The following is a 107,500-nucleotide window of genomic DNA, read 5'->3' as shown; positions in this document are numbered from 1 at the left end:
TACATGTCCCCTCTCTATCTTTATATCTACATGTCCCTCTCTATCTTTATATCTACATGTCCCTCCTCTATCTTTATATCTACATGTCCCTCCTCTATCTTTATATCTACATGTCCCTCCTCTATCTTTATATCTACATGTCCCTCCTCTATCTTTATATCTACATGTCCCTCCTCTATCTTTATATCTACATGTCCCCTCTCCATAAAATCAAGTTTCAATATTTTTAAAATCATTAAATATCTGAAAAATTGCAGAAAAAATGTTTCAAATTCCAATTATTTAATGCTTATTATTGTTGGAAAAATAATTCAAAACATCAAAAATTGCAGAAAAAAATATAAAAAATTGTGCACTATAATCAGCAAGAAACCGTGTAATAAAGAAAAATGCCTAAAATTGCCAAAAAAAAACACTGCGAAACCTTTAAACAAAGAATAAGGAATAAAGGGAGGTAATATGAAATCTCAATAAGTTTTAAGATTTCTTGAATAACGTTGAAACTGAATTGAGCAGTTTGTCCTTCTGTGAATGTAAATTACTGAAAAGTTGAATGAACGAATTCTTAGTCCTATCTATGATGTCATAATAATTGATGACATCACCAGTACTATGACATCATCAAGGTACTGTGATATCACAGTGAAGGCTAGAAATCTGACAAAATCTTCAAGTTTGCATTTGACACATTTCTAGGCAGTAATGAACAATGATATGATGTCATATATCCTCACATGTCATAAGTTTGACATCACATATCTATGCTAACTACCCCTAGCCTTCAATTTTTTGTTCAAAATGTACTATTTTTCACAACTGTAACTATGGAAATGTCACTATTGACAATACCGACATCATTGTATGCTCAATTTATGAGAAAAACACACACATCATTCAGTAAAATTCATCTAAACAGAGAATTTATCTGAAATTGGAAAATGTACAGTTTCCTTCTAAACAGGATACCAGACATTGAACTATTTGAATTTCCTGAAATCAGGTCTAAATACATTCTGAGATTGTTACTAAGCTATTTTTATCTGTTACATACTGTAGAATAGTTTGACAATTTATGCCAATCTTTTGAAAACAGCTGAAACTGTCACTCACAAGAATACCTGAATTACCTCCCTTTACACATCTAGGATGAAATTAAAACAAAATTATTATGAAGAAGTTTCATTGGGTTTATCTATATATTAAAAAACAGTTATAAATGGAATTAAACTTACTTAAGCACAGTAAAGCATCTTTTACACATATTAAAATTTTTAATGTGCTATATGGTAGCAGGAAACAGTTAGTTTGCATTTTCTTGAAATTACAGGTCAAGTTTGAGATATACAGGTATAGTAGATTGGTTATGAAAAGTACATTGTTACATTAAAAGAAGAAAAAGTTAAATTGTGTGAATCAAAAATTCCCTTGATTTAGGACGTGTGATTGTCATGGTTACCAATTTCAAATAATTCTAAAAAATGCAAAAATACCACTAATTTTTACCTCGCACTTCAATTTTACAGGTGGGTTTTTTTTCTGTGTGTGAACAACTGTCTTAAAATTAACAACACTGTCATGGTAACAACCTACTTATATTTCAGCAATTTCAACTAGGAAACTCTTCACAATATGACCACATGTAAACACTTAAGGAAATTTCACTTCCTGTAACGCTAGTTTTCCGTCAACAGAACAAGACTTATCTTACAGAGTGTTTGTTTTTAAAATTTTAATAAAAACCTTTATAATGGGGTTAATTATATTATGAACAAAAATATCACCAACGGCCACACAGAGACTTTGTGTACTGCTACCTCAGAAATGACAAAAATGCTCATACATTTATGATATGAATGTATAGCAGATTGGTTATGTAAAATACATCCTTACGGTATATCAATAAGCTACATTACAATAACATTAATATTAGAGTAATGAAAATTGTGTCTATTTGCAAATTTTAAAATTTGAGCAGGAAAAACGTTCGCAACTTACACAGAAATACTTGAAATTGCCAAAAAAGAAGATGAAAATATTTTTAAAATCATTGAATACCCCAAAAATTGGAAGAAAAATCATCTCCATTTGCAAATCATAGGATTTTTTCATCATAGGCAGTGTAAATGATGTTCACAAATAATACAGAAAATGCCTAAAATCTCAGAAAAATAAAATATTTAAATAAAAACATACAGAAACAACATTTCAATCTGCGAATTCTTAATTTGCGAATCATAAGCCATATGAAAAAAAATGGAAATTACAAAAAAAAAAAAAAAAATAGGCTTAAAATTGCAAAAAATAATGAAAAAAAAAAAAAAAGTAGAAAAAAAAGGAAAATCATGAAATACACCCAAAATTGTAGAAAAAGCCTTTCGATTTGCAAATGAAAAAACTTCAGAAATTGGAAAAGAAAAACCAATTTAAAAATCACTGAAAAAGACCAATAAATAAATAGTCATTAAATGTGCCCATAATTACATAAAAAATGTTTCAATTTGCAAAGTAAAAAAAATTCACATCATAAGCAGCAGGAAAAAATGTTCGGGTAGCAGGAAACAGTTAATTGCATTTTCCTGAAATTACATGTCATGTTGGAGATATAGAGGTGTAGGAAATTGGTTGCGAAAAAAAACATTCTTACATTTTAATTTATTCATAAACAACAAGATAATTAAATAAATATTGGAGAAATGAAAATTATGTACATAAAAATATACCCCTGATCTTTGACATGGGATTGTCATGGTTACCAATTTATAAAATGCCAAAAATGCAAAAATACCACTAATTCCTACCTAACATTAAAACTTTATATCATGATTTTTTTTGTGAAAACCTAACTTTCTTAAAATTAATAACACTGTCAAGGTAACAAATTACTTGCATTTCAGCAAATTAAAAAAAAATTGCCCTGGATATATCACCATTGATAGTGACTATTAGTAATAAGCTACTGACCACAAAAACATTGCATTGGATATATAAGCTACTGACCACAAAAACATTGCCTTGGATATATAAGCTACTGACCACAAAAACATTGTCCTGGATATATAACCATTGATAGTGACTATTAGTAATAAGCTACTGACCACAAAAACATTGCCTTGGATATATAAGCTACTGACCACAAAAACATTGTCCTGGATATATAACCATTGATAGTGACTATTAGTAATAAGCTACTGACCACAAAAACATTGCCTTGGATATATAAGCTACTGACCACAAAAACATTGTCCTGGATATATCACCATTGATAGTGACTATTAGCAATAAGCTACTGACCACAAAAACATTGAAAAGCATTTAGCAGATATGTACCTATGTCCCCTATTAAACCCCATCTCTCTTCTCCATGGGGATCAGATGCACTGTTTACACGAAACAATCCTCAGACCAAATTAGGACCACATGTAAGTGAAAAAGAATTTTAATGAATTTGCTCTAATTCCCCTATTTGGCCCCAGTCCTTCCATCCCTGGGAGCAGACATCATTTTTTTTTTGTTTAACAAAACTTATTTTATTTTCCCAAAGGATGTTTCAGACTAAATCTGGGCAATATCCAATCATTCCTACAGGAGGAGCAGGATTTTAAAGGAGGATTTTGAAGAATTTACCCTGTTACCCCTACTGGGCCCATCCTCTGGTTCCAAGGGACCAAGAACAACCATTTATACAAAGTTGATTCCCTTCACCTAGGAATGCTTCAAACCAAATTTGGGCAATATGCACTCATTCTTGCAAGAGGAGCAGGATTTTAAATAACTTGCACTATATCCCTTATTTGGCCCTGCCCCTCTCACACCAGGGGTCAGAGACTGACCATTTATACAAAAATGATTCCTCTTTACCTAAGAATACTTCAGACCCAATTTGGGTGATATCCGATCATTCTTACATAAGGATTTACAGAATTTGCTTTATTTTCCCTGTTGGACACAGCCCCACCTGCCCAAGGGTGTTGGACCCACCATTTATACCAGATTGATTTTCCTTCACCTTTGAATTCTTTGGACCAAATTTGAATTTATCCCATTTCCTACCATTTGGCTCTCTCTTTCTGACCCTTGAGAGCCTTGGCCCATGGTTTATACAAAAATTGCTCAGCTTTCCCCAAGGATACTCCTGGCCAAATTTGGTTAAAATCTGCTGAGTTGTTTTTATAACTAGTAATGATTGTTGAAAAAGCTGATGGCTGGATGACTGATGCTCTCTGAATACCAACATTATTAATTTCCCTACTGGACAATTTGTTTCGATAAGAATTTAAGTATTTTCCCATAAAGTTATTGGTACTCAGCAACTCGTATTACTAGTATCTTTCACTTTCTACTTTGAAAGTTACGACACTTTTTGTAAAACATAAATGTCAAAAAAAGTATATTTTCATTCTGTAAAAATCATACGATTAATTTATCAAATTTCAAATCATTGATTAATGATAATTTTCCAATACTAACAGTACATTATGATAATAGATCAGTCGCTTTACATAAGGTTCTCAGATATGTGTAAAATAAATAAATCCAAAAAAACCACTGTTCTCTTTATCCATATAAAATACAGTGAAACCAATTACACCATTAATATATCTTGTTCCATCATATCACATGTTGTTGTATATTTTGTTACAAAATTCATTTTACATCATATCATGGGGAACAAAGTACTGTAAATTTTCGGGTATAGTGCGCAGGTACTTTTTGGGGTCAGATTAAAAAAAAAAAAGTTTTCCACAGAAAGATTAATTGATTACTGGTTACCGCGATGAAACAGTTGTGGTTTGATCCATTGATAACAAGGAAACCACAATCATCGTGACCCTAACATATTTAATTACCTAACGTAAACAAATTCACACAGGTACCTGACTTAACAAGCATGAAAGGCTGGTATTGCTTAATATTATTTTGATAAATTCATAGTTATTTCAGGTTCCAATGTGGCTGGAATTCATAAATTCTGTTACCGTCATTGCATGTGGACTTATGTAATGACAAACAAATGTAGTGTTTTGATATTTTTCTTATGTACATTTTCCCACTGGATCTATTGGGGACATCTATTGTATTCCATCTGCCAGTTTTCACTATAAATTCATGGCTACTTGTTCTAAATACATAGTAAAATTCTCGCTTTATCCTGTAACATATCAAAGTATTCTTCAAAATTACAATCACTTTTAAGATATTGTATAGTAAACTGAAGTCAAAAGAGTTGTAAATATCACCATTCCATTCTTGTGAACAAGAGGTCAATAGGACCTGTATCGCTTAACTAGTTCTTAAATCCCAGCAATGGTACACATGCCTGTAGGTTGTGTATTTGAAATATTTCCAAATTACAGCTCAGTCACTTAACCTGTAAGATGGGACAAGACCAATGGTTAAATTCTTATATCATGACTGTCTTTCTCTTTCGATGCCCAGTAAGAGTTTATATGGTTATGGGGTTGATATGTCGAAAATATGACCCAGAAATAATGTCCCTTGAGGCATGCCACACCAAAGAGTCAAATCCTACACAACACATGTGTTTATCTTTTGATGCCAAGCCATGCTATATATATGGGGTAGGGATCTGAACTGTTTCAAAGATGTAACACATTTCCACTATTGAGCCCCTCCTGTCCTAGGGGCCAAGACCCATCATTTATCCAGAACTGATTCCCATTCACCCAAACATGCTACAGACCATATTTGGGCAAAATCCAATCATTCCTACAGGATGAGTAGGATTTTAAAGAATTTGCTCTATTTCCCCTATTGGGTCCCTTCCCTCCTTCCTACAGGTGCCGAAACTCATCAGTTATACAAAACTTATATCCCTTTACCCACGTATTCTTTTCACCACAATCAATTCATTTCTACAGGAGAAGTAGGATTTCAAAGAATTTGCTCTACTTCCCTTATTTGGCCCTGCCTGTTTCGCCCAAGGATTTTAAAGAACTTCCAAAATTTCACATGTTTGGTCCCACTCCTCAAGCCAGGTAACACCATTCATACAAAATATGTTCTCTTCCTGTAAAGATGCCTCTGACCAAATTTGATGACAATACATTCATTCATAGATGACGGACAGACGCCAGACACCGTGGTATCCCTATAGCTTGACCGTTTGGGCCAGGTGAACTAAAATTCTAATAACTTGCAAAATTTTGCATGATAATGAAATAGTGGAATTCATCCACCTTTTGCTGGCTATTACAATACATACTGGTCTTGATGTCAGTATTACATGTGTTACTGGTATAAGTGTTTGTAACAAACAAAATTATAAGGTGCTTTTCTCTTTGTTTCAATTGTTTGTGTATCTTTATTCCAGAAAAAAAACCCAGTTCATAGTCTTTCTTTGTGTTGTATGGAGCTGAATCATCCTACATAATAACCATTTATATTTGGTACATGTGTATATAATTATATAATTCAGTGCTGAATTGTCAAATTTAATTATTCACTATATCTATTGAAATTTCAAACATTTAGCACTTTAAATAATCACGTTAGCAATTTTTCAAAATTATCAAGCATCTAATGTTAAAAAATGTATTGTATGACAAACAGGTAAATCTCAGAAAAAAATGTGGGTGAAAAAAACACAGTTCAAATGAAACGGTATATAACTGACAAGCCATTGTTTCCTAAAACAACACCTTATATTCAAAACAGGTTATATAATTATAACACCTCAGTGCTGAATTACAAATTTAATTAAACAACCAAATCAATAAATTTAAATAGTTGTATTAATTATAAATATATATAAACTTTATTTATTTTACAAAATTATCAAGCAAGTTATGTTAAAAAATGTAATCACTATGACAAACAGTTGGCCCGGAAAAAAATGTGGGTGAAAAAAACACAGTTCAAATGAAACGGTATATAACTGACAAGCCATTGTTTCCTAAAACAACACCTTTGTTCAAAACATGTTGACATACAGAGAACACCTCCACGGAAATTACAGAATAATTAGAAAACAACCAAATCAATAAAGTACTAAATAAATAGTTGTATTAATTACTCCCTGACGACAGAGGGCACTGGGTTTATAGAATGTCCCAATGTATTAGAGAAGATGGTATTTTGTGAAAGGGCAAGAGGGTATTGAGGGGGGGGGCAGGGTGGGAGAGGAGAAACGTCATCTCATTAAGTAAAGGCAAATGCTAAGACAACTGAGCTATTACTACTATAAATATAACTATAAATATTTTAAATCATGCCCGATTTTCAGATAGACTCTGAACTGAAGGCGACAGAGGTAACCATGGAAACCAAATATAAGGAACATATTTGGGCATCAATCAATTTGAGCGAAGGGAACAAACTACTTGTAGGAAGCATTTATAGGAGTCCTAATAGTACAGAGGAAGATAATAGTAGGTTGAATGAGCTATTTGCAAAGGCAAGTGAGTTAAATTACTCACATAAATTAATCATGGGAGACTTTAATTTTAAAAGCATTAACTGGCATACCAACTCAACAAATCACAAGAATAGAGAGGAACAGTTAGAGACTTGTATTTAATTCAGCATGTGCAGGTTCCAACACAAGTAAATCAGGAACCTAGCTTACTGGATCTTATATTTACTGATGTGGAGAACATGGTGGAAAATGTAAATGTTAACAGTGCGCTGGGGAAAAGTGACCATGGTTGCATCAACTTCAAATTTTTATGTAGCAGTGATGAACCTAAACATTTTACCAAGAAACTTTTGTATAATCATGGGAACTACGACTAGATTAGAGAGGAATTAAGTGTATACTGGAATACTTTTCTTACTGGAAATACTGATGAAAGCTGCAGCAAGGTACACACCTGAGAAGAAAATGATGAAGAAACGTCATAATCAACCACTGGATGGCGATGTTTTGAAAGCAATTCACAGGAAACACAGGTGCTGGAGAAGATTTATTGAGACAAAAGATGCGAGGAAATATATAGAATATACAAGGGCAAGAAATAAAGTGAAATATTTAGTAAGAAAGGCCAAATAAAAACATGGGACAGGATATTGCCGAGGAAGTAAAATGAAATCCTAAAACATTCTGGAAGTATGCAAACTCTAAAACTAAAATTAAGTCAGGACTAGCTGAGAAAGAAAATGGGTTATTGAAAAATGTTACAAGGAGTGACCAAGAGAAGGGGGATGCTTTAGTCAACTTTTTTACTAGTGTGCTTACAGTGGAACCAGATGGTGATATACCAAGACTTCCTGTCAGAGAATTAAAGGAATCATTTGTAGATAATGAAATAACAGAGGAGGAGATAGGGAAATTACTACAAGATTTGAATGTGAGCAAATTCTAAGGATCTGATGATATTCACCCAAGGTTACTGAAGGTCAGGGACATCAAAACAGAACCATTGAAACTAATTTTTAACCAGAGTGAAGGATACATACCCGAGGTCTGGAAGGAAGCGAAGATCACTGCAGAACTTAAGAAGGATGATAAACAATACGCTGGTAATTTTAGGCCGGTGAGCTTAACCAGTGTGATATGTAAGCTGATGTAGAAAATAGTGAGAGCCAGAGTGATGGACCAACTTATCAACAATCATCTACTAAGTTCAATATGGCTTTACAAAAGGTAGATCAACCGTCCTTTAATTGTTAAAGGTTATTGACCACTAGAAATAGTAGATGAGGGTGGAAATGCGGATGTAGTCTACATGGACTTCATGAAGGCTTTCAACACTGTACCGCATAGAAGATTAATTGGGAAACTAGAGTCTTATGGACTATCCGAGCAGACAAGGAATTGGATTGGTGGATTTCTGACCAGCATGCGACAGCAGGTATCTGTTAACGGTGGAACTACATGCTGGAGACCAGTTACAAGTGGTATACAACAGGGTAGTGTCCTTGGACCAACCTTATTTGTATTGTACATAAATGACCTACCAGAAGTAGTCAGTTCAATAACATTATTATTTGCGGATGATACTAATCTATACAGTGATTCCAGGAAAAACATGCAGCAGGATTTGGATAGTCTCCAAGTTTGGTCCGATATATGGTTGCTGAAATTTCACCTGGATTAATGTCATCAAATGAGAATTGGGAAAGACTCCAGTGTACCAAACTTGCACCTGTATAAAGTTACTAATGGGATTAGAAGTCAAAGTCTACTACAAGTACACGAAGAGGAAAAAGATCTGGAATGATAGAAGATAACAAGTTAAATTTCAGACATCACATACAGACAACAGTAAATAAAGCTAACAGAATATTAGGCACAGTAAGGACTTATTCATACCTAGATGAATGATCATTCTGTTTGCTATATAAAGCGTTAGTTAGACCACATTTGGAGTATGGAGCTAGTATTTGGAACCCGCATTACATACAGGATATTAATTAATTAGAGACTGTAGAGAGAAGGGCAACAAAACTTTTACCAGGAATGAAAGATTTAACATATGTTGAGAGAATGATAAGATTAAAACTGCCATCATTGAAGTACAGACAGGACCGTGGGGTCATGATTGAGGTTTTCAATATCTGCGAATTTGATCAGCAGAGTTCAGATTAAAAGAACAAAAGGGAATTCTTACAGCCTGGAAAAAGGTAGATCACGTCTGGATCTCAGGAAGTTTTCTTTCTTTCAAAGGGTGGTAAATGAGTGGAACTCTCCATCAGAAAATATCGTACAGGCGTCAACTTTGAACTCATTTGAAAATAGGCTTGATAAATACTGGAAAAGTGCAGAGAGAACATATAACATCTTTATTCCAACCAGAAGTGACAATATTAAAACAATGGATTGTGATAAGGCTTCAGATCTGAACATAGAGGCATAATGCCTGCATTCAGTAACTACTAAGCTATACTAAGCTAAGCTAAAGCTCTTCCAGTAAATAATACATAGATTATTTCAAAACAAATAAACAGGTATCATATTATATTTTTTGTTTTTTATTGATATAAACCCATGGATCAGTGAGGCTGATAAATAATCAAAACATCCAAACCAGCTATTTACTTGCATTTTTATCATCATTAAATACCGGTACATTTCGACTTGTCAATAAATAAATAACATGCTTGTGGGCAACTCCGTTACTTCAACGCAATGACCAAGAACAATTTCACCTGATCATGAACAGTAACAAATATTGCTGAAGTACAGCTAGCTAGATAAACCTCAAAAAAGGAAGAAAAGTTGTTTTTCAGAAAGCAAACGCCATCATATCGAAATGTACCGCTGCTGTAAACAAGCCATAAAAAATAATAGGCCTAATACAAATGTATATAAATAATGCTGAACTGCCGTGCTGATGTGTTAGACATCGCACGATAGATAAGGCTCCTGCAAACTATTACTTGTTGGTCATGGTCAGAAGGTCTGTGCACTGATATCTAACATAAGAATCTTAACATTTATCAATAAATCGTTTAAATGCAAAGAAAAATATAAGTGTTCACTCCTGAGCCACGAAATTCAGCAATCGACATATCATGTCAACTACGTAAGCGGTTTGGTTGGTGATGTCACCGTGTTCTGCGAATCTAATTTGTGGTTGGTTCCCATAATGCCCTTAAACCCCACCCAGCACTGTCAAATTGACGTATGGTTTTCAGAGATGATATGTCGGCTAAAGAGAAAAATACAACCTTTTCAATGTGTAACTGTGCCGGTTTGGAGAATCAAGGGGATCTAAGTGTTGTGTAGGCACACTGCACCCTCCTTATAGTGACAAAGGGCGCAGTTGTGACCGAGAATTATTCGCACAGGCCTAATCGGCAGGGTATATATTCGACGCCTAGTGTTCATCCAAAACAGGCAAAATTTCGTCCCTACTTTTCACGATGGGGTGTTGCAGTGGACCGGGCGGGCCAAGTGACGAGGATGAAAAAATTAAGAAAGAGGCTAATAAGAGGATAGAAAAACAACTACAGAAGGATAAACAACTGTACAGAGCCACACATAGGCTCCTGTTATTAGGTAGGTATCTTTTATTCTTGAGCCGAAAACCGCTTTCTTCTCATGGTATATTGCGACCTGATCTTACCCATAACATTGGTGGTACGACCCGTAATCTGATTTTTTTTTCTGTTTCTTCTGCAGGTGCCGGAGAATCAGGGAAATCGACAATTGTCAAACAAATGAGAATTCTTCACGTGAATGGCTTTGGACAAGAGTGAGTTACATATTAGTCGTGTTTGATATTATTTAGATGGCTGTAGTTGCGTATACATAACCCGTTCCTGACACCCATTGCTAAATGTTTATGTATGCATGGCATTATCAAAACATTGGTAAGGGGGTGGTAGGTAAGAAAAGTATCAGCATTATTCAATTTCTTATAAAAATCTGTGTCTTGAATTTATTTCAGGGAACGGAAACAGAAGATCGAAGACATTAAAAAGAACATAAGGGATGCAATACTGGTAAGTTTTTCTGGAGTCATCATTCCATAATCATTGATTAGGCTGTCTCCATCTTGGAAAATGGCGACCATTTCCAGTGTCTGATTGAAATTTACACTGGCACTTCCCGGTACGACTTGCATTCCGTCTCTCAAATGTCGGTATCACTGACTATTCATAACTTCATGTTGATATTGTTAGTTTATAACAATTGAACTGACATTATTGTATTTTGTCTGAAATACGAGTCGACAGCAGTACAAATTTGAAATGCTGTGAAAATTATGTTGCCCTACCTTTTTGACATCACAACTGCCTGGATGAGTAACAATCAACATAATTTCATTGTTAAAAACAGTATTTATGTACTATTGTTTAGGTGATGTTGATTTTAATTTGAAAAATGATCTGGATGTTTTTTCCGTGGCAACTAGAATACAATCATGATTGGAGAGTCAAATCTCAAAGGAAATAACATATTAATTGTTTTTTTCCTAATTTTAAGTTTAAATAATTAGTAGAGTGATTATGAAATTGTGATAACTGTTTCATAACCTGAATGCTACTTATATATGATGTTTGTGTAATATGTAATTCTATCAGGTTACAAGTGTTCTGCTGATCACAATATAGCTCAGTTGAATTGTAGTGTTGAGAGTGTTTGAAATGGCACATCTCAATGCCACTGTGCTGAATTGAAGTAGAAAATTGGTAATATCATTACACTACTATTAATGACATACATTATTGAATTGTGATTGACATGACATTATGGAATTGTGGATGTGACATGATTGTCCAAACAGGAATCCTCTCGTCTCTTCATAGAGTATATGAAGGGCAAATCAGTAATGCATAGAAAAGTCTGTCCATGGTAAGAGGAAAGACTCAGTTATTGAACTCCCAACTCATTTTTATTTATTTTTTGTGTGGTTAGGGTGCCTGTAATCTTCTTAAAGGCAGTAATAATTTAGTAAAGCCAGGTAATTCAGCAAATACAAGAAATTAACATTTCCCCTAGTGCTTGAATGTTCAGCAAAGATGTCAAATGGATAGCCAGCTCAGGACAAACCTAACGGTAAATGGATAACCAGTCGTTGGTGTTGATTTCCATTGTAGAAAGCCAAAAATATCATATTATACTATAGCCCCATTGGTTTACATGCTGTTCCATCATATGAAGCAATAAACAAAACACTGAGGCAGATATGGTCAGTACTAAATTTCATTCAGATGTACACTGTACTTTCTGAAAACTTTCTACAAAACTAGTAGAAACATGTTAATATGTGTAACAAATGTACCAGCAAAGTATCTATCCTTCACATAGTTCTGATGCACATCCTACATGATTCACTAAAGATTTCCAGTACAAGTCTTGCTCACCAATATGCTTTAACAGTAACCAAGATGTAATACAAGCACCTGTATGATGCCTACTATGATCTAGGCGAACATGGTCAGATAACAAAAATGTTAACATTGTTAATTAGTTGACGTAACATGTAATATGCTCTTGACTGCCACAATCTTAAAAGATGTTTTTTAAAATATGACTATGTATGAACTGATTGCATTTTCATATTTGTTTATGATAGACACAAAAATGAACCCTGTTTGTCTGTTTATACGGACGATTTTGCATTTTATAATGGGTGAAAACTTTAATGCAGCATTCAAACAGGAAATTGTAAAGAATTGATTAAAAGCATCAGATTTTTAAAACATTTAAATATATTTTTAAAAGAAAATTTCAAATTTTATTTTTCATTAATGAGATTTAAATTGTTTATTACAATCCTGTACTGGGTTTTGGGATCGGGCCGAGACGGTAGAGCGTATACCAATCATCGACGACATGTAAGAAAAGATGACTGCTGTTGTTGAAGTATACCTTGATGTTTATATGGAATTTCTACAATGTACAAGACATAACATCACTGAAGGAAATCTGTGTGGACACGGTCATTGGTACTGGATACTACCACAAGTGCATTTCTTTATTAACTCGACATAGTTATCGAGGTACCCATCAGAAGCATGATCATATTTCACCTGGACAGGGAAATGTCTACTTAGCCATTTATACATATATTTCCAAAAAGTTTGGTCAATATTTGGCCATTCTTTGTGTGTGCCAAACTTTAAATACCTTTACAGGTCACTTGGGCAGGTAAGCAAAATTTCTACAGGTCCAAAATAAATTTTACAGGTGCCCAAAATCTTCATTTGAAAACCACATTTTTCTCTCCAACTTTACAGATCTTAACAGGACATTAGGTCAGATAAGGTTTATTAGGAACATTTACCGAGCCGAGGAAACTTTTAACAGACAAATGTTTTTGTATGGTTTTGTATGCCAGTAGTAAAAACCAAGATCATATGCCAGTTTATTTTTGTGTGCCATGCTGATCCCTAGCTTCAAGCTTGTTTTTTAACCAAAACAATGTTGTTGTTTTATTGTATTGGTAATATTATTAAGGAAGTATCTAGATACCTTATAATCATCAAAAAAACAGTCAACAATGCTCTTATGTAGCCTTGGGTTTACAGACCAGTTCTGAAATTCCTCCCAGGCATTTTTTTGTGGTATTTAAAACTATCAGGTGTGTATTTGCTTCCTTGTGGGAATTGTAATAACAGTATTACTTTTGTAACACTTTAGATTAATGACAGAAACAACACTAAATATTATACACATGATTATGATGATCTCACAACACCATCTCCATCAGCATAGAACAGTCAGGGTTGAATAGGCGATAAGCATTGTATGAAAGAAGGTAGTGTTTTATCTCGAGATAACGGCTGTAACTATTGGCTTTGAGTGGCTGAGAATGAATGTCATCAATATGTTTCAATCTGAAAAAAGTTAAATGCTGCTGAAAAACAAAGCTTTATCAGACACTTAGGCCTATGTTACTACATATTTTACTGTACCAACCAAACTTTTACTTACACTGGGCATGTCTGGTACTCAGATGTAGTTGGCAAACACTGCAACTTCTCGATCCACCACTCATTGGAAAAATAAAACTTTTATTCCAAGGGAATAGATGTTTTACTGAGATCTAGGTCCATTAGAATAATAAAAAAGAAAACATAATATATAGAAGATATATGTTTCCCTTCTCGGGTGTTACAACTATGGTAACTATGATACATATACATGGACTGTGGGTTGGGTTTCATGTCAAATCCCAGTGGCCTGAATGTAACCTCATTACTGATGTGTTGACACAATGGAATAGTAGCTGTGATATGTTCAACAATACTGGGAGCTGCAGCCAACTGTTCAGTCTGCTCTTCTATCTTAGCAATGCCCAGAGTAAAATAAGATATTCAGTATCAGACCATGATATAAATGCAGCAGAGGACTTTGTCACAGTTTTAAAATCAGTTGAAACTGTTCCTGTAGTGTTGTGTGTTCAGAAGAATCTACTCTCTCCATTGCATGGGCTCTTCACAGTCATAATTCAGGGACTACAGGAGAATTACATGGATAGTACAGTAACATAACAAACAAAACATTATTCTCAATGACTTGTCGGGCTGATACAAAGATAATGAAGATTTCCTACAGAGAACTGTCACTTTGGTTTCCGGGCCACTTTGGTTCCTAGGTTCAAAAGATTATCTTTTCTACAAACTGGTGTTGCATGGATGACATAATTCCCAGATTTGGCTATCGAGGCATCCCAGACCAAGGTAAGACTACAATCATTCTGTGTATCTTACATGTATATATATATAATAACACTATTAGTTTAAATGTTTTCAAAAAGTTCTACAAAATAAAAAGAATTAACTAATTCATAACTGGTGTAGATTTTCAGCTCACTTTGCGGGAAGGGTTAGGTGAGCTAGCGATATCAAGCATCTGTCGTCTGTCAACTTTCTTTTAATTTAGAATGTAAATTCTGTTTCATTAAAAGCTAAAAAAAAGAATACACATGAAATTATTGTAAAAATTGATATTTGCACCCACTTGCTATGTATTCCAGTTAATGATACATACATACTGTTTACAAACATAATGTCAAGTATGGAAACATTCCTGTAAAAATAACTTAAAAAGTAACGTATTCAACAGATTCTTGTTTCATTTATTACAGGATAAACAAGGTCGAGGAACCATCAACATCTAGAATTTCTTAAAGACAACTATGACCAGCTCAACTCACCTGCACTTCCTGAATTGAACCTATACATAGAGTTTGAAATTAAGTGCACACAACCAGAGCGAGTAAAACAGAGTAACTCTTTGACTCTGATACTAGTAGTGTGCTCTTAATGAGCTATTTTTGTGTAAGGTAGAACCTGCAGGTTCCGTAGATATTGCTTGAGATGAGGGTAACTGTAACAAACTGGAAAATCGTCTTGCTATGAGGCAAAATACACAGATTGATGAAAAATAGCCATTCCTTTTTATCCACTCCTTTCAACCCAGAAAATATCTGGCAATGCTTGGGACCTCAGTACCAAGGCAGAGAATTGTCTCCACAGGATTATAAAAATAACTGTAACATAGAGCATCTTGAAACCAAATCATGTACACACACTCTTAAAAAGGAATTTGAAATAATCAGAAAAATTTCTCAATTTCAGTAAAATGGTCAGCTAGGTAGATTGGCTAGGAATTTTTTTTAACTAATAAGTTGATGATTAGATGATTGGCTATTCAAATCGCCCTGTGTCTGTGTTCTGTTGTCTGTCCAACAGATTGTCATTTGTCCATCCATTAACATTATTTGTATAACTATCTCTTGAAAAGTACTGGATGGCTTTTCTCTATCCCCAGTCGTGCAAGTTTGATTTTAGGATTGATCAGAAGAACAAAATGACTTGACAGGTGGCCATGTTGGATTTTGCCAAATAATTGTCACAACTATTCCTTAAGAAGTATGGGATGAATCTCTCTCATAATGCGTATATGCGTTCCCCTCGGTCAGATTTCAAACGTGAAAGTTTGCTATGTTATTTCTTAAGAGAAATGTTCAAATTTTGTATAGTTAAGAACAAAAACAGGGAAGAGAAGAGAAAAGAATGAAAAAGATCAAACTTTTGAAGACCTTGAAGAGCCTTTTGAAAAAGACTTTCAGACCAAGGTGAACGTTACAGGCCCTATGGGCCTCTTGTTCATTTTTCAAAGGAGGGGAATGAGTTATCTTCAATTTTTCAAGAATTTTTTGTGTTTGCAAGTATGCCATGATTATGAAATAAAAGCTTCATGTCCATTAGTCTTTATTCTGTTTATTATTTCAGTCATCAATGTTTGATACAGTGATGTATTACATTAGTTACTATCTTGTGTATCTCCTTTTTCTTTTGATGGCACAGACTCTGCCATTGTTTACAAAGTTCTGACATACAGGGTACTTGTCCTCTGACATATTCACATTGTCTTCAGTGCCACAATGGAAACACACTTTCTCAAATTCAGCAGAAAAAAATATGATTGGCCCTTCACTTGACAGATTCCGGCGGACAAACACTGACTTCAAGGTATTGTCTTGTTCAGTTTCTACATCTGAGAGAACAGCCACATGTATACAACAGATCAGATAAAATTTCTTGCAATTCCTTTCTTTTCTTTCTTCTTACAACATGTTCACTGTAAATCATATAAAGCATTTCACATTCTGAACAGTATATTACCACTTCAATGTTTTATGTGGTTTGACCAGTTGAAGGGAGGGGCATACCATCTATATATCACATTGTATCACTGAAAGTACTTGCTAGTTTTGTTCCACGCATTTCTGTACTGGTGCTAAGAAATTGGGGACCAGATGTTTAAATATGAAAAATTAACACTCTATGGAGTTTGAAATGGAATGCAATAAGATTTTAGACTGAAATAATCTGGATATTGGACTTTGTTTTTGTTTTTTGTTTTTTTTTTTTATGAAGTAACAATAGGGATGGGCCCAAAATCGATCGGTAGATGGGGATGAGAATCGGGAATTAATTTATTATGGCTAAAAAGAGGGAAAAAAATTGCCGTTACATCATGCGTGCGCCAGCTGACACAACTGCAGGCCTGTACTCTGTATTACAACCTATGCAGTCGTTAAATATATAGGGACCACAGGATGGTGGCATGTATTTTGTCAAAGAACAATATTGTTTCACTTCACATTTTGATAGATAATCACATTGATATTGACCCAATAATTGTGAGATTTATAACAATTCAGCAAAAAAATGAAGCTGTAGTCGTATTAAGTCTCAATCCACACTCCACATAATATGCAGTAAGTACAGTACAGTAAGTGTTTCAAAAGGCTGTAAATTTTTAATTGAACCCAGAGAAAATGCCATTTCCAACCGGATTTTTCCTGCCCTGCGAGGACACCTTTAGACATTTAATTTTTTGGCAATGTTAACCTGAGAGTTCAAACTCTGATTTAATTTTACGAGCATAATTTCATATAAATTTAACAGGTTCAACAATGTTTAATTTTGTTTAACTGACCGAAGGTTTACCGTACTCAACATTTTTTGTTAATTTACAAGCCGAGCCACACGAGGTGATTGATAGTTGTACAAACAATTCTCGTACAATCCAGTTTTTCATGATGTCCTTTACTGATGGTGAAGAAACAAAATGGACGTCATTCTGGAGAGAAACCTTAGCACATTAAACTGCTTAAAGAGATTTAAAATCAGTAGAAAATCTGCATCAAAGTATCATGATTTGGCTATATTGAATTTTACAGACATATACATCCCTGGATACTTACTGTTATGAATTCACTTTTTGATGTAAAATAGAATGTGAGTAAACAGGGGTAAAGATTTTCATGATTCCAGTCATTTTTGGAGATTTACACACAATGTCGGATGACACTTATTCATTACAGTTGGACACATTTGTGTGTCATTAATCCTAACATAAATAAGAAGTATGTGGATATGCATGACTATAAATTAGTGAAAATCATGAATCCCGATGACAGTTCAGCAGCATATAAACTAAATGGCTGGAGGGATTTTGAGAGAAGAACTTTCTGTACTTTTTAAATATGGATGTAAGGTCAGTAGGGAATGGTTCAGAATTCAAGATTGTGTAATAGTATGTCAGTAAACAAATGTAACAGAAGACACACTGTTCCTACTGTCAAGTAGATGTAGTGATGTAGTATTGTCTGCAGTATATACTGGAAATTTTTAATGGACGTGAAGACCAGTGACATCCATTCTCTGATTATACAAAATTGCTGACTTAGAGAGACGACTAATGAAGGGAAATTTCAATATTCTTCAATATTTCGTTTTCTGAATGGATGAAATGGTCGACCAGAGGGGTTCGTGGAAAGTTTCATATATATAGGTGTACGTCAGGGTTCCCTGCTAGTGTCAATTTTTCATGGGAAGGTTTTGCTCTGCAAACCATCCTTTCCAATGTTGGAGTACTTAAATGAGTTTCGTTCACTGCAGTTTTGTGAGTCTTGTGTAATCAGTCCTGTTACAGTTAATACTTGTTTTAAACATGAATTGATTGGAATAATTTGACATGGCCAATGTAACATGCAATGTTTTTTTCTTGCAGACTGTCACAGGAGCCATGAGCTCATTAAATCCCCCAGTCCTACTGGAGAAACCTGAAAACCAGAGCAGAGTTGATTACATGCAGGAGCGTGCCAGTCAAACTGACTTTAAATATCCACCGGTATGTAGTGTTTTTACTAGGCTGAACATTGGGGGGAAAAGTATGTCCTACAAAGAAAGAGAAAATGTATTCAAAATCATCAAAATACTTTCCCAGTTCTTTCTCAGCAGTTTTTTTAATCATTAAACAAAAGTGTTTTGTTACTAGTCATGGAAGACAGGGGGGATTTTGACCAAGTTTGGTCAGAAGCATCCTTAGGGGAAGGGGAACATATTTTGTGTAAATAGTATTGTCCAGAGCCTGCGGCATGGAGCCCAAAAGGGGAAATTTGACAAGTCCTTTAACATCCTACTTCTCCAGGATTTTGCCCAAATGTGATCCAAAACATCTGTGGGTAAAGGGGAATCAATTTTGTATAAATGATGGATCTCTATATTCATTATTGCTTATCTCAGGTGACAACAAGGCCTCATGTTAGGATGAAGCCTAACAAAGTTTGCGAAAAGAAATGACCTTGACCTTATTCATGGTCACAGTGTCAAATTTCTTTAAACCATACAATGACTTCTGACTAATCGATAGTGCAGACTATTGAGACAAAAAAAGAGCTATCACAATAGTATTCTGATTGTATAATTACTATTGTGATACGATCATCATAGTTATTTTATACCTTTGAAATGTGTTTTCTAACCCATGATAAAGCAAAGTCACACAACTATTTAAATCTATCAGAATGCTCAATTTAGCAAATGCTAAAAAGGAAAAAAAATATTTACAATTTGTATACCAAAAAGTATGTTCCACAGCAATCTTTGTTACACTTCCATTTTCATAGTTTTCATTTTATCCATAAACATGCGGTGACATTTGTTGTGAAACATATACACAGCTGGACTATTATTTTCATGTGTTTAATGTTTTGATAGGTGATTAATCAGTTCAATAATCACATGATTATTTGGTTTAGACGTTGAGTTTGACATTCTTCATACATATGTAGAGCCATGTCGAAAAATATTGTATGGGTCTAGTAAAGGATAATATATATAGCTATTTGCCTAATGAAGGTGCCTGTAATCTCATGAACCGGAAATGAATCAGTTTTGTGACACTTTGTCATTAATTTTCACATCACTAATAGGCTGCCCAACCACTTTTTTGCCATTTTTGGGAACAATTCTTAAATGCTGTGACCTTCCACCATGTTGTTTATCAAAATGGGTCATTTCATAGATGGGTCTAAAAAATGGACTCGGGAGTTAAAGAATCTTTGTCTAAAAACAAAATGGCTGCCATGATGTTGTGTCCGCTTTTTGGATAAAGATTAAGTAGCTTTTCTCAGGAGACTTTTTTTTTGTATATAATTTTGTGAAACAAACTTCCAAAGGCATGTTATATGATGAATATCATGCTAAAACATTGTGCTACCTAGTTTGTTGTACAGGATGACAATATGTTGTAAGTTGCATACTGCCACCAATGGATATCAGTAGTCATTAGAAAAAAGTTGTTAGAGCCAACTTCCAGTTTTCAGTGGGAATCGAAATTCTAAAGTCATATTTTGCTCAATGTCCAATTCATCAGTTATATAGACTGTAAAATATGATCCATCTTGATTCTCTTTCAAGTGCGCAAGGGTCATTTTGATCTTCTTTCAAGTGTGCAAGGGTCATTTTGTTAAAATCTTTAAAAGTCATTTTCACAGTAATCAAAGAGTCCCGAGGTTACGATATGACAACTCAATAACCGAGAGGCCTAGAGGCATCCCATTGAATCAGTGCTGTACAGAATACCAATCATATGAATGATATCTAGAGAATTTTCTGACAAAAACTGAAAGTGATTATGGATGAAATAGTTCAAATGGAACAAAAGTTTATGAAAGTGTCAAATGAAAACTGCCTGGTACTGATGTGAAAATAGATTTTTTAAAAAAGGTATGGGATATAATGTAGAATACATTTTATTGAATTGAAAATGAGGTTGATAAATTGGTTGATCTCTTGTTTGAACAGGAATTCTACGAGCACACAGAGATTCTCTGGAAGGACAAGGGCGTGCAGGCATGTTATGAGAGATCCAACGAGTACCAGCTTATCGACTGTGCTCAATAGTAAGTACATTTATCATCATTATCCTTGCCTTTACCATCTCCTCCTCATGGAGATCCAACGAGTACCAGCTTATCGACTGTGCTCAATAGTAAGTACATTTATCATCATTACCTTTGCCTTTACCATCTCCTCCTCGTGACATATCCTAAACATAAATGTCATCACATAATCCTGATAACATCATCGTCATCATCATTGTTGTCGTCGTCATCGTCATCACAACAGATAAGGTGTTACTAATGTTAGCTAGATTCTCATCTCTAGTAAAACCCCTTTGAGTCAAACTACTCAAGGCCATGTCATTGGTATGAGGAATATATTCGAGTACCGGTCATGCAGGTAATTAATGACATATTCAATAGACAAATTTACGAGTAGTATTATGTTTTGATTGTCGTATAACTTCTGTTTGTCTAAAATATCACGGAACCAGCCAATATTTTGCAGCAAGCATGTCATTGAAAATGAAGGCTGCTTTTGCTTAGTGTATGTTGAAAATAAGAGATAGAAAGATGTACAGCATTTGATATAAACAGGGGAATAATTTATAGATGCTTTCATCTCAGGTCAGTTGAATTTGTGGAAAAATATGTAACAGTTTCAATTTAAACATACTTGAACGTATGTTTATATATAACATTTGACTAATTAAAGAGTGGCAATGATATCACACCTTTATGAAGTGCTCCCAAGATTGTCCTCACCAAAACTTTTTTTGTTTGCTTTGGTCCAAAATGCAACAAAACACATCTAAAAGTAATAGACGGAACTATTCAAGTTTCATTCACTCTGATGAGAAAAATATTTGGGGTTTGATTTGTCAAGGAAAAGAAAGAGATAAATTTTTAATTTTCAGACTGATCAAAACTTCAACATGGTAACCACAGGAGCCATTTTGTAACATGATTGCACAACTCCTACCATGTATTTCAAAGGATGTTCAAAATTTGAATTCAGCAGATTTGTCAGACCACCATTTACAAACTGTGGTTTGTCCATCCTTTCTTCAAATGTCAGGTGACCAGTAAGGGCCATGACCATCTTGTTCTATAAAGTACAGTAGAAAAATTGATCATTTGATTGGAAATAGAAATCTGTTTGCCTTTGCAACTGCCATCATGCCATTAATTACGACGGTAAATATTGTGTCAAATCATGTAATAGTCACACTATGTAATGTCATTATAAGTATGAAATATAGTGGGGTTTTGATGCAATACATATCAGTTGTAATGTCCAGTGGAAAACATATGGTAATGTAGCTAAAGCTCTCCACCAGTTATTCTGAAATTGCCTCGTACTCTTTTTACAAGTTGGCATTTAGAACTATCCGGTATTTATCTGCTTTCCTTGTGTGAATTGTTATTGAAATATTGATTAAAAATGTCCTTGATTTATGATACTGTGAAAGCATCTTCAACATTGGTAAACAAGTTACAGAAACCGTGATACCAACACTATATATTATACATCATTACCACTTATCTTGACGGGCATGTCACAGGAATGCTTGGCAGTCAGAAAACAAAAATGGAGTGCAGCTTGTATAAAAATGAATATTTTGGTGGCATTTTCTGTCTGTCAAATGAGGGATGTATTTGCTGCACTGACGAAGGCTATATAAAAAGCACTGTGTAGTACTTATCAAATGTACTCACTGACTACCAGAATTCTTAGTTCTTACTGTAAGGAAACTGTAGAGTACAATACGTATAATGACTTGCAGTGATGTTTCACTGACCACTTTCCATCAAACGTTCTATACTGGAAATAAAACATAGTAACAACTCTTTCAAATGATAATTGTACAGTACTTTCCAAAGATGTATGGCCAAGAGTGAAGTTTGTCATGAAAATATCCAGTTATCTATTGTGTATATATGCTATGAAAATAATATTACATTTTTTTTGCTAAATCCTTGTATTTCAATCATCAGGATCTATATCTTGGGTTGCCCAGGTTACACTGCCCAGAATGTAAATATCATCAGCTTTACTGAGACATTCTTTCCATTGATCAAATATTAAGGGAAATATGACTTGTAAATTCAAAAGGTATTGGACAAGTGGCTATTGATTTCTAATGAACATGTAGTTATACAGGATTGTACAACAGTGAAGACATTTCTGACAGCATTCTGATACATAAACGATTAGAAGTTGACAAAAAGAGTTGTAAAAATGGAATTATCTAACTGGAACTTCAAATATTTGGAGGGGAAATGTGAAATTAAAAGTATTGACTTCACATACATTCTTCTGTCTTAAGTGCAGAATTCTGTACCAATTTGGTATGAACCATGATATGTTTGGCTGACCCTATAAGGACAGAAGGGTGGGGCCCGAATGGGGAAATAGATATTGTGTGTTTGGAAATTTAGAATTCCTTTCCCTTTAGTTGGGTTGAAGCAATTTCAGACAACCAAAACATACCCCTGTCACACTAGCACATACCCCGTCACACCAGTACATACCCACTGTCACACCAGTACATACCCACTGTCACACCAGTACATACCCACTGTCACACCAGCACATACCCACTGTCACACCAGCACATACCCCCTGTCACACCAGCACATACCCACTGTCACACCAGTACATACCCACTGTCACACCAGCACTTACCCACTGTCACAACAGCACATACCCACTGTCACACCAGTACCCCACTGTCACAGCACTTACCTCTTGTCACACCAGCACATGCATCCTGTCACACCAGCACATACCCCCTGTCACACCAGCACTTACCCACTGTCACACCAGCACATACCCACTGTCACACTAGCACATACCCCCTGTCACACTAGCACATACCCCTGTCACACCAGTACATACCCACTGTCACACCAGCACTTACCCCGTTTCACACCGAATCATATATATACAGTTTTACAATATGGAGATAGACTCTAGCAAACCCACCCTCACACATGCACACACCACCACCCAAAAAGAAAGACACAAACACACATACCGGTTTATGTGACAAAGCCAGGTAAATATTGAAACAAGTATAGGTGGTAGGTGAGTTATATTAAAGATGGGAATGCAACCAAGCTTGACCTATACATGGATTATCAGTTATTGTGAAATTGGAAATTGACTGTTCACATATATTGTGATATGTCATACTAGTAGTTATATCACGGTAAACTTGAGTACCCCCTAACTTACTCGATGTGTTTTGATGGTCCTGGCAAACTCTCTATCTCAGTAGTTATATCACGGTAAACTTGAGTACCCCCTAACTTACTCGATGTGTTTTGATGGTCCTGGCAAACTCTCTATCTCAGTAGTTATATCACGGTAAACTTGAGTACCCCCTAACTTACTCGATGTGTTTTGATGGTCCTGGCAAACTCTCTATCTCAGTAGTTATATCACGGTAAATTTGAATACCCCCTAACTTACTCGATGGGTTTTGATGGTCCTGGCAAACTCTCTATCTCAGTAGTTATATCACGGTAAATTTGAATACCCCCTAACTTACTCGATGTGTTTTGATGGTCCTGGCAAACTCTCTATCTCAGTAGTTATATCACGGTAAATTTGAATACCCCCTAACTTACTCGATGTGTTTTGATGGTCCTGGCAAACTCTCTTATCTTATATCAGTAGTTATATCACGGTAATCATTTGAATACCCCCTAACTTACTCGATGTGTTTTGATGGTCCTGGCAAACTTTCTATCTCAGTAGTTATATCACGGTAAATTTGAAAACATACCCCCTAAATGAATAATAAGTATTGATTTTGTGTCTTACTCGATGTGTTTTGATGGTCCTATATTGTGACAAACTGTGGAAGACTCTCTCATATCCAATGTGAGACAATTTTGTCACATCATATAGAAGTACAAAATGATACACCTGCTCGCATAATACCTGTTTACCGATCAAAGAAAGTCATGACTAAGATAGTCAGATACCTCCTAACTTACTGGATGTGTTTTGATGGTACCAGCAAATTCTCTGTCTTGGTAGTTATGTCACAGTAAACTTGAGTACCCCCTAACTTACTCAATGTGTTTTGATGGTCCTGGCAAACGCTCTGTCTTAGTCGTTATATCACGGTAAATTTGAATACCCCCTAACTTACTCGATGTGTTTTGATGGTCCTGGCAAACGCTCTGTCTTAGTCGTTATATCACGGTAAACTTGAATACCCCCTAACTTACTCGATGTGTTTTAATGGTACCAGCAAACTCTCTGTCATAGTAGTTACAGCTCGCTAAACGTGAAATTGGAAAACATGAACAACTCTGATAGTAAAATTTTGGTCTGAGAAATAAAACTTCTTGAAATGAATAATAAGTATTGATTTTGTGTCCGTCAACTAGATCATTGATAAATGCTGACGTTTCTCGTCATCAGATTTTGTAATACTGACAGTATCTGCACATAGTAGGCAGTCGGAATAATATGCTGTAGAAAGATGTTTTATTGTAAATAAGATTCTTGTCTCATTATTAATAACTGCCAAGAAAAGTACAGTTTTACTTAACATTCTTTGTCAACGATTGCATGCGCTGGTGTCCAGCACAATTAATAGAACACTACACGGTTACAAACACAATAGGGGTAAGTACTAGATGTTGTACAGGTGATCACACGTTACTGTCACTGCTGCATAGCAAATCCAGAATTTAATCAAACAATAGTGTAATTACTGCTAAGCTTCTCAAGCAGTTTTGTGTAGGGTAAGTGTCAGCTATCCTGTAACTATCAAATCAGGACCATTCCTCAGCAAAAATCATAACCATATTCAAATGTTAAGTCGATTGAACAATCCGACGAAGAACCTGGTTTATGCGGGGGATAACTTGATCACTTGATAAGGTGAAGACAGGAAAGGGATCAAAATTTGATATCGCTTAAGAAATTTGGCATTCCATCAAATAGCCTGCCTACATTGTGGGATTCCAAATAAAAGATCATGGCTGCCTACACCAACAACAGATCGAGTCCCATCAGAAAGAAGATGAGATCAGCAAAATATGAAGACAAAGAGGTTGCTGAACTAAAATGGTTTAGCCATGCCAGAGACCACAACTTTCCCATTCCTGGCTGAAAGCTAAAATCAATGCCGAGAAGATCGGAGAGCAGAAGAGAATGGTTAGACAGGTTTAAAGATATATTTTGTGAAGATCTGGGATGAGGCAAATTCCATTGACGCCTCCACTGATGCAACCATTTGAATTCTCTTCCGATTATCAGCTCCAGGACTAAAATAAAACTGGCATCTTCTACAGCCTTCTACCTAACCCTACACACGACTTCAAGGAATCCAACTGCCATGGAAAGTAATCACAGTGAAGAGTAACTAACTGCCCTTGTATGCATTAAATTGACCGGCATCGGAAAGTCATGATTCTTCAAAACTCGAACTCACTACCAATAGAATACACTGCCAACAAGAAAGCGCCATTTGCACCAACTGAATCCACAAAACCCTCAAGAAATTGCACCATCACATAACATTAGTTGTCCCCAATTTCCTAGCCTGCTGACAGATTAAAGATATGAGCACCATCAAACTTATCTTCTTGCTACCAAACACAACCAGCAAAACCAATGGACCAGGAGTGATACAAAACCTGAAAGGCCCAATCGTTGATGAAATTATTCTGTGGAAAGCAACATAGATTACTACAATGACACAGAGACCGCTGCTGTTATACCCACCAGTCCCCACTACTGACATGACAAAAGACAGTTGCTGTTATACCCACCAATCCCCACTACTGACATGACAAAAGACAGCTGCTGTTCTCCTTACCAGCCCCCACTACTGACATGGCAAAAGACAGCTGCTGTTATACCCACCAATCCCCACTACTGACATGACAAAAGACAGCTGCTGTTCTACCCACCAGTCCTCACTACTGACATGACAAAAGACTGCTACTGTTACACCAACCAGTCCACACTACTGACATGACAAAAGACAGCTGCTGTTATACCCACCAGTCCCCACTACTGACATGACAAAAGACAGTTGCTGTTATACCCACCAGTCCCCACTACTGACATGACAAAAGACAGCTGCTGTTCTACCCACCAGTCCTCACTACTGACATGACAAAAGACTGCTACTGTTACACCAACCAGTCCCCACTACTGACATGACAAAAGACAGCTACTGTTATACCCACCAGTCCCCACTACTGTCATGACAAAAGACAACTGCTGTTATACCCACCAGTCCCCACAACTGACATGACAAAAGTCAGCTACTGTTACGCCTACTGGTCCCCACTACTGTCATGACAAAAGACATCTGCTGTTATACCAACCAGTCGCCACTACTGACATGACAAAAGACAGCTACTGTTATACCAACCAGTCCCCACTACGGACATGACAAAAGACAGCTGCTGTTATACCCACCAGTCACCACTACGGACTCTTAAATATCGGTGCTGCCAACCCAGGGATAGAGATAAGCAAGGTTACAAATGAGCAATTGAACTTTTTGTTTTGCTACTTCTCTACCAATATTTCTAGGATGTAATGTATCAGTCATACAATAACATGATGCAGATGAGCAAAGTTTGGACCTCTCAATACAGAGTTTTTGCACTTTGTAAAAAATTTGTGACATGTGCATAGCTTTGCTTGTATTAAAACCAAGATCTTGAGACATAGTGTCATACCAACAGAATGTGCTGTATGTCAAATTCAGGGCCTGCAACCCCTTATTTCAAAATTATTGCCCTTTGCTAAAATATGCGTTCAGTACAGTCGTTTTCAGAGAGCATTATCAGTCTCACTGATACTCATGTTTATATCACTCTGAATCAATGACAGGTCGGAACTCCTGCCCTATATAAAGGGAGAGAATAGAGCGACCCACATGTCAAATCGGCATTCTTACAATAATTGTGGGAAAAAAAATCATGGTTTTCACATATATATTGCACATGGATTTATCTATAAGCTGATGCTAATGTTATATTTCAGAGTTGCAAACCTAGGTGAAGGGGATCAATTTTGTATGAAAAGACTATTTTTTGCCCCCTAGGGCTTGAGAGGCAGAGTCTTATAGCGAAAATAGAGAAAAATCTTTAAAGGGACTAAATGGTTAGATTTTCATTTCATAACTGATAAAAAACATATAACATCTGAATATTGTGTACTTTCAGTTCATTACAATATTTAAAAATTTGCACAACCATTTTATTAAAAATGTCAAAAAATCAAATTGAAATAGGAGTGACTCAACACTAATTCATAATCATTATTGTATGGAAAATGTAAACAATGTCTTTGCTCATGCGCAATATGGGAAAATTTTAGAAATCATAACAAAGATGGCGTATTCCAAATCGAAGCAGATAGGTCCTAAGTCTCATTTAACCAGGAAAGAAAGGAAAAGAATTTGTGATTTGTGAAGACAGATTTACTTGAGGAATGAGTTGAAAGAAAGCAAGGAGATCATATACTTTTAAATAAATCAATTATTCTGACTCCACATGACTTACCTCGGATTCAATTTTTTATGGGTTAAAACGAGGTTCCAGAAGGTTACATGGAATTCGGCTATCTCCAATCAAACCAGCGAATGGCTTGAGACACAACAGCGAGTGTTAACCAGCGATAGTTTGGAGTTTGTAATCTTTACCAATTTCTCTCAAAAGTTTGTTATTTTGTGAATAGTCTAATTTTAAGTATTACAATGCTTGCCCAAATTTAAATGCATGGGAAAAATTAGTAAAATCTAACCATTTAGTCCCTTTAAAATCCTGTTGGGATGATTCGATTTTGTCTAGATTTGATCCGAGGCATCCTTGGTGAAAAGAACTTAGTTTTGTACAAACAGTGCATCATTTCCACATGGGAAGGAGGGGTGGAGCCTAGTAGGTAAAATAGATACAAGTGTTTCAAATATTTTATCTTTAGTTTGAAGTAATCAATTTCAGCAAACTAAAACATGTGGTCAGGTCAGGCCCCATGGGCCTCTTATTTTCAGTGAATTTTTACTATTCTTTTTTAATTTTGCATGATAGTGACTATGTTCCATCAGCTCTAGGTGCTTGTATTAGAAATGAGATAGATTCAGTGGTAAATATTACACATAGTGTCATCTGGTTGAGTTCAGAATCTCATTTCTCTCCAAACATGCAATTGCTATTATCATTTCAAAAGTGTATATACCCGGTAAGCAGAATTCATGAGGCCTGTTTCTACTTGTGGTCTCACTAGTGTTCTACACACTCACTTTTCCACATATTCTTATGAATAGACACATGCTTCACAAACGCAGTTTTAAACCTTGGTTCAGAGCTACAATAAATATGCCTGATTCTCTTAGTTTATATTTAAGCAGAAGGCTGTGTTGCTTGATTGGGAGCTGTAAGCTATTGATTGGGACACTGAGGAATCATATTTCACATAGCCAGTGTGTTATGTGGCTCAATCAAATACCAGCCCACTTGAAGCTACAGCAGAGCTGCTATATTTAGCTAGGGCACAATGGCTGCACTATAAATAGAAGCTGTGCTATTGACACTTGTTGACCTAGCCAGGGTAAACTTAAGATCAAAGGGCAGTTTTAATAGAACAGAAGGCACAATGCCTAAAGCTAGGTGAGAATTTTCAAATGTCCAGGTAGATCACTACAAACATGTCTGTACAATCCTGATTTACAGAAATACAACTCTCGCATTGGTCCTACAAAAATGTCAGAATTGAAGAAAAATATGGAGACTTCAAGAGCTTAAAGGCAATGTTGACTTCAAAAGGATACATTTCCATCAAGGATGACATGACTTACACCAAATTTAGCATTTACATCAGTAGGATAATAGCATTCAATGCAGCATGGTCGGGATGTATGAGTGCAGTGGGTGAAAAAATGTGGAGCATAGGCTAATTTATTGCAAGATTGGGCAAGTTCTGCACAGTGTGGCGATATTAATTTGTTCTGAAACATTACTAGAATAAGGCATTAAGATTTCCATGAAAGAGTTAATTGACTGGCCAGGAAATCATTTCAATATCATTCGTCTGCATTTATTGAAATGAACACCCTGGGACATGCATTTTTTTTAAAAGAATTTTTAGAGTTCATCAAATGCAGAAATGGTAGCAATATATGAAACAGACTGTAGACTGTACTATTGTGTGTTTTGGAATGAAACATTGTAATACAAATTAAAAAACATTGCTGCATTTGTCTGCAGTTAGAATTAATATTTGCCCTAGCTACTAAGTAAGTATTATTTGTGTGTATGTAGCGGGCTTACATGTTAAGTTTTGCCTAACTAAGTACATAGTGTAATGTTCTGACAGATTTTTAATCTTAATTGGTACTTGTAGTTGTGTAAAAAAAAAACTACTGTTGTCCAGTTTATGAATAATAAGAACTACTGAGCTACACTATTGTAAGGCCACTGGCATTATAAGATGGGGCGGAATCATGTAAAATACACAGAACGAAGCTTGTACTTAAAGACCTTCAGTAAATGGTTAGAAACTGGAAAACCAATAGACATTGTGATTTATTTCCATATGTACATATTACAAAGGGCTTCATTATTCAAGCTTTTTCCAAGTTTTTTTTTAAGAATAGGATTGGTTTGTGTATGTACATTGAAGGAACAGGCTGTGAGAGCTGTTGGATCTGGTTTTATCTTATGTTAGTATTGTGTGTGTGTGTGTGTATACATGAAGGCGTACTATAGTCAGTATATATATATTCTAGGTCATTACTCCAACCATAAATTATCCAATAAGTTCTAAAAATAGAAGTGAAGTGAGTCATCCTGCTATATTGGGTTACAGGGCTGAGGTCGTAGGAAAGAGCAGGCTAGCAGAATCAGGTATATACATACACACATTATCAGTCCTTCAACAACACATCAGAGTTGTCTCCCTCTCAGATTAAACAGTCAGAACATGAGTGAAGATTTGCATTAGTTTGTGTGTCTGAATAAAGGAAAATCTGTCGTAATGTATGTGTCTAGATGATAGAAGATTTGTCTGCATTAGTGTGTCTAGTTGATAAAAGATAGGTCTTTGTTAGTGTGTCTAGTTGATAAAAGATTTGTCTGCATTAGTGTGTCTGGGTGATAAGAGATTTGTTGTTGTGTGTGTCTGGGTGATAAGAGATTTGTTGTTGTGGTGTGTGTCTGGGTGATAAGAGATTTGTTGTTGTGTGTGTCTGGGTGATAAGAGATTTGTTGTTGTGTGTGTCTGGGTGATAAGAGATTTGTTGTTGTGTGTGTCTGGGTGATAAGAGATTTGTTGTTGTGTGTGTCTAGGTGATAAGAGATTTGTTGTTGTGTGTGTCTGGGTGATAAGAGATTTGTTGTTGTGTGTGTCTGGGTGATAAGAGATTTGTTGTTGTGTGTGTGTCTGGGTGATAAGAGATTTGTTGTTGTGTGTGTCTGGGTGATAAGAGATTTGTTGTTGTGTGTGTCTGGGTGATAAGAGATTTGTTGTTGTGTGTGTCTGGGTGATAAGAGATTTGTTGTTGTGTGTGTCTGGGTGATAAGACATTTGTTCTCTCAATAACCACAATACTTGTAGCATGTTGGATTATTGCTAAGTTTGTTGGAATGAAAGGCAACCATTTTGGATATGGCAGGTAAAGTTTATCATCGCTATTTCTGCAAAGAAATATTCAAATGTCTGATCATTAAGGGCAAAAACAGAGAAGAGAAAGGAAACAAAAAGATTCAAATTTCAAAGAGCAAATAAAGGTTAAGCAATGGTGGGCGACAAGATCCCTGTGGGATCTCTCATGATGAAGAACTGCTTGAACAATGAATAATGAGAGGGAATCAGCATTGATCCACCTTTAGAATTATATGAATTCATCCCTGATCAAAATATGGAAAAATAACTTGAAATTCTGTGGACAGTGCTGTCTAGACTATTGACTATTTACTATTTGTGTGACTGATCAGCTGGACTAACGGTTTGATCTAGCTTGTTCAAAGTCACTGGGGAGAAAATTCTTTAAAAAAAAAAATTGGTAATTTCTTTCAACTGACCATGTGGCACAGAAGTTTGACATTTGGCTGATAGGTTTCTGTGGGATCATTGATAGTTATAATCACAATTAATACACCAAGTTTCATGTTAATATTTGTAAAATTGACTGGGTAATGGAGAGTTGAATTGTTTGCCTGTGCCACTTTTCATTGTATATGTGTATCACACTCAAGGACAGTGTCTTTAACTGTATATATTAAAATAGTTGATAAAGTAAATGACATCTAATGATATGTAATTTAAGTAATTACATCCGTGTACGATGTTTCATACACCTAAAATGACCGTTTTACGTCTGTTGTTTGTTTCCTTTGATATCAAACTCATTACATTGTACACTTACCTATCAAATTATCCTAGATTGAGTTCAATGTTGAAATCACAGGTACAAGTAATTATCTGTTAATAAACAAACCTGGTAACAACATTTCTTTCATGCATATGCTGGTTTACACAAATTGAAGCACCAACTTTTTATGTATAAACGATCATTACACTTAGTGAAATGTACTGTAGGTATGCATGTGTGTATTTGTCAGATGAGGAAAGGCATTTTGCTACACACTATTGTTTCATGTCGCGTTCATTGTTTGCAAATTTTTCCTACAAAACACTATTCCTACGTAACACCAAGCTGAATAATGGGATGAATATTGCATTTAACAAGCACTTCATGTTTAGGTGAAAATGATATTCATGTTTAAATGGAAACTGAAAAAAAGTGAAAATCGCAAAACAGACAAAACTATATAGAAGGTTAATGTCTTCAGCTGTCGCTTGTATGTAAATACAAATGTGCAGTAAACAAATGGAAGTTGAAATAACCTGAACTTGCCTTACCATTCATCAAATTCTGGTATGCCTATTACTTTTACTGGTGTCGGCCAAACGACGATACAATTCATGGCCTGAATCATCACTACTGGACATCATGTTTGCTCCTTTGAGGCTTGAACTGTTATGGTCTAATAACCAAATCTACCTCTTATTCCTTTTGTGGAGCTTGACATGCTTATTCAATCAAATATAGCCGATCTATTGTACAGAGCTTTCATATAAACTTTCAGTGGTTATTTGTTGAATTGATGATTCAAATGATCGACCAATGAGAATCGTTGATTTTCAGAAGGGAAATAACTCATGATATTTTAACATTTTACAGGTAGAAATATTGTTACCTGTACATTCAGAAAGATGATTTGACCCTTTGGGACTTAGGTCCCCAAGAAGAGGGAGTTCCAATATCTTTATAGAAAATGCTACTCTTCATTAATGCTTGAAGAGATTTCACTCATAAATGGTCTGAAACATCATGGGGTCAGGGACTGATTTATTGAACTCAGAAAGTTGATATGATTCTTGGGGACTTCAGGGCAGGGCCCCCAAACATAGAGGTACAGCAATATTTTACTTCAACCCTTTGTGTACTCATGGCACTTAAGACATCACAAAAGGCTGCTCCTTCAATCCTTTCTGACATCTTGAGATGTGGTAAACATGCCGTCTACCCATTGTTATGTATTGTGATGTCATGAAACGTTTGTGTTCTTCGCCAATTAGGCATGGCTGTACGTAAAAATTGGCGGATGAGATGTTTCTCAAACAGAAAATTGTGATCTTCATGTTTCAAGCGTATTTATTTATTTAGATAATGAAATTCTCAGAAATGGGCTGGTTTATGCAAGGTTGTTTACACTAACAACACAATGGTAGGTTAGGATTCTACTTTTGATTTCTGAGGCTTCAATAAGGAGAATAACAGAATTAAACTATTAGATATATATGATTGAGTAAAGCTTATTGTCAAAATAAAACAGGAATAACTTCTGTACGCAATGTAAAAACGAAGTTATGAATGAGTGAAAAATTCACATTAGTGTAACGATAAGCGTCTGAACAGTCATTATATACTTTGTGAATAATTGTACCATCGTTTCAATCAGATATTATATTAAAATTTGATAGAAAGTGTGGTAGATTGCCACGAGTAAACATCATAATCACCACACATTCATAGTCATCCTTTTATCGAAGCATTACAGCCATCTACTTGGAAAAGCATCAATCGTAAGAATCACCAAAACGTCACCTTTGGTCGTGAACGTTAAATTTGATTTGAATACAGAAATAGTTAAATTGCTACTCTTCCTTAGTATTGAAAGTGGAATTGAGCCAAGTTTGGTTTGAAACCTCATCAGGGTTTGGGAAGCATTTCTTGAATTCAGAAAGTTGATTTGACCCAGGGACCTAGAGGATGGGAAAGTTAGATAACATTCCTGTAAAATGCTACTCTTCATTAATGCTCGAATGGACTTAATTCAATGTTTTTCTGAAACATAAGCAGTCAATTCTTAAATTCAGAAGCATGATTAAACCCCTAGATAAATATGGACAAGTCATCAAAAGGGAATTAATGGGGATTATTTGGCTTTACAATGCTACACCTTAATGCCTGGGTAGATTTCAACAAATTTGGGGTCAGGAATCATTTCTTAGATTCAGAGAATTTATTCAACCCCTAGGTAATAGTAGAAGTTAGGTCTGATTAAAATAAATTGTGTTAAAGTTAGCTGGTACTGCTTGTGGTTAAGTCTGAGTAAAATCAATTGTGTTAAAGTTAGCTGGTACTGCTAGTGGTTAAGTCTGATTAATCAATTGTGTTAAAGTTAGCTGGTACTGCTAGTGGTTAAGTCTGATTAAAATCAATTGTGTTAAAGTTAGCTGGTACTGGTAGTGGTTAAGTCTGATTAAAATCAATTGTGTTAAAGTTAGCTGGTAGTGCTAGTGGTTAAGTCTGATTAAAATCAATTGTGTTAAAGTTAGCTGGTACTGCTAGTGGTTAAGTCTGATTAAAATCCATTGTGTTTAAGTTAGCTGGTAGTGCTAGTGGTTAAGTCTGATTAAAATCAATTGTGTTAAAGTTAGCTGGTACTGGTAGTGGTTAAGTCTGATTGAAATCAATTGTGTTAAAGTTAGCTGGTACTGCCAGTGGTTAAGTCTGATTAAAATCAATTGTGTTAAAGTTAGCTGGTACTGGTAGTGGTTAAGTCTGATTGAAATCAATTGTGTTAAAGTTAGCTGGTACTGGTAGTGGTTAAGTCTGATTAAAATCAATTGTGTTAAAGTTAGCTGGTACTGCCAGTGGTTAAGTCTAATTAATCAATTGTGTTAAAGTTAGCTGGTACTGGTAGTGGTTAAGTCTGATTGAAATCAATTGTGTTAAAGTTAGCTGGTACTGCTAGTGGTTAAGTCTGATTAATCAATTGTGTTAAAGTTAGCTGGTACTGCTAGTGGTTAAGTCTGATTAATCAATTGTGTTAAAGTTAGCTGGTACTGCTAGTGGTTAAGTCTGATTAAAATCAACTGTGTTAAAGTTAGCTGGTACTGGTAGTGGTTAAGTCTGAGTTAGTAATGATTTAATAGTTATTACAGCTACGTGGATATTTTTTAGAAGATGTTTGTAATCATCATTCTCATGAGACCTCTATAATGATTCTCTGACAATCTGTAGATTTGGTTATAAGTATTGGATCAACTGATTTATTTTTAACACTAAGATTATCTTCTTCTTTTTCAGTTTTTTAGACCGTGTACATATAGTAAAGCAATCTGATTACACACCAACTGAACAGGTAAGTTATTTCTACCTTGGACCATCTTATATTTCAGACATCAGAGACATAAAGTTTTATACATAAGTCAGGGTCTAAATTTTGTACATTCACATGGCTTGTATACACTAGATTCTAGCTTGTCAGGTCATCAAGATCTACAAGCTTAGGGCATGTGTACCCTAAACTCCAGGGTCTGTAGACACTAAATACATACAATCAGGGCCTGTAGACACTACGATCCAATAGCTCAGGGCCTGTAGACACTGGTATCCAATAGTTCAGGGCCTGTAGGCGATGAAATAAAGGTGAACACAAACATGTTTGTAAAGGTCCATAAAATTCTGGTTGGTTAAGAAAGCCACATAGACCATCATAGAAGTAAATCTTCAAACTACAAGAACATAGCATCACATTAACATTAGCTGTATTAAGTTTTGTTTCTTTACTTCCAATTGTATTTAAATGCTTTCTCAGTCCTGTAAGATTCTTAAGACTAATTGATAAATTGTCTATTAATCTAATGGTCTGTTGTTGTTATTGCTGTTTCTTGTTTAATGTTTATGTTTCTCTCTTTTTCAGGATATATTACGATGTCGAGTTTTAACATCAGGAATCTTTGAAACCAAATTTATAGTTGATAAAGTGAATTTTCAGTAAGTATGATCATTGTAGAAACATTAAGTGGAGAATTGGAGAAAGTTCTGTAGAGATATTCCATATTCTAAAACCAGCTTATACTGCAAATATATGGTGTCTGTGTTATACGGCCACTATTTGGTGTACGTGGTATACTACTACTATTTGGTGTCTGTGTTATACTGCCACTATTTGGTGTCTTTGTTATACTGCCACTATTTGGTGTATGTGGTATACTACTACTATTTGGTGTCTGTGTTATACTGCCACTATTTGGTGTCTTTGTTATACTGCCACTATTTGGTGTATGTGGTATACTACTACTATTTGGTGTCTGTGTTATACTGCCACTATTTGGTGTCTGTGTTATACTGCCACTATTTGGTGTCTTTGTTATACTGCCACTATTTGGTGTCTTTGTTATACTACCACTATTTGGTGTATGTGGTATACTACTACTATTTGGTGTCTGTGTTATACTGCCACTATTTGGTGTATGTGGCATACTACTGCTATTTGGTGTCTGTGTTATACTGCCACTATTTGGTGTCTTTGTTATACTGCCACTATTTGGTGTCTTTGTTATACTGCCACTATTTGGTGTATGTGGTATACTACTACTATTTGGTGTCTGTGTTATACTGCCACTATTTGGTGTATGTGGTATACTGCCACTATTTGGTGTATGTGGTATACTACTACTATTTGGTGTCTGTGTTATACTGCCACTATTTGGTGTATGTGGTATACTGCCACTATTTGGTGTCTGTGTTATACTGCCACTATTTGGTGTCTGTGTTATAAAGGAATTCAAAAGAATTATTTATATAGGATGACAGGATTTATGGTATACATGTATTGTCACTAGCTTACTATATTTAGTGTCATGATTTGTGTTTCATGACACTTGATAATTACCCTATAACCTTTATATATTGCTTATATCAGGTTACCATCAAGGCTGCTAGGACTCTAGCATCATGTCCAGTCAATACTGAATATTAACATACATTTGGAGTAACAATATGCACTTTTTTTTTCAGTATGTTCGATGTGGGTGGTCAGAGGGATGAGAGACGAAAGTGGATCCAGTGTTTTAATGATGTGACGGCCATCATCTTCGTCACGGCCTGCAGTAGTTATAATCTCGTCCTTCGGGAAGACCCCAGCCAAAATCGACTCAAGGAATCACTTGCACTTTTCCTAAGTATTTGGAACAACAGGTGAGATTATGGTTTCTAGACACCTCTTTATGACCGTCAGTTATTCCAGATGTCACATGACCAATGTGTGCAAGAGGTCATGGAGGTCAGAGGAGATTGATTAGATGTATGATAACAGTATGCCACCTTTTAGTTGATTGGAATATGAATTAGCCTGGATAAGGCAGCAGAATGGTCAGTTTTTTCATAAATCTCTTTTGAATATCGGAACTCTTCAACATGACCACTTGCACCAAATCCATTTTATACATAGGTTTTGTCAGTAAAATCATAGTAAATTATGCAACTTTAAATACTTGTTATGCTTTTGGGCGTTCAAAATGTATTAAAAATCCAAACAGAAAATGGCAAAAATTGTATGTTTAATTGTTGCCATCATTGTATATTTGATTATTCCAATCTCGACCTCCACAAAATTAAAGCTGTACTAAATGCAACTGCTATGCAATATTGGCTAATACTATAGTGTTTGTCCTTTGAATGAAAAGTCGGTATACTAGTGTTTTGAATGTTTTACTGCTAAAACAGTTAACAAAAATGCCAACCAGGTGAAAGTTTCGCTCACCCATATGCTTTAACAGATTGAGTAACCAACACGTAAAACAAGAGCTTGTGTGATGGCCTGTAAGCTTAAGATTGGTCAGATTTTAAGATATGTTAATATTGTTGACAATATAAATATAGACATTGAGATGAGTTCCCAATACAGAGATTTTAACAGGGAGAAGGACTCTGTAGGACGGCAGTTATCAGATGGTTGAAATGTTAACCAGATAACACTGTTAGGTGCTACCAACCAAACAATGAACTGGATTTTAGTTACCCATTCTGGCAATACAAGGTTTAACAGTGCCCCAAATCTACCTGTCAGATGAACATTATTTGTGAACATGCCTTTCCTTAGATTTGTACTGACGTTCTACTTACTCTCTTTCCATAGGTGGCTACGGACTATCTCAGTAATTCTATTTTTAAACAAGCAAGATCTACTAGCAGAGAAGGTCAAGGCAGGGAAATCGAAAATAGAGGAGTACTTTCCTGACTATAGACGCTACCAAATACCTTCAGATAGTAAGTATTTCTACCACCGATATAGATAATAAAAATCATTGTTTACATCATTACCACTGTGTACATTGTTACCACTGTGTACATCATTACCACTGTGTACATCATTACCACTGTGTACATGTACATCATTACCACTACACCATTACCACTGTGTACATGTACATCATTACCACTGTGTGCATCATTACCACTGTGTACATCATTACCACTGTGTACATTGTTACCACTGTGTACATCATTACCACTGTGTACATTGTTACCACTGTGTACATCCTTACCACTGTGTACATCGTTACCATTGTGTACATCGTTACCACTGTGTACATTGTTACCACTTTGTACATGTACATCATTACCACTACATCATTACCACTGTGTACATGTACATTGTTACCACTATGTACATTGTTACCACTGTGTACATCATTACCACTGTGTACATCGTTACCACTGTGTACATGGTTACCACTGTGTACATTGTTACCACTGTGTACATGGTTACCACTGTGTACATTGTTACCACTGTGTACATTGTTACCAGTGTATATTACTGTAGCTAATTTTCTGTCTTTTGCAGTTGTACTAGGGCCAGATGATGATCCAGAGGTGTTCAGGGCGAAGTACTTCATCAGAGATGAATTTTTGGTAAATAAATCATTTACAGGAAACCATAGATATTGATTTAATGGAATTTTATCCGTATAGATTTTAATTTAAATAACCATACTTAATTTTTTTTTAATCTGATAAAAATGCTTCAAGACTGTTAAAGAGATATTCAGTACAAGTTAGGATTTCATATAATGCTTGTGGAAAATATTCTCAATTCACCAATTAAATAAACACAGGATATTAGATTTACTTAAGTTATTTATAGATCTAGCTAGATTGATTTACAATGTTAGTGTGGCCCTGATTGTAGCTTAATTGGTTTGTGTTGTTATAAGCCGAACAGAATGAAATATTTGTGTGGATTATAAAATCAACGGAAAATAAGATCAATTAAGTAATAAAATTGTAAGCCCAGCAGGGATTTTAGTAAACAAAAACAAATTGGATCCCATCTTACTCCTTCTGTCTCCAGTCTAAAGCTTCCTTTGATTGTACTTGGGACCCTCACCACACTCTTTTCTCCAGCCTAAAGCTTCCTTTGATTGCATTGGGGACCCTCACCACACTCTTGTCTCTAGCCTAAAGCTTCCTTTGATTGTACTGGGGACCCTCACCACACTCTTGTCTCCAGCCTAAAGCTTTCTTTGATTGTATTGGGGACCCTCACCACACTCTTGTCTCCAGCCTAAAGCTTCCTTTGATTGCATTGGGGACCCTCACCACACTCTCGTCTCCAGTCTAAAGCTTCCTTTGATTGTACTTGGGACACTCACCACACTCTTGTCTCCAGTCTAAAGCTTCCTTTGATTGTACTTGGGACCCTCACCACACTCTTGTCTCCAGCCTAAAGCTTCCTTTGATTATACTTGGGACCCTCACCACACTCTTTTCTCCAGCCTAAAGCTTCCTTTGATTGCATTGGGGACCCTCACCACACTCTTGTCTCTAGCCTAAAGCTTCCTTTGATTGTACTTGGGACCCTCACCACACTCTTGTCTCCAGCCTAAAGCTTCCTTTGATTGTATTGGGGACCCTCACCACACTCTCGTCTCCAGCCTAAAGCTTCCTTTGATTGTACTTGGGACCCTCACCACACTCTTGTCTCCAGCCTAAAGCTTCCTTTGATTATACTTGGGACCCTCACCACACTCTTGTCTCCAGCCTAAAGCTTCCTTTGATTATACTTGGGACCCTCACCACACTCTTGTCTCCAGCCTAAAGCTTCCTTTGATTGCATTGGGGACCCTCACCACACTCTTGTCTCCAGCCTAAAGCTTCCTTTGATTGTATTGGGGACCCTCACCACACTCTTGTCTCCAGCCTAAAGCTTTCTTTGATTGTATTGGGGACCCTCACCACACTCTTGTCTCCAGTCTAAAGCTTCCTTTGATTGTACTTGGGACACTCACCACACTCTTGTCTCCAGCCTAAAGCTTCCTTTGATTGTATTGGGGACCCTCACCACACTCTTGTCTCCAGCCTAAAGCTTCCTTTGATTGTACTTGGGACCCTCACCACACTCTTGTCTCCAGCCTAAAGCTTCCTTTGATTGTACTTGGGACCCTCACCACACTCTTGTCTCCAGCCTAAAGCTTCCTTTGATTGTATTGGGGACCCTCACCACACTCTTGTCTCCAGCCTAAAGCTTCCTTTGATTGTATTGGGGACCCTCACCACACTCTCGTCTCCAGCCTAAAGCTTCCTTTGATTGTACTTGGGACCCTCACCACACTCTTGTCTCCAGCCTAAAGCTTCCTTTGATTGTACTTGGGACCCTCACCACACTCTTGTCTCCAGCCTAAAGCTTCCTTTGATTGTACTTGGGACCCTCACCACACTCTTGTCTCCAGCCTAAAGCTTCCTTTGATTGTATTGGGAACCCTCACCACACTCTTGTCTCCAGCCTAAAGCTTCCTTTGATTGTACTTGGGACCCTCACCACACTCTTGTCTCCAGCCTAAAGCTTCCTTTGATTGTATTGGGAACCCTCACCACACTCTCGTCTCCAGTCTAAAGCTTCCTTTGATTGTACTTGGGACCCTCACCACACTCTTGTCTCCAGTCTAAAGCTTCCTTTGATTGTATTGGGGACCCTCACCACACCCTCGTCTGCAGTCTAAAGCTTCTTTTGATTATATTGGGGACCCTCACCACACTCTTGTCTCCAGCCTAAAGCCTTCTTAGCTTCCCCGTCTCCAGCCTAAAGCTTCCTTAGGTTCCCTGTCTCCTGTCTAAAGTTTCCTCAAACAGTATAAGTGACTCTCACCTCACTCTCGCTCTGTCTGTTCTCCAGGAAAGCTGTTTGTCTGGCAGTGACTCCTGATTGTAGCAAACATTTTTAAAGCATTTCTCTTTACAGTCGCACTTCAATTTTACAATTTCCTTTTTTGTCCACAGAAAATCAGCACGGCCAGTGGAGACCGTCGCCACTACTGTTACCCTCACTTTACTTGTGCTGTTGACACAGAGAACATTCGACGGGTCTTCAACGATTGTCGGGACATCATTCAAAGGATGCACCTGCGTCAATATGAACTATTGTGATGTTGGGACACTTCCCGGGAACCCAAGGGGTCGGGATCATGTGACAAATGACAAAAGCGTGATGCATTAGTTGGCTTAAAAACATACTGGGTGAACAAGAAGACTTGCAGGAGCAAATCATTACACGCATATTCAACTGTTGATGTGCACGCATGGTGGTGTTATTGTGGTGGCCAGTCAGCTGGCAGTTTTATGTATGTGTGGGCTGACTATCTGCCTGCCTGACTGTCTGGCTGCCCATCTGCCTGCGTGCATGCCTGGCAAAGCAAGTGCTTTGGAGGTGTTTGGTGCAGGAAATGGACCAAGCATCTTCTCGACAGAGATCAGTAGACTGGTAGGGAAGATCCCTGCACAATCTACAAGGCATGGATAAATGTCTCTAACACAAGAGGTTATGTGAGTGTTTGCAAGTGTACATGTGTAAATGTTGCATAGATGTGCATGTTGTGTAGCCTAAGTAAAAATGAGATTTGAAAGGATGTGAAGAACATTTCTGAATACAGACAAAAGCAAAGAAGTATGCATTTCATTATTAAGCAGAGGATTCTTTCCATGTTGGATTTCAAAACTAATGCCCAAAGGAATGTATAGTAATTTTTCTGTGATGTGCTTTTATTTTAATCCCAATTTGTATCGCAGCATTTTCACAGAATGTGGCATAGTGTTACAAATGTGGTAGCCAGATCATGTGACTGATGAAGCTTTTTATATCAGTACACCACGTGTGGTTCTCTCGAAGTTGGCACTGTTATATTAATGTATCAATACATCATTTTGTGTGAAGACTTTCATTGGATATGCACCGTGTAAAGAGTTCTAGGAGATGTAAGAATCCTGCTAGTCTGTGGCACGGTGAGGGGTGGATTTGATTTGGAAATATTCAATTATTTTACAAAAGAAAAAAAAACAGACAAAAAAATGAGTACATATTTTTATGATCATGCATTTGATATTAGCCGCCTCGAGTACATGTTCAGGCTATTGATTCCAACAGGTCTTCCGACTCTGGACCAGTGGAGGATTTTACTTCAAGTTTTTAAAAACATTTTATTGATTATGAAAGGGAAATATTTGTATTGACATTTTGCTGAGCTCGTAAAATGTAACTGTAGGCACATCCATGTGTGAACACAGAAATTGTAACACTACAAACAGTGTTTTCAGAGAATAATATCCAACACATGGCCTTTAATTTTACTATCAGATGTAAATTTTGGAAAAGCTTTCGATGCGCTTCCATGAAACCTCACCAAACCAGGTTTTTAGATCTGGACCAGACGTCCTCCCTAAACTTTCACAGTCATTCACTCTCAGTTATTGAGATGTACATAACGACTGATCACCCATTCCATTATTCCAACTACAAACATTAAGAAGATTCAGATTTACACCATGTAGAAATGAAATCAGATTTCCTTTCAACAGAGGTCAGATTTGAGACATTTCAGCACCGTCGGTATAAACGACCGTTGATTTTGTGGTATTGTAAAAGTAACACCAATATCTACCTGGTATTGTTCCTCCTGGTTTAGTCCTACAATGATACTTCTTTGTAAGCTAAATAACATTTTAGAATATCATGTGTCTTCTACAGTACATCCGTAAACATTTCATATTTTCTTGATTAAAATCAATCTTAAAGAAAATTTTGCAGGTCAAATTGCCATAGTTGATATACAGAGGCATGAGAGATCAGGCCAAAAGAATCAAATTGACTGAAATTCTATCTATTTGGTGCGACCCTGTAATAGCAGAATTGAAAAAATGAAAATATCCATGGATAGAAAAGTTCAGATTTTGAAATTTTGTTGTTCATTTCAATATCCCTAATATATTGATCCAAAACCGGTATGGAGGGGCCAAATTTACTGCAGCTCATAAAAGAGGGAGTAGAGGTCCACTGACCAGATAGTGGGCTACTTAACCTTAAAGTGAATTTTAATTTCATTGTCTACTTGGAACTTCATAATGAGAAACTTGGGATGCATATATCTTTCAAAAAATACAGATGATTTTTTTCACTGTCATTATTGGATGTACATCATATTTAATTAATTTGAAATGGAAAGAAGGGAGCCAAAAATGTTCGTTCATAATTTTAAGGACTATCTCCAGCTTTTTATTTAATTTATTTTTTAAAAAAAGAAGTGTTTTTGAAAAGGAATTGTTCTTTGGAAAACTTTCGATTGTTTAGATAAATTATTACTATCTGATGGAATGGCAGATAGTAACACTGCACTGTTTAGCCAGCAGAATAACAGTATTAGTTTTATGAATCTGAATTCACAAAATTGTTCTCTACATTATCAAATCCATCGATATTAACCAAAAACTAAGACTGTGAATTGGGGAAAAAAATATGACTGAAAAAGTAGGTTATTTCTATGACACTGAAACCATGTTTGTGTCTTATATCACGGACACAGAAACCAGGTTTGTGTGTCTTGTATCACGGACACAGAAACCATGTATGTGTCTTGTATCACGGACGCAGAAATCATGTATGTGTCTTGTATCATAGACACAGAAACCATGTTTGTGTGTCTTGTATCACGGACACAGAAACCATGTTTGTGTGTCTTGTATTACGGACACAGAAACCATGTTTGTGTGTCTTGTATAACGGACACAGAAACCATGTATGTGTGTCTTGTATCACTGACACAGAAACCATGTATGTGTCTTGTATTACGGACACAGAAACCATGTTTGTGTGTCTTGTATCACGGACACAGAAACCATGTTTGTGTGTCTTGTATTACGGACACAGAAACCATGTTTTTTGTGTCTTGTATAACGGACACAGAAACCATGTATGTGTCTTGTATTACGGACACAGAAACCATGTTTGTGTGTCTTGTATCAATGACACAGGAACCATGTATGTGTGTCTTGTATCACTGACACAGAAACCATGTATGTGTTTTGTATCACGAACACAGAAACCATGTTTGTGTGTCTTGTATTATGGACACAGAAACCATGTATGTGTTTCTTGTATCACGGACACAGAAACCATGTATGTGTGTCTTGTATCAATGACACAGGAACCATGTATGTGTCTTGTATCAATGACACAGAAACCATGTATGTGTGTCTTGTATCACTGACACAGAAACCATGTATGTGTTTCTTGTATCACGGACACAGAAACCATGTATGTGTGTCTTGTATCACTGACACAGAAACCATGTATGTGTTTTGTATCACAGACACAGAAACCATGTATGTGTCTTGTATCACGGACACAGAAACCATGTATGTGATTAGGAAGATGACGTAGAAGCAGTAGGCTGTTGGTCTTTTAATACTATGTTATCATTACAGTTAGTCTGCTATTTTCATAGCTTAACAGCTTTTTAGCTCATCTGGTCGTAATGATTGGTGAGCTTATCCTGTGGTGTAGTCTCCATCCCCCTGCTTGTGTTTTTCTACGAATTGTCACTATCAGGAATGAACTGAGCAGATTTTTATCAAATTGTTCAAAAGCATCCTTGGGTAAATGGGACACAACTTTGTATAAAGGAGCCATTTCTTTAAAATTCTTCAGTAGGAAGCATCCTTTGGCGAAGGGGAATAAGTTTTGTACAAACAGTGAGAATAGGCTCCGTGGGACAGAAGGGATGGGCCCAATAGGGTAAATACTGTAAATTTCTCATATCCTTTTTCTTGTATAGGAATGATTGAATATTGTTATCAGAAACATCCTTGGCATCCAAAGGGAACCCAGTTTTGTATAAACATTGTGGGCAGAGAAGCAGGGCCTAATAGGAGAAATGGATTCAAATCTTCTAAATGCTTTTCATTCTGTTCTCATCAAGCATTTTCTGCTAAACCAGTTGACAAATAGAGGCTCTATTGACCTCTTTTCAATCATTTGTGGTCTTGTAAATGACTGTATGATCATGTTCGCAGACGTTTTATTGTATAAAAAGGAATCAATCTCTGGATAGGCCGTACCATGTGTTTTCTATGCATTATGTTGATAGAGGGCCTGTTGATCAAAAGATAGCAGACAGTTTACCACTCATTCGTCAAGTCAATCACTTTGCTTGCCGTTGGTTCCTACAGATTGTCACATGAGAACCTTTTCCAGATTTTAAATTATTAGACTGTCATTGGATAATAGTACAAAAAAGTGGAGATGGAGTTTACTAGTAAAAGGAGTTGTAATCCTTAACACAGTTACTTTAGTTGAGCTTCTCTTGGGTTGGAGTCTTCTTATAAGCACAAACCTAAAATCACACTAATAGAGATACTTTTTGAGACATCGTCTGTTTTATGGAAGAGAAGATTGTATGTGCTGGCTAGGTGAAAGATTTTACTTAATTGAAAATTTGAATCGATTGATGATTTTAAGGAAAATCTGTACGATCACATTGTTAACAGCTGAGGATTTATTTGCATATCAATAATTGTTTGTTATTGACTCTGATCATCACTCATCTTTCTGTTTCTGTATAAAGATTAAATAGGATTTTACATAGGTTGTAAATATAAACTGGCATAATGCTAATTGGGAAATCAACATGTACAATATTTAACACCATCCCCTGACCTCTTTGGCAGGACACACAATAGTTAGCACCATTCCTGACCTCCTTAGATAGGACACACAATACTTAGCACCATTCCCTGGCCTCCATTATCAGGACATACAATATTTAACACCATCTCCTGACCTTAGTCAGAACAAACAATATTTAACACCATCTCCTGACCTTAGTCAGAACAAACAATATTTAACACCATCTCCTGACCTTAGTAAGAACAAACAATATTTAACACCATCTCCTGACCTTAGTAAGAACAAACAATATTTAACACCATCTCCTGACCTTAGTCAGAACAAACAATATTTAACACCATCTCCTGACCTTAGTAAGAACATACAATATTTAGCACCATCTCCTGACCTTAGTCAGAACAAACAATATTTAACACCATCCCCTGACCTTAGTAAGAACAAACAATATTTAACACCATCTCCTGACCTCTTTTTGACAGGACAGACAACTTTCCCCTGACCTCTGTAGCCAAAATGTACAATATCTAGACACAATTTTAGCCAAGAGGCCATACACTGCATCTTTTTTGGATAAAGTTGAGTGATACTTTAAAACTTATCAATGCCTGAATGCTACGTTGTCAGGGTAATGTTTGGCATTTGTTATCTGTATATACTTGTGAATTTTTTTACCAATCATGTTGATTTACTTTAAACATCAGCAAAGATTCTATCAAGCTTCACTTGCTTAATAATATCATGTTATGGGAAGTTTTCAAATTGATTCTATTTGGAAAAAAAAATAGTTGAAATAAAAAAGACTTTTTGGAACATTTGTATATATTTGAAAATGACCATTGTTAAATCTAGATAATTTTGTTCATATTTATTGACGAAGTAACACTGATACACTTGTGTGATGGCACTATGGAGTCCTGACAGGTCATACTTGAGACAACAATGTGGACCCATGGTTGATCATACTTGTGATGACAGTGTGGAGCCATGATTGATCATACTTATAATGACAGTGTGGAGCCATGATTGATCATACTTGTGATGACAGTGTGGAGCCATGATTGGTCATACTTGTGATGACAATGTGGACTCCATGCCAATTACACTTGTGACAACACTATGGAGTCCTGACTGGGCACTTTAATGATAGTACTGTGGGTTTTTTTTTTTTTTTAATTCTTTTGAATCATTCATGTGAAGGAATGGTAGAACTTCAAATTTGGCCTGAAGCATCCTTGGATGAAGGGGAATCAAGTTTTGTGTAAACAGTGGGTCTCAGTCCCATGGGTAGGGAGAGACAGGGAACAGTTAGGGAAAAATAGCAAATTCTTTCAGATCCTTTATCAGAAGGAATGCAAGGATTCTGTCCCAATTTTCTAAAAACAAAGGGTCTTGACCCTCTGTGGCGAAAGAGACAGGGCCCAACAGGGGAAATCAGTCCGTATAATTGTTGTTCTGAGTGAATGCTGTCATTCTGTCCCAATTCAATCTGAAGCATGCATGGGTGAAGATGAATTAATTTTGTATAAACGGCAGGTCTCGGACCCCCTTGGCAGGAGGAGCATGGCCTTATAGGAAAAATAGAGTAAATCCTTTCAAATCCATCTGTAGAAATTATAGGATTTTGCCCATATTTGATTTTAACCATCCTTAAATGAAGGGGACTTATGAAGAAACAGTTTCCTTTTCTGGCAGAGGCAGAAATGGGGAAATGATTATATATCTCTAGAATCCTTTTTCTTTAGATTGCCCTAATGGGCCTTCTTTTTTGTGTATTCCTTTGTACTGTCTTTTGTTGTGTAGACATCTAGGATTAGTAATACATCATGATAAATACACATCTTATATTATGTCAGTCTTTGAAAATATAATATAATTATTTTTCTGTTCATATTAACAAACATTGTATGCTAAAGAATATTAGATATTGTCTTGCATCAAAAATTAGGTTTCTTTTTGCTGAGGGATTTTTTTTTCATGAAACTTTTGAAATGAACATATAGAAAACTTTCCTACCATGGTAGTGAACATTCACACATATTTCTTGCATGATCCAGCATTGAGAGAGATAAGTGTTCACTGCTTACTGTTTTCACAGTGTACAGGAGAGCATACATGTCCTGATAAGTTCAGTATCTGGTGAGTAGGGATTGTCACCATGCTGATGAAGTAAGAATTCAGATCAGGTTTTGATTACTGTGTCTAAGACCATGGATTGTCTCGCAGTTGGTTTTAAAGTTGATACTGAAGTTCAGAAGGGACAACAGAAGTGTGATTGAGTGAATGCACAAAGAGATTTAGAACTAAATGATAGTGTAATGCTATACAGGAGTGTATATAACACTGTTTAGTTTTGCGTGGTGAACAAGGGCATCTAATCATGTCGTATTGTTGGTATCTTGGTCATGTTGATGTATATTAGCAGCAGAGACATGGGGGTCGTTAAGGACTATTTGCAGCGTATACATCAACACTCAAAACAGGAAACGATGATAAATTTCTCACAAAATTTTCAATTATTAGATGGAGCTTTTTCATTACAGTGATGTATTGCTGAAAATTTGTTGTTTAAAAGTGGGTTGAAGCGAGAGGTTGACAGTACATGAGTGACTGATGTTTACATGTGAGGTTGATGAGAGGTGAAACCAGTAGATTGACATATTGCCTTTTCATATCTGGTAGTGTTTTGTACAGCTAAGAGATGCAACTATTTATTGCAAATTTTACTTCAGATTTTTTTCCCAAGAATAGTGGAGAGAGAAAGGAAGTGTGGGTGATTTTGGGTTATTTTGTTATGTTGATGCTGTTATTATTTGCATGCTTCAGATGGATGGCATTAGACAGCCTACCCAAGGTATTGATATGACCTACAATGTTTTTCTTTTTTATTTTATTTTTATTTTTTTTTTTTTTTTTTTGACACTTCTCGGACACTGTCGTTGTTTTCACCCTATTGGACAGACACTGCCAGTGTCCGCACATGGAAAGGTCATAACTCCCGAGGTCTAGGTTGATTTGAAGCTTGTAAGTAATGTAAAAATGTACACAAAAATGATAGCATGGTTAATGAATTTTTATATGTATAAATATAAATATATATATATTATAAATATTATATATCTTTTTTTTAAGCTTAATGTTGATTGTGATGTCAGAATGAAATGAACCATTGTCTTTAATTGGTCACGTATGAGCGCTGTAGTAAGCAGACACACTGTACTTGTGCATCTGCAGTTACTATATTGTATCCATTTCCACTTGCTACAGTTTGTTGATCTGTAGTGAACGCCGCACTCTGACATACATTGAACTTTGATTTTAGTTTCTGTTAATGCTATTTAATTACAAGTGATGATTCATTGAATCTTCAGTACTAATTATACCCAAGTAATAAAACAAACAAGTGTCTCAATGTAACAAGACGGGGCATCTACAGTTTCCTCTGGGAACTAGTGGTTTCCTAAGGTCACTCTTTGTGCTCTGTGGCAATGCCACATGCCAGCTTGGGGAATAAAGTACAGTCTTGAGAGTAAGAGAACTACTCACGTCTTTGTTTTCATTTATTATTGGGACCTAGGTCATAGAGCCACAGGTTAACGGAACACCATTTGTGATTGCCTTTCATCAGTTCTTAAAAAAAAAGCTGTACAAGATTTGTATGAAAATTGATGTTTATCATGAGCCTGCAAATGGTTTATTATCCCCAGCAAAATGCAATTGCAGGGATATTAAATTGAGCTTTGTCCGCCTGTACAAGGTCATCTTCTACACCAGTGGTCTGAAAATTTTTTAAGATAATTGCTCCAAACTCAACATAATTATCAAGCTAAAAATGTAATTTTGCCTTTTGCTATGAAGAAGTTCTTGATTTAAATACTATTTCTGTTACCATAGAAACAGATTGACATAATTACACATTCCAGCTTTCTGGACCAGTGTTCTGAAACCATTTAAGATAAAAACATTGTACAGTTATTCAGCTATTACTGTAGTGGTGCCTTTTGCTAAGGGGAAGTTCTCAATTTAGATGCTTTTTCTATTACCATGGAAACAGACAGAATTTTAAAAAGTATTCAAAACTTCTCCATTTTAATATATTTATTTTTTTTTTTTGCTAAAAAACAGTCCAAATCACAAAGATTTATTTTCCAGACCAGTTCTCCTAAACCCCTCGAGTTAATTATACAAAAATTGTACCGATTTTGTTAAGTCTATTTTTAAGTATTACAGTGTTTTCCCGAAATCAAACGCACAGGAAAATAACGAAATCCCTTTAAACAACTGACTGAAAATGAAATGATTACCTTTATTAAAAATGAGCACAAAATGATACTTATTGGAAATTTTAACGTCAGAACTCGATGTTATGATGATAATGTACAGTCTGATCAACGATTGATTGAAACTATAAACATACCTGGAAATGATGCGTTACATAATTATCTACATACATGTATATGATTCTAAAGTTTTACTGCAACAAGGTATTCCAGAATAAGCAAAGATTTTCCAATACCTTACTCTATTGGCCTTTTTTGTTTTTGGAGTTTTGCAAAAATAATAATCTTTATATTGCCAAAGGCAGAGTTTGAAACGACAAGTGCATCGGAAGAATACATATAAACTGCGCCTGGTTTATAACTTGATCAGCAAATGTTCCCCTATGTTGGTCCACTTTGAAGGTCTTTATTTTGATTCTCAGGTATACACTGTAGATTAGTTATCAGAGAAGAAAAACCAAGTGCGTTTTTCAGAAAACGGGAGTTAATGACGGAAAAACTGATTCTGTAGAAAAAGTTAAAACGGATAATTATGATAAACTGCAAGATATAGATAAAAAAATTGACAACATGAAGGAATCTTTCTTAGAAGTATCAAAATCCGATATAAATGACTTATAAATCATAGCGCTTAAAGGGCTAAAACTATCTTTGGAACAAAAAAATGTTTTCATGTAAAAAAAATCGGATATATCATGCCTCTTACAGAGAAAAAACGTAAAGAAAAGCTAAAGAAAAAAACTTTCCATAATGCTAAGAAAAGGCATAAAATTTTCAAAACGCAAAAAAAAACTTTACAAGAAAAGTAGAGAACTTAGGAAAGAGATCATTGTAAGTTATTGGACGAAGAGTTCTGGAACATTCTAAGCGGAACTGATAGACCAGAAAAACACAAACAAAACAAGCAAAAAACATAAACAGAGATAGCTGACTTGCCGACTGATGAATTGTATGAATATTTCAAAGATTTGAATCACATCCAAGAATGATCTCCCTTCTCGACAATCTACCTCAAAATCAGCCAAGCGTGACGATACCATTGTCTGACTTTGTGAGCGTCCTTAGTCCAAATTACGCGGCGTGATCCAGCCAAACTGAATTTCTTCTAACGAGTAATTTCAACGGATACTCTAAGTTCAGCCACATTAATTTTCCACGTTGGTTTTTCGATTTCGTCCTTAACCGAGACAAAAATTCAGAGGGGTAGAGCGATTGCGATGTTGATGGAAGGTCATCGCCAAACTGCTGTTGCACGGCAGTTCTGCGTTGTCCCATGTACAATTAAACATCCCTATACACGTTTCCATGCCACTAGGTTAGTTTTCTATGGTCCAAGGGGCGGTCGTCCGCGTGTAACGACCACAAAAGACAGGGCGATTCGATTGTCGCACTTGCGCAACAGATTCATGACTTGTGGAGGCTGCATCGCATACCGTAGGTACCCATGGCAGACCCATTAGTGCAGGAATTGCCAGGAACCGCTTGCATGGTGAGAGAATCATTGAGTGCCGACCTATGTCGGGCCACCTCTGACACCTCGGAGGCGACAAGTGCGTCTTGACTGGGTTAGCAGACATGGCCAGAGTAGGTTTAGATGCGTCGGTGGAGGCGTGTAATGTTCACCGACGAGTCGAGATTCTGTCTGTATCGCTCAGACGGAAGAAAAAGGGTATATCGCATACGCATGCGTGGTTGAACGCTATAGATTCGACGGGGCTTCTGTAATGGTGTGGGGAGGCATTTGCCATGGAGTAAAATCCCCCTTAGTTGTCCTGGTTCCGCTCGATACAGAGACCAGATCTTCCAATTACATGTCCTTCCACTTCTCAGACGTTATAACCTAATTTTCCAACAAGACAATGCTCGTCCTCTTGTTGCCAGAGTCTGTCGTGATTTTCTCACGACAAACAACGTTCAGCCTCTGAAATGGCCCCCATATAGCCCCGACATGTCTCCCATTGAGCGTCTGTGTGATTAGCTGCGAATTAATCTCGGTTGAAACAGGAAGATGGACAGGAATCCAACGACAAGATGGCGGAACGACGATGCTTCCCTATTGCCTTTTACATGCAGTTTTTGTTAAAACCAGGACAGAAATTCGTCGTTTGAATCGTTTGGATAATATCTACATATAATAAAAGTATTCAAATCTGAATTCAAACTGGTAAGAATTTGTTCAAATATTCGGAAATATACCATACTGTCACCGTAAACCGGCATTCTGTTCATTTTCACGCTAATACATGCAACTTCATCGTGATTCACAGGTAACACTTTCCATTTCAGTTTATACTGCCTTTTCTTTTTAAACTTCATTTCTTTCCTTCTAACATGTAAAAAAGAAAATTTTTTACATCGATCATATTTTGACATAAGGATCTGCTCTGGTAAGAAAGGAAATATCCAGGGAGATGAGAGTCATTGGATTTTTTAAATTGAATGAAAATATAACAAATGGAGGAGCCTAATTTAGTTTTGAGGGACTCGGGCCCTCGTCCTACCAAAGCATGATACTATATGGAATACAACGTTGTATTTTGTCTTTTTTTACTCACAGACCAGAATAAGATTTCATAAATACATTATGATCAATGTTTCTACAGAACTGACATTACATAGGTAAGTACAATGCACATCTGTTGGCCTTAAATAGAGTTCATAAACAAACCCACCTTGTGATTCATAAGTCAACATCAACATTCTTTAGTATTTACAATAAAGATCAATATGTAAATATTTCAGGTAGAAAAACGTTTAAGCAGACAAATCACGAGAAAACATTCATTCCCTCATGAATGCAACCAGGGACGTCCCTGATGCTACACATTACTGGGTTATTTTCTCTAACATTGTGAAATTTTTTAGATGACGTCATATTTAGTAACATGTTACCACTCTCTATAACAATGTTCACCTCCAAGGTGAATACTAAGGCAATGTTACCATGAGTGAGTGACATACAAGTTGTTAAGAGATAGGTATGACAAAGGGAGATAAATCATTGTCCTGTTAAACACTCTGAAATACAGGAACAGTAAAACACAAGGTCAATGTAGTTGGAACATTAATTTGTTGTTTCTAACTTGATTTTTCCTCATTTGGTTTAAATAGTCATATATACATATATATGTAGGAACTGTTTTATAAAGTGTAATCTGTAACACTGTCAACACCAGATACAAACAATGAGTACTCCCGATATGATGAAGCTCCATTTTCAGAATATACGTCCGAGAAATCAGCAGTGACAATATAGATAATGTTGAGACTTTCACAGACATTATCTCACATTGGAGTGTCGACGATCTGAAGTATGCCGCACCATCTCATCGGAAATGTTCTATGTGTCCTAGTTATAATGACATCTGTGTTAATATACCCAAGTCTGCACGCCACAATCTGGTCATCAAACATCGGCTATAGTGCTCTTCTGATGTCCTTGTTGGTCATCAAACATCGGCTATGGTGCTCTTCTGATGCCCTTGTTGGTCATCAAACATCGGCTATGGTGCTCTTCTGATGCCCTTGTTGGTCATCAAACATCGGCTATGGTGCTCTTCTGATGTCCTTGTTGGTCATCAAACATCGGCTATGGTGCTCTCCTGTTACACGTGTTGGTCGACACAATTTCATCATTAGTTATAAATGATCTCCTTAAACTCATTCACGAAGTATACACCCAAGGCAATTCTACCAAATTGCAGTTAAGGCAGCTTTCTGATTCAGCCTGTCATGCATGGACTGGCTGGTCACTAGAACAGTTCAAGATGATGAATGGCAAACATGTGTGAAACTGCACTTCTTTTAGCTTTCGGCCGGAGTTTACGTTTGTCAGATATACTCTTCTAATTTGGGGCAAAATTAAAAAGAAATTTATCATGAAATGAAGGTACTGCCTTCACAAATCTGTCTTCAACCTCCCCTCCCCCCCCCCCTCTCCCTCTCTCTCCTCTCTCTCTCCCTCTCCTCTCTCTCTTTCTCAAAGTTGTACATATTTTGAATACAATAATTGTGCCCAAATTCCTTGGCACTCCCAATATCTCAAGTGAAGAAGTCCATGCATACAACACAGCTTCCACAAAAAAAATAATGGGGGGAAAAGTCAACATCAAATTTGATGGTACATATATTTACATCAACAGAAGTAATGACCATCAATTCCAGAGGGCTTCCTATAGAGGAAGCGCATTATCGAGCATTTTGATGTTCTTAAGGGTTGATTGCAAGACAGCGACAATGTCATAACAGACAGAGGTTTTACGGTTTTAGTCATAACTGACTCGGTGCAAACAAACAATGGTCGTTTGTGCACAAAAACTAGATAGTTGGTTCAATCGTACCACGGTTGTTTAAAGAGGTGGGTGTTTTTCAGGGACCAACTACCATCCGATTACTTCATCCAAGTTATTGACAAGCTGGTCCGCATTGTTACAGCATGCTGGAACTGCTTCAGAGGACCAAAATATCAGACTGACGTAGACCGGCGAGACATCAACATGGCACTACGCATGCTTGCACGTGTGAAAGAAGACAATCTTCTTTCAAAGGAGATCCATACATGTCCCGCAGAGCAACATTAAGAGTGGAAGAAGCTGGAAACGTCTAACATTTCATTTCCTAGGTTTAATTTGGAATACCTGGAGACGGTATTTATCGGATCAAGCTGTCGCCTGGTTACATTTCTGAGCACCAAACAGAATGGGGTGACTATGAAGTCTAGGTGTACCAGCATGCAGATGATCATGTTCGAGGAATGATTCAGTGACGTCACAAGTCTCAAACCAAATATAATGTTTGAATTCAGTTTGACGTGAATGATCTTGACAATCATTTTATTATTGTTATTATTATTTTGCAATATTTTGATACATATCTACCACCATATTGTCAAACTGATCCTCATTAATTAAACAGCATATCATTTGGAAAAGTACGCCGTGTTTTTAATACTTTTTTTTCAGATAAAAAACCGAACCCTGTAACACTGATATGGTTACGACACTAAATGGATCGTAGCACAGGCCCTATGGACCTTTTGATTTTTTAAATCCTATTTCATGGGTAGTCACTCAATGTGCTACAAATACCCCCCATTTTAGTCGTAAGACAGAAACAATCCTAATGAAGTAAAGTAAGATAAATCCTGTATATTTTCCTCTCAGTCTACTGCCAAATTTATATACTTTACATGTCTGGCAAGCCGAGATACATGGTATAATTTGGTTCAGTACAGGTCATCATTGCTCCGTGAACTTGCATATTTGATAATCTATATTTCCTTATCTACTTTTGAAACAAGAATACAGTATATATACGATCAGCTGTTATACTACCTGCTTTAAAAGTATTAAATGATACTAATTCCAATGTGATCCTTTTTATGACATCTTTATTTTCAGAGGGATAAAACAGCTTGCTGTATCAGGGCACATACAATGTGTATATATGTCTACTTAACAAGGAATATGATAGCAGATTCAAAGAAAATGAAGAAAATTATTCAAAATTAGTTTAGTTTTTGTTAGTTTCAGATACTGGAACTGTGTGATCCTACACAAGATTCTGAGTATCCTTCTGAATAACTTGAATATACTACAGAGTTCAATGACACCAGTAAAAAAATAGTGTTTGCATTTGTTTGTTTAGTTTTGTTTTCACGGAACTTTCATACAACACACACGGACAATCACTAAGGCACCACTCAAACAATGATGGAGAATATTGAACAAGTGATTGTGCTGTACATTGACAAAGTGAAGAACGAGAATGACATTCCTGTAAAACATACTGCACTCCGATATCAGAGGATTTTCTCCAAAAACTCAAAGACAACACCATCATTTATTCATTCATTTATTATCATTTAATCAAAAGCTGATGTGGTAATCAATAGTTTGTTAAAGCCGGAACTCGTCTCATCTCGTGAGTCAATCACAAGGTTTAATCATTGTTCACCCAGGCCTCTGTACACGTGTTCATTTGAAACAAATAAAGTGAAGAAGGAGGGGAAGAGGGGGGGGGGGGGGGGGGGGTGCAGAAACGCGCAAAAATTGCAGATGACACATTTTGATGATTGTCGCAAAAAATGCACATGGCAAAACTATCCCGATAAACGGTATCATGTGAAGCCTAGTTTAATGTGATAAATGATGTAAGTGACACGTGTGATTTTCTGATAACCACTTCACTTAACGCTGTTAATATATGTATACCGTCTAAATCCGTACAGAGCAGAAAACGTGACAAACCCCGGAGGTATAACGTTGTCCGAAAAGGACTAGGAACTAAACATAGCTTTAAAAAGATACTGATAAAAGATAATTATCAATCTCCTGGAGGAAATATAAGCTAGCTAAAATTAAAATAACGATATGATGAAACGTGCAAAAGAGCAGTTCTGTGAAAACATAAACTCTACGATAAAATCTCATCCAAAAACATATTGGTGGTAGTTCAGGCTTACAGTCAAATAAAAATAACTTGTGATGTATATATCAACTGTTTGCTGGCAATGCTAATGAATATATCAACATAGAGCTTCTTCGTCATGAGTTTTGCCCGATTTCCAGCCATTACGAACCAGACCAAAAGAAATATATATATATATCCCTAACACAGAGAAAAAACCAAACTCGTTATTGCTTGAAATAATATCGCTCCTACCGAAGTTGTGATACTATCACTATAGTATTGAAATGTTAGATTAGATAAAGCAACTGTGCCCGATGGAATTAGTCACCGTACATTAAAATCTGTAGCGAATAAAATTGCCATTCCCTTCTTGTTCAATTATTCCTTTCTCACTTGGAATTTTTCCCAATAAATGGAAATTGTCAAATGTAATGTTAAAAGTCTGGTGACACTCACCATGTTTGAATCATAGACCAAAATCACTGTTATGTTGCGTTGGGGAAAATTATACATTTATAGTCTATAAACGTGGTTACAACTTTTTTAGCTCAAAAATCTTATCTTCAACTTTTTGTCGGGATTTTACCTAATCATTCTTAAACGCATCAACGTGTTGATATGTATCACTCTATTCTACTATCGTCAGAAATCAAAGAACATATTTTTTTTTTTTACTTTTTGGGACTTTTCGTGGGGCCTTCAACAGAAATGACTTATCCGGACTTGTGTATATCAGCATGGTATCTCAAGAACTGGTACTAATTAACTATTTTGAACGCAACTATCCATCTTTATTCGCGATTCTCACTTTTCTGTAGAAAGTGTAAATGCTGGTGTTCATTGTAAGTCAATATTTGTACTAAATGTATCAGGATGTTGCCTGTTAATATTTTTCAAATAGGTTATGTAATTAATATATATGTGTGTATATATATATATATATGATCAAATAAGTAATAACAAAAGTACGAACAAGCGAATTTACACCACCGCTCTCGATATAGATTTATTACTTTGTATTTGTTTTATGTTCTATGTATGTGATGTTATTTATGTAATATTTGTGTCTTGATTAAGGGGCAGGTTGCCTCGATAAATTTGACAATTCGCTTGTGCGTACTGAATCGATCCAGGCCGAAGGCCCTTTATAGTGGACAAAAATACATCCCAAGTTTTTGAATGCAAGATGGCGATTAAAATATCAAAACTGTTTTGCATAAATCAAAATGTAACGTCTTTCTTCTTTTGTCAAAAAATCATTTTTATTTATAATTTACTCGCATCTCGTCAAATCAAGTTTTTTTCTATATATATATATATTCATCTAGTTACAAGATTTTATCATCAAATTTTCTGTATTCTCAATTGTTACTGAATTAAGTTCTAATTTAATTATGTTTTGATATTATGATTATTTCATTATTAAATGTATTGTTGTTGACTTTGATTTACTTATTTAATAATAACTATTTATCTTAAATTACATGTGTATATAATGGGGGTAGATAGTATATATATATATATATATATATATATATATATATATGTACCCGATTGATTGTTAGTATTTGTTTATGATTAATTGTTTGGGAGGGCCGTATGGAAGGCTATAATTTTTCTAAACATGTTACCCTCTGAAAATAAAGAATAATTACTATTAAAATTATTATCAAGGCTGAAGGTTCCTCGCGCATATGCACAAGGCTGAAGGAGTGGCCTCCCCTAAGCACGGGACCCGGCTCGGAGATTGAGTGTAAACAAACGACCAGCAATCCTCGTCAGAATAAATGCAAGATTAGGCATGGATTACGCCTCATTTCTGGATGAAATTTATGTATTTACAATCAGATATATTGTTTGGAATTTCAAAATAATAAATCAAGCCGTATAAAATCTGCAATTTGCAACAAATCGGAAAATTTCACGGTTAAATGCGGCGTACATGTTTTTATCCCCTGACAAAAACAGATCGTCGATTTAAAAAAAAATCCGTGATATTTATATTAATTCATTCATAGTATCGGATATATAAAATATTTTTTGTCCTCGAGATATTGATTATTTCGTAATTTCTTGGTACGGGTTTTAGAGTCTGGACTGGGTATGGCGTACACAGAGTTCCTCTGATCGAGTTTTTAGACAGTGTTTATATTTCGTACTATTCTGAAAGAAAATAGAATTACCTCCCTCTATTTGAAACTCTCATACCGGAAATGGGCGAAAGTTTGTCTGCCTTCTCCTATCGACGTACACTGGATCACTAAAAGGTACTTTATTATGTTGATATTAGTTTGAGCACTGCTTTGTTGAATATGTAATCGGTTTAGACTTTGCACTACGTGAACTGTAGTTTTTGAAGATATTTTCAGGGCTGCTGCAAGGTACAGCGCGGTGACATGATGACTTGACAGTTGGAGGATGCACTGATGCTACTGACTAGTCAGCTGGCTTATAATTAGAAGTGCAAAAGGTTCTTGACTGCCTATCGGCGATTTTCCTTTTTGTCATTGTCGCGGATAGACAGTAAGAACTCTTCGTCAGTTTTCATTTCAATATAACTGTGTAACGTTATGAATAAATCCGTAACTGCCACAATGTCTACCTTATACCCAGGTTGAGTAAAACCACAATATAGCGAATACGCAGATCAACCTATTATACGCCCATTGGGGCAAGGGTTCATCACTGAATAGGCTAAAATCACTTAAAGCTTAACCTTTACAATGTTTTAAGCCAAATTGCATTGATTTAGTGATGAAACGTCATACAACTGAACAAATATTCTTTGCTTGTGGGAAAGAACCCGAAATAGGTGCAGCAACTGTGGACTGTTGACTGATGACGACAGTTACATCAAGTTTCTGAGCAACCAGTACACATCTTCCAGTAAAACAATTATTTACCTTGCCATAAATTAGAGTGAATTGTGATAATATACAGCAAAAGTTACTGTTTAAGCTATTTTGGCTATTTTAAGAAAAAAAATCCATGTAACCCAAGACACAAAAAAATAATCAAAGATACCTAGAAATAACTCAGATATCCTCATTTTATGTCTAATGTAACCATTAAAGGCCTTTTTATTGCAGATTTTAACATTGTTTCATGATGCATGACTGCATGACTGCATGACATGATCAAGTAAGAATCAGTATTCAGACCCAATGTTTCATGATACATGACTGCATGACACGATCATGTAAGAATCGTGTCACAGACTCAATGTTTCATGGTGCATGACTGCATGACGTGATCATATAAGAATCATTTCTCAGACCCAATGTTTCATGATGCATGACTGTATGACACAATCCTGTAAGAATCAATATTCAGACACAATGTTTCATGATGCATGACTGCATGACGTGATCATGTAAAAATTAATATTCAGACCGAATGTTTCATGATACATGACTGCATGACACGATCATGTATGAATCATGTCACAGACCTAATGTTTCATGGTGCATGACTGCATGACGTGATCATATAAGAATCAATATTCAGACCCAGTGTTTCATGATGCATGACTGCATGACGTGATCATGTAAGGATCAATATTCAGACACAATGTTTCATGATGCATGACTGCATGACATGATCATGTAAGGATCAATATTCAGACACAATGTTTCATGATACATGACTGCATGACGTGATCATGTAAGAATCAATATTCAGACCGAATATTTCATGATGCATGACTGCATGACGTGATCATATAAGGATCAATATTCAGACCCAGTGTTTCATGATGCATGACTGCATGACGTGATCATGTAAGGATCAATATTCAGACACAATGTTTCATGATGCATGACTGTATGACACAATCCTGTAAGAATCAATATTCAGACCGAATATTTCATGATGCATGACTGCATGACGTGATCATATAAGAATCATTTCTCAGACCCAATGTTTCATGATGCATGACTGTATGACACGATCCTGTAAGAATCATGTCACAGACCCAATGTTTCATGATGCATGACTGCATGACATGATCATGTAAGAATCAATATTCAGACCCAATGTTTCATGGTGCATGACTGCATGACATGATCATGTAAGAATCAATATTCAGACCCAATGTTTCATGGTGCATGACTGCATGACGTGATCATATAAGAATCATTTCTCAGACCCAATGTTTCATGATGCATGACTGTATGACACGATCCTGTAAGAATCATGTCACAGACCCAATGTTTCATGATGCATGACTGCATGACATGATCATGTAAGAATCAATATTCAGACCCAATGTTTCATGGTGCATGACTGCATGACATGATCATGTAAGAATCAATATTCAGACCGAATGTTTCATGATGAATGACTGCATGACATGATCATATAAGAATCATTTCACAGACCCAATGTTTCCTGATGCGTGACTGCATGACACAATCATGTAAGAATCATGTCACAGACCCAATGTTTCATGATGCATGACTGCATGACATGATCATGTAAGAATCAATATTCAGACCCAATGTTTCATGATACATGACTGCAGGATTTAATCATGTAAGAATCGTGTCACAGACCCAATGTTTCATGATGCGTGACTGCATGACACAATCATGTAAGAATCATGTCACAGACCCAATGTTTCATGATGCATGACTGCATGACATGATCATATAAGAATCATTTCACAGACCCAATGTTTCCTGATGCGTGACTGCATGACACAATCATGTAAGAATCATGTCACAGACCCAATGTTTCATGATGCATGACTGCATGACATGATCATGTAAGAATCAATATTCAGACCCAATGTTTCATGATACATGACTGCAGGATTTAATCATGTAAGAATCGTGTCACAGACCCAATGTTTCCTGATGCGTGACTGCATGACACAATCATGTAAGAATCATGTCACAGACCCAATGTTTCATGATGCATGACTGCATGACATGATCATGTAAGAATCAATATTCAGACCCAGTGTTTCATGATGCATGACTACATGACACGATCATATAAGAATCAATATTCAGACCCAATGTTTCATGATGCATGACTGCATGACGTGATCATATAAGGATCGTGTCACAGACCCAATGTTTGATGACTGCATGACACTATCATGTAAGAATCAATATTCAGACCGAATGTTTCATGATGCATGACTGCATGACGTGATCATGTAAAGATCAATATTCAGACACAATGTTTCATGATGCATGACTGCATGACACGATCATATAAGAATCAATATTCAGACCGAATGTTTCATGATGCATGACTGCATGACACGATCATATAAGAATCAATATTCAGACCGAATGTTTCATGATGCATGACTGCATGACATGATCATATAAGAATCATGTCACAGACCCAGTGTTTCATGATGCATGACTGCATGACATGATCATATAAGAATCATTTCACAGACCCAATGTTTCCTGATGCATGACTGCATGACACAATCATGTAAGAATCATGTCACAGACCCAATGTTTCATCTGTTTTAAGTTTTCAGACTACATTGTACTTATTGTTAAACAGATCCAAGATACTGCCATGTCCAGAAGTTGTGAGCTCATTTCCGTGGCCTGACACATCTGAATTTGAACAGAGATGCCGGCTAGGAGCTCCCCCCCACTGGTGACAGGAGTGTCGCCCAAGGAAGGACCCCCAGGCACGCGTATCACCATAAGAGGAGAGAATCTAGGATATGATAACAATGATCTTATAGGTAACTATGGTATTAATCCTGTTTTACAGTGTAACTTATGTGGTTTAAATCAGAAATTGTCCGGTACAGTTGAAGAAGATGTGTTCTTTTATACCAGGTTTTATTAAAGGGTTTTGGCCCATATTCATTTACAAATGTTCATAATCATTTCAAAGTGAAACCTACATCTGTATATAAAGTATTGTTTACGTATGACAGGAAAACATAAAGTGCTGTTTCTTAGATTATAACAGGGCTCGAATATATGTTGTTAGAGTGTATACTATCAAGTGTTGTAGCACTCAACAATCTCACAGGAAAGGTGCTTTATCCCGACCACTTACAGACACAGTTGAAACATGATTGAAATACCAGCTCACACCAGCTCATCAAGATTTTACTTGCATACTGACAACTAGCACAACTCTTGGGATTAATGAGACAAAAGACTTGTCTTACAGGGCTCTCACACCCCATTTTGGGACTGGGGCCTGGGGCCCTTAGAATTGGGAAAAATAATGGTGTTTTCCTAAGAATTGGGAAAACTTGGGGTCTTAATTGGGAAAAAAAGATACTAATTTACATTGGGAATTCGGCCCCAAATCTGGCAGATCGAGAGCCCTGTCTTACTAAAATCTGTACTGTACTGGGCCTGGGAGCTGTAAAGCATTACTTAACAATGTTTTGGTTTGCCGTGGATATATACAGTATGTGTTACTTTTGTTCCTGTAGTGGAAACAAGTACAACCTGTATGTTTAGTTATGGAGAGTTACTTTCGTGGTGTAATGTAATTCATTAATTACCACCTTTGGGTTTGTGTTATTCATTTCAATGCCATATATGGTCATGTAATGATGAGTTTCACCACTTGGTCATTGTACGTAACAAAAGTGGTTGGCTAATGAATTTGATCATTGAATCGTATTTCATCTTGCACATCTTCTCCTGATTTTGTTTTCAATGTGTATGCCAGTGTGAGGACTGACTTTCAGTAGTAAATTATAATATGCAGGAGTATATATTACACTGGGTATATATATATAGACTTTTAACCATAGACTAAGGTTACACTGTCATAATTCATAAATATCTACTTCGTACTTAGCTCTGTGCAACAGAAATATATTTTGCTGAGTTTTGAAAACTAATACTATCACTTTTACATGATTATTGTCATGTCAAGTAAATTATATTTCAATTTGGACTTTCACATGATCAAAGTTCACGACCACTAGGCCCTAGGTTACATGCCAAATATTTTGCAATTTCTTCAACATGACTAAAAAGATGTTTATATGTTTTCGATTATTCTATGGTGATCATATATATTTGAAAACGTAATTCGAAAACTGGAAGTTTGTATTTTAGTTTCATTTTTCAGTACTACCAAAGACTTCCTTTTTCTAAATCCATGATACCTCTTTAATAGGAAACAACACTGACTACGATAGAGTTAGCTTTTTATGATAAATTCTGGTGGTAAACTTTGTTTGTACGCATGGGCAAGAAAACGATTAAGAGTTTGAAAGATATATTGCTTAGAGAAAAAAAGTGTTGTTCGCAAACTACATAGATGTGATCAAGGCAGTCTTTTGTTTACATCACTGAGTAAGTACTAATAAAGTTAAGTAATTATTATGATCTCTGCAGGAGGTCTAATTACCTGTTCACGTTTTGTCATACAAACGTAAGCTTAAAGGTCTAATTGATGAACATACAGCATATCACACGGAGTATGTTTAAATACTAAAACACCTAATGCATATTTTTCTCTTATATCATGTTATATCAGTCTTCTCAATCAAGTATACACGCTATCATTCTTGTGATAATTTTGCAATTGCAAGCAAGGATTTATCAACTCGTTTTCTGTTGAAATAAAGTCTATTTTGTGTCATTGTTGATTGTATCTGAAAATTGAAGCCTCGATTGGTTTATACGTTGGCTTAAAAATGAAACTATTTAGATCTTCTTGGATTTTGATGCATATAATCAATATATATATAGATGTAAATTGAAGGAGTAAATAAAAAAAAAACACAGCTTCTAGCTGCTGGGGTTTGAATTAGGCTTACAACGTGTATTATTCCTCCTTTGTGGTTTTCAACTCCATCAATACTGGGGATTTTGGTAACAGTGATCCTTTGGTCTCTAGCCAGACACTCTACCACTAAAGAGAAATTCCCAGAGAGGTGACCTTCCAGTATTAGTAAGACTCACCAGTTTAAGCTTAAAACATTCGCTATGTATTTGAGAACTGATGATGTGCAGTACTCAAGTAACTATGAACTGATGAAATGTAATTGGTCAGTATTGGGTTAGATACTTTAGAAAAAAAATAGAATGAATAAGTTAATTGGATAACCAAGTAATTGATTGGTTGTCAGTAAGTCAGTGATAATTGGTCATTGATGTTGTCCATGGCCAGGTAGGCTGTCTTGCTGTGTGCCTTTGGCAGTATATTTCAGTGAGATAGCACTATAAATCATTATCAGTTCTGCACTATCAAAAGGAGGCAAACACAAGCTATATCCTAACTTGGCACAAACTCATTACATACATTCATTTTTACTTTACATACACCGAGAGTCCTTAAGCTGTTGATAGGACCTTAAACCAAACAAAATCATTATGACATCCTGAAATGGAACCACTTAAGTCATGTTGAAACAGATTGTTTAGCTGATCTTGTTCATGTTCCTGTCTATTGGCCAAGATGTTATCACTTTACGTATAATGACTTAATTTTAGTTGAAAAACTATAAATCTTAATGATCATGGTGTTTACAAGAACAGGGAACACCATGTTAAAATCAATAAAACATCTTGTTTTTCTCCTTCAGGATTAAAGATTTGTGGTGTTGACTGCTTGTTGTCATCGGAATGGAAATCTCCCAGTAAGATAATTGCCAGAACAGGTCCAGGGAAGGGCAAAGGAGATGTGATTGTTATCACAAAGTCTGGTGGACAGGGAAGCTGTACTGTGGGATTCAAAGGCTACTTCGTACAGATAGGTATCATACCATTTTTCTAAGTCATGACTAAGATTTTAGCTGCACAACATTGTGCTACATTTAAATACAGTAACAGTTACTCTTTTTTAACTATATATTAAAACAACCAATTAAAGTGTAGTTTGAGTGTTTTGCTTTGTATTGGTATAAAAATTTTTCATATCGTACTATAAAAGATCAAGAAAGTGTGAATGTCATAGTTAATTCTGTTTGTTGTGTCATCTGTGATGTCCCAAACTCAATGTTGTCCAAAAAGCCCTATTTTTTATCCTTCTTTTTTTTTCAACTAGCAATATGTTCAGAGCAGTGGTATTTGTGTAGTAGCATGTATTAAGAACATGATTTCTAGTTTGCAGAAAATGTCTTGATGAACAAATAGTGTCTTCTTTGTAAGCTTTAGAGTAGCTGAGGAATTTATTTTAGGCCTATTTGGTCTCTTTCATATAAAGGTCTTTATAGTCAGATGACCGTTAAGGCCTATGGGTCTCTTGTTCACCTTCATCCACTCTCAAGATCACAGGGGTAAATGTTTCAAAATCTTTATATATCTTCTTCTAAATAACAAAAATACCCAGGGTGCTGATAATAGGCCAGTAGGATGCTGGGACAAAGGGCTACTAGGTTTGTTGAAATTAATGACCTTGACCCTTTTTTGATGAGGGGAGGGGATAGGCACATTTTGGGGAAATTGAGTAAAATTCTTTTGAATTCTACTCCTTTTGTAGGAATGATTAGATTTTGCCTGCATATGGTCTGAAGCATTCTTGGGCGAAGAGGAATCAATTTTGTATAAACAGTGGGTCTCAGCCCCTTGAGGTGGGAGGGGCTAAGCCCAATAGTGGAAAAAGTGCAAATTCTGTAAAATCCTCCTCTTGTAGGAATGGTTGAATTTTGTCCAAATTTGGTCTGAAGCTTTCTTAAGTGAAGGGAAATCAATTTTATATCAAAATGTGTGTCTTTATCCTGAGGGTGTGAAGACCTGGAGGAGCTTGTCTAAATCGTAATAGACTGTGTTATTTCAAATCTCATTTTCCCTGTAGGAATGGTTGGATTTTGCCCATATTTGGTCTGAAGCATTCTTGTCAGTCATAAAAAAATAGATCCAAATTACAAATCCTTGGTATTTTGTAGGAATGGCTTGATTCTGTCCTTTTTTTACTGAAATTTGAATGGTTTTATTTAGAATACTTTTTTCTTACAGTTTTGATAAGCAATTTCAGCCAAGCAAGGCCAGATAAACAAAACAGGCCCTATGAACCTCTTGTTATTTAGTTTGTATGAAGCAATTTGAGTCAAACAAGGGCAAGTACGAGATACGGGTCCTATGGCTTATTGTTACGTATTCTGTGACAGAATAATCCAGATTTATGATGTCTTTGTTATGATATCTTGGATAGGCCCCCTCCAGGAATCTGCCATTTGGATTGAGGAATCCCAGAATGTGATGTCTAATATGCGACATGGACGTCCACAGTCACCTTTATTCTCAAAAGATGATGAAGATCCACTTGGAATTGCAGATGAAGGCAGTCAGTAAGTACAAACACTGAATTAAAACCTCAAAATTCAAAAGTGATATTTTGTCCAGCGATACATTAAAGCTGAAAATGCAAGTTAAAAATAATTCATTTTGAGATTTAAAAAAAGTTTCCATTTCCTAAACGCTTTTGAGATGCCCCCTGTGATAACGGTATCTTCCAGTCAGCGTATCTAAGGCAGTGGTCGACATTTCAGTCCAAACCTTGCTCAGAAATGGGTACAGGCATCCCAGGGTATAAAAGACTTTCAAACTTTTAAACCAGTTTTACATTTCGACACTGACCGTCCTAAGTGAAACTCACCTGTATATTGTACCATTACACGTACGTGTGACCCAAAAAGAGTGCTCTTACCTGTGGATTTTGAAGTTGGTGAAGATGATCAGCACTTCTCAGCTATCTAAAAATATATCTTAAAAATATAATGAAAATGAAAACAGGAAACTTCCTGCAGTCCATTGCATATATCCAAAAACATGTGCATGTTCACCAAACTTTGGACATGACCAATTTTTCTGTGTCACTGAAGCGTTTGAAAAATGCTGTATAACATATAGCTATTATTTGTTTATATTTTCTCAATCTTGATCGTGTAAATGCTTGACTAATTAAACCCATGCAAAGTTGTAACCTAGCTGTTGTGGATTGCCTAAAATTTGACAAATGAACTCTTTTTTCTGAGGGAAATAACTGGAAATAGTAAAGCTTACACAAGAATTTCTGCCGGTACTCTGGAAAAAGTTAGGATTTGTCTAATTCTGACTAAATCCATAGTCCCATTACTCAATGCAAACTCTTCATACTAATATATGTCAACGCTAACTTCCACTAATACACATAAAAACAGATGTGTGCTCATGGCCTCTGCCTCGTCGCAATATCCAACATGAAGGAAAATAAAATGAAACCTGTCGATTTCTTAATAGTTGAACATGTAAGTGTCTCAAAAGATAATCAAATTATAATCAACATTTACAATGGCCTAAAGAGGCCACTCTCTGATTGTTCGTTTTCTGTATGTCTGGTTTCTGTCACCTTATCAAACACTTTGTCCAGGTTTTGCACTCACTCGGATAGTTTGCATAAAGGTATATTAAGTAATTATCTTATTTATTTATTTTGTCCAGAAATAAATTGTCAAATCCTTTTTGTGTCGGTCTTGAATACCAGATAATCCTGACAAACAATGATGGTGGCCCCAGAGAATCTTTAATTTTTGCATGAAAAAATCCCATTGAAAATCCTCTAGCTATGTAATGTGCACACCCCAAACTTTGGACTTTTATTTTCTGAAGAAAAAAAACTGCACATTACGCGGGTATTTATGGAAATTGGGTAGGGATTTCTTAAAGTGGGGATTCCCCCAATTCTTAGCCATACAATCGGGAGGCGGGGCTGGGGAGTGAAAATCGCGAAACTCCTGGCTGAATCGGGAAAGTTGGCATGTATGCACTTGGATGTCTGTATATGTTTCCAAGCGAGGCTTGGACTAAAATGTTAGCCACTTTCTTAGATACAATGACCAGAATTCTTGAGGGGAATACTCCGAAGTATTCTTTAACAAAAAATCTCAACATGTAATTTTTTAATTGGCATTGTCAGTTTTAACTAAATGAATGTGATTTTGTTGCATTTATATGTGTTTCCTATGACTGTAAATAGAAAACTGCTTTAGATTTCTGATAAAATGAACTTGCTGAGAAATAATTTGCATAATTTCAGTGGACATTAACACACATAGTACTACCATTGAAAAGGTTCTCTTTATGGTACACTTGGCATCTCAGCACTGTCATAGTATTCAGGTCATATTCTGGACGACATCATCATAGTTTCCTCTCCTTGTTTCAGTGCCAAGTTTACAGAGGAGGAATTGGCAGAAATATTTCCAGAATGTAAGTCTGTACACAGAAAATTCTATACCTATATTGATAAGACTGCAGTTCTAAGCCTATGATATTCCAATCACTTATTTCAGTCAAATTTCACTTCTGGTTGACCGGCAAAATGTTACCTTAAGCCACATATGTGTAGACTTACATTGTAGTGCATGCTTTCATTGTGTTACAAGAAAGGCTAAAGAAAAGTATCATGCCCTCTAGTCTTAATCAGATCACCAGTGTTAGTTTAATGTATAACCTATATATAACAATTCCTTTGTTGTATTATGTTTTTCATACTTTGGTTTTGTGGAAATGTCTTTTACTAGGGTAAAAATTGATAAATAACATTATTTTGTTAAGACAAATAATCAATTTACAAATTGTGAAGAAATGATGAAGATTGAAATCTAAGGTGACTTGATCAACATTACACACAAATTATATGTTGACAGCATCAGGAAACATGTCCTTGGAGAACTTCTCGTCCTCCTGGTATTTACTGGAGAACCACCACAACACTGGGTAAAGATCTCTTTTCTACACCTTACTTTGTCCAAGAATGGGTCCACTTAGTGCCAGTGATGGGAGAAATCTGTCCATGTTTAACACTTGTATGAACTGTTTGATTTTAATTGTATACTGCTGTTTCTTATTTGGTAAAATATGGCACAAAGCGTTTAAAGTATTTCAGATTATCTATTGGTACACAAGACAGACAGTAGGGGTAGTTGACAAGATAACCAGACACAAGACAGACAGGAGTGATAGATAAGATAACCAGACACAAGACAGACAGGAATGATAGATAAGATAACCAGACACAAGACAGACAGTAGGGGTAGTTGACAAGATAACCAGACACAAGACAGACAGTAGGGGTAGTTGACAAGATAACCAGACACAAGACAGACAGGAGTGATAGATAAGATAACCAGACACAAGACAGACAGGAATGATAGATAAGATAACCAGACACAAGACAGACAGTAGGGGTAGTTGACAAGATAACCAGACACAAGACAGACAGTAGGGGTAGTTGACAAGATAACCAGACACAAGACAGACAGGAATAATAGATAAGATAACCAGACACAAGACAGACAGGAGTGATAGATAAGATAACCAGACACAAGACAGACAGGAATGATAGATAAGATAACCAGACACAAGACAGACAGGAGTGATAGATAAGATAACCAGACACAAGACAGACAGGAATGATAGATAAGATTACCAGACACAAGACAGACAGGAGTGATAGATAAGATAACCAGACACAGGACAGACAGTAGGGGTAGTTGACAAAATAACAGACAGAAGACAGACAGGAATGATAGATAAGATAACAAGACACAAGACAGACAGGAGTGATAGATTACAAGATAGCCAGACACTAGATAGACAGCAGTGGTAGATTGTGTACCAGGGGACATAATTAGACACAAGATGGACAACAGTGGTAGATTGTGTACCAGGGGAGATAACCAGACACAAGACGGACAGCAGTGGTAGATTGTGTACCAGGGGAGATAACCAGACACAAGACGGACAGCAGTAGGAATAGATAAGATAAGATAAGACAGGAGTGATAGACAAGATAACCAGACACATGATTAGCACTGATATTAACTAATACTGTCACTGTTGCTGAAGTAAATAACTTTATTTTGATAAGGAAGAAGCAATGATTACACATCCTGGTAGCTACTGTAATAAAGTTATATAAATCTTTATGTACAGTTTTGAGGACCTGAAGGCTGGGTTGGCCCATATGAAGAGACGAGCTACTCAGCGGTCAGAAGGTCCCATCGCTTTTGTCAAGTCCAACCTGTCTTCCACCCTCGACTGTCTCGACAGCTTGGAAGGTTTGTTGTCATGATGATATATTCCAGTCCCCAATCTTTTTCTTATCGCACTCAGAGGTACCAATTTTGTGAAATCACATGCACCAACATATTTTACTTAAGCAGAATTGTTTTGCCAGTAGGTGTCAAAACAGGCGTACAGCATTTAAAAGCTTGTCATATATTTTCCTTTAAAGAGCAAGATATTAATAAAAAATAACTATTCTTGATGAATATTTGCTAAGTATTGTTATGCAGAAAATCTCTCAAAGTGACATTCCTTCCTTCAAGGGCAGTAATATGGTACACTATAATTTTTCAGAACATATTTGTCTACATAAGGGTCATTCAAATACATGTGCCTGATAGTGATTAAATAAGCCTGATACTGATTAAATGAGTCTGATAGTGATTAAATAAGTCTGATAGTGATTAAATACGCCTGAAGTCTGATAGTGATTAAATAAGTCTGATAGTGATTAAATAAGTCTGATAGTGATTAAATACGTCTGATAGTGATTAAATACGTCTGATAGTGATTAAATAAGCCTGATACTGATTAAATACGTCTGATAATGATTAAATAAGTCTGATAGTGATTAAATAAGTCTGATAATGGTTAAATAAGTCTGATAGTGATTAAATAAGTCTGATAGTGATTAAATAAGTCTGATAATGGTTAAATAAGTCTGATAGTGATTAAATACGTCTGATAGTGATTAAATAAGTCTGATAGTGATTAAAAAATAAGTCTGATAGTGATTAAATACGTCTGATAGTGATTAAATACGTCTGATAGTGTTTAAATAAGCCTGATACTGATTAAATACGTCTGATAATGATTAAATAAGTCTGATAGTGATTAAATAAGTCTGATAATGATTAAATAAGTCTGATAGTGATTAAATAAGTCTGATAATGATTAAATAAGTCTGATAGTGATTAAATGAGTCTGATAGTGATTAAATACGCCTGAAGTCTGATAGTGATTAAATAAGTCTGATAGTGATTAAATAAGTCTGATAGTGATTAAATACGTCTGATAGTGATTAAATACGTCTGATAGTGATTAAATACGTCTGATAGTGATTAAATACGCCTGATACTGATTAAATACGTCTGATAGTGATTAAATAAGCCTGATACTGATTAAATACGTCTGATAATGATTAAATAAGTCTGATAGTGATTAAATAAGTCTGATAGTGATTAAATAAGTCTGAAGTATAGTGATTAAATAAGTCTGATATAGTGATTAAATAAGTTTGATAGTGATTAAATAAGTCTGATATAGTGATTAAATAAGTTTGATAGTGATTAAATAAGTCTGATAGTGATTAAATAAGTCTGATAGTGATTAAATACGTCTGATAGTGATTAAATACGTCTGATAGTGATTAAATACGTCTGATAGTGATTAAATAAGCCTGATACTGATTAAATACGTCTGATAATGATTAAATAAGTCTGATAGTGATTAAATAAGTCTGATAATGATTAAATAAGTCTGATAGTGATTAAATAAGTCTGATAATGATTAAATAAGTCTGATAGTGATTAAATGAGTCTGATAGTGATTAAATACGCCTGAAGTCTGATAGTGATTAAATAAGTCTGATAGTGATTAAATAAGTCTGATAGTGATTAAATACGTCTGATAGTGATTAAATACGTCTGATAGTGATTAAATACGTCTGATAGTGATTAAATAAGCCTGATACTGATTAAATACGTCTGATAGTGATTAAATAAGCCTGATACTGATTAAATACGTCTGATAATGATTAAATAAGTCTGATAGTGATTAAATAAGTCTGATAGTGATTAAATAAGTCTGAAGTCTGATAGTGATTAAATAAGTTTGATAGTGATTAAATAAGTCTGAAGTCTGATAGTGATTAAATAAGTTTGATAGTGATTAAATAAGTCTGATAGTGATTAAATAAGTCTGAAGTCTGATAATGATTAAATAAGTCTGATACTGATTAAATAAGTCTGATAGTGATTAAATACGTCTGATAGTGATTAAATAAGTCTGATAGTGATTAAATGAGTCTGAAGTCTGATAGTGATTAAATAAGTTTGATAGTGATTAAATGAGTCTGATAGTGATTAAATAAGTCTGAAGTCTGATAGTGATTAAATAAGTCTGATAGTGATTAAATAAGTCTGAAGTCTGATAGTGATTAAATAAGTTTGATAGTGATTAAATGAGTCTGATAGTGATTAAATAAGTCTGAAGTCTGATAATGATTAAATAAGTCTGATAATGATTAAATAAGTCTGATACTGATTAAATAAGTCTGATAATGATTAAATAAGTCTGATACTGATTAAATGAGTCTGATAGTGATTAAATAAGTCTGAAGTCTGATAATGATTAAATAAGTCTGATAGTGATTAAATAAGTCTGATAGTGATTAAATACGTCTGATAGTGATTAAATACGTCAGATAGTGATTAAATAAGTCTGATAGTGATTAAATAAGTCTGATAGTGATTAAATAAGTCTGATAGTGATTAAATAAGTCTGATAGTGATTAAATAAGTCTGATAATGGTTAAATAAGTCTGATAGTGATTAAATAAGTCTGATAGTGATTAAATAAGTCTGATAGTGATTAAATAAGTCTGATAATGGTTAAATAATAGTGATTAAATAAGTCTGATAGTGATTAAATAAGCCTCTGATAAATGTGATTATTAATAAGTCTGATAGTGATAATGATTAAATAAGTCTGATAGTGATTAAATAAGTCTGATACTGATTAAATGAGTCTGATAGTGATTAAATAAGTCTGATACTGATTAAATGAGTCTGATAGTGATTAAATAAGTCTGAAGTAGATTAAATAAGTCTGATAGTGATTAAATAAGTCTGATAGTGATTAAATACGTCTGATAGTGATTAAATACGTCAGTCTGATAGTGATTAAATAAGTCTGATACTGATTAAATAAGTCTGATAGTGATTAAATGAGTCTGATAGTGATTAAATAAGTCTGAAGTCTGATAATGATTAAATAAGTCTGATAGTGATTAAATAAGTCTGATAGTGATTAAATACGTCTGATAGTGATTAAATACGTCTGAAGTCTGATAGTGATTAAATAAGTTTGATAGTGATTAAATGAGTCTGATAGTGATTAAATAAGTCTGAAGTCTGATAATGATTAAATAAGTCTGATAGTGATTAAATAAGTCTGATAGTGATTAAATAAGTCTGATAGTGATTAAATACGTCTGATAGTGATTAAATAAGTCTGATAGTGATTAAATACTTTGTTTAATTGGAATCCATTTTGTATCAGTTCTGTAAAAATCTGCTCCTCCTGTAGAAATGATTGGATTTTGACAAAATTCTGTCTGAATTGGTTTGGTGAGGGGAATCAATTTTGTATAAATGGTGGATCTTGGTCCCTTGGCCCCAATAGGGGAAATGTGTTATATTTTTGAAACAGTTGAAATCCCCACCCCATTACCATATACAGAAATGATGGGCATCAAGAGATAAACACATTTATGATGTAAGAACTAGGTGTTGGTAAATAGCGGAAATTTAGCAATTTCTATAAAATCCTTCTTATGTTGGAACTTAAGACATCCTTGGTAAAGAGAACTTAGTCTTTTACAACTAATCCCCTATGGGAGGAGGGGCAAATCTAATACAAGTAAACAGATAGTGTTTTAGATACTTTTTCCTTAGTTAAAATAAATCAATTTCTGCAAACTGGATATTAAATCTGAAGTCACAAGACCCAGTGCTGACTCCGCATACTTATATGTGAATGCTGACTTCCGCCAACACAAGCAGACAAGCCACATGGCTTCTGTGTTGTGCTATCCAAGTTGAACTAGAATAGAATGACTCCTGTCAGTTCTTAGCAGTCTAAAATGTAAGCATTTCAGAAGGTAGTCATATAAAATATTTTTCAATGTCCCACACAGGCCACTGCCTTTACTGATCAGTAATTGGGTTGGAGGGCTACCAAGTGTTAAAATAAATTACCTTGGCTCACTTTCAAGGTCATAGAGGTCAAATGTGTTGAAAATTGTAATGACAATGACTTGTAGTTTTTTTTAAACTTCGGTTAAATAAGTTTTCAGATTTGATGACAAATTACATACTTACAACTGCTGTACCAGAAGTGTTGGCTAAGATGATCTTACAACTGCTGTACCAGGAGTTTTGGCTAAGATGATGTGGTACAACTGCTGTACCAGGAGTTTTGGCTAAGATGATGTGGTACAACTGCTGTACCAGGAGTTTTGGCTAAGATGATGTGGTACAACTGCTGTACCAGGAGTTTTGGCTAAGATGATCTTACAACTGCTGTACCAGGAGTTTTGGCTAAGATGATGTGGTACAACTGCTGTACCACAAGTTTTGGCTAAGATGATGTGGTACAACTGCTGTACCACAAGTTTTGGCTAAGATGATGTGGTACAACTGCTGTACCACAAGTTTTGGCTAAGATGATGTGGTACAACTGCTGTACCAGGAGTTTTGGCTAAGATGATGTGGTACAACTGCTGTACCAGAAGTTTTGGCTAAGATGATGTGGTACAACTGCTGTACCACAAGTGTTGGCTAAGATGATGTGGTACAACTGCTGTACCACAAGTTTTGGCTAAGATGATGTGGTACAACTGCTGTACCAGGAGTTTTGGCTAAGATGATGTGGTACAACTGCTGTACCAGGAGTTTTGGCTAAGATGATGTGGTACAACTGCTGTACCAGGAGTTTTGGCTAAGATGATGTGGTACAACTGCTGTACCAGGAGTTTTGGCTAAGATGATGTGGTACAACTGCTGTACCAGGAGTTTTGGCTAAGATGATGTGGTACAACTGCTGTACCACAAGTTTTGGCTAAGATGATGTGGTTTTTGTTTCTTTTGACAGCTATGTATGAAAAGTACTGTAGTGATGATATTCGGGGTCAGTCCATCAACTCGTACGCTGTGTTACTCATGCGTAAGTACTATTTCAGGTGTAAGATAAAGATTCTGAAAATGCTTCACTCTAGACCTCACAACCAGTTCTGGAAGTAGAAATATTTTTACTGCAGCTGAGAAATTTTAAGATACCAAGGTTGGCTGTACTTTATTTCTTCTTCACAATGCTAAACAGTGTAGATGCATTTGTTTTTAAATTGAATGAAATGTATCTTCAACAGAATTTTATTCCCAACTGCTCCTAACATTATGTGCTATCCTATTTGGGGGAAATATTGTTTTTCTTTGTGATGTATATGCTGTAGTAAACATGAAATTTTAATAAATAATACTTCTGTGATGTTACAGAGGCAAAATCCTGTGCAGATGGCCTCTTCCAGGAAGTACTTGGGAGGAAAGATAAAGCTGACTCTACCAGAAATGCTTTGAGTGTTCTCCAGCGCTTTCGGTTTCTCTTCTATCTTCCTCTCCATATAGAGAGGAACATCCAGAAGGTGAGCAAAATAGAAGATGATGTTGTGTTTGATAAGGACAGAATATCTGTAGGAGACAGGGAAAATATATGTGTTGGAGACAAGGAAAGGAGGTTTGTAACAGATTACGGGAAAATTAATGTAGGAGACAGGGAAAGATATGTGTGGGAGGCAAGGAAAGGAGGTTTGTAACAGACTGAGGAAATTCAATGTAGGAGACCGGGAAAATATATGTGTGGGAGGCAAGGAAAGGAGGTTTGTAACCGACTGGGGAAATTTAATGTAGGAGACAAGGAAAGGAGGTTTGTAACAGACTGGGGAAATTTAATGTAGGAGACGAGGAAAAATGATCTGTTATAGCAAATGGTAAGAGAGGGTAAATAATATTTACAGGAAAGTAGTAAAATTACAATGTTGAGAAGCTTTATTATAGCGATGATTCCAGTATGAGTTGTACATTATAGGGAGATTATAACCTAGTCATCAACGATTATGTACGAGCCCGGTCATTATTTGCCGATACCCAAGTTCAAGTCTTCAGAAAAGGTAAGCCTCATTACACTTTCAACTAGATCAGTAGTTATAAACATGTTTTGTTATAACCTGGAATCATTGAAGGTATATGATATGGTGGAGAAGGTGGAGGGAAAGATAATATGATATGATGGGAGGTGGTGGAGAACGTGGAGGTGAAAGATAATATGATATGATGGGAGGTGGTGGAGAAGGTGGAGGGAAAGATAATATGATATGATGGGAGGTGGTGGAGAAGGTGGAGGGAAAGATAATATGATATGATGGGAGGTGGTGGAGAAGGTGGAGGTGAAAGATAATATGATATGATGGGAGGTGGTGGAGAAGGTGAAGGGAAAGATAATATGATATGATGGGAGGTGGTGGAGAAGGTGGAGGGAAAGATAACTATCGTTGTTAAGATTTGTTTCTCTAAATCCATATTGTAAAATTCAATCGACAAAGGAATTACATTGTAGAAACATTATACATTCTGTGTACTTTATTCAACTTAATTACATGGACTATGTGTGTGATGGGAATATCAAAGTGCTGAGTTTAATGATGAACTATTTTTATCCAGTTTATACAGAAGTGGAGTCAAGGGTGAACTCTTTCCGTGAAATGTTACAGAACAAGTTATATGAACTTCCCAACACACTGGAGGAGCAGAAGAAACTAATACGGTCAGTGTTCCTCTTCTCTGGTGTTCATGGTGGTAATTTGTTAAAACTTTCAAACTGCATTATCTGACTTACCAAAAGGCTCAGAAGCATGGTATTTATCTGATAGGCTCCTAGGATGAAGCTGTACAAAATTTGCAAAAAGAAATGACCTTCAACCTTATTAAAGGTCACATTGATTAAATTTGTTATTACATTGAAGTTTTCCGATTAACTCAAAGGTAAAGAAGCGTTGTATTTGGCTGACAGGTTCCTAAGATGGACCCCAACAAAGTTTGTGAAAAGAAATGATTTTGGCCCTTCTTTAAGGTCACAGGGGTCAAATTTGTTAAAAACTAAAAACAACTTCTTATTTACAAACCAAAAGACACAAAAGCGTGGTATTTGGTTGGTAGTGTCTTGATGAAGCCCAACAAAGTTCATTCAAGGTCATTGTGGTCAAATCGTCAAAACATGGCAAAGACTTCTAGTAAACCAAATATTTGAGAAGCAGGATATTTAGTATTTGGTATATTTCTAATTCAAAGCCTTTTTTTTTTGGAGAAAAAAAGAAATGACATTTTCTTAAAATCTGAATCATAACTATCACTGTTTAGAGTCCAGTCTTAATATTTCTGTTCTCTCTTTGATGAACATTGAATACCAGATGCTGGCCCTTTGGGCCTCTTGTTCTGTATGAAGAATTTGAAATTGTTTTACCACTGATATCTATCAAAAAAGTTTCGGACAGTACTTCTCTTCAATCTTATATTGTCAATATCATAAACTGGAATAACATATTTCACTTTCCTTGTGGAATTGTTAATTAGATTCTGTCTCGTGGAGCAAAGAATAAATTGAATTTCCTTTTCCTTTTCTACAATCATTCAGCTGTTAAGAAATAGTTGGTAATGAATGGTTTTGTATTCTGGCTCAATACTAGATTCGGGTTAAGTTATTTTACGGTTTACAGATATAAAGTAAAGATCTAAACATGCTTACTTATGAGTATTTCTCATTTTACATGTATATGTTCTAGCTTCTGAGTAAGGTCTCTATATACATATCTATCATACTGTCTACATCAACCCCAACACTGCCACCCCATCAAAGTCAAATTCGTTGTTGTTATTCGTTGATTACTTAACAGTTGCCATGTCTTTAATACCCATGACTTGTTCTGTATGCAGATACCTGAACAACCTGGAGTGTCCAGGTGAGCCAGCCTGGGAATGTCTCATCAATCAACAGAAATGGCTTCTCACCATTCTACACATGTGTAAGGATAGGCATATTGAGGAAGGTAGGTATGGTTATGTATGCATATAATGATAGGGGTGTGGTTATTTACGGATATGATGAAGGGGTGTGGTTATTTACGGATATAATGAAGGGGTATGATTATGTACGGATATTATGATGGGGGGTGTGGCTAAGTATGTATATCATGATGGGGGTGTGGTTAAATATGTATATCATGATGGGGGGTGTGGTTAAGTATGTATATCATGATTGGGGTGTGGTTAAGTATGTATATCATGATTGGGGTGTGGTTAAGTATGTATATCATGATCGGGGTGTGGTAAAATATGCATATCATGATGGGGTTGTGGTTAAATATGTATATCATGATCGGGGGTGTGGTTATGAACAGATATCATGATGGGTTTGTGGTTAAGTGTGCATATCATCAAGGGGGTGTGGTTATGTATGTATATCATGATGTGGGTTTGGTTAAATATGGACAACAGAAAATTACTAAGGTTAACAAAATGTTCTTGCCTCATTAGTTATAAAATTACTTGAACTCAAAACTGTACAGAATGTTTATATAACTGTAAACTCTGGGCTTGTTCTGTTATAGAAATGAGGAATATACAGAATGACCCAGGAAACCTCCTCCATAGTCCAGGTAAGTCTGATGTCCCAGACATCCATAGTCCAGGTAAGTCTGATGTCCTAAGAAACCTCCTCCATAGTCCAGGTAAGTCTGATGTCCCAGGAAACCTCTTCCATAGTCCAGGTAAGTCTGATGTCCCAGGAAACCTCTTCCATAGTCCAGGTAAGTCTGATGTCCCAGGAACTTCTGTAGTCCAGGTAAGTCTGATGTCCCAGGAACTTCTGTAGTCCAGGTAAGTCTGATGTCCCAGGAACTTCTGTAGTTTAGGTAAGTTTGATGTCCCAGGAACTTCTGTAGTCCAGGTAAGTCTGATGTCACAGGAACTTCTGTAGTCCAGGTAAGTCTGATGTCCCAGGAACTTCTGTAGTTTAGGTAAGTTTGATGTCCCAGGAACTCCTGTAGTTTAGGTAAGTCTGATGTCCCAGGAACTTCTGTAGTCCAGGTAAGTCTGATGTCACAGGAACTTCTGTAGTCCAGGTAAGTCTGATGTCCCAGGACTTCTGTAGTTTAGGTAAGTCTGATGTCCCAGGAACTTCTGTAGTTTAGGTAAGTCTGATGTCCCAGGAACTTCTGTAGTCCAGGTAAGTCTGATGTCACAGGAACTTCTGTAGTCCAGGTAAGTCTGATGTCCCAGGAACTTCTGTAGTTTAGGTAAGTCTGATGTCCCAGGAACTTCTGTAGTTTAGGTAAGTCTGATGTCCCAGGAACTTCTGTAGTCCAGGTAAGTCTGATGTCCCAGGAACTCTGTAGTTTAGGTAAGTCTGATGTCCCAGGAACTTCTGTAGTCCAGGTAAGTCTGATGTCCCAGGAACTTCTGTAGTCCAGGTAAGTCTGATGTCCCAGGAACTTCTGTAGTCCAGGTAAGTCTGATGTCCCAGGAACTTCTGTAGTCCAGGTAAGTCTGATGTCCCAGGAACTCCTGTAGTTTAGGTAAGTCTGATGTCCCAGGAACTTCTGTAGTCCAGGTAAGTCTGATGTCCCAGGTACTTCTGTAGTCCAGGTAAGTCTGATGTCCCAGGAACTCCTGTAGTTTAGGTAAGTCTGATGTCCCAGGAACTCCTGTAGTTTAGGTAAGTCTGATGTCCCAGGAACTTCTGTAGTTTAGGTAAGTTTGATGTCCCAGGAACTTCTGTAGTTTAGGTAAGTCTGATGTCCCAGGAACTCCTGTAGTTTAGGTAAGTCTGATGTCCCAGGAACTCCTGTAGTTTAGGTAAGTCTGGTGTCCCAGGAACTTCTGTAGTCCAGGTAAGTCTGATGTCCCAGGAACTCCTGTAGTTTAGGTAAGTTTGATTTCCCAGGAACTCCTGTAGTCCAGGTAAGTCTGGTGTCCCAGGAACTTCTGTAGTCCAGGTAAGTCTGATGTCCCAGGAACGTCTGCAGTCTGTCATTAATCAAGATGTCAGGCATACATTTAAGGTATTGGAGGTCAACAGAAAATTGTGGATAGAAAGGAGTAATAAAAATATCACTTTTGAGTTTAAGGCAGAATAATCCACGAATCATGTGTATGATTAATGAAAATATCACTTTTGAGTGAAGACGGTATAATCCATGTATCATGTATATGATTGGTTCCTCTACTTTGCAGGCTACAACAAATTCCGTACCCCACAGAAAGTGTCCTTTATAGAGGAGTTAACAGAGCTGGTTACAGACAATTTCCCTGATCTCTGGAAATTGGGACAGGCATTCTTCTCCGGGTCTCTATTCACAAAAGAGGTGGATAATGATTATCATCAAGTTTAAATTAGATTGTTTATTTAACAAAGTGCCTGATTATCCAGAACACTCTATCAGCAAATTGTTGCTTCAGGATGAAGTTTCTGTAGATTGAAGTTATTTGAAATACTTTTGGTTACTAATTAAATTAAGTACATTGTAGTTCTATAGTGTTCAAAGTGTTTCATTGCAATATGATTTATTTAAACTTCATCAATATACAAGTTGTTGTTTTTTTCCAGTCTGGTGAAAAAACCTTTAAAGTAGATGCAGTAAAGCATAGCAAATTTAAGGTACGTTTATGTGAGGGAAAAAATGTTGTTAACCGTTAACTTTTTAGATTTGACTGTGAATTATCAAAAAAGTCAGTAAAGGAATAAGTTTCGTAATCTTGAGAGGAAAAAAAAGAAAAAGTTTTGGTAACATCCAGAAAGTATGACTGACCACTAAGATATACAAATGTTACTCTGAAGGGCAAGTATGACTGACCACTATAATATACACATGTAACTCTGAAGGGCAAGTATGACTGACCACTATAATATACACATGTAACTCTGAAGGGCAAACTTACAGAATTTGGGGATAAATCGTTAGAAGATTGTTAATCTCATCTGTAAGTATTTGATGTCAACAAAATACTATATTAAAATAATTTGATAAAGCTAACATATCCTAAACATGATAAATTCTAACTAATTTTTTTGTGTTTTGTTTACTAGCAAATGATCACAGGTATAATAGCTGTGTTTGCTAACCTGGTACGAGCCTCCTTTCTACCTGAATCTTTAGAGAACATTCCGCCGGAAGAACGTGCACAGTATGGGGTTTGGCAGAGTGCCAAACAAGACATTTCTGGAGCATGGCTTCCTATCTGTGTCCGCTACATAAGGTGTGTTGGAAGGACTGTGCAAAGTCATCTGATTACTGACAGGCTAATTCTATCTCACCAGATTTTGTAATGACCTGTATTAAAGAAGGTTAGATGAATCAATTCTGAGTACGGAAATTTAACGTTGGATACCTTCATAGCGATGAACACCCAAGTATTTCTGGAGATTCTAATATGCAGTGTACATTACAGGTGTAGGAACATATCTAATTAGACAATTCTGTCTGGTATTGGGTTGAAATATTTCAAATATTTGACCTACTGGTCAGGACTGTTGCTGTTCTGAATAATTGACAAATACCAGTTGTCTTTTCATCATTGGTATTTGGCTTCACCATTGGTTGAGCTGTGGTGAATTTTCCTGAGAATGACTGCTGAGTAACAGTGGGAAGTCTTCAAATGAAACATTGATAGTCATATAATTGAAATTAAAAACTGACCTATCAAATGCTGCTACCTTGTCTTTCTATGATCATAAAGTCAGTCAGAGTTACCATTGTAGTGATACTTGTTTTGTAAGCATGATTCAGTAGCAGTTTCCAGACTGGTCATTTTGTATCATCAGCAATGAGACTTGTATGGAGCTGTTGGTCTATGGCGATGCCTGATAGTTTTACTTGGTTGTGTCACCTCCGACTTTTGGTTTATACCTCTACATGTCTATTCTATATTACATCTGTCATATTGTGTTGAGTAATAGATATTTTTTTTATATTTACAGAAACTGTGTGAGTTCCTTGACACAGTTAGATCTGCCTGGAGATTCGCCAAGTCTGGTCACTGATTTGGCATTGGATATGAGGACTAACTGTATGCTTACACTGCTGAAACAGGCCATCGCAGGTAGGATCTTCTCACTTCATTTATTGTGACTTCATCAAGTAAACAATATCTTTCAATAAAAATTCCATGTTCATTCCATCTGAATAAACGAATGAAAGGACGTTTTTAAATTTCAAAATACATTTTGCATTTCAAATAATATATATTATGATTTTAATTGAATGACCGATAATGGGTATTTTTGACAATACCGGTTTGATAGCCTGTTTATCTTTGGGCATATTCCTTCATGGAACTGTTTTGAGCTTACCGAATGATTAATTCACGGCAGTTTTTTACTTATAATCACTGCTGGTCATGAACGACTGAATAGATTTTAACCAAATTCAGTCAGAAGCATCCTTGGGGGAAGTGACACTATGTTTGGGCCAGAAGATTCGCCTCAACAAAAACGTTTTGAAAGTTTTTTAAAATCCTACTCCTCCTGTAATAATAAATGGATAATGGGTGAATGGGAATCAGTTTTGTATAAAGTTAAGGTCTCAGCCCCCTTGGGGCCAGGAGGGGCCAGGAGGGGCATGGCCCTAAAGGGGAAATAGGGTCAATTCTTTACAATCGTAATCCTCCTGAATTTAGTTCTTGGTTGAAGGGGAAACAATCTGGTATAAACGTAAAGACTCGGCCCAGGGGCAGGAGAGTGGCGCTTAGTAGGGGAAATAGAGTAAATGAAATGATTGGATATTGCCCAAATTTAGTGAGTGATGCAGGCCCCTTGGGCTTCTTGTTATTTGAGTTAGCATTTACTTCTAAGCCAGTAAACCTGTTTTTCCTCTTGTTCCTCCCAGATTATCATAAGTTCTGGAATAACTTATTTACAGATTAAATGGTATTATCTCAATATTACCTCAATTAATTGTCAGTGATAATAGAATTACCTCCCCTGAATAAGACATGGTTTTATATGCTTGTTAAAAGATTTTGACAGCAAGCATCATGATATGGTGTTGTCCATCCTTCCATCTGTCTGTTGTAAACTTTCAATTGGATCTACTCCAACAGTTTTCGACCAATATTTTTCAAACTTGGTAGCTTTAATCACCTTGACATATTTTCCTGAACAACAGATAGATTTGACTGTTTTACGGAGAGTTACTGCCCCTTGTTTTTTACATATCTTGTCCAGAGATCATTCTCATTTTTGAACCAATTAATATCAATCTTGATAGACCGGATCACCCTGACATGATCATGAAGTTATTTTTTTCTTGAACAGGAATTAGATTTGGCTGTGTTTGAAATAGTTACTGCCCCCTTATTGTTTTCGTAATGTGAGTCTTGTATAGAGACATCCTCTCAGTTTTAATTCAATGTCTTTCAAACATCCGAGGCATAATTACATTGTCATGAAGTTGTGTTTTCCTTTGTTTGATTTCGCTATTTTTGACAGAGTTTCTCCTCGGTGTTGTCTTGGTATTGTTAATTGTGTCTGAAGATCTCAACTTATCTTTTCCAAACTTGATATGCTCAGTAACCTTGACATGATGTTTTCTCAAACAGCAGTTAGATTCAACAAGATTTGGAAGTCCTTTGAATTTTAGAATTTCGATTTTGTATGAAGATCTCTTTCCTCAGTTTTTCACCAAATTCTCAGAAACCTGATAAATTTTTAAAAATAATATTACATAAAATTGTGTTTTCCTTAATGGCATTGTGATTTTACATTTCTAGGAAGAGTTATTGCCCTTTGCCTTTTTACCAATTTTTTTTTAGTTTAGATCTTGTCAAGATATATCCAGATATGTCCTTCCTCAGGTTTTGATAAATTTCTTTTAAACTTGTTTTCCATCTCAGTGTTTTTACTGATTATAACCATTTCCTTAATTTAATTCTGTATTTGCTACAATAAATCACAAATATTTTCTGTGGTATGGGATGTGTGTATGTTGTTTCCTCCCCACACTACTCTTGTTCATTAACGTAAGCTGACTGATTGAAATACCTGGCCTGACAGAGCGTATCCCTTGTTTCCTCAGACGTACAGCAGCTACACACCAAGGAGACCTGGACAGTGGAGACAGATGACGAGTCTGGGGGCACTACGCAACTGGTTTGTACTGTGTATACCAACATACATTTACAGTTTAACTCCATATATATGGCATAATAACACTACATAAAATTCCACATCAAATGCTGGTTTCTGCAGTGGGGAATACTTACTTTTAAATATGATTGAAATTTTTTTTTTAAATATTAAGCAATTTAAATCAAATTCGGGAAACAACTTTGGCTCCTTATCACTTACTAATTTTCCTTTTTTATTTACATCACTACAAGTAAGTATATTTATTTACAGCAACTTTACTTATATAGAATGGTTACATAGATACATAATACAAATAACATCAATTATGTCCAGAATACTCTCCTGAACCATGATAACATCAACGACATGTATCACTCCGACCTGTATGTAACAGGGCACTTACCCTACATAGGGTACAGAAGTAGAGTAAGCTTCTCAGATATGAACAATGTCGCCTACACAAACACGTTCTACAATCTATGGAATTAAAACAGAGACTATTGTCTGCCATATACTGTTACCCAGGTAATAGAAATTAGAAAATAGAATTATTTCAAATATTCAAAACTCTATATACAGAAAAAAATGATGTCACATTATACTTATTGTGATATATACAAAACAATGAATGACCTACAATTTAGTGAAATATCATTGAAAAAAACTTACTAATTGTAACTATCGCCATATTTCATCTGAGGAAAATTGTCTTTTTCCTTCAAAATCAAACCTTGCTCTGCCTAAAAAAGATTTCAGTACCTGTTTATTATTATACTTAAATTTACTTCTCCAGATCTCAATCCGCTTAAAGGCTGAATGAAAGGCCATGACATGGTTCGTCAAAACCTTTTAGATAAATGATAAATACTTCTCCAGATGGTATTCAGCCAATCAAAATGATCCATGCTAGGTTCACTGGACAGGTCAGAGAAAGTCAAAGGTCAAGCTTTTACAATTACCTGGTATATACCAAGTATAAAACAAATGTTAATACATTTCACAAGGTCAAGTCGTAGGAAATACTATCAGACATAGCATAATTATAGATTAAACATACAAATAGTTATCTGATGCCAGACATATTCAAATAACATTTGATAACTCCATCATGTTTGTAGGTAGGAAATATATCTCTGATATTAGGTCAGAACAGGCTGACATAGTTAAATCACATTACATAAAATTTCAAAATATACCCACTAACAGGAAGCAGACCTAAGACAGGGCCAGTGTGGGTAACATTTAATGATGAAGTAATGATTAAGAATAAACTTTATTTATTTTACAACAATTGCAAAACAAGTTTTTCCAACTTATATTAATCACTCTTGTTGGCTCGGATGGAAGCATACAAGGGGTCTTACTGTGGGATGAAACCTGAGTACCCAGGGAAAACCCACATTGTTGGGCAGGTGACTCCCATACAATTTCACATTCATTCCCGAAATCGAACCCCGGACGGCTAGGTTAAAGGCGAGTGTGTTACCACTGCGCTACCCGACCACCCATTTAGGAGGAAATATTTGGCCTAACTTTCCAAGTTGAATACAAAACATAGTGTAACCCTGGTAAAATAACAGCCGCAATATACCACTCGGCTAGAGAGAACTTCTCTTTAGCTCAATTGGTTGAGCGTCAGACTAGTAAGCCAGGGGTTCCGGGTTCGATTCCTAGCAGAGGCATTAAAATGAATAATGACCTGTCTTACACATAGTACAATTCAGAAATGAAGAGAGAAAGGGAACAGAGCCTTCAAAAAAAAGGAGAATTGATTTAAATGATACGTTTTGTCTGATTATACAGATAATTTGTGATTTTACAAATGTTTGTTTATTGTTTGGCAGCCGGCATTATTTGAGAACATTGTGAACGAAACCATTCAGCATCTACATGAAGTTGTAGTCCAGAACAAACCAGGAGAACCAGAAGTAAGACTTTCTCTCTCTTACAAGTGTATAGACTAGAATCACAGGATGTTGATATCACAGCCTGAAACTGAAATATCTTGGACCGATGCCCTGTCAAGTGAGGATGGAGGCTGTAATATTGAAATAGACATTCATAATTTTTCTATCACACATTTTAGAAGCAAATCAAAAAGCACAGTTTAATGATATAATAATCTTGTTGAAAAAATTGTAATGCAGAACTGTTAGATGTTGAATGTGACATTTACAGAAGTGTATAAGCATATAGATAATGTCTGGGTCCCAGAAGGAATGTAGCCCAGGAATTGATACAACATTGTGAACAGTATTTGTATGACAAGGTCAATATCAGAGATAAAAGTGTGATTAACTCATAGGTTACTTACAGTAATCTTTGTTTCAGCCTTCTATCTAAGTCATCACATCAGTTGGTTGTTATCACTGTCCCGGATAAAACCTTGTGTTGACCTCATCAGTACTCAGTAACTGAATTATATTTATTTTCATCTTTTAGATATTCAGCCAAAGAACTGTGCAGAAAGATGCTACCATACTGTGTACTCAGCTGTTACAGGCTTTCGCGCCCTGTCTCAATTGTCTGGCTTTCACCCCTCCACCTGTCACTAATAATAAGTAAGTCTGCCGTCTCCACAGTTTCATTCCTCAACCTGTTACTGTCAGTGTTAAGCTTGTCTGGCCCAAACAGCCAAATGAGCTTTTGGCATGACACACCACTCAAAGTCTGTCACAGTCTGTTGCCTTTCCATTCATCAACTCTTTCCTATAAAGTACTGAATAGATTTTTGGTTAAAAGCATCCTTGTTCTATGTCTAAATGCAGTCTGGGGCATCCTTGGGTAAAGGTTTCAGTTTTGTAGAAACGATTGTCAGAGTGGCTGAATTCAAGAAAGGAAATGAAGAAAGAACTTTGACGAGATTTAATCTGAAGTATAAACAAAGGGTCCAAACAATGGAAAGATGGTATTGTGAAGCAAGCAGACTGTAATCCATGTTGATAGAAATCAGTAAATCTTTAGGAGTTACAGTAATGTTGGTAGAAATAAGTAAATCTTTAGGAGTTACATTAATGTTGGTAGAAATAAGTAAATCTTTAGGAGTTACATTAATGTTGGTAGAAATAAGTAAATCTTTAGGAGTTACATTAATGAAGAAAACAAGCATTCATCATGGTGAATATTTTTGATCTTGTCAGAGAAATACATTTTCACAATTATTATTAAAATGACAGAGAAGCATACCAATTATTGAAATATCAAAAATTTTGGGATTTTTGTGTCAAGATACAAATTATTTACTGTTACAGAACGCTGAGTCGGCCAAACAGATCTTCTGACCCCAACAGTGATGTCAGTGAGGAGGGAGTTCTACCATTGGTCAGTACTGGTACATTAGTTCATTTCACATCTGTTAATGTTGTTATTTATATAGCTGACACGGATCTATGACAACAAGCTGATGGTACAGCTATATAGCTGACACAGATCTATGATGACAGACTGATGGTACAGCTATATAGCTGACACAGATCTATGACAGCAGGCTGATGGTACAGCTATATAGCTGACACAGATCTATGACAGCAGGCTGATGTTACAGCTATATAGCTGACACAGATCTATGATGACAGACTGATGGTACAGCTATATAGCTGACACAGATCTATGATGACAGACTGATGGTAAAGCTATATAGCTGACACAGATCTATGACAGCAGGCTGATGGTACAGCTATATAGCTGACACAGATCTATGATGACAGACTGGTGGTATAGCTATATAGCTGACACAGATCTATGATGACAGACTGATGGTACAGCTATATAGCTGACACAGATCTATGATGACAGACTGATGGTACAACTATATAGCTGACACAGATCTATGACGACAGACTGATGGTACAGCTATATAGCTGACACAGATCTATGACAGCAGGCTGATGGTACAGCTATATAGCTGACACAGATCTATGATGACAGACTGATGGTACAGCTATATAGCTGACACAGATCTATGATGACAGACTGATGGTACAGCTATATAGCAGACACAGATCTATGATGACAGACTGATGGTACAGCTATATAGCTGACACAGATCTATGACAGCAGACTGATGGTACAGCTATATAGCTGACACAGATCTATGACAGCAGGCTGATGGTACAGCTATATAGCTGACACAGATCTATGACAGCAGGCTGATGGTACAGCTATATAGCTGACACAGATCTATGATGACAGACTGATGGTACAGCTATATAGCTAACACAGATCTATGACAGCAGACTGATGGTACAGCTATATAGCTGTCACAGATCTATGATGACAGACTGATGGTACAGTTATATAGCTGACACAGCTCTATGATGACAGACTGATGGTACAGCTATATAGCTAACACAAATCTATGACAGCAGGCTGATGGTACAGCTATATAGCTGTCACAGATCTATGATGACAGACTGATGGTACAGCTATATAGCTAACACAAATCTATGACAGCAGGCTGATGGTACAGCTATATAGCTGTTACAGATCTATGATGACAGACTTATGGTACAGCTATATAGCTGACACAGATCTATGACAGCAGGCTGATGGTACAGCTATATAGCTGACACAGATCTATGACAGCAGACTGATGGTACAGCTATATAGCTGACACAGATCTATGACAGCAGGCTGATGGTACAGCTATATAGCTGACACAGATCTATGACAGCAGGCTGATGGTACAGCTATATAGCTGACACAGATCTATGATGACAGACTGATGGTACAGCTATATAGCTGACACAGATCTATGACAGCAGGCTGATGGTACAGCTATATAGCTGACACAGATCTATGACAGCAGACTGATGGTACAGCTATATAGCTGACACAGATCTATGATGACAGACTGATGGTACAGCTATATAGCTGACACAGATCTATGACAGCAGACTGATGGTACAGCTATATAGCTGACACAGATCTATGATGACAGACTGATGGTACAGCTATATAGCTGACACAGATCTATGATGACAGACTGATGGTACAGCTATATAGCTGACACAGATCTATGACAGCAGGCTGATGGTACAGCTATATAGCTGTCACAGATCTATGATGACAGACTGATGGTACAGCTATATAGCTGACACATATCTATGACAGCAGGCTGATGGTACAGCTATATAGCTGACACAGATCTATGATGACAGACTGATGGTACAGCTATATAGCTGACACAGATCTATGATGACAGACTGATGGTACAGCTATATAGCTGACACAGATCTATGACAGCAGGCTGATGGTACAGCTATATAGCTGACACAGATCTATGACAGCAGGCTGATGGTACAGCTATATAGCTGACACAGATCTATGACAGCAGGCTGATGGTACAGCTATATAGCTGACACAGATCTATGATGACAGACTGATGGTACAGCTATATAGCTAACACAGATCTATGACAACAGACTTATGGTACAGCTATATAGCTAACACAAATCTATGACAGCAGGCTGATGGTACAGCTATATAGCTGTTACAGATCTATGATGACAGACTTATGGTACAGCTATATAGCTGACACAGATCTATGACAGCAGGCTGATGGTACAGCTATATAGCTGACACAGATCTATGACAGCAGACTGATGGTACAGCTATATAGCTGACACAGATCTATGACAGCAGGCTGATGGTACAGCTATATAGCTGACACAGATCTATGACAGCAGGCTGATGGTACAGCTATATAGCTGACACAGATCTATGATGACAGACTGATGGTACAGCTATATAGCTGACACAGATCTATGACAGCAGGCTGATGGTACAGCTATATAGCTGACACAGATCTATGACAGCAGACTGATGGTACAGCTATATAGCTGACACAGATCTATGATGACAGACTGATGGTACAGCTATATAGCTGACACAGATCTATGACAGCAGACTGATGGTACAGCTATATAGCTGACACAGATCTATGATGACAGACTGATGGTACAGCTATATAGCTAACACAGATCTATGACAACAGACTTATGGTACAGCTATATAGCTGACACAGATCTATGACAGCAGGCTGATGGTACAGCTATATAGCTGACACAGATCTATGATGACAGACTGATGGTTCAGCTATATAGCTGACACAGATCTATGATGACAGACTGATGGTACAGCTATATAGCTGACACAGATCTATGACAGCAGGCTGATGGTACAGCTATATAGCTGACACAGATCTATGACAGCAGGCTGATGGTACAGCTATATAGCTGACACAGATCTATGATGACAGACTGATGGTACAGCTATATAGCTGACACAGATCTATGATGACAGACTGATGGTACAGCTATATAGCTAACATAGATCTATGATGACAGACTGATGGTACAGCTATATAGCTGACACAGATCTATGACAGCAGGCTGATGGTATTAAATACAATTTATAGAGCTCTCCTGAACTACAAAATTATATTCATGGTTACTTTACAAGGTGATATCTTAAATCTGTCAGCTGTATACAGCAAGATTTTTAGTCAGTATGACCTCATGCGCAATCTGCCATGCGTAAACTTTTTCACACTTTAGACATCACCTTAAAAACCGGTTGGCAAATTTCAGTCATATTTGGCCACAAACGTCTTTGAAGCAAGGGAGGGACTTCAAAGCTGAGAAATTTATACGTCCCCCCACAGGAAGTTAGGTGTGGGAGCAGATTTCAAAGGGGCAAAATATTCAATTATCAATTATTTCAAAATGTTTTCACCTACCATAAATGTTATCCCTAAAACATAAACCACAAAAAAATTGATGTTTTCCTTAAAATTCTATTGAAACAACCAATAAAGTGAAAATCACACATATCGATGTAGACTGTCGTACTGCTTCTGTTGAATAATCTAATTCAAACTTATAAATAGTAAGTTGACACACTTGTTCAATGCAGTTTATGTGTAGTTGTGATCTGCTATATCATCAACACATTCCTCCACAGCTCAGCACATCAACTGTCAATTTTGTCCACTTTGTACACTTACTTGGGATAATGTGCTCCAAGAAATTGTTGTGAGTAAACAATCGCACACAACAATCCTACATAACATCAGTAGCTAGGACAAAGATGTATTCTAGGTGTGGCCTATTTTCCTACAGGAAAAACATGTGAGGCTCCAAACACCTAGATATTCCCTCACACAGTTGTGTGATTATTTTTGTTTCAATAGAAATAGTATTTTGGAGAATTCTTTTACTTGTATTGTTTGGATAAACGACTTATCATCATGCTCAGCGTCTGTAGCTATACTTATATTGTTTCAGGATAAACGACTTATCATCATGCTCAGCAACTGTAGCCATACCATGGAAAGGGTTCTACCCAGACTTGTGGAAAACCTCAACAAGCTTGGCTATGTAGAAATGAATAAAGCATTGAAGGTAACTTGAAGTACATCACTGATTTGGTGGATACGTTTAAGTCAAATTAAACTGAATCTACTCAACAAATTTAACTTCAGATCTTGATTAATATCAACAGAAGCTTGGTAAGATGATCAGCTGATCATCCACAACAAAATTGACCTTGACATTTGAAACCTTGAGAAGGTGGACAATGTTTCCCTCTCATTGGTATTATGCTATTTATTTTAATGTATGGTCTGTTGATGTAGGAGTTTAGTGGTTAAATTTCATTTTCTTATATTGATTTTACCAGACAGCTGAGTTGACATATCAGGAACTCGATGATAAGCTGTTTGAGGCATATGTGGAGGAGAAATCTAACCCAATTGTAGGAACCATGGAACAGAACATGTACAGTGGCAAGTTTGATTGGAAGGCCTGTAAAAAACCATATGGTAAGTATTGTCTCATTCGTGAAAATTATGGTATTTATTGTCTCGTGTGTAAAATTCATTCGTAGATGTTATCGTGTTTAAAGAGTATTAATGGTTGGTTATAAATGCTTAAAATACTGAAAGCAACAAAATATAAAACCATACAAGAATTTGTCTGTAATATAACAATCAGTTATGTATGGTCTCATTGCATTTTCTGGTAATTATCCATTAAACTGTTGATTATGTATGGTCATTACATTGTCTGGTAATTATCCATTAAACTGTTGATTATGTATGGTCTCATTGCATTGTCTGGTAATTATCCATTAAACTGTTGATTATGTATGGTCTCATTGCATTGTCTGGTGATTATCCATTAAACTGTTGATTATGTATGGTCTCATTGCACTGTCTGGTAATTATCCATTAAACTGTTGATTATGTATGGTCTCATTACATTGTCTGGTAATTATCCATTAAACTGTTGATTATGTATGGTCTCATTGCATTGTCTGGTAAATATCCATTAAACTGTTGATTATGTATGGTCTCATTACATTGTCTGGTAATTATCCATTAAACTGTTGATTATGTATGGTCTCATTGCATTGTCTGGTAAATATCCATTAAACTGTTGATTATGTATGGTCTCATTGCATTGTCTGGTAAATATCCATTAAACTGTTGATTATGTATGGTCTCAATACTAATTATCAATTACTTTTCTGTTTTAGGCATCAGAAATTATCTGAAGGAAGTGATAATGCAGATGATAGAAGTGCATGCTGAGGTATATTTTTGATGTGTTTGTGATGACCGTGTGATTATGTACAGCTTGATTTGTTTGGTTTGATTTTTAGTTTAATTCTATATGTTGAATTTTTTGTTTTTGTTTATCCTAGTAAGGATTGATCTGTTAGCTTGTTTCCTACACATGACTTATAACATTATGTATTGCCAGGTGTTTGCTGTTTCTCCGTCTTTCGTAACAAGGGTAACAAAGAATGTGATTGAGGCTGTTGCTGAGGAGATGTCACGGCTGGTAGAATGTATCACAGAATTCTCACCTAATGGCGTACTCCAGGTATGTTACGGCCAACTGTCGTGATGGTAACAAGTATGTATATTTTAACACATGATCCTGTAATTTAGGTGAATCAGGATGTGTTATATGGAACAAATAACCAGCAAAGGAAATGGAGAGTTTTAGAGATCAAAAAGTTTGTATTTTATTTCAAAAGAGATATACATGAGACATAAGTAACTTATATGTGTGTGTTTTGTGTTTGTTACAGGCCAGACTTGAAGTGCTTGCCCTACAGGAGACAGTCCAACTCTACCAAACACCACATGCTAGGTAAGCTCTCATTGGCTTTGATTTCATTAGCGATCCCCTTACTTAATTTCTTGAAATTTCTAAAATCATTTCTATGACATGTTACAAAAATCATTGTGACTCCGGTGACCATTAGGGACCTTGGGCCTCTTGTTGTTTACTCTCTGTGTCCTCAGATGTTTTTAATGCTTATTTTAGGAGGCTAAAGCTTGTGATAGATTTCCAGTCTAGATCAAGTCTACCAGGTATATGTGATTTGTAGAAATAGGAGAAGTCAATTTTAGCATATGATAAAGATTGTTGGGTACAAGTATCAACTACGCCCTACAACACACCAATCTGCTCATCTCGTTTACCAAGTATAAATTCCATGTAACTATTTTAAGTGGTTTACTTGAAATTTTTATAGATCTCTTACAGTAGTGTGTATATGTAGGTAAATGTCACTTGGGAGACAATTTCTTTTTTAAATGGATATTTTTTATTCAAAATAGCGAGTGTTTCCAGGAAGCCTTAGACGCACTACCAGCCATCAAACAGGATGACAAGAGGTGAGTTGTATTATGAATTTTGGTGAAACACTTTTCTTTCCAGAAAAAAATTATCAGAATTTTTATCTCAAATGGACCGAAGGTAAGTTTATGCCATGATGCTTCATCCGTTTTAAGTCGACTTTTTAATAAAAAAAACACTACTAGTCATGAACAACTAAACAGATTTTGACCAAATTTGGTTAGAAACATGATTGAGAGAAAGGGAAAAGTTTGTATAAATATTGGTTCTTGGCCACCATGGGCCATAGCAGTGGGGCCCAAAAGGGAAATTTAGCAAATTCATTTAATTCCTTCAATTGATTTAAAAATATTTTATTTTTCAATATAACAAATGGAATTAGGAACAAGTGAGCACAACTCAGAAACTCCTCCCTACTCCTCCAGAACTGCTAAATTGATTTAAACGATACTTGCTGGCTATACAGAAAGTTATGCCCCTTTGGGAATATAATAATGTACCAGCTACTCCTTCTATACTACTGTGTAAATTTCAAAGAAACTTAATGGTAACAATCTTTATACATTGCAAATGTACATAATCTAAATCAGGTTGAGTTATCTCCCCTTTGTTAGAAAGTTGTGCCCCCAAAATTCTTCTCTTTTAAGGATTAACTTTAATAATTTTGTTATTTAGCCACAACAGGAAGAACAGGAGCGTACTCTCATAGATCTGTGAAGGGGTTTATATGAAGTGTATGCTCCTTTTTTTGTGTTATGGATCGATAACATAAAAAACAATTCAGATAATGCTTATGATTCTAACATTATTCAACATTTTCTTAAACCACTGCATTGACCAATCAAACATGACTTTGCAAATTGATAAGTATGTTTTCGGGTGATAACAAAAAAAATGTCAACAATGAAATTAGTTGTCTTGTATACCTAAGACTGAACTATATTTATATATAGGGGTGGGGGGTGGGAGTGGAGCTGACAACAGCTCTAGTTTCAGAAATATTTGAAATTCAACCTAATAGCTGATTTCGTCAGCTAAGCAATACAGGCCCCTTGGGCCAACAGTTTTTCTTTTCTTTTTTCTTTCTTTTCTTCATAATATCAAAAAATACCTAAGCTGATCTATAATCTTTTCAGATCATACTGAAAGTAATTTAGGATTTCATAAAATAAAATTATCTTAGCATTCACAATGGTCACATGGTATCATTATCAAGTCACCTAAAGTAAGACAGGTTATTTTTGTTTATTTTCAGAATTGTTGAGGAGTTACTGAACAAATTCAAATCTCAGATGAAAATTCAGCTGATGTGCTTCTACAGTGATAGTTTACTATTGTGACAGAAACTCGAACACGGCCTGATCAGTGAGGAATGCCATGTGTGTTACGAAGTTTAATTGAACATATTTCTGTTAGATTTATTTCAATGTTATGCAGGTTTGATTGTGTAAGAGAAGAAGAGGCTTTCAGATTGTTAACTGTTGGCTCTACTTTTGTCTAAGATTGTTACCATCAGCATGACTAACATTTTTCATACATCATTGTCATGACCAAATATGGAAGTAAGTTTCCTTTATTCCTGCAGTACTGATTATGCTTAGATTGAATGTCAGTTTAGATCTAAATAACGGTGTCCACAGAAATCCGTTAAAGATATTGGAGTTTTAGAAAGAATTTATAAAAACATCAACCATCATCATGTCTATTGCAAAACCTTTGTACTAATGTGTGAAAGTCCTACTAACTGACTGATATCTCTGGGATTTGTGTTTACACCTTTAAGTAAACCTTAGTTCTGTAAGTCGTATAAGAGAATCCTTCCTTATGTTTAAATTTCAGATCAACCCATTGTAACAAGTACATGTATTTTAGTTTTCCTTGTAAATATATTTATAACCTATATATGTAAAGTGTATCTTTCAGATACATTTTAAATTGTGTATACCATTGAAAAATTTCATCATCTCTTGTGAACTTTGCTAGTGTGTTCATCATCTCTTGTGAACTTTGCTAGTGTGTTCATCATCTCTTGTGAACTTTGCCAGTGTGTTATTGATTCTTGCATTTGTTTCTAATAGTTCATCAACCAATGGAATTCAAAAACTGAAAGCAAGTTAAAGTGATTTTGAAAAAGCTTAAGTCATTCAAAGAAAGATTTAATTAAGTTCAAGTAGGAAGGATACTTATGTAAGGTAGTAAGTTAGGTTAGAATGAATACTAGTCACTGTATGTGATGCATAATGTTCCATAATTTTACACATTTAACATTTGCTTACTGTATTTTCATTCCATGTTAAGTGCAATAAAATTAAATATATGTAAAACATCATTTCCTGTCAGTTGTGTCTTTGATAACTAGATGGACTCTTAAAATCAGTTTCCGTCAGACTGACAGATGGAGAAACAGTGACAAATGATCTGTCCATTAGTCAGTCTCTCCCTCAGTCTTAGTTGCACGTTTTGAGCTTCATGAAATATTCTAAGACAATTGACATCAGACATTTTTATGCCCCGACATTGGAATGGCGGGACATATAGTATTACCCATGTCCATTCGTCCGTCCACATTTGGTTTAGTGCCTATCAGTGTCTTTTTTGTGAGTCTTGTGCCAGATGGTGTCTTAACAAAATATTCTTTTTGTTCAGCAACTGAAGTGATGGGTTCAGTTTCTGTTTCATGGTCAGTGATCATGGCATTCTCATTACCCGAATTTTCATCTGAACTTGAAGAGTCCTGTTCTGATGATGAAGTCACTTCTTCGTTGAGGGTACCGACTCAACTGGCCACCCTTGTTTACATTCTGAAACTATGTACTTTCAGGTTGAAAGGAGATAATTGAATTAGAGTTACCACATGAAAATATATCTTCTATTTACACTGACTACTGACCTTTGACATTGAAAAGCAATCCTATGCAAACACCTTCACTTAGTAACTTTTGTGTGAAGCCGAGGTTGGTCAACCCAAGGACACTCAAACTAGTACATGTGTTATATGTAATTTGTTTTGGTGACTAAAAACATACCAGTATGTCTCCCCTTTCCAGCATTTTGACCTTTGACCTCAATATCAAGGTCAGTGACTTTTCGGTAGTGCTTTATACATCTCCCTCAGTGATAAAGACATCTTTTATGGTTTAGGAGTTAAGACCCAAACAACAGAGTATTCATGACCTTTGACCACAAGGTCAAGGTCACAGTAATGACCTTTCAGTAGTGCACTGCATATCTCCTTCAGGTGATGCAACTACAAACCAGTTTTATGAAGATATCTTTTACAGTTTAGGAGTTATGGCCTAGGCAAAATATACAAGTGTGTTCAAACATTGAGATTTTTTGAAAATATTTATAAAAATTATTCAAATCAAAGACAGATATTGTGAATTTTTGTTGATCCTACAAGAATTTGTTACCACTACAGTTAACCAATATTTCTCTCTGTATAAATTGTTGAACAAAGTTCACCTGACATAATAACACCAATGCATATACTTTTGTCCATTTGAGTTTAAAACAGAAATTTCCCGTTTCCTGATAAAAAAATTTACAGCAACAGTCACTACGAGTTTGCTCCATATACCAGTCTTCAGTAACTCATTGAGATATTGATTTAATTTATTACTTACAAAATGAAAACAAAAACATGAGTTAATATCACATGATCTATCTGGTATAAAATACATATAATAACAAGATGCCGCAAACAGGTGTTGGTATGGAACCCAAATATGCTATATATAGCACTGTAATAATTTGAGACTTCACACACTTATGTATCAGTACTTTGCAGGTGAAGGTCTATTACAGTGAAAGCACTAGTAGAAAATAAACTCGCATCTCCTCAACTTCAACATTATAGATATACATATAGAGATATAATTGAAAATATAGAATCAACTCAACAAATGTGTTTCAGTATCGTTTTCAGGCATAACAGCTATGTTCAGGCGATACAATTATTATAATGCCTTGGTAACCACAGCATGATGTTATAAACAGCATATGGCAGAAGGGGAGATAATAATTCCATTGCAGTATATCGACATTAATTTGTTAGACACATCGTACCAATCAAATATGTAACACTTTAAGAATTAAGTGGCATTTAACTGATATGTCAACTTATCTGACTATGTTTCCATGGAAACAGAGAAAAAAAAATATATAAAGTGAAATGACGGCAATAGCAAAAGGCACAAATAGGGCAACCACTTAATATGTGCAGAAAGTTTTGTGAAGTTGAGTGGAACAGTTTGGAAATTATAGCCCAGAAAAGCCCTCTTTTGGTGTTTTCCGATTATGTTTTCATGGTAACAAAAAAAAGATATAATAAGTGAAATGTCGACAATAGCAAACGGCACAACTAGGGCAATGACTTAATATATACAGAAAGTTTTGTGCAGCTGAATTTCGAAGTTATAGCCCGGAAAAGCTCTCTTTTGGTGTTTTCTATGTTTCCATGGTAACAGAAAAAATATAAAAAGTGAAATGTCGCCATTAGCAAAAGGCACAAATAGGGCATCAACTTACTATATATAGGAAGTTTTGTGAAGTTGAGATGAACGGTTTCGACCCCAATTAAATAACCCCCGCAAACGTGTTTCGCGGGGGATAAAAAGTAACATCAAATGTGTTTACAAACAAAAGGCCAACATTGTCATATGGTTTCTAATTGCTCACCTGCAATGCAGTGTAAAAAGGAAAAGCTGAAACAGTATATATATATATATATATATATATACATTGGCTCAAATTTGATAGCATCCCAGTATGCCACAGACAAAAATATCATGGGTCTTCAGATTTTCAAAATGTGAAAATGTCAAAATGTTACTTGGAATTTAGACAATTTGACCTAAATCATCTAAAAAGCAATTGAAGGTCATTTCTTTGTGGTAACAAACATGAAATGACTCCATTACAGCATGTTATGTGCAAAAGTATCTGTGTTATTGGAGATGAATAAAGATCTCAAAACTGACACAGATGGATGCCACAGCACAGTATAGTTTCATTTGTCCTTCAGGAATCAGCCAAACTAAGTCACAAAATTAATGTAACTAGAATACTGAGGCAAGAACAAATTAAACAATAAATCAACATATTTTACAACTGTTCATGAACACTATTAATAATTCTGTTTTTAAGAAAACTCAATGTTCATTCTTTATCAAAAACGTCTTCAGAACATCCCACTATATCATATCACAAATCCGGGTTATGAAACAAGCCAAGATCAGATTTACTTCAGTCTATTTTTCTGTTGCTTTACGAGCTCAGATGTTGGGGGAGGTGGTACTGGAGCAATGGTCTTCGCATCCTGTCTGGGGTCCTTTGGTGCCATAGTTGGTCCTCCCTTCATCCCAACTCGATCCGCCAAATGGTTATCCACTACAGTTTTTACAAGTCCTTCAACATGAGTGTACGACTTCTATTCCTTGACGGCATGTACAGCCCGCCTGCCAGACTTTTTGTTGAAATTTCTCTTGTATCTGCGAACAGATTGTAATACCGTTGGTTGGTAATGTTAAATCCTGAAGTTCAGAGATGAACTGTATTTTTCTATTGTTCTAGTCCTTCAGTTTAAATGCATCTTCTATGACATAACCCAGTGAACATGTACATTTCTCTACACTGAGTTAAATACTTAGATATGTGTTACCCTGATAAGTGATCTTCACTTGTTCAAAAAATACAACTCTTTACCAAGGGAGCATTATCATATGTCACAATGTAATCTATTAAAGTGTATTTTATATTCTACATCAATTTCTTTTCCAGAAGTGCTGGTGCAATACTGATCTGAGTCCTTGCCGATTGCCAGATCTTATAGCATGTATAGCATTACAAGGCTCATTGTTCTAAATATTGTAAAATTTTGCTCAATTTCATATGGCACAAAGTTCTACAGCTGCAAATCAAATCAGAAGATACCTTATTGTGCCGTCTTTATTTCTTTTTATGTCTCTGTCCACATTTTCATTATAGTCCAGAGCAGCCATAAGGATACTGGCATGGTAGACAGGTGGCACATACGAGTATCGCTTGGCACAATACATCAAAACAAGCCGATAAAAATTTCAAGCTCTGAAGTGAAAAAAAATTAGTGTGCAAATTGCAAACCATGACTTCAGGTCAAAATTTCTTACAATAGATGTACATAAACAAGAATTTCATAGAAAAGTGTGGTGTGCCTAGGACAAAAATCTATTTATACTAACATTGACCTTGACCTTTGTCATTGACCGTTGACCTTTGAACATTAAAAGCAATCCCAAGCAGGCACTTTTCGTGAGGAATCACTGTAAGGAGTTTGAAGTTGATCGGCCAAAGGGAACTCAAGTTATCGTGAAAAAACCTTAGTGCAGACGCCGACATCACCATACGTATATGTCGCCTTTTGCTAGCGCGAAAAAATATATTATTACAAATCTCATTTGAAGAGTGTGCTTCATAAATTGTGGATCTGCACTCTGATTTTTAGAGCAAGTGATTTATTGCTACTTAGTTTTTGCTATTTTGAAACACCACATAATGTTTTGAAGTGTAAACCTACCTGAAGTTCAAGTAGTAAGGCACCTGACGAAGAAACCTAGTATCCAATACAATGCGTCTGAGTGCATTGTGAGCTGCACTTCCCTTTTCTAACCATTCCTGGTCTCGGTCTGCTTCGGCTATTTGTCCGTGACTGCATGACCAAAGCCTGAATTTGCCATAAGCCAAAGCCCACTTATGTTTGTTAACACAATGGTGCAGAGTAGCTCCCCATATTTCCTGAAGAATGTGGCAAGTATTAGGCGTACACTATCAGTTATCAATTCGTGATTTTTTTTAGAAAAGGAGTTTCATAAATTTCTTTCTCAATTAAAGATATAGCTTAATAACAGTATATTTTGTTTTAATTTTCCCCTTAATGATAGCTTTCCACAAACTAATACACCTGCAATCAAATGGGAGACATGATTTATTAGTACTTAGATTGAATACTATAAAATTTCTCAGCAGGAACTTACCCATGTGAGGTAGACAGCAGATCCTTTTTGGGATTGAATTATTTCTACTGATTCTTTGCAATTTTTCATGTTGCATTTTACATCTATTTTGGTTTGAGCTAGTGCTGTAAGCCTATCCATATACATTATGCATGTAGAATCCTTTGTCAAATGGAAACAGGACTCCTAAACCAACACTCTCCATCATCAAATCATCATCATCGTCATCTCCGCTCTTTTCTGCTCCAAATTCTAGGTCTGCCAGTGACGCATTTCCCAGCTGTTCTGTGTTTTTAGGTCTGCTACAAAAAGATTATGGGATTACCAAGTAAGATCTCAGTAGACAGCAATGCCTACCTGTAACTCTTACCCAAATCTATTCTTATAGACATTTGTAATGTTTATGTCTTATTCAGAGCCAAGGTCTTTTGAAACTTTCATGGCGAAGGAAAGCCAGAGTGCTCAAAAAAATATACTGTACATTTCAACTGATTTCACTCAGTGCTCAAAAGGTTCATGTATCAAGACAAGAACTAAAAATATGTTTTGGTGATTATGTCTCCCTTTCCAACAAAAATATATATCATTTGACCTTTGAGCTCAAGGTCAAGGTTATAGTAATTTTTTGGTAAAGCACTGCACATCTTATGATGAGGCAAGTACACATCAAGTTTGATATGAAGCTATTCTTTACAGTTTAGGAATCCTTTGGCAAAAACACAATATTCTTTATCTTCGAGGTCAGGGTCACTGTGTGGTTTTCGTAGTGCACTGTACATTTCCGTCTGGTGATGTAACTGTACATCAAGTTTTATGAAAAATTTCTTTTTACTTTTTAGGAGACAAATTATTATTTGAAGAACCAACATATCTCTATTTTGGTAAAAATGTACCTGACCGACCAGTTAGCTTCCAGTGACGTCGGCCTCTCGATGTCGCTGGACCTGCAATATACATGTCTGAGAAGTGTGAATATATTTGATTAATTCATAACAACATCGTCTTACCAAAGATGGGGGTAAAACCGGCCATAACCGAACGCCGCTATAGGAAAAAAATTGAATGCCTGTGATTTGCAGGCCGCCTACTGTTGAAAACAAAGCTCCGCTGCTTGTATCAACTTTAACACTGTTCGCAGGGAAAGAAAACACCATGTACAGAAAAAAGCTCAAATTCGGCGCAAACAAACACCATACCTTCTCTCGTCACAATCGAATTATGAACTCTGTCGATCTATCAGCCGAGTCGCACCGTATTCCACTCCTGTTTCACAACCCCTCAAAGCAAGAAAACCCTGCTAAGCCACATACAAAAACATTCTCACCACGATGAGTGTGTATGGAATAACGAGTTCTGCACTGAATGCGTGCCAACTGAAATTCCCACATGTTCGGAGAAATATCTGTATACGACTCTCGGACATTTACCTGCAGAAGGAACTTGCGATGTCGGAGAAGTACACAGTTTGAGCGCACCTGATGAAAAAACCAACTTCGTCCAGTCCTCCGATTGCTAGAGTTCCCAGTAGGGTCTGAATGTAGCCTTGTAAGAACTTCAATCCGACACACGATATAGACTTCATTCCTACAACAGATTTAGAACAGGGAACCTACGTACATCTATTTTGGTAAAAATGTACCTGACCGACCAGTTAGCTTCCAGTCATTCCTACAACAGGTTAAGAACAAAGAATAAACCACCAGTTTTGGTGAAGTTGGTGCTGCTCCACCACCATGGTGATTATTTCGACAAAATTTTTTTTAAAAAATCACACACAAAAGATTTTAGAAGATTTTTCAACAAAACATTCACACTATTTGACATTCATCGCGATAAAATTGAACACTTTTGTCAGGCCACCAATTATTCATTTAATCAAAACATACCTAAACACAGTACAAATATACCTCACTGCAACCTACAGCCATCTTCCTCCAATCCAGGGCAGCCATGCGAGGTTATCAGCTACAACAGCTCCAGTACAGCCATGCGAGGTCAGCTCATCCCAGGATTCAGCTGTAAAATATTATTCTGAGAGGATTTAATATTTTAGATTATCAACAAAAACACTGAATACCCACCAGTTTTGGTGAAATTGGTGATGCTCCACCACAATGGTGATTATTTCGACAAAAGATCTTAAAAAAAAATTACACACGAATGATTTTAGAAGATTTTTCAACAAAACATTCACACTATTGCACATTCATAGCGATAAATTTGAACACCTTTATCAGACCACCAATTACTCAATTTGTCAAAACATACCTACACTCGGTACAAATGTACCTCATTGCAACCTACAGCCACGTTACTCAAATCCAACCATTTCAGCCATGTAAGGTCTAGTACATCCACACTAGGATTCAAGGATCCATATGTAAAATATTTTTGAAATCAAAATTTTATAAAATGTTGAAAACAAAAATCTAGTAGTTAATTTTTACCTCTCCAGAGACCTTAGGGTCATGGTATTCACCCATATTCTCCTAGGTAAATGTCACATGGAGTATCTCCGATTTTTTTTCTCTTCAAATTATTTTTATCAAAACTACAGGCATCACATTTCAAATAAAATTCCACTTTCATTCAGTTGATGCCATCATTCCAGTTTGTCAGAAACAGGGCTGCAAAAAATTGGAAATCCAAATGCCAATTGAGCCTGTGTTCCTCATGCTGAAGCTGATTTAGTTTTTAAAAAAAAAGCAACTGATCGATGTTTTCTCTTTAACAAGAGGCCCCCCCCCAAAAAAAAACATTAGATAACCAATCTGTTTACAATGTTCAGTAATTACATAAGGTATTAGTAATATTTTCCATGTACATGTAAAACAATGAGACACATAGAAACACAGTCATACTTTCTGCATCATCCAAAGAAATAAACTGTTGTCATGTGTATACCAATACATATAATTGAGAATTAGAAGAAATCTCAAGGGTCACCGTCAAAAATGTATCAACCTGCTCTTGCCGAGTTAGAAATAATAGTCTGATATTATGATGTCATGGTAACGGCTGATGTCATCAGTACTACGACGTCATCAATTGCTTATGATGGCTTCACCAATGCACTGTGATGTCATAGTGAAGGCTAGAAATCCCACAAAAACTTCAAATTAGCATACGACACATTTCTCGAAAGTAATTAACAGTGATATTACAATAGATATTCTTAAATGTCATGTGTATACATCACAAACAATGCTTACTGAAAACAGCGGAAATTCTCACCCACAAGGGCACCTAAATTACCTCCCTTTATCCACCAAATTATGCAATTAAAATAAAATTCAAAAACCTCATACTTTCAAACTTAGTTTCTATGGGGACCACACATTAAACTATTGGAATTGCTCTGAAATCCAGTCCAAATACATTCAAACCTTGTTATAACAGAAAGCAGTAATTATTCCGCCCATTAACCTATATATAGGACTGGGGACTATCCTTACCCCTTAGGACTGTAATTCTCTTGTTATAACAGAAAGCAGATATTATCCCGCCCATTAACCTTTATAGGACTGGGGGCTTCATACAGCTTATGACCAAAACGTTTCTTTGTTATACCAGAAAACAGTAATTTCCCTCCCAAATTATTTTCATGATTCTCACAATGTTTTAATTGAAACTACGACATGACTATGGCGAGACTCTCTTTAGCTGTAAGAGCTCACAAATGTTCTCTTATTCCCGTGAAAAGAATGAGATATCGACACTACAAGAGTACAGTAAGATTTGTATGGCCACACCGGGTCACACAAAGGGACAAACATGTAAAATTTCTCGTGCGTGTATACGCTACAGTCACAACATACATCTAAAAGGTATGTTTAAAACATAAAGGAATTCTTATTTCTTCAAGTTTTACACTTAGTACATAAATCTGTAGGAGAAAAGTGTCACTTACATGTCGCAGCAGGTGTTTTCTGAATGACCAGTCTCGTGCCCAACGCTAAAATTTTGTCGCAGCACTGAGCAGATTTCATAATAATCCAAGCTCATTGGTTGTCCCTTTTCTTTAATGTTTTCATTGGTCAATACGATCTTGAGACGCAAAATTCTTGCACGTGCCCGACGCACAGCTCAGGTGTACACTGTATTACTGAAACAATAAAGCGCCCCAGGAAACCTGGTTCTTAAATTTATCTAAAAAAAACACACATTGGACGAAAAGATGAAAATTTTAAGAGTTTGATGACGATTAAATTGATTTTTTGTTTTGTTTTGTAATTATTGGGATTAAGGTTGGGATGGGGGTGGGGGAGGGGGTGGGGGAGGGGGAGGGGTCGACTGTATCCCCGGCCCGCTTAATTACAATATATATATATATAGGCACACAGGAAATTAAGATATGTATCCACATCTTAATGTGTTAGCTTAAAAAAGGACAGAAGTTTCAAAAGATATTTCATATATCTACGGTACTCTGTATCTTCTATTCACACCAGAGACAGTATTCCAGCCTCATGTGTTCGTTGTATATTAAATGAAATTTGGCATATTGATGACACATTTATATAATAAATTGAACTTCAGTTATAAAATCAAGAACACCACAAACGGACGTGCGACATCCGTCTGACCAGGGACGTGTAACATATATGTCACTGATCTGACCCAGGCTGATTTTTTTCTCTTCGATTAGGCGGGTTCTGCTAGACAGAATTGTCTGAAATATTGTTGTTGGGGTTTTTTCTTCCTCCAAACATTTCATTTCTCACGTCCTTAAATTTATGCTGTCTGATTGTACACGACATGATGATGATTGTACAATGGATGATGATGATGTTTATATATGAGATGATGATGATGATGATGATGATGATGATGATGATGATGATGATGATGATGATGATTGTACATGGGATGATGACGAGCAAGATGATGTTGTTGATTGTATAAGGGATGATGATGATGATGATGATGATGATGATGATGATGATGATGATGATGATGATGACTGTACAATGATAAGATGCATGAGGTGTACAATTCCTATGATGTGTGGGGTCTGCAAGGTTGTTTATCTGTATGTTTAAAATGCTTTGAAAAATAAAATATAAAAAAAAATATACGTCACACTTTATCAGATCCCTTAAATCTTAAACCTATTTATAGGAATGGGGGCTATCCTTACCCCTTAGGACTATAAGTCTCTTGTTATAACAGAAAGCAGTAATTATTCCGCCCATGAACCTATATATAGAACTGGGGACTATCCTTACCCCTTAGGACTATAAGTCTCTTGTTATAACAGAAAGCAGTAATTATTCCGCCCATGAACCTATATATAGAACTGGGGACTATCCTTACCCCTTAGGACTGTAATTCTCTTGTTATAACAGAAAGCAGAAATTATCCCGCCCATAAACCTTTATAGGACTGGGGGCTTCATACAGCTTATGACCAAAACGTTTCTTTGTTATACCAGAAAACAGTAATTTCCCTCCCAAATTATTTTCATGATTCTCACAACGTTTTAATTGAAACTACGACATGACTATGGCGAGACTCTCTTTAGCTGTAAGAGCTCACAAATGTTCTCTTATTCCCGTGAAAAGAATGAGATATCGACACTACAAGAGTACAGTAAGATTTGTATGGCCACACCGGGTCACACAAAGGGACAAACATGTACAATTTCTCGTGCGTGTATACGCTACAGTCACAACATACATCTAAAAGGTATGTTTAAAACATAAAGGAATTCTTATTTCTTCAAGTTTTACACTTAGTACATAAATCTGTAGGAGAAAGTGTCACTTACATGTCGCAGCAGGTGTTTTCTGAATGACCAGTCCGTGCCCAACGCTAAAATTTTGTCGCAGCACTGAGCAGATTTCATAATAA

General features: G+C 36.1%; 2 protein-coding genes across 2 annotated transcripts; both read left to right on the top strand.

The window, feature by feature from the left end:
* The first annotated feature begins 10,666 nt into the window (after positions 1–10,666).
* LOC132564017 (guanine nucleotide-binding protein G(s) subunit alpha-like) lies at positions 10,667–49,887 on the top strand. Its single transcript, XM_060228769.1, has 11 exons — positions 10,667–10,960; positions 11,084–11,156; positions 11,352–11,406; positions 18,941–19,060; positions 21,019–21,116; positions 35,702–35,756; positions 36,318–36,391; positions 37,418–37,597; positions 38,538–38,668; positions 39,246–39,313; positions 41,678–49,887. Exons 1-11 carry the CDS (start codon positions 10,825–10,827, stop codon positions 41,822–41,824), a joined length of 1,137 nt encoding a protein of 378 aa, XP_060084752.1. The 5' UTR covers positions 10,667–10,824; the 3' UTR covers positions 41,825–49,887.
* Positions 49,888–59,248: 9,361 nt separating this feature from the next.
* On the top strand, positions 59,249–96,984 carry LOC132564018 (exocyst complex component 2-like). The gene is made up of 28 exons (XM_060228770.1): positions 59,249–59,307; positions 62,570–62,759; positions 65,583–65,753; positions 67,151–67,286; positions 69,143–69,186; positions 69,627–69,696; positions 70,915–71,039; positions 75,922–75,993; positions 76,323–76,468; positions 76,912–76,993; positions 77,544–77,646; positions 78,813–78,925; positions 79,487–79,534; positions 81,111–81,241; positions 81,484–81,534; positions 81,964–82,133; positions 82,855–82,976; positions 84,950–85,023; positions 86,847–86,930; positions 87,445–87,563; positions 88,254–88,323; positions 92,289–92,405; positions 92,683–92,824; positions 93,541–93,596; positions 93,768–93,890; positions 94,102–94,163; positions 94,637–94,693; positions 95,911–96,984. The coding sequence occupies exons 2-28, from the start codon at positions 62,642–62,644 to the stop codon at positions 95,993–95,995; spliced, it is 2,691 nt and encodes an 896-aa protein (XP_060084753.1). The 5' UTR covers positions 59,249–59,307; positions 62,570–62,641; the 3' UTR covers positions 95,996–96,984.
* Positions 96,985–107,500: the final 10,516 nt, after the last annotated feature.

Source organism: Ylistrum balloti, unplaced genomic scaffold, assembly GCF_031769215.1.
Source record: "Ylistrum balloti isolate Yb309-2 unplaced genomic scaffold, AGI_CSIRO_Ybal_v1 Utg371978, whole genome shotgun sequence".
NCBI lineage: Eukaryota > Metazoa > Mollusca > Bivalvia > Pectinida > Pectinidae > Ylistrum > Ylistrum balloti.
This window is presented reverse-complemented; position numbering and strand designations above follow the sequence as displayed.

Bases quoted from the DNA above. Each gene is read 5' to 3' on its own strand.
- LOC132564018 (XM_060228770.1), top strand. From the start codon at position 62,642: ATGCCGGCTAGGAGCTCCCCCCCACTGGTGACAGGAGTGTCGCCCAAG. The intron at 82,134-82,854 runs GTGTGTTGGAAG...TTATATTTACAG, and splicing joins ATCTGTGTCCGCTACATAAG to AAACTGTGTGAGTTCCTTGA. The intron at 82,977-84,949 runs GTAGGATCTTCT...TTGTTTCCTCAG, and splicing joins GCTGAAACAGGCCATCGCAG to ACGTACAGCAGCTACACACC.
- LOC132564017 (XM_060228769.1), top strand. From the start codon at position 10,825: ATGGGGTGTTGCAGTGGACCGGGCGGGCCAAGTGACGAGGATGAAAAA. The intron at 19,061-21,018 runs GTATGTAGTGTT...TTGTTTGAACAG, and splicing joins CTGACTTTAAATATCCACCG to GAATTCTACGAGCACACAGA. The intron at 35,757-36,317 runs GTAAGTTATTTC...TCTCTTTTTCAG, and splicing joins ATTACACACCAACTGAACAG to GATATATTACGATGTCGAGT.